Below are 142,897 nucleotides of genomic sequence, written 5' to 3' on the forward strand. Positions count from 1 at the left end.
TAATAAGAGGTTTTTAACAAAGAATAAAGTATAAATGGGGTGTTGTAAAAATTATAATCATGGAAATCAGTAAGTTCTTGTATTGAAATGAAATATGGCTTAGGAAGAGGGCTTAAGGTGGGGCTGAAGGGTGCGGGAGAAAGTGTAATTGTCTTGGAAAAGTACCTTTGATTAAATTTAGGACTGAGTTTAGGTTGGCTGCATTATTGTTTCTGAGGAAAGTGATAAATAGATCGAAGAGTATGTTGAGTTTCTCTGAGATTTCATTGAGATTGTGACTGGCATTAAAGTATTGGTCTAGGTGTATGTAGTAATTTTCCATTTTCCATTTTTGGGTGGGGTCTTTTTTGATTATGGAAAATGAGCTGTCTGTGAAAAAAATTCAAAAACTACTTAAACTCTTAAAAACACTTCATTTTTATTTACCGAACAGGAAAAATCCAAACTCATACATATGAACCCAGGACTCCCCACTGCTAAAGCTCTTCCCAAAATTCACAAAACCGGAATTCCCATCCGGCCAATCATCAACTATAGACCGAGCCCCTTATACAGAATATCACAATTCATCCAATGTTTCTTAAGAAAAAATTATTAATTCTTATCCAAAAAGTTTATTAAAAACACATCTGAGCTAGTAGAAAAACTAAACAAGTTCAATTTGCAACCGGATCACTCCATCCACTCTTTCGATATTGTAAACATGTACCCAAGCATACAAGTATCAAAATTAATTCCGATAATTATAAACAATTTAAACAAAAACAGCCACTTAAGCAAACTAGAGATACAAGACTTTATCACAATATTAAAACTTATCATCGACAATAACTTCTTCACTTTTGACAATGTCATATCAACAAAATGGTTTGGCAATGGGGTCACCGGCCTCAGGTATCTTAGCAGAAATATACCTGGACTTCCTCGAATACACCAAAATTGACAACGAATTCGAAAACATTCTCTTTTGGGCCAGATATGTCGACGATGTCTTTGTAATAATGAATGAGAAATCAATTAACGCACCCACCACCCTCTTAAGACTCAACAATATTGATCCTCATATCAAATTCACACTAGAATCCGAATCAAATCAAAAAATCAACTTTCTAGATTTAACCATCACTAGAAACTCAGATTCTTTCAGTTATAAAATTTTCAGAAAACCCACTCAAACAGCCTCCACCATTCGCCAAGATTCAGTGCACCCCCAGTCCCACAAACGAGCCACATACAACAGCCTAGTTCACCGAGCCTTCAGCATACCTATGTCCAATAAAGATCTAAAAAACGAACTCAACACAATCCGCGGAATCGCAAAATTCAACGGCTTCAGCAATCATTTTATAGAAAGGATAATCAATAAACACAAACATCGCCCAAAAACTACCCTCAAAAAAAAAATAACCAAACCTCTAACATTTTCCACCTTCACGTTCAACAATGATATCTACAAGTTAACCAACATCTTTAAGAAACAAGGCTTTAAAATAGCCTTCAAAACCAACAATAAGAACATGAATGTTTTATACAATACTTCACACATCAACAAGACCAGCAGTTTTTTAAAATCAGGAGTTTATAGGATCAAATGTACCACCTGTAAAAAAACCTACATCGGGCAAACCGGGAGAAACTTCATTATCAGATACCACGAGCACACTAACGCAATAAAATACAACAAGTTTTCAGCCATCGGCCAACACATGCAAGATTATAACCATAATTTCACCAATATTGAACAAGACATGGACATCCTCGTATTAGCAAACAAGGGCCCTTTACTGAACATAATGGAAAATTACTACATACACCTAGACCAATACTTTAATGCCAGTCACAATCTCAATGAAATCTCAGAGAAACCCAACAAACTCTTCGATCTATTTATCACTTTCCTCAGAAACAATAATGCAGCCAACCTAAACTCAATCCTAAATTTAATCAAAGGTACTTTTCCAAGACAATTACACTTTCTCCCGCACCCTTCAGCCCCACCTTAAGCCCTCTTCCTAAGCCATATTTCATTTCAATACAAGAACTTACTGATTTCCATGATTATAATTTTTACAACACCCCATTTATACTTTATTCTTTGTTAAAAACCTCTTATTATGTATATTCCTTGTATTATTAACTATTACCATAACATCTCATTTCACTTGTTATTCTTTAAAATAATATTGTCTTAGGATTTCGCCACAAATGATCTTTGCTCCAATACGGCTGATGATGACCCCTAGATGGGTCGAAACTAGTACCGTATAATTTTGTAATTTTGTGAATATATTGTATTGAAAAGGTGGAAACATTTAAGTTATTATTATTATTACTCCTTTTAGTTGCCACTTATGGCAGGCAGGGGATGCCATGGGTGTATTCTATTGCCCCCACCCACAGGAGGTATTGTTTCAAGGATTTTGAGAGGGTAGAGATTACTGACGAAAATTATGGCTAATGGACAAAAGAGTGGTTGAATGGGTGGCTAAATTTCTAGAAAGAACTCACAGAATTAGAGTAGTTTAAGCATTACCTGATCCTGAGATGGTTATCTGGAATCAAAGATAAGGCTTTTTTTGCTAATGATGTTACACTGTATGTTTTAAATAAGCTGCAGGTTTGTAAGCGACTACAAAAAGAGATCAACAATGTTGTGAGATGAACAGGAGACAAGGGTATGATGGTAAATGGGATGAAAAGTCTGGTTGTAATTTTCACAAAGAGGAAAAGTCCTCTCAGATTTAATTACTCTATTGATCAGGTGACAGTACCTCATGGGGATCACGGTCTAGGTCTTAATATAAGGAAAGATCTTCATTCATGAATGAGATAGTACATAAAGGTTACACATGAGGGTATTTAAGGGTTGTAGTAAGGAGGTAAACCAAAGGGCATATACACTACAATAAGTCTCTCGTAAGACCCCCAATCAGAGGATGGTTTCACTCCCACCAGGATTACTTGATACAGAAACTGGAGAAGATCCAAAGGAAAGCAACATAATTTCTTCTGGTGATTTCCGACAAAGGAGTAGTTTTTGAATATGTTGGAAAGAAAAGACCTGGGAGTAAGGAGACGAGATGCTCGACTAAGCGGCATGCTCTGAGCTGTCAGCGGAGAGATGGTGTGTGACGGGAGTAGCCATAAGGGGCGGGTTTACTGGTGGTAGAAACCCCATGGAAATTTTATAAAAGAAAATAAACGGAAACTGACTATAAGCACGTGAAAGTCGATTCAATGGGGTGGATATTTTTAACAATCATAGAGACATAATTGTAAAACCAACAGATATCTTGAATATGTCTTCTAAGAAGCCTCGAAAGTACCATTCGCTGTAAAACTGCTGAGCTTGATCGTATTGTTTTTTCTGCATTTTAATGTAAGATTCTGTAGTGTACTGCAATCTGAATATCAACGTAATTCATTTGTATTAATGTATGATGACACTCAAGCATGCATAAGCACCTTAATTATGTTCTATCATAATTTTGCACCTTTAAGCCCCCTCCCATAAGTTGATCTGCTACTGGTGTGTAATGGCATTAGTAGACAAATGAGCTTGGAGAGGAGCTTTTAAAGGTAGGATAGATCACAATATGAGGATAACGTTTGAATTCAAGAGGACAAATTAGGGAAAATATTTATTTATAAGAAGACAAGTTAGGGATTGGATCAATTTATCATGGGAAATGTTTGATAGATTTCCGAGTTCCTTGAAATCATTGAAGAAAATACTAGGTAAAATGATAGGGAATCTTCCAACTGGGCTACAGCTAACCCTTGATAATTCATCAATGAAATTATAACACGTAAAATTTCTGCTAACCAAGCTTGAAAGGTCTAATAAATTGTACAAAAATACAGGTTATCCAGTTGTAAATATGAATAATGAAAGCACCGACACGAATTCCTCGAAGTACAGACACTCCCAAAAGCAGAACAATGATGATTGATTTCATAGAACCCTTCATAATTCATCAGTTATATTATCATGTATAAGAAACACCCCTAACCTCGTTTTTTTCTGCTAACATAGCTTGAAATGTCGAATACCTTATGCAAAACTATCGGTTACGTAAATCTAAACTTGGATTTCTGTGTAACAACCTGAAATAATTCCATAATTATTAATTAGGACTATAAAAACACGGCATCGGTTTTCTGAGCAACTCAACCTGAAATCATTCATAGTAAATCGAAAAAAGAATCGTATCCTTTCGTATTCGAGTTTTAATTATTACTGTGTTAAATTTAATTCTTCTGTTTTAGGTTATCAAACAAACGTATAAGTGGCATAAATAGGCTGGATTCGATCACTGATGCCCTCCTCATCAGCTGATCATCGTAAACAAACTAATCGCGAAGTCGCCATCACCAAAGCAAGGAATTATGGGAACAAAAAGCGGCCATGGCCACAGACTCTGCGAGAATGCGTTGGGATTGGCCAGGTCGTATTATCGCAGTGTTATACCGAGACGCTTGTCAGGAGTGACGGATCTATTTCTCTTATATGATCCTTGATGGCGACTTCGCGATTAGTTTGGTTACGATGATCGGCTGATGAGCAGGGCATCAGTGATCGAATCCAGCCTATTTATGCCACTATATACGTTTGTCTTATAACCTAAAACAGAAGGATTAAATTTAACAAAGTAATAATTAAAACTCGAATACGAAAGGATACGATTCTTTTTTCGATTTACTATGAATGATTTCAGGTTAAGTTGCTGAGAAAACCGATGCAATGTTTTTATAGTCCTCGTTAATAATTATGGAATTATTTCAGGTTGTTACACAGAAATCCAAGTCAGTACTCTTATTTAGGTAACCGATAGTTTTGAATAAGGTATTCGACATTTCAAGCTATGTTAGCAGAAAAAACTAGGTTAGGGGTGTTCCTTACACATGATAATATAACTGATGAATTATGAAGGGTTCTATGAAATCAATCATCATTGATCTGCATTTAGGACTGTCTATACTTCGAGGAATTCGTGTCGGTGCTTTTATTATTCACATTTACAACTGCATAACCTGTATTTTTGTACAACTGATTAGACTTTTCAAGCTTGGTTAGCAGAAATGAGGAGGTTTCGGGGTGGTTTTTTTTTTTTTTTTTTTTTTTTTTTACGTGTTATAATTTCATTGATGAATTATCAAGGATTCTATTAAGTCCATGATCATTGATCTGCATTTAGAGCTGTAGCTCAGTTGGCTGATTCCCTATCATTTTACCTAGTATTTTCTTGAGTGATTTCAAAGAACTCTGAAATCTATCCAACATTTCCCATGATAAATTGATCCAATCCCTAACTCCTCTTCTTATAAATAAATATTTGCCCTAATTTAATTCCAATGTTATCCTCATATTGTGATCTATCCTACCTTTAAAAGCTCCACTCCAAGCTTATTCGTCTACTAATGGCATTACACGCCAGTAGCGGATCAACTTATGGGAGGGGGTTTAAAGTTACAAAATTATGATAGAACATAATGTGCTTGTGCATGCTTGAGTGTCATAACGACATTAATACAAATGAATTATGTCGATATTTAGATTGCAGTACACTACAGAATCTTACATTAAAATACAGGAAAAACAATACGATCAAGCTCAGCAGTTTTATAGAGCGAATGGTATATTCAGTTTACAATCTAAACCAACTTTCGAGGCTTCTTAGAAGACATATTCAAGATATCTGTTGGTTTTACAATTATGTCTCTATGAATGTTCAGAAGAGCCAGCCCATTGAGTCGACTTTCACTTGTTTATAGTCAGTTTCTGTTTATTTTCTTTTATAAAATTTCCATGGGGTTTCTAACCCCCAGTAAACCCGCCCCTTACGGCTACGCCCGTCACACGCCATCTCTCTGCTGACAGCTCAGAGCATCTCGTCTCCTTACTCCCAGGTCTTTTCTTTCCAACATATTAAAAAACTACTCCTTTGTCAGAAATCACCAGAAGAAATTATGCTGCTTTCCTTTGGATCTTCTCCAGTTTTTGTATCAAGTAATCCTGGTGGGAGTCTCACACAGTGAAACCATCCTCTGATTGGGGGTCTTACCAGAGACTTATTGTATATGTCCTCTGGTTTACCTCCTTACTACAACCCTTAAATTCCCTCATGTGTAACCTTTATGTACTATCTCATTCATGAATGAAGATCTTTCCTTATATTAAGACCTAGACCGTGATCCCCATGAGGTACTGTCACTTGATCAACAGAGTAATTAAATCTGAGAGGACTTTTCCTCTTTGTGAAAATTACAACCAGACTTTTCATCCCATTTACCATCATACCCTTGTCTCCTGTCCATTGCTGATCTCTTTTAGTAGTCGCTTACAAACCTGCAGCTCATTTAATATATACAGTGTAATGTCATCAGCAAAAAAAGCCTTATCTTTGATTCCAGATAACCATTTCAGGACCGGGCGAGTTGGCCGTGTGCGTAGAGGCGCGCGGCTGTGAGCTTGCATCCGGGAGATAGTAGGTTTAAATCCCACTACCGGCAGCCCTGAAAATGGTTTTCCGTGGTTTCCCATTTTCGCACTAGGCAAATGCTGGGGCTGTACCTTAATTAAAGCCACGGCCACTTCCTTCGAACTCCTAGGCCTTTCCTATCCCATCATCGCCATAAGACCTGTGTCGGTGCGACGTAAAGCCCCTAGCGAAAAAAAAAATTACCATTTCAGGATCAGGTAATGCTTCAACTACTCTAATTCTGTGAGTTCTTTCTAGAAATTGAGCCACCCATTCAACCACTCTTTTGTCCATTAGCCCTCATTTTCGTCAGTAATCTCTAATGATCTACCCTGTCAAAATCCTTGAATCAATACCTCCTGTGGGTGGGGGCAATAGAATACACCCATGGCATCCCCTGCCTGCCATAAGAGGCAACTAAAAGGAGCCCAGGAACTCTAAACTTGCAAGCACGGGTTGACGACCGTGGGGACTTTGGCTGAGTCCTGGCATTGCTTCCCTTTACTTACACACCAAGTTAAACACTTTCATTTATCCTATACAATCTCCCTTGGTCTTTTCTGACCCCAGTGGTATTAGGTTTTTGAGGTCTAGAGAGACTTTCACTTTACCAGACTTCACGGCCGTCACCTTCCTTTGGCCGCTACCTTCTTTTTTCAAAGTGTCGAATCTCTTCCCTCTGATTCATGTTAATAGAGGATGGTTGCCCAGTTCCTCTTAAAACAATAAACACCACCACCATGGATGGATACATATAGTCCATTCGACCTGAATCTAAATTATCTGCTATATCATGTTGGAATCCTACAAGTTGAACCTCACTGGAATAACTTTTCCTAAACGTGAACGGCCTATCAAACCAGAGCTTATATGCAACACATGTTAAGCAGACTGGCCTGTAATTATCTGCCTTATGTTCGTCACCCTTTTCTTTATACAGTGGGGCTAGAGCTCCTTCTTACAAACAGTAAACAAATATTTCCAATGTGGCAGCATATTTCTACAAATTACCCTGAAATCTTAATAAAGCCAGCTGCTTTTTTTAGCTTTCATCTTTTGTACCTTTTTTGAAAATGTCTTTGTTATAATAGGTAAAGACGGAGTATGTGGAGTATAGGCACCGAAATGAGAAATACATGGAGATAAAGTATGGGAAGATTAAAAGGGCAGAGAAGTTCAGATACCTGGGAGAATGGATCCAACCCAATGGGCTAGACAAAGAGGCTATCAAAGGAAGAATCAGAAAATTAGAATTGGCCTACAAACTAACCCAGAGTATGTACAACATGGCCAAAATCTGAAACTATCATTCAGTAGTCAAACCAGAAGGATTTTAAGCCTCATAGTGTCTTATTTTGAAAAAAAAAGGGGAGCTACAAGAACTGGAAAAGAAAGAAAGGAAGATTCTGGGACCCCAGAAAACTACTGATGGAACCTGGGAAAAAAGGAAAAACAAGGATCTTTATAAGCATACGGAAAAGATCTCAGACACAATGAGGAAGCGAAGGTTGAACTTCTACGGACATCTAGTAAGAATGGATGAAAGCAGACTGACCAAAAAGATCTTTAAGTACCGTACATTGTAGGATTGAAGGCCACCACTAAGTGGGTAGAAGAGGTCAAAAGAGATGCAAAAGAAGTTGGAATTACACTAGAGGTGATCAATAAAAGGAAAGAGTTTAGAAACATAATCAACAAAATCAAATTTTTTGAGGACAAATCACCTAAAAAGAAGCCCAACCAGATAATCTCTGAGGAGGAGAGAAAAATACGAAGTGAGAGAATGAAAAGGTTCTGGGAAGAGAAGAGAAGAAAGGCCAACAAGCCTTAAGTTCTATGCGGTCCACAGTTGGCCAAATTCGGAGGAAGAAGAAGAATAGGTAAATTCCACTACATTGCCTGTATTAGTCACCTCCTCAACCTGGAAATTAATCTTACATCCAACTATCTTTGCATATTGCTAACTGAATTCTTATGCTTTCTGGAAGTCCTCACATATACACTCTACTAGTTCATTAATTTTCCCTGGAATGTCCATCCTGGAACTTGTGTCTGCCTTAAAGTACCTATACATACCCATCCATTACGGTACGGTACTCACTAAAATTCATATGCCTGTCAATTATGCTTGTCATCATGTTAACCTTAGCTGACTTTTTATTTGGTAAATTAAATTTCCTAGCAAGTTCTTTCAGTCTCTCCTTACTTCCTCATATATTCCTATTTCTTTCTAACCTGCACTTCTGTTACAATACAGTGGGTCTATACTAATACTTACCACTTTAGAAAATACCATACCTGTTTTCAAACTCCCCAACAATTAGTTAAACCCATCCCATAGTCACTTTATATTTTCATTCACCATTTTTAACTAATCATAATTAATTTTTAAAAACTCCCCTCTGTCTCTCTTATCAACCTTATGATATTGCCTAATAGTCTTACAGCATTCTATTCTCTCACATTTATTTTCAACTACAACAGAAATGATCATGATCCCTTCAGTTTTTCTATAGTGCTCATCTGGTTTTATTAGCACTATGTCTAGAATATTTTGGCCTCTATATTGTTTGTTACATCACTTTCTGATTCAGTTGTCCTTCCCAGATTAACTTTTCGATCATGTTTTCTGCCATTCGCATCAGTCACCACTGATCTGCATTTAGGGCAGTTGCCCAGGTGGCAGATACTCTGTCTGTTGTTTACTCATCATCTCTTCAAGAATTACACAGAATTTTTAAATTTATTAAACATCTCCCATGGTAAATTATTCCAATCACTAACTCCTCTTCTTATAAAAGGATATTTGTCCCAGTTTGTCCTCGTGAATTTAAACTTTATCTTCATATTTTGATCTCAAACTTATTTGATTACCAATGTCATTCCACACTATCTCTCCACTGACAGCTCAGAAAGTACCACTTAAGTCTTCTTACACTCAAGTCTTCCCATCCCAAATTCTGCAACATTTTTGTAACGCATCTCTTCTGTCAGCAATCACCCAGAAGAAATTGAGCTGCTTTTCTTTGGATTTCTTCCATTTCTCGAGTCGAGTAAACATGGTGAAGGTCCCATACACTGGAAACTTACTCTTAATTTGGGTATTACCAGAGACTTATATGCCCTCTCCTTTACATCCTTACTGCAACCCCTAAATACCCTCACAACCATGTGCAGAAATCGGTACCCTTTACTTACAATCACATTTATGTGATTACCACAATGAAGATCTTTACTTATATCAACACGTACATACTTACAATGATCCCCATGAGGAACTTTCACCCCATCAATGCAGTAATGAAAACTGAGTGGACTTTTCCTTTTTTTTTTTTTTGCTTTACGTCGCACCGACACAGATAGGTCTTATGGCGACAATGACAAGGAAGGGCTAGGAGTGCGGAGGAAGCGGCCGTGGCCTTAAGGTACAGCCCCAGCATTTGCCTGGTGTGAAAATGGGAAACCACGGAAAACCATTTTCAGGGCTGCCGAGGACTTTTCCTATTAGTGAAACTCACAACCTGACTTAACACCGTTTATCATCATATTATTGCCTGCTGTCCATCTCGCAACATTTTCGAAGTCTTTTTACAGCTGCTCACAATCTTGTAACTTATTTATTACTCTATACAGTATGACATCATCCGCAAAGTCCGACTCGTTGGCTGAACGGTCAGCGTACTAGCTTTCGGTTCAGAGGGTCCCGGGTTCGATTCCCGGCCGGGTCAGGGATTTTAACCTTAATTGGTTAATTCCAACGGCATGGGAGCTGGGTGTATGTGTTGTCTTCATCATCATTTCATCCTCATCACGATGCGCAGGTCGCCTACGGGCGTCAAATAGAAAGAACTGCACCTGGCGAGCCGAACCCGTCCTGGGATATCCCGGCACTAAAAGCCATACGACATTTCATTTCATCTGCAAAAAGCCTTATCTCCGATTCCAGTTGTTTACTCATAGTATTTAAGGTCCAGTAATATTGCCTTGAGGAATTCCCCTCTTAATGATTGCAGGATCATTATCAACATTAAAACACCAACTGCATTTTACAGTAATATGAAGGAATTATTTTCAATAAAATGTCAACTTATTTTTTTTATGTACATTAATTTATTAAAATATTAATACAATGGAACATGAGAAAACATGTCAAAATGATACACTCCTCATCTTGCAGCCATTATGAACTCATTGGTACTGTTTTACATTAAAGCTAAGCAGGGTATTTTGGAAGGCAAAGAAAGGTACAATGCTATTAAATAATTTTGTAGAAGACACATTGAAAAAAGAAAAATAATTGCCAATGACAAATTCATTAGTTCCAGAAATAAATGCATGGCAGCTTGTGCTGAAATAATGAAACTGCTAGGAAGGTAACAAAGGAGCCTGTAACCATTATGCCAAATATACTGAATGATTCGTTTGAAAATACTGTACAAAACATGTCTATAAACTGGAAAATAATCTTGACTCATGCAAGGAGAATGAAGATACATTTACAGATATGCTGAGTAAACTATAAACTTCCATGAACAAGTGAAATAAAATATACATGACATGAAGTTGCACCTAAGGGATATTTTTCGAAATAGTTAAAGAACTCAGGAATTCCAGGACAGATGAGTACAATGGGCTCTCCTCAAAACCAAATGAACATGTTTGCATATTGTAGAATGCAAAGAACAGTCACAGCATGTACATGGATACTGAGGAAATACATATTTTATATTCAGAGCAAATCAATGGGCAGCAGAATGAATGACCTGTTACACATTCTTAGCTGACACTATAAAACTCATCTGTCCTGCTTCCAACCTTACATGAAGTGGAACTTTCCACTGTCACATCATAAACACATTTGTGGACTGTTTTTGTGTCTCTGCCTTATATACTGCACAGCTTAGCTAAGTTTTCCTTTATTTACTTTTCACAACCTATCAAACACTTTGTGTTTTACCACTGACATCACAGCATTTATGCTCTTATCCATCCTACTGACTCGAAGACCTTCCATTACCACTTGTTTTAGGACTCGGTGGAAGACTTCTAAATGCATACTGGTATTAATGTGCACTTCTAATCGGTAACAATAGGCCCTCTGATCACACCTACTAGCATATTCCTTTTCGAAGTACACACCAAACTCTCTACATGTGTCATTATTTTCACAAGCATGTAGGAAGTTGTTGAGCTCACTGTGGAATTCAACTACGTTTTCACACTGCAACAATGTCCTTAGGTGTTTGTTACACAATTGCTTTGAATGCCTGGCTACCATGAATTTTAGAGGAAATGTTCTTTCTCCAAGCCCTATCCATATGCATAGAAGTTTCTTCAAAGGGGCACCTGTGACTTCAACCCATGCATTAGAGAATGAAGCCTAATTATCAGTTATCAGTATCTGCACAGGAAAATCAATTGCAGATATTGATTATTTGACAACATACCAAAAAAAAAAAAAAAATGTCAGCACATTGCAGTCTGTTCGATTAGAGTAACAGAATGCAACAGAGAATCTCTCATTGTATTCATCTAACATCAATAATGTTGTAAGTGAGAAGTCACAAGCATTTGTCCCACGAGTACTGCCAATACAAATGATTTATTTTCCCAAACTCCACAAGCATTACTTTCTGCGCATCAGTCATAATTATTAATACAGAATCATTCTCTGTCAATCCGTATTCTGGGTACAATAGATTATAGTCCTAAGGCATGTCCACAGACAGTGACACTAGTATGCTTGGACTCGAGTATACCGATTCTGAGAGCACGTTACTCGATTCTACTCGACTCCGTCGCTAGCCCATCAATAACGGAAACAGTTTCAACAATAAGAAATCACATGAGGACAAACACACAGCCGTCTAGATCAATGCTCCAGTCATGCCTACAATAATAGTGCAAAAAAGGTAATAGTTCTTGAAAGTACCTGGAAGAAATGGGAATAAAACTTGACAGGTGGGCGCACGTGAATTTTTATAGTTTTATGGTACTTAGGTACATTTTTTTACAACGAAACTTTGGGAATATGTTTATGAGACTCTGTGCTATGATAAAATAATTTCATGCATTTTCATTTGAGTCATCTTGGAAGAAATGTTACCTCTGATCTCTCTCCTCTTAACTTCACATTACTTAAAATACAACCTGATCTTCAAGATCAGTTAAAACTTAGTGTGAGCAAAACAGAGTTACATATATTTAAAAGTTCAAACTGACCTGCAGTGTTAACCTTTACCACTCGTCTGTCGGGTGAGGCCCGACATTACGATATTCCCGTTCCGGTCGCATGTCGGGGGAGACCCGACACGGCATTTTATTGCCCTCCGCTCGTCTGCCGTCTCTTAGCAGACAAAATACACGATGTTATACTGTACTGCCATCTTTTGGTTCCGCGTGGAACTTTGTAGAATCCAGATACTATTCGACAATCAGTCAAAAATCCAATATTTAGATGGCAGTGTAGCCGTCAGCTGTCAAATCACGCACATGAAAGCTCGAGCGATAGTAAACAAACATGGCCGCCATGTGCTCTTCTAGTCATATATATGTTGTATATGTCAGGCAACACACAAAACCTCAGTATTTTCGCACCTCTGCTCCTAATGAATATATCTAATAGCATTTCACGATGCCTAAAAGTGAACAGACGATGGTCGGTTTGTGTACCGTAACCCAACATGTACCTGATGCTGACGGCTGGCACAATTATAAATCAACAGATTCAGATTTCAAGAAATTGCCGTTTACAGTGGTTTCAGCCTACAAACTACCGCGAGGTATGAAAACAGAGACTGAATAGTTTTTCAATTGCTTTTTAGCGATAATTTGTACACTAAATTATTAAAGAAACCAATCGGTATGCGATAACGGTAATAATAATAATAATATTAATAATGCAAAATAATTCGTCTTAAATTCCACATATTGCTTTTATTTGCTCCCATATAGCTTGCTGTAAACGTGCATAGCCTAACTACATCATTTAAAAGCAAGTGCTATCTCCAAAATCGTGAAAGATTAATACAGGTCATATAAGATAAAAATGTACATTTAAAATACGAGTAGTAGAGGCAACACAGAGAACTTTAATTCGAGGGGTAAGGGTTAAACCAATTAAAATTACAATTGTAATCAGCAGGGCTAAAATATACACAGAACAGAACAGAAACAGAAACAGGGTTTTAACACTCACTGCACCTTATATCGAATCTCCATGATTGTCAAGTACAACAGCGCATGCTTCAACCTTTCCTCCAATGCAGCACTGCAACCATTTTCACGAATTGTAGAGAAGCAGTAGGTCTGGAAATTCTTTTTATCGTCAATGTACGTCACGGCACCCATGTGTGGACATAGTATAATTACTGTGTTGTCGGTGAAATTTACCTGCAACAAGCACAGCACAGGTTTTACATCTAACCCAGCACATCGAGGACGGGTTTGAAATGAAGAAGATTACTGGTGTGGCTTTTGTGGACCTCTCAGCCGCCTACGATACAGTAAATCACAGGATATTATTACACAAACTTTATAGAATGATTACAGACATCAAGGTAACCAAGATGATAGCTACTCTCCTGGAAAATCGTTGCTTTTTTGTCGAATTTCAAGGACGCCGAAGCAGATGGAGGAATCAAAGGAATGGACTACCTCAAGGCAGTGTACTGGCTCCTATTCTTTTCAACATCTACACTAATGACCAGCCATTACCAGAAAATACTAAAAGCTTTATCTATGCCGATGACCTTGCACTTACTACTCAAACTGATACCTTTCATGAAGCAGAGATCTTTTTAACTGCTGCATTAGAAGAGCTAGGTACCTATTATGAGAAAAACCAACTCAAACCAAATCCAGCCAAGACTCAAATTTGTGCGTTCCATCTGCGGCATGCGCAGGCCTCTCAGAAACTCTAAGTACTATGGAAGGGGAACTTACTGGAACACTGCCTTACACCAAAGTACCTGGGAGTTATGCTGGATCGCACATTAACAAATAAGAAACATTGCCAAAACCTGAAACAAAAGATAGCTGCCAGAAACAACATTCTACGAAAGTTATCAGGAACAAGTTGGGGAACACAACCACAAACGATTAGAACATCAGCTCTAGCTCTATGCTATTCTGCAGGAGAATATGCCTCCCCGGTTTGGTACAGGTCAGCTCATACGAAGCAGGTCGACATCGCTTTAAACGAAAGCTGCAGGATCATTACTGGATGTCTGAAACCTACACCCATTCAGAAGGTCCAACTTTTAGCTGGTATTGCTCCCGGTGAGATTCGTAGGGAGGTAGCAGCTAACAAAGAAAGGCTCCAGGCATCTTCTTCAGAAGCAAATCCTCTCTATGGATACCACCCAGCCACACAGAGGCTAAAATCTAGGAAAAGTTTTCTCCGCACATCAGTTAACCTTGAGGGGAAAGCAGAGAATGCTAGAGTCACAATGTAGAAAGAAAGAATCCACCACCTTTCCAACTGGATAGAGCCGAAGGAAAGTCTTCCATGTGGACAATAGGAGAAGTGGACAGTATGGAAAGCCCTTAACAGACTCCGTACAGAAGTCGGCAGAACCAAAGTAAACTTGCGGAAGTGGGGCTTCTCAAGTGATTCATCACTTTGTGATTGCGGAGAGCAGCAGACGATCCAACATCTATGTCAGTGTGTTTTATGTCCTTCAATGTGCACTATGAAAGACTTGATTGCAGCCTCCCCCAACGCTATTGACGTCGCCCAATACTGGGCAAGCATCATCTAGCTCTCTAATATTGTTACTCTATCTGCGATTGTATAATAGACTTGTATATTTGTATAGTAGGAATGTAGATATCTTGTTGGTTTTTGTTAAATATCTGTAAGTAAAGTTGATACTTCTGACACGAATAAAGAAAGACCTGCAACAAATGTTTAAATGTTAAACATTAAATACTCCATTAGAACATTAGCGTAACCAAAAGGAAGAGAAATATTTTGAGGCAGAAGTATGAACATTGAGGTTCAAATTACTACTCTAGAATTTGTGTATTGGCCCCACATGCAATAGCCACAGATTTTTTAACCTTGGAACAGCCTTGCCTCGGCAGTGGGTATGACAAAGGCAGCAATAATTAAAAAACATGTTATATACCATCTATTGCTAGCGTAGGGTTGTAGCGACCCCATCGTCCAGTGGGAAACCACTGCACTCAGCTACCCGAGTACTGGCGGGAAAACCATAACGTTTGCGGGGTATGGAGGAAATGCCTACTCCCAGTCCTGAACAAGTAGGATGAACTTGTAGCGTTTCATTTATCACCAATTCATACTTCATTAATTACCTTTCCAGATCACATCTGGAATTGTAAAGCCTGACATCGGTCAGAAATGTTTCGATCGAAAGGTCAGACAATCAATGATGATGAGTCTTCTAATGAATAAATCCACCGCTGTGGACAAAGAACAACAAGGATCGGCACAAAGATGCCATTCGGAATCGGTGGGGTGTCAAGTAGAAGACCTAGGCGAGTCGCAGCGCCTGGAAGGATGTAAAGGAGAGGGCATATAAGTCTCTGGTAAGACCCCAACTAGAGTATGGTTCCAGTGTATGGGACCCTCACCAGGATTACCTGATCCCAGAACTGGAAAAATCCAAAGAAAAGCAGCTCGATTTGTTCTGGGTGATTTCCGACAAAAGAGTAGCGTTACAAAAATGTTGCAATGTTTGGGTTCGGAAGAATTGAGAGAAAGAAGAAGAGCTGCTCGACTAAGTGGTATGTTCCGAGCTGTCAGCGGAGAGATGGCGTGCAATGACATTAGTAGACGAATAAGTTTGAATGGCGTTTATAAAAGTAGGAAAGATCACAATATGAAGATAAAGTAAGAATTCAAGAGGACAAACTGGGGCAAATATTCATTTATAGGAAGGGGAGTTAGGGATTGGAATAACTTACCAAGGGAGATGTTCAATAAATTTCCAATTTCTTTGAAATCATTTAGGAAAAGGCTAGGAAAGCAACAGATAGGGAATCTGCCACCTGGGCAACTGCCCTAAATGCAGATCAGTATTGATTGATTGATTGATTGATTGATTGAACAGACAATCAACAGACAGCTGACAGACAGTGGACAAATCCAACAATGTAAGAAGAAACTTAAGTTCTACAAACTAGGAAAATTTTCATATTTTGCAACATTAAACATTAATTCAATAAGTAAGGTGGGCAAGTTGAAACATGTAACTGATGTCATAGACCAACATAGAATTTTAATAATGGCTTTACAAGAACTTAGGAACACAGACCAGGACCCAATTGAATCAGGAGGTTATCCTCTCTGCAAAGGACCTCCAGGACAGAGAGTAATGGAGAATGTCCCCCAATTTGGTGTAGGTTTTGTTGTTCATAGTAACATAATAGACTCAATTGAAGATTTTTCTTCAAACTCTTCGAGGATGGCACTTCTAACAGTTAAAGTAGGGAATAAAACGTATACTTTAATAAATGTCCATGCACCAATAAATGACAAAAACAATAAAGATAAAGAGTTGAAAACTTTTGGGAAGAACTTGATTACATATTATCGAAGATCCCTGATGAGCATATAAAAATCTTACTTGGAGATTTCAATGCTAAAATAGGCAGAGAAAAGAAGTATCGCACAGTTGTAGGAAAATGGCCAGCTCATAAATTAATGAACAAAAATGGCCAAAGATTAATTGAACTTTGTACAGATCATAGACTCATTTTGGAAACCATCAGATTCATGAGGCGACCACATAAATTTATGACATGGAAATGCCCTAACGTAAAATTGGGAGAGTTTCAGATTGATCATGTAGCTCTGGATAAAGATTATCATAAAGAAATTTATAATATCAGAGTCCTCCGTGGGGTAGACATTGACTCGGATCATTATAGATCAAAAATAAAAATCAAGTTAACACCAAAAAGGAAACAAACGTAATCATCTCAAAGCAAGGAGAAAATATTATCCCAGTTACTTAATAAATAATATATTTAGAGATCCAAAACACCTTTAAATGACAAATTAGAGACGATCAACAAACTTAAAACCACAGCTGAAGAAATCGCTCCAATTAAAAGGAGAAAGAAACGTGCGTGGTGGAACGGGGAATGTGACAAAGCAATTCAAGCAAGGCACAAGGCATGGTTAAACGATCAGAGGAAAACAGAAAAATCTCGAGAAGAACTACTTTCTCCAAGTCAAAGAAAACAGCTACCAAATGCTGTTTGCGAAGAAACGCATCCTGGACAGAGTTCTCTAGGTGTATCAAGTGGTCAGGGGTCGACAGGCTCGAAAACCACACTGGTACTCGGACAAGAGTCCTTGTTTCTCCAGACGCCACACAAGTCTGCGATTTACCATCCTCTCCTCCACGCGGTAATCGCCAGCCTTCTTAAACCTCAGTACATTTAAACAGTTAGGTACAAATCCATTTGCGGTACCGGCATGTAGCACAATTCTTCCCCTTCCTTTCCATTGGGCACTGCCGTTGTACCTTCCACCTTCTGTCCAGCCTTTTCCTACGGTATGGTTTGCGAGTATCAATGGCGAGAAGTGAAATTGCGATGTGGTGCTGCCGGTTTTTAAAGAATGTTATGAAGGAAAAATTTGATTTGATTAATTCAGGACAAAGTTCCGACAATGGCAGTCGATTCTTGCCGAGTGGTTAAGGAGGCCCAACATTCCTGTGAGGGACGATATGAAGAAAGGTGAACTGTTGTGGCAAGTGAAAGAAAACCAGCCACAATTTCCAGTGTATGTCGTGGACGAAATTGCAAGACTTCATGGACATAAAGTTATTCAACTTCCACTTTATCATTGTCATTTCAATGCAATAGAGAAAATCTGGGCTCAGATTAAGGGTTATGTTGAAAGCAAAAATAAGCGGTTTACTGTACCCAAGATGGAAAACATGCTGGACGAAGCTGTGGCGAATGTTAGTGCTGATTGATTGTGTGGTTTGCATTGATCCACGTTTCATCTAACCACACACGGCTTGTGCTAAAGGAAGCTAGGTAGCACCGTTCTCCTTTTCTTTCTCAAAGTACTCGCACACATAGGACAATTTCACGGGCCTGGCTTCTCAAGGGCATGCCTTGTTCCGCACGTAGCGATTTTTTGCCACTTGTCTTTCCCGAACTACACTGAGACAAGAGACGCTTGAAGATCTGGTAGTGGTAGTGTTTTTTCCTGTGGACTTTAGTAGACGCTACGCCACATGGAGCGAGCCTATATATGTGTGCGCGTGCAACGTATTTCTCAGCTTGCTTGTTATGGAGTGATGGACGAAACATTGTGCGTGCGCGCTATGAGTTTGTTTTTAATGTGCATGAGTTTGCGGTTACTGATCACTGATAATGAGGTTGCTGTTAAAGATGATTAGCCACTGCAAAGCCTTTGCTGTACGAGTTCTTCACGGGTGCATTACTGCACAATTACCGAGTCATGACGAGTGCATTACTCATTATGTTACATTCCCGGTGAGCGGTTGGCGGAAGACGCTACACGGTGTTTTTTTGTGAGTAAGACTATAGATTCCTCTCTGAGGAAATGCACATTGTGGGCAGTCTTTTATATGTGTAATTTGGAGGTATCGTGTTGTGCACAGAATTTATTACGACTTGACGGAAACGTAGCCGAGGTGTTTATTACTTGCTCATTCTTTGAATAATACGACATGCTTGCCGTTATTTATTAATCCCGCAGCAGACATTTTACATTGTGGATGTGTCTAGCTTAGTAACAGAGTATAGTGAGGTGGTTGGGTTTGTTTTTTTTTGTACAGTTATGACATGCAGAAAGATTCCACAGTGATGATGCCATTGTGTTAAAGTATTTAAGGTTAGGAAGGGACAGTCTTCATATCCAAAGGGTAATCAGTTTGAAGCTTGGCCTTCAGAATTATGTACAGCTGTAGTGTATAGTTTGTAGATGTTTGTGTAGGTCTACTGTATGCTGGTTTCACCACGTGAAGATAATTGTTGGTTTTAGTTTTGTTTTATTTTATTTTGGGGAGTAAATTGATGTAGTGAAACTTGTGGTAAATATTTTATAAGTGGAGTCAGGAAAAACCTGGCATGCTACCTAAAGTTAATTTCAGGTGTAAATAGCAACAGGTAAGGTTGTAAAGTACGCCTGCAGCTTCGTCAGCCTGATGACTGTTGCATTGGGAGAGGGAGTTGCTCGTTGCCCTACAAATTATTCCTGTAATTGTTTTTGCAGGTGGCAGCCAATCTTGTTATTTATACTTATCCTAGTGACCATTTACTCATTTGGTATCTTCAATAGCTTGTAGATGTTACATGTTTACCGCGGACGAATTGCATCAGCTGTTCTCACGGACGTAGCGCACTGGCAACAGAGGAAAGGCGATGCTCATTTGTTTTGCAAAACTTCAATTTAGAAGTAAGGCCGTGCCGAGTTTAGCGACTATATTATGTACTCTTACAACGAATATGACTTACCTGTAACGTTCCATTATTTAAGTGCATGAGGACAGCCTTGGATGTGTCCAGCCATTGGAACATGCATGGTATGCGACTTAATGAATCACTTTCACGCGAAGCGACTCCACCTGTCCTGGAGGGCTTCAGTTTCACGAATAAGTTGCGGAAAAGGGTAAGCAACCCCATCTTCTTCTTCAGGGCGTAAGGAAATTCTGTCATGGTGTGGTACGATTCCTCACCCGCATCCGTATAGTAGTGAACATTCCTAGCAAAAAATAAATAAAATAAATAAAAAAATTACTTACTCTTAATATCACAAAATAAAAGCCAAATATATCTAAGATAGCAACCTGTTCAATGAGTGTAAAGGCAAAAGAAAAAAGAAAACCTAAAGGGTAGAATTTAAACTTTGGTATTATTTGCTGTCAACATGTTTGACATTGTGGTAGGATTATCAGTTGGTAGGGGTGGAGATGGTTTGTAATAGTCGTATGTGAAATGACGTACCTTGCCATTGATGCTTTCACGGCCCATGCTTACAGATATGATATAGGCTTTTGGGCTTATGACGTGTCAAGAAAATAAGGTGAAATTCTTTACGTCTCGCAGAGAACTGTGCTCTGCGCCATCAGAAGAAAGATCTCAACTGTCTATGAGAAAGGCTTCTTAAACAATGAGCTTTTGAATTTAGGTGTTATAATACAAGTGGAAAAGGTACGGTCATTCGTCATCAGATGGCTCCCTGGACGCGGTACAGCGCTAGCGTTTGAAGCGGAAGCTAACGGAACCATCAGAAACAGTCTAAGAGAGTCGCATAACATGTGTGCGTCACATGACTGACAAGCCTGGAATGAAACATCTGGCGATTAGGAGTGTACAAATTTGGAAAAGACCGAGACGAAATAACAATAGTGAAGGGACAGGGAAGGGAACTACCTACGTAAATCCTTAATGGCTGGCAACAAGGTATTATTTAATTGATAGCCAGTGTCCCTATTGAAATTGTTAGGATTTCTACGTATTTCCACAGCTTCCCGTATAATCCTGGACCTGCAGTGTCTAGTGTGGGTAAGACTTGAGCATCTTGGAATACGACAATGACCTGACGATAGAGCGTGCTCAGCTATTGCTGATTTGTCTGGCTGGTCGAGACGAATATTACGTTCATGTTCCTTGACATGGGTACCAATGGACCGGCATGTTTGGCCGAAGTATACCTTACCGCAAGTACAGGGAATTTCGTATACCCCAGGATGTAAAGTGGGGACAATTTGTCCTTGGTTTTACCCAGACTGTGAGCAATTTTAGTGGCGGTGCCAAAGACTGTTTTTATATTGTGTTTGCGGAGGACCTTGGCAATTCGATCTGTAGTGTTGTGAATGTAAGGCAAGTAGGCAGTTCCCTTCACTTCTTCCTTCTGTGCTCTCTGCTTGGTTGTTTCTCTGGTATGCAGGGCTCTATGAATCTGCAAATAGCTGTAACAATTACCCTTGAACTTGACTCAGCGTGTGTCCATGTCCACCTGGATATCTGATGGCTCACGAATTCGTCTCTCCCTCTAGACGAGTGTCGTGAGAATGCCTCGTTTTTGTGCTGGATAGTAGCGAGAATCTGTGTAACCGCTTGTTTCGGGACAATTTACAGTTACCATAATAACAACAATAATATAGAAATAACCAGTAATAAATAATAATGATAATGTGATAGGAAAATGACGCAGTGGCGGAGAATTCATATAAACCAAATACAGGGAACACTTACAGGCCTAAAAATGACAACTAAGACAGGATGTGGAAGCTGCGGGAAGCCCTTATCGAGGTCCATGGGAACGTATGACGTTATGGGGGAGAAAAGATTTACAAGAAACACCCTCTAGCTCAACTATATTAAAAATGACAAGAAAGTTTTACAAAATACAGTTCCACGACACGGAAACTAGACATACTTAAGTAACTTAACATAAAATTTGATTTAACAAGAAGGTGATGCTACCTTAAAGGTATAGTTTAAAGCGAAAGTATTTAATGGATGAAAGAATTAAAAGTACGGCAATTGGAACCTAAGGTAAACTCGGACTCATCAAATCAAACTTTTAAGATGACATTAAGCGAAGAAATAATGAACCACAAAAGGAATTAAACTAAATGAAACGAAACCGGAAAACATTGAGAATAACATTGCAAAAACACTGAAATAACTCTTACTTCGGAAAGGCAGGAGTTCCCGAGGGTAGCCCTCGAGCGCGAACGCTCGCGAGGGTGGTCGGATGGAAAATGACGCCGAGCACACGCATCATTTTTCGAAGCCGGCCACAAGGCCGGAAATGGCCCGATTACAATCAACCAATAAGATCAAACTTACCCTAGATTCCTGGACCTTTTTGCCAATAGGAACTCTCGTTACCATATACGGTCATTTTAACATCGTTAGCAATTGCACAAGTTCTGGAACATTACGATTACAACACAAATTTCATCATAGGAAACCGCGCTTGCAGCACAGGTACAGGATGCTCCAAAATAAATCACCCCACAAATCTTACATCAGATTACATAAAAACTACATTTTAAAAAAATCACTTCAAAGCACTTTTGCATGTTGCAATGTTCATACAGTTCAAAATTTCTTGCGGTTACATGAAATTCCAGTAGAGTCCAGAGTTGCAAAAAAAATTAAATCCTTCAGACAAATAAAAAAAATTAAAATTTACATTTCCAAACACACTGTAGTTTCAGTTCTCCGTCCCACCAACCGGTGACATTCTCCTCCTCCCAAAGTCGAGCTCAGCTCGAAGAAAAAAAAAAAAAAAAAAAAAAAAATTACCCAAAATAACAAAATTTAAATGAACTTAAAATGGGAGGCTTAATGAAGATCTGAATATTTTCACAACGGCACAAATTGCACCACACCACAATTTCTGCAAACTTCTTCTATAGCTCGAAGGGATCCATTCAGGTCAAAGGGTGGTCTTTCTTGCCTATTGTCAACGAGAATGTCTCCTTTTAAGCTATTATATAAGTCGGACAATGTGTTAATCTTCCAAACAGTGCTTCTCGCAGTTATGTGTGTGTATTTTCAACCTGAGTGGAAAGACTATGACATTATTAGTGAGCTGATGTCAGGGCTATCCAAAATAAGGAAAACAGATCATCTTATTCTTGCTGGTGATCTTAACTGTCGGATTGATATCTCAAATAAAAAAGCAGATGCTGTAATATCCTATTTGGAGTCTGAAGGTTTCTCACTACTCAATGAACGGACCGAGAAAACATACTTTTGCCCCAGTGGAAGTAGCTCGATCGACCTGATTTTCAGTAACAGGATTGGACCAAGAACAATAAGACCCTCAGTATTAAGAGATGTGGCAATTAGGAAACACCTGCCTGTAGAAATTACTCTCAGGCTTCATCGACCCACCTATCATCATCGCCCCCCTGAAACCACCGGTGCGGAAACTGGATTTGTTCTAACTGGAAGCTTACTCTGATTCGGTGAAAGCGATTATGGAAACATCTCGGCGACCTGAATGGATCCCTTCGAGCTATAGAAGATATCATCAAGGATTCTGTTATACCAAGAAGTTTGCAGGAAAGGAAAGCTAAGCGCTGGTTTAACCGAACTTGCTACATTAAAAGGAAAGAAACGTTACGGGCCCTTCATCAAGTAATGGAAAGCCAAACTCAGGAAAGACTCACAGAATATGCAGTAAGAAGAAAAGAATACAAAAGGGTAGTTAAAGAAGGAAAGAAACAGTTCCAGAAAATATCTGAGGAAAATCTACTAAAGAAAGCCGAAGAAGAGCCTTTTTCAATTCTGAAGCATAGGCAGCCAAAATTCACAAGACAGATCCCATTGGAAGTCTGGGAAGATCACTTCACCTCACTACTCCAAGCAAAAGAGACGCGAGACTTGATCGACGAAGACGGCAATGACAGAGCTCCAATCAAACTTTTTACGACAGATGAATTAGAAGACATCGTCCGGAACAGTAAAAACGGTAAAGCAGGGGGACCTGATAATATATTTTACGAACATATTAAAGACAGCTGGGCTATACTAAAGGACTCAATTACAGAACTCTTGAATCAATGTCTCAGACAAGGGAAAATTCCAGATAAGTGGAGAGAATCAACTATAAAGGTGATGTATAAAGGCAAAGGAGATGTGAACAACCCAGATTCATACCGAGGAATTGCTTTAGAGTGTACACTTTTGAAGATATTAACGAAGGCTCTAGCAAACCGTCTGAATGATCTACTAGATGACAAATTACCGGAAGAACAATTCGGGTTCAGAAGAGGTCGTTCAACTTTGCAGGCAGTACATTGTTTGATGGAAGACATTCAAGAGGCACTTAAAGTACAGAAAGGAAAATTGTATGCAGTGTTTGTTGACTTTCGCAAAGCATTCGATTCTACAAGTAGGAAATTGATCCTCCAGAAATTAAGAGAGATTTGCGGTGAAAACTGTTACATAAAATTGATACAAAATATATTATCGGAAAATTATGTAAGAATTGATGATGACTTAACAAAGTCTAAGCCAATCCTACAGACTATAGGAGTTCTTCAAGGAGATCCTTTGAGTCCACTATTCTTTAATGTCGCAACATATGACATAACGAAAGCCATCGTTACAGAGCAGACAAGTATCTATCTATACGCAGACATGGTTATTGTCGCGTCTTGTAGAGAAGAACTACAAACAGCACTTGATAGACTGTCAAAATGGTGTGAAGAGGCCGGTTTGGAAGTTAACAAAGAGAAAACAGTAGTGATGGCTTTTAGAAGAGGAGGAAAACGAGCGGCTGCAGATACTTTCTATTTTGAAGATTCTCTTCTAAATTCTGTGAACTCTTTCAAATACCTTGGAATAACTCTCCAAATGAACGGCAAAACATTCTCAGCTCACGTGAAAGAAAGATCTCTTGCAGCAATAATAGCAATAAATGATATAGAGCACATCGATCAATTATCAATTGAGACAGCAATGAAACTGTTTCATCTAAAGATTATTCCAATTGCAACTTACGGTTTAGAATTAATATGGACCTTCTTGAAAAAGAAAGACCTAAAGGAATTAGAAAGGGTTAAAGCTACCTTCCTTAAACGAATCCTTTGTGTGTCTAAATACACGCCTTCCAGACTTGTTTACGAACTGACAAGAGAACTGTTTTTCATCGAAGACCTACGGTTTTCTATGAACCTGCAATCGACGACAGAATACCAAGACTTCCTGCATAATTTGAAATTTAAAAAGACCGAAATATGGAGTGACTTCTACACAACCGACGCAATGACTACAACTGACTGGCAACAAAGTTGTTTTGAACTGAGACACGCGGTGACCCGTGCAGCGGTCCACGGATTTCACCACAAGGCTTGTGCTACTCTCCGCTTTCACGATCCGAATAGTGACTGTGTATGTCGATGGTGCAATAGACTTTGTGGCCGTTACCACGCTTTGGAGTGTCCAAAGAGAGCCTACTCTCTGAAAAGTCTCTGTAGTGAATAGTGCTATGTATTCTATTATTTTATTTGACCATTGGTTGCAATAAAGATTTATTAAAATGGGAGGCTTAATGAAGATCTGAATATTTTCACAACACCACAAATTGCACCACACCACAATTTCTTATCGTTCTCTTCAAAACCCAGTAGAGCGTAGGTATCGCTGTCAAACAAAGTCGCTGACCGTGGCCGTTGCCAACGTCTCCATCCCTATTGCAGTCCAACCATTGCTCACTTACAGCCTCAGCACAGCCCACCCAACTTAGTGAACAGGTCCATAACTGGCGAAGGTAGGTGGCACAGCAGAGACTACTGCCACCATTAAACAGCTTTCCATTCCACCATCAGACATTAGTGGCCAATAGGTGCGTTGCAGACTCCAAATAGATATCCCAGGTTGAAAAGTCAGTGGCATAGCAGTAACTGGAACATAAACATACGCAGCAGAAATTTGGAACTGAAGAACTTAGGCCACTGGCCTGAACTATTGATGACTTTAAAAGTAGCCTTGAGTTTCGAGGGTGGGATTTTTTTGTGTTTTTTCATTAACAATTACAAGCCTCCTTAGGGAGATTCCCTCTCATGTTTCTGGAAAAACCCAGCCCTCCTGGCAAGTGCTATTTCAGAATTTCAAAATTTAGGAAAATTAAAAAAAACTAAAAGAAAATTTGCCAGAGTTTACCCTAGTGCCAAAACATTATAAAATCCCTAACTAATCATGAATAAACTTCTGAACTTACTCCAACAGACATTACATTAAATTATATCTAATATGATTATAAATAACCCTGCCCATTACAACCAAAGTGACTTAACTAAATAATAAACTATAAAACCCGAAAAATGGCGCGCACTAATTAATTTAAAATTTGCTTACAACTAATTCCTTATAACTACCAAATTAAGTTACCGTGTGCATTCTTAATCACCCAACATTAAGGAACAGAACGAAACAAATAAACGGAAGATTTAGAATGTTACAAGGGAACTCAAAACTGAGAAATAATTCATTACGTTAGCTTGCAACCACTTTCAATGAATTGGATAGTAAGTCACTATTTATTTACCATGCCATGTACTTATGAAATTTTTACATAGATAAACTCACATTACGTATTACGTGTCACACCAGTCAAATTAAGGCGCAATTAAGCCAGGAATATCAAATCAAAATCATATTACTTTAACAACAGGAACTCAAAAATGAAAAAACAAAGTCGATGCAAGAGTGCACATGCAGACATCCAACTCACTGATATAAGAAATAAAAAAGGTACAAGTACAACCTTCATACCAGAGATTACCAGATAACCGCACGACACACAAGACTACCAAGCTTATCCGTCCTTCGACATACACACAGACATCAAACCACCAAAACAAGTGCGACGATCACTGAATCAGCATAACCAACGAATGGTAAAAGGCACGGACGACCTCAATACTGACTCATCACATGACATACAAACACAATACACATACACACACAAAAAAACCTCTGTGCAATGACATATCAAGAAGTACCCACAAAATAAAAGGACAGAACATCAGAACATGACCTCAAGTACCCTTGAACTTATCACACAACAATGAGACTCTTAGGGCCAATATTGTATTCCTAGAAGAGGAATGGCCTCTCAGCACCTTAACCCTAAGTCTCAGTACACACACACATATGCCTACCAAAGGCACAATTATATACAAAATCGTAGGACAGATACAGCACAGCTACAAATTTAGAACCGTACTCAGTCTACAGAATCCCATACTTCTACAAATTGAGTACATAAATTTAGAAGACACGAACCCGTAATGCAAGAAATTTTTAAAATCGATAAAATCGAACAAAAGAAAACAAGCAGAAAAATTAACTGAATGGCTTAGCTAAATCACGATACCTTCAAAATTTGCAAGTGACAAATTTAAAACAACAGAACATTAAATCTTGGCCATCTGCAGACCTACTCTGAATTTAACAACAATTTATAGCTCAGCGTAAGAACACCAAAATGAACATTTGCAGAAAATCTTCCTAGTATTCATTCTACAATAACAAGGGACATCATTTTCCATCTAGGCACCTAATACCAAGAAAACGATTACGAGGAATCTCATACCAGATACACTAGATTTCCAACATGTCACGAGCACAAGTGCAGATCAGTAACCTGTCAAATTTGCCCAAAATGAGCCTCAGCATTACCTGGTCTAAAGATATGGTGAACACGTGTCACCCTATGAGCCTATCCAAGTCCTCATAGAACCCTCCCTAGCAAATATAGGAATACACGGGTAAATAAATATACGTGACAAGGAAACAGACCCTTACACGATGGAAAAGCACCAAACAAACTAGGAAACTTTCGAAATTTGCAGCTAGTTGGGAAACAATCACCAAAATAGTCCCATACCTACTTGGAAACGAACCCAGACCCAGCAAAAGACCAAAAACAACACATGACCGGAAATTTAAATTTAAACTGAGCTAAAACATGACGTAAAATTTACTTTAGAAGATCACACACGTAGAATAGTACCAAATATAACATACCAGGCAACAAGAAACAAAATTTAGAAAATAATTTGCCGAAACACGAGATTTACGAACAGAAAAACACTCGAAGAAATAGACAAAAATTCACAACATAACCTCAAAATTGTTACCGAAAATTTACCAAAACAGAAATTACAGAAAAACTAAGGAAACTCCGTGCTAAAATTCAACCAGAACACAATGATCACTAACAATTCACGCTACAATTTACGTATCTGGAAGAAGAAAAAGAAGATGATTACGACACGAGAAACTTTTATAAGATTGAATTGAGCGCTCATAATCTCGGAAGTTAGTCAAGCAATCATCTGTTTTCAACACAATACGCAACTCAGCTGTTTGGGAGATAACATTAGGTCATGCACTGAAGTACAGCACTTAACATAATTTAATGACATAGCCTAAAGCAACAAGTAATCCCACAGGTGTTACGATGAAAACACACGAATCGAAGAAAAAAAACTTGACATAATCAAACATATTGAAATTTATCAAAGAAGACTTTCGGAACGCGAACACAGCACACGAAATGTGAAGATATCACTTTACTACAAAACACGTGGTCAAGCGAAATCTTGCCACACAGGAAAATTTATTGAAATTAACGAAACCAAAAACTTGTTACAAATAGTGACGCACTATTTCCTCCAACCGTTAATTACAAGAGAAACACAGTAACACAAGACTGCACATCGCGGAACGAAAAACACGTGGTGAGATGAACTCGCGCAAGAATCATGAAAACAAAAGCGGGAATTAAGAAAACACATGGAACACTTACAACCTATATTCAAACTTAAAAAATTTAAAATTAATTTTAGAAAAGTTAGCCGAGGATGATCATTGTAAGCCTTCGCTCCTTTCCATAACACACGCTCTGATATCAAATGTAACCGCTTGTTTCGGGACAATTTACGGTTACCATAATAATAACAATAATATAGAAATAACCAGTAATAAATAATAATGATAATGTGATAGGAAAATGACGCAGTGGCGGAGAATTCATATAAACCAAATACAGGGAACACTTACAGGCCTAAAAATGACAACTAAGACAGGATGTGGAAGCTGCGGGAAGCCCTTATCGAGGTCCATGGGAACGTATGACGTTATGGGGGAGAAAAGATTTACAAGAAACACCCTCTAGCTCAACTATATTAAAAATGACAAGAAAGTTTTACAAAATACAGTTCCACGACACGGAAACTAGACATACTTAAGTAACTTAACATAAAATTTGATTTAACAAGAAGGTGATGCTACCTTAAAGGTATAGTTTAAAGCGAAAGTATTTAATGGATGAAAGAATTAAAAGTACGGCAATTGGAACCTAAGGTAAGCTCGGACTCATCAAATCAAACTTTTAAGATGACATTAAGCGAAGAAATAATGAACCACAAAAGGAATTAAACTAAATGAAACGAAACCGGAAAACATTGAGAATAACATTGCAAAAACACTGAAATAACTCTTACTCTTCGGAAAGGCAGGAGTTCCCGAGGGTAGCCCTCGAACGCGAACGCTCGCGAGGGTGGTCGGATGGAAAATGACGCCGAGCACACGCATCATTTTTCGAAGCCGGCCACAAGGCCGGAAATGGCCCGATTACAATCAACCAATAAGATCAAACTTACCCTAGATTCCTGGACCTTTTTGCCAATAGGAACTCTCGTTACCATATATGGTCATTTTAACATCGTTAGCAATTGCACAAGTTCTGGAACATTACGATTACAACACAAATTTCATCATAGGAAACCGCGCTTGCAGCACAGGTACAGGATGCTCCAAAATAAATCACCCCACAAATCTTACATCAGATTACATAAAAACTACATTTAAAAAAAATCACTTCAAAGCACTTTTGCATGTTGCAATGTTCATACAGTTCAAAATTTCTTGCGGTTACATGAAATTCCAGTAGAGTCCAGAGTTGCAAAAAAAATTAAATCCTTCAGACAAATAAAAAAAATTAAAATTTACATTTCCAAACACACTGTAGTTTCAGTTCTCCGTCCCACCAACCGGTGACAATCTGCATGAAGATAGCATGGAGGCATGGAGGTATGTTGATGCATTTGTGGTCTGGACAGAAGGTCCTGAGAAACTTCATCCATTTGTAAACCACCTAAATCAGGAACATCCTTCAATTAAATTCACTATGGAGATGAGTCAGACGGATGCCTTCTTTTCTTGGATGTTCTGTTAACCCTCGAAGTGGCGGTCATTTATCCTGTAATGGCAGCGATATTTTACCGGCGTTGCAGACTCTTAGTATAAATTGTGTTAAAAATCGCTGACTTGTTATACATACATAAACAGCACACCCTTTTATCCTCAAAAGTACAAGGAATAAGATGATGATGATACTAAAGCTGTTATTTATCATCCACAAAGTGTAAGACCAAAAATATGTTGAATTTGTTTATATTATTTATTTTTGCAAAAGTTTTGCTATATATAAAATGTTTATATTTAGGTAAATTAAAAAAAAAGTACATATACAAAAGAAGCACCAGTTCATAGTAAATAGGTGCGTACCAGAATATAGTTTATAATACTGTTCTTAGCTGGAAAAATTATACAACAATTGTATGTTACCACTTGTACATTTCACTCAGTCACTTGGGTGGGTCTTTCTTTTTACTCCATGACTGTGAGGCCTCCAGAAGTGCACTAGTTTATAACACCCCTGGTGAATACCACCATTACATCCTCGACACCTTCTTCTTCTTTACTTTCAAGCACTCAACACATAGGCGATTGTTATTCTGTGGCAATATTTCGAGAGCATGAGAGGGGCCTCCTGCATGACCTGTTGGCCTCACAACTGGAATTGGGAACTGTTCATTTAGCAATCCCCTAACTATAGTGGTCATGAAGTCTCATCTTGCTAAAGGCTTATCAGTGTTCTTTATGTACAGAACGTATGTGTTAAATAATGTCATATCTAGAAGATTTGAAAAAACTGCTTCCAGTACCTTCTAGTGGGTCTGGAACAAGTGGCATGGAAAATGCACTTACCTTTATTATCTACACCTCCCATGAAGTTATTGTACTTATGAATCAGTAGTGGTTTCAACCCCTCATTTCCCTCAGTGTAACATCCCGTTGTGAGACAATAAACTGGTTTCCTTGTTTTCGTCTCTTTATAAGCAACCAGTAGAACGTCACCTTGCCTAAAGTAAACGATTTGCCTAGGTTCATGTTTTGTACCTAAAACAATCTGAGACAGTCCCTTTGAAGATTTACTCACTGTTCCTGTGAGGAAATGATTCAGTATTGCTGAGATGAATGCATATCAACACTTCAGATTGATATCAGAAGGAAAACTGGCGACTAAATATAGCTGGCTCAGCTGAGACATTCGTGTGGCCGGCCGCTGAGTATGTAGCAGCTAGCACAAGACAGCGGAATTATGACGCTACTTTGGCAACAATTTACACTAGATTCGTGTAAGATGTTATTATACAAACTATTTCATTATGGCCGAACATTTCTCCTTCAATTGATTCGTAATTAGCACATTTCGATGAATAATAATATTATCGAAATAAAATAAAGAGCATGTCAAAACGCCTGATATCAGGCGTTGCCACTGGGCAAACGCATAAAATGCCTGATATCAGGCGCTTGCCACTTGGAGGGTTAAGAAAGAAACCAGACAGCTCCTTAGGAAGTACCATCTATCGTAAGCCAACCCACACAAATCGCTATCTTCATGCAGATTCTCACCACCATCCAGCACAAAAACAAGGCATTCGCACGACACTCGTCAAAAGGGCGAGACAAATTTGTGAGCCATCAGATATCCAGGTAGAGGTGGACACGCTCAAAGTCAAGTTCAAGGGTAATTGTTACAGCAATTTGCAGATTCATAGAGCCCTGCATCCCAGAGAGACAACCAAGCAGAGCGCACAGAAGAAAGAAGTGAAGGGAACTGCCTACTTGCCTTACATTCACAACACCACAGATCGAACTGCCAAGGTCCTCCGCAAACACAATATAAAAACCGTCTTTGGCACCGCCACTAAAATTGCTCACAGTCTGGGTAAAACCAAGGACAAATTGTCCCAACTTTTACATCCTGGGTTATACGAAATTCTCTGTACTTGGGGTAAGGTATACTTCGGCCAAACATGGCGGTCCATTGGTACCTGTATCAAGGAACATGAACGTAATATTCGTCTCAACCAGCCAGACAAATCAGCAATAGCTGAGCACGCTCTATCGTCGGGTCATGATGTCATGTTCCAAGATGCTGAAGTCTTACCCACACTAGACACTACAGGTCCAGGATTATACGGGAAGCTGTGGAAATATGTAGAAATCCTAACAATTTCAACAGGGACTCTGGCTATCAATTAAGTAATACCTGGTTGCCAGCCATTAAGGATTTACGTAGGTAGTTCCCTTCCCTGTCCCTTCACTATTGTTATTTTGCCTCGGTCTTTTCCAAATTCATACGTTCCTCATCGCCAGATGTTTCATTCCAGGCTTGTGTCAATGTCATGTGACATACACAAGTTATGCGACTCGCATAGACCGATTCTGATAGTTCCGTCAGCTTGCGCTTCGAACACTAACACCGTACCGCGTCCAGGGAGCCATCTGGCGACGAATGAACGTACCATTTCCACTTCTATTATAACGTGCAAATTTAAAAGCTCATTGTTTAAGAAGCCTTTCTTGTGGACAGTTGAGATTTTTCTTCTGATGACGCTGAGCACAGTTCTCTGCGAGACGTAAAGAATTTCACCTTATTTTCTTGACACGGCATAAGCCCAAAAGCCTATATCATGTCAATGATGTACCTTATTTTCATTTTTTTTTTTACAACCAGTAAAACACATTAATGTGTTGTGAAAATGTGTTAAAATGCAATATTTATAATAAAATACAAAACTCAAGAATACAAACCTCCGCTTTACCCTTACACAAAACAAACCAACAACACGCACATTTTCAACTGAGGAAAGGGCACGAAGATCGGAGCGTCTGAAGAAGTACTGGGAGGACCGCAAAGCCCGAACAATCCCTTCAAAGAGACCTGAACTACGGACTGATTAAAGTGATCCTATGTGGTCATAAAAGAAGAAGAAGAAAATGCTATATAAATACCAAAGAGGATCTTTTCAAATAAAACTTAATTTATGTTCTTTTTAATATTTCATCTGACAATTGTGCCCCCATTGACCTGCTCGCAAATGCTGAAGAATATTTCAGTATATACAATTTAAGTGTAACTGATAAAACACGAAAGGCAGAACAAAATGATGTTCTACGATTTCCTTCAATAGTGACACCGATTCATGAACAGGACTGAAGTAATAGTATATTTTCCTTTTATTTTTCTGATTTTGCATTAATATACATACATTTTTCTTTTGTGCATTAGCCGATATAAATTTAAAATAAATGCACAAATTCTCTTTTTGCTTCATGCATCTTTATTTCACAATTAGCTCTAAGCAAAAGTGATTTCGTTTCACATTAATATCACCAAAAAGACATTAGCCATTTATCAGAATTAATTAAAAATCTATGGTTTTCTTCAAACACTAAATTATAAATACCTCAACATGCAGAATGTACAAGACACTAAATCTTTAATTTAAAAATTCTACAACTACCAGCCCCTAGCCAATGGATTCGAAGGTCCCCCAGGGGAGTGCACAATTACCATTCACATTCAGCTTGGTCGTTGAGGAAGATTGCAAGAAAATCAATCAATAACAGAAATAAATCAGAAGTCAGGCTACCAGCAAAAGAACACAGCATGCAAAAATCAACATACCGTACACACAGAAATAATCCCTACATATTTTTAAAAGAATCTGGCATCAGAAATGAATATGGTTTTTCATGGTACCTTAAGATCATGCCAGTTTCCTTCCCACACTTTCCTACATCATCGCCATAAGACCTATCTTTGTTGGTGAGATGTAAAGCAACTTATTTAAAAAATAATAATTTCCTCGTTAAGGCACCTCCTAGCTTCATATTCAGGGCTGCCGACAGTGGGGTTCGAACCCACTATCCCCCAAATGTAAGCTCACAGCTGTGCTCACCTAACTGCAAGGCCAACTCTCTGTTTAATGAGGAACACACTATGAACTTGAGAATATTAAAGGCCTATAGTAGTCCATATTGCATACCTGCCAACGTTTCAAAAGGGCTATCAGTAAAACTCACGCGCGACAAAAAATGTAACGATTTTCGACGTACCCCGGCTTTACGAAAATAACAATACTTCTGGGCTACAAAATACAATAATTCATGCTTTAAACAGAATACTTCAATGCAATGATATCTACTTACATCATAGGCCAATTATTTGTAGAGGAATATAACAATCAAGACGAAATCCATGTTGAACAGCAGCAGACATGGTGGATATTAGTTTGGAGCTTACATAACAGGACTTCCTTGATAAATTAAGCACATATGCGATAATTGGAAAAGGCTTTACACAATAAAACCCTTTTAACATAACACAGGCAAGGAATAATATAATACACACTGCAAATCACACGCTAATTCGACCTGAAAGTCATAGTTGTGGCCTTTTTAGCTTCCTGCAAAAAGTCTTTCGAAAATGTTTTGTCATAACAGGGACCAGAAGTCATGGTCTTCAATCAAAAATAGATTCCAGAGATTCATTGGACATGGATGATCTGAACTCTGTTCTATTTTTCTTCACAAGGCTGAAATTAGGTTCACATTCTGCATTGCTATGGGGTATGGTGAGAATAGACAGCATTACCCTACAAATTCGGTTATACTTAAGAAGTCCATCGGCTACACAAATTGTTGATATTTGTGCCCAACTGGAATCGCTTGCAACATCGTAATTTGCAACCAAAGTGTCATCAACCTGAACTCATTCACCACCTCATCTGTAGTTTCATTCTCTTCCTCGCATAACATGATAGGAAACCTTCCAAGAAAAACACGAATGGAAGAAAACCGTGCATCTTAAATTTTGTCTAACCTAGCAACTTGAGCATGCTTTAACACATCATCTTTGAGTGGAAACTTGATGATGTAGTCTCAGACAGTGCAAAAGTAGTTTCTCACTGATGAAAAGAAAAGGGATGTATCTGTATCCTGGAGATCATTCGCAATGTTGGAAGTCTGAATGCCAATAACTAACTTATCACGTAAATCGTTGCGTCGACCATGTGCAATATTAGTATCACACCCACATACCGTGCAAAAGGCAAATTTTTCTACCTTTCTTCATTTCAGTATGCACGTAAAATCAACAGAATATTATTTTTTAAAGGTCTGAAAGTACCGTTTCTTGCTGGATTTATTCACGATAATCTACAATAGGAATATAGCGTATTAATATGTCTGAGAACAAAATGAAACATCGAAAGGAACTTGGACCACTGAACGTCACATAAAAATTATAACAAACACTCAAGGCAGTCAAACACTTCATTAAACATGTCAAAGCACACAAAGTCTTAAACAATTAAATGAACACGACACCAACCACGCGAACAAGGAATATGCATATGGTAAAAAACGTACACACACACACGGAACTAATATTATTATTATTTATAACTTAATGGGCTTCGCTAACAGCGGTATACCCAGTCACTGGAACGAATGTAATTATAGTAGACCAACGAATATAGAAAACTGTGAAGCACGAAGTTATAACACAAAAACTCGAACACTTCTGTCGACACCTACGATTCACACGGGAGAACTGTTATGCCGGGCCCTGGCTTTAAATTCAGTTCCAATAACCGCAATAACGACACAAACATCGAAACATGACAGGGTTAAAAATACCAATCACATCAAAGAATGCGTTATCGACTATACTATCGTGGACTTGCCTTCAACCAAGACAGAGCGTGCTTTGACCCACGCAAATAATCAATTGTACAGAAGTGGAGCGATTATCGAATGTTGTTTCAAATGTTCGTCCGTAAAGTCGTAAAATGACACCGTCCATCCGTAAAACCGTAAAATGCTGCAATTTCCGTGAATTTTATGGATAAACCATAAAAGTTGGCAGGTATGATACTGTCTATCAGTGACAAACGCACTAAATCTAATTAGTCATAATTAAGGTATAGGATTTTGATAAATACTTTTTTGCTGAAGAAGGGAATCATATTTTCTCAAAATATGTACGAATAATATGTATTAAAGGGGTGATCAAAAAACTTCCGTCCGACGGCTGTACAGTCTTAAATCAGGATGCCAATCAGGCAAAATCGCCGTGAGCATTGAGGCAGTCATCCCATCAACGCACCAGGCTGAAGATCGCTGTGTGGTAAAACACCATGTGCTGTTGCATGAAGATGTCCGTAATCGCCAACTGCACATCCTTGTCAACCTTTTAAGGCATTTTTGAAGGGACAAAAGGCATGATAATCGCATGGGGAGCGATCAGGACTATAGGGCGGGTGCTCGAGTGACTCTGCTTGAGTTGGTGTACCTTCTGCGTGACGACCATAGCCGTATGGGATGAGCGTTATCATGAAACAGCAGGACCCCTTGGCGCAGTTTTCCTAGAAGTTTCGCCTTAATTGCCTGATGTAAATTCTTTAGTGTTGCGCAGTACTGTTCCTCAGTGACGCAGACACTAGGTTCCTTGAAATCAATTAGCAATGGGCCCCAGTAATCAAAGAACCTTTCATGCCAACGGTTGGCTCTAACTTCTTGGGACGAGGGGACGATGCAGGACACCACCTTTCATCACCTGCAACAATGTGCTCCAGGAACATGTTGTCTTTCACATTGAAACACATCAGGTGTTTCTGGCAAACAGCCATCCAGTGTGCTTTCTGTTCAGCATTCATCACCCAGGGTATCCATTGGCTGCAGACCTTACATAGCCTGACTCCTGCCAGAAAGTGTGTTGCACGCTTCCAAAGCTGGTGTCGATATCCATTGCTAGCGCATAAATGGTTATGCACCAGTCCGCCCTGATCGCCTCATCCACTGCAAGCTTGTTGTCCGTTATGGACAAGGCTGGCCTCCTAGATCAACCAGCGCCTTGTGTCGAAACGCAACCAGCACGGATCTTGGTGCACCACTCCACAACGGTGGTTTTCGACAGACGGCCCCATGGCTAAATGCGGAAGGGATTAGTGGGTGGCAGTTGCGCTGTGCCGAGGTACATGCGATAAATGCGGCCCTGTAAACTAGGGCGACATTATTGCCAAATGCGTCCAAACAGGACCAACGTGCTGTTATTCTGTTCTTGGCTGCCGAAGGACAAACGCTGATGGACATCCATTGGAGAATGAAGACGTTGCACATCAGCTGCAGCAACACCCTCAAATTATTACGCCTTATAGTACTGACAAGGCAGATCATATCATCTCCTGTTTTATCAGTGTAGTGAGATTGTCACCGAGGAACACAATGACGAGGTTTTATTGTACACACCAATTTTTATTTATTTACCACATCCTGTTGTTCTTAATATACATTAGTCTTCGCAAAGAATCCTTTGCAACAAAGCAAGGAGGAATACTAAATTCTGATCTTCCATGATATTATGATAGAAATGTTAACAGTCCTAATAATTCAATGTATTATCTGTCACAAAGCTGGCATCTGACTGACAAGCAATTTAAAGGAGTTAGGTACTTTGCTGAGTGGAACAGGCAGGTAGTGAGGTTACTATCTTGCGATCCTTTTGGATCATACATATTCTGATAGCCACTGATATTTGACACACTGGTTCATCATGGTATTTGAGCTATCTGATCGAGGCTAGAATGTGCTGTTAAAAATGGGAAATTGACACATTAAATAGAACAAAGAAGGCACCTCAATGGTTAGTGTTTCGTTCCCTTACAACTAAAATCAGATATGCTTCCTGTGGAACAAATGAAGGAAAGAAATATACTCACTCAAAGTCAGCTAACAGGACAAGTTTGGTTTTGTCGTTGAAAAAAACGCCAACACTCTTGTCTGACAACTGATAGCCAAAGCCAATTTTGCACGACGAGTAGTCCATCACCTTCGTGATCCATACAACAGGCTGAGCTGCAGGATCAGTGGCTTCATCTAGACACCAAACAAGTAAACTAGATTAGAAACTGGCAGAAGTTAGCAAAATATATCTATAACAAATACTAGCCCCAAGCAAAACTTCCCTATCAACTGAATCGGTCAGTGGAGAAATGAACAGTCATTTTTAATAAGTTTCCACGGGAGAGATTAAAAAAAAACACCTGATTTGTGAATAAAATACTGCACTGAATAAATTAAACTTTTTACCATCTAATATGCATCCTATTGCATATACCAATATAGTTAGTGAGGGATTCGAAAATTAAGAAAAAACACACAGTATTACCCGTTTTACATTTTTCAAGACCCAAGGAATATCTGTGTAAACTGAGGGGATTTGGGGGTGGGTATGTGTAAATCATAGGAAACAACTTGCGTATGTAAAAACTTGCTGGAAAAGGACGTAAACGTTACACAAATGTTTATTAATTTATAGGGTACTTTAATCTTAAGCCTTACCTCAAAGGCCAGCGTAAATTAAATGCTGACACCAGACTGCCTTTGTAATTCTTCTCATCCATCGACCACAAGAAGGGTACCAGTGGGTAGTTAATATATTGTGCATTATTACTTTAACATGGTTCTCTTTCTTAGAGTGACTATAGAATTGTCTAACATGCAATACATTTTCATTCTCTGTTAATATATCTATATAAATAAAGTAATTTCATTCGTTTTGCCAATTTTTCAGATATTTATCCGTTTTAAATCAACTCAAGACCGAATCGGTGGTTTTTATTTTTCATGTGTCTGTCCGTTTGTTCCACCACCACGGCGAAACGGCTGGATAGATCTCAACCAAACTTCATATTTAGAGTATACTCATCCCGAGGAAGGTTTCGATATGCATACCATTATAAAATCTTTGAATAGACAGGGGAGGGGGCTAACAGGAAAACCAGAATGGTTTTACTCCGTGGACCGTATGTAAAATGTCTTTTCATTATAAACAACTTTCGTTATGGTCATAATTTACCTTACTCTTCAAATGACGGAGAAATTATTATTTTCTGTGGATATCGTGCTCTGCATTGAGTGACCGACAGAGACTACGAACCTACAGATTACCATGGCAAAGTCTCTGACTGCTTGCCAACAGGGAAGTAACATATTGCCATTTTCCTCATCATTCCTTTCAATTCGTGATTGTTCCTTGGGTAGAAAGCAAGAGAGGCGTAAATCGGCCTTGCTGAGGGCTATTGGCGGAACATCGTAGGAAGTTATGACCGTCCTCCAATAGCTTAAGTAATAACACCATTAGTCAGCTTCTTATCTGTTTACTTAAGAATTCCTGCGCCTAAATTTCTCTTCTGCTACCACCTTCTTATATTCATAACTCACACCAGCATAATTTATTGAAGGGCATTTGATTTTCCAATACATTCACTTGGTATTTACTTATTTGTCGTCATTGGGCTGTCCTCAGTTATAATCCATTTTCTATTAATTTCAACTTTCTTAACTGTATTATTTTCTTCCTTAATTACTCAGTGATAATCCTGAAAGCTGGACACACTTTTCATTGAGGAAATATTCTAAGGTATGCAAATGTATAACTTTTGGCCTGGAAAATATCGAAATATGGATGCAATATCAACGACGGTGCAGACCTTGGTTCGGGATAATTGGTGGCTAATCGGCAAGTCGAATCACAAATCAGAAAGCACAATCGCCTTTCATTTTGGAGAGATCTACAACTTCGGTCCTATGACTTTTTGTCGTATTTTTATCCCTCATACGTTAAATAGAGCTGTATTTCTCGATTTCAAGTTAATTATGTACTTTTACACGTATATGTTATTATCGGGCACACTTATAGGAAAGATAGAATCATGACATTCGGCATGCACATTGACATGACCAGTGGCCATGTGATGGCCAAATTGTATGATTCTAGCTGTCACATGAGACATGAGTATCAAAAATAAAAAGTAGTATGTTTAAACTGTACAAAATTTCACCCCATTCAATGACTGTAGCTCAATCTAACCCATAAATATAAGAGATACAAGATGATGTCATAGGTCTAACCATGTAGAACACAAAGCGGAGTGAAGTCCGTTTGTAGATATGTCGAAGAGTTTCAAAGCAGTAACTCTCGAAATAAAGGTCTGCGCTTTTAGAGTGTGTCTGTACACCGACTGTTTTGGAGAAATTTCCGTACAGATATCCGTTTCAGGTGTAATAATGCACATCTGCATATTTTTAGCTTTGGTATCTGTAACTTTGAAACTACTGGATATATTTCCACCAAACTTGATATTTAGAATCCACCTGTCCTTGGGTAAGTTTTAGGGCAAGTATTGTTTTTAAGTCCCTGAACTGACTGGGGGTTTATACAAAAACGAAACAGTGATTTTTGCATTCCCACAAAATATACACAACCAAAGCTAATGGAAATCTACCTGCCTTAATGGAAATTAATTTCTAAACCTTTTTTCACATGTGCATCATTTTGATAGGAGGATTAATAAGGGAGATATCATTAACGGAAAGTTTTTCGGTACACGTTCCACCGGACTTAACTCAAGAGCAGGTGCGTGAAAGCGTATTTCTTAAAACTTGAAAACTACTGAAGATATTTGAACCAAACTTTATATTTAGCATCCACCTGTCCCAAGGTAGGATTTAAAGGTCAATGACATTTCATGTTCCATGAATGGACTGGCGGTTTATAGGGAACCGAAATGGTGTTTTTACTCTTCCACAATATATACAGTACAAGACCAACCTGACTGGAAATCGACCAAACTTGATGGAAATCCATTTCTAAAATATATTTTTTCATGTGCATTTTTTCGACAGGAGGATTAATAAGGGAGATATCATGAACGGTCGGTTTTGCAGGGTAAGTCCAGCGGACATAGCCCAAAATTGTTGTACCTGGAGCAGATTCCTTATCTATATAAAGATAATCTTAACGACTGTGTGCCTGTACATTGACTATTTTGGTGAAATTTTTGTACAGCTACCCGTTTAGGGGATAATAATGACCTTCGGCATATTTTTCTGTTTTAGTTTCCTGAAAGTCCTTATTTTTACCCTCCTCACCCAAAATCCAGATTGCGGCATAATCTGCCAGACGAACAAGAAAATTGAAATTTGGTGAAATTATACGTTTTAGCCTGTAATGGACTGAAAAATTCCAAGATCTTTAAATTTTTCACTTTTTATCCCCGAAGAATATCGAAATATGGAGGCAATTTTAATGATTGTGCAGACCTTCGGGAAGTCTTATCATATAACGAATGGCACAATCTCTGTTCAATTTGGAGTGATCTACAACCTTGGTCTTATGAGTTTCTGTCGTACCTGTATCCCTTTTACGTTTGATTTTTCTCTATTTCTCGATGTTAAGTAAATTTGGGCTTTTCACATGCATAATTCATACTTTCAATCACTTATAGGAAAAATAGAATCATCAAACTCTACACGAAAATTGGCCCACCTAGTAGCCATATATGAGCCAAATGGTATGTATGTAGGTGTCACATAATTATCCGAAAAGCAAAGCAGTGTGACAAAATCTTACACAAATTTTACCCTATTCAACATTTCTAACTCAGTCTGACCATGAATAGATGAGATATCATAGGACCAGCCATTTAGGCTGCTAAATCCAGCGTCTTATGGTACAATCCTTTGTCGATATGACATACCGTTTAGCAGCAGTTAATCTGTAAATGAAGGTCTGCAATATTGTAAACAAGCATATAGTTTCGTATGTCAATCTATATATATATATATATTCACTGATATCGATTTGTAGCGATCGAGAAAGGGTGTGTCTGCTATTGTAATCAGTACTCCCCACACCGACTGACTGGCAGTAGGAATAGGGTCCTTCAACTCCTGTGTAACTGACATTAGTAAGGAAGGCCTACCATTGTAATGAATAATTCACTTCTCGATTTGACTTGCAGAAGGCATGGAAGCATGCAGTTTTGTTTAAAACTCTGCTACCCCATTGTGTTTCGCTGTAGGGAGGGGTGCCCGCCATTATAAACAAATGTACCCATCTAAAATGTGACGTGGCATTAGGCATAGTGACCTGCTATTTTGATGGAAACTTACCGAATTGGTGTGACTGGCAGTAAGCTAGCTGGCAGTAGGGAAAGAGGCTTGTCATTATAATGATAACTGCATAACTCAATTTCGACTGGTAGTAGGAAAGTTGTCTGCCTTTATAATAAAAACTCCTCAACTGTAATCTGTCTGGAAGTAGGATAAGGGCCTGCCATTGTAACGAAAACTCCCCAAATCGATTATGACCGCGCAGTAGGCAACGGGGCCTGCAATTATAATGTAAACTTCGCAACTCAATTGTGAATGGCAGTAGGCAAGTGAGCCTGCTGTTATCACAAATCCGTAACAAACACTTTACATTGGAAACAACGTATGGGGACCTGCCAATGCTGTTTCTTGGATAACGTTAAGAGACACAATCATATTCACTGCATGTACAGTATTTACTTTGATATTCGAATACAATGTAGAATACCGTAGCGAAACACGGGTACATTTGCTAGTTTAAAAAGTAAATCCGATGGGTCATGCGGAAGTTTGTGTAGCAGGCAACCTACACATCAGAGTTGTCATGCAGTTTGCGTAGCTTCTGCTGACATTCGTACTCTGCTAGTTTCGCCCAAGTATTGTCGTAAAGTGTGCACCGTCCGGTTTGGTTATCATGCCATCCATGGTAGTATTAAGTCAGCAGTGGAAATGATTTGAAATTTATCTTATTGTATTAAAAAATTATTTGGTTTGCCTTTGTATCAGATTTTATTCTGTTTGGACTGATATTTTGGACTTGGAAGAATTGTTTCGATCTCATACACCTGGAAGACCAAGAACCCACTGGATGGACATCGTAAAGATGGACATTGAAGATAGGGGAGGGACACCGGAGGACATCATTAACAGAACGTATCTCAACAAGACAGAATGGAACGGGCTCGCCAAAAGTACCCGGAAAACTGGAACTGTAAAATAATGATGATGAAACCTGAAATTATCCAGAACCTTTTAAATTGACTGTTTTAAGAACCGTTATTTGTAGCAGAAATTATAATTTAATCTGTAGATTTCAAAAGTTTTTTTTGGTCAAATTATTTCGTAACACACTGTACTATAATCCGCAGCTCATGAACTGTGTTTCCTGTTGCTTAACACCAAGTCAGCAAGAAAGAAGCGACTTTTGATTGGAGAAAATAAAAGTAAATGCAAAAGTTGAATGTGAAATTCGAAGGTGAATTCTGCAGAGGTGCCAACCTTTGAAGTGGGTTATCAGTAATCCCGTTTTTAACCCCCCCGACAAAACTTTTACGAGTAAAATACAAAGCACCCTGTTTGCCCTTTCCTACAGCAATCTATTCTAAAGTATATCATATTACACAATAAAATTTGCTCACTACCTGTTAGTTCTGCGATAAAAAATTCTTTGTAACTTGTTTTGCCCCCAGCAGCTGATTTTCGGTGTAGGTTTTCTTGTTAAAATTCCAACCCAAATCAAAATTAACAAAAACAGAAAAATCCAAAAAAGATTATGTATTATTCACCCTCAATAATACGCAAATATATCCCATAACCAATGTTTTCAAAAACATACAACTTAAAAATAGCATATAAAACTACACATAACAGTGCCATACACAACGCTAGAACAATCAACAGTAATAATAAATACAACCATTCAGGGGTATATCGGACAAAATGCAACTGTGACACCAGCTACATCGGACGTCCTGGCAGGAACTTTCCAATCCGTTACAATAAACACCTAAATGCCATAAAAAAACAATCATTTTTCCTCCATAGGGCAACACATTGAAAATTATAAACACAAATTCACAAATATCGAAAATGACATGCAAATTTCGAATATAAACCCCAAAGGCCCCTCGCTCAAAATAATACAAGAATTTTACATTACTCTAGATCAACACGCCAACCCTAATATTAATATAAACAAATTCACAGAAAAAAACAAATATAATCTTTAATATAGTCATTACTTTCCTAAAAAATACTTATCTCAAGAGAATCAATAAACAAAACTTGACACTCGCCAGAGAACCACCGGAAGACATGCCCAACTCCACCCCTACCCCCTCAACAGCCACTCCTCACGCCCCTCCGCCTCGCAGCAAACGGCGTTAGCTCGAGACGAACACGAAGCAGTGCACAATGTGCTCCCAAACCATAGACAACCTCAAGACTACAATAGCAGTAAGTATAATTATAGATTCTCTCACATGACTTAAGACATTCCTTCAACATATTAGTATCACATCTTACTCTTATCTTTCAAAGATAATTCTTACAATTATCACACAATTACAAAAAGGAAGGAGCCACCACTCTGGTTTAATGCAACACAACATTATCTTAATACGGCAATAGACATGACTCGTCTTTCAATGTAAACAACTGGATTTTATACACGGCAAGCTGCAATTTCTACACTTCTGCCCAAGCCTCAACTGAATCCACACTACATCAATATTTTGCCTTTTAGAGATTCGAAGTGTTTCTTATCCTTCGTGTACATATGGTGACAAATTTTAAATGAGATATTAGTATTTTAAAGAGTAACCCATATTACAATTCAAGCCATTGCACAGTTGTGTACAACTAGACTTAATGATTGCAGTCAAACTGAAGAATTAAGAAACAGTGCAAGCCATAAACTCGAACATTCACAAGCATGGAAGTGCTTTACGCATATGTTGTTTTTATTTTATGAATACTTGTAAGTTAGTTTCAAGTTTAGGAATATTCACATTTCTTAGATGTGCATTCACGCATGACAACATATACCGGTACTTCCAATTAGATGAATGCCCTACTCATGAGTACATCCTGACATGTTACCGTCACATGATATTCCTTTTTAGATATAACGTTTGCAATTGTACGATGTGTTATATGTATGTCCAGCTGAGGATGACCCGCTAGGGTCGAAACCGGTCCTGTATTTTTAATAATAAAAATTATTTTAAAAAAGTATTGATTAGGTGGAGTTCTTCTCCTCTTTGCATTTGTAGGTATGATGTCATCACCCCTCCTTCACCAAATAAGCATGGTCGCCATGTGCTCTTGCAGTCCTATATAGTGTCCTTTTCAGCGTCCTATATGACAGGTAATAGTACAAAAACCTAGTATTTTCGCACCTCTACTCCTTCCTTGTACCCTTATGAACATATCTAATAGCATATCACGGCGCCTAGAAGAGAACTGGAAATAGCGTGAATGTGTACCGTAACCGGGGCTACTATAGCAACTCTCCATGCATTTGGTATAGCTCCTTCACGCAAACAATAATCAAACAAGTACCTCAGATATAGTACTATATCCCAACCAATTGTCTTTAGTATATCCCCCGAAACTATCAATTTCAGCTTCTTTTCTAGATTTCAACTTTTGTGGCTTACTGTTAATGTCATTTTTGTCATAGGTAAATTTTAATACTCTTTTTTTAGCATTAGTCACCTCGTCTGTCTGGACATTATCCTTGTAACCAACAATCTTTACATACTGCTGACTGAATAATACTGCCTTTTGAAGATCCTCGCTTACACACTCCCCTTGTTTATTAATGATTCCTGGAATATGCTTCTTGTAACCTGTTTCTGCCTGAAAGTACTTATACAAATTTTAGTGAAAAATGGAAGAGTATGTATAACCGCCAATTATGCTTGCCATCATGTTATCCTTAGCTGACTTCTTTGCTAGATTCAATTTCCTAGCAAGTTCCTTAACTTCTCCTTACTTCCACAGCCATTATCTTAAGTAGAGTCTTAAGGCATTAAGGTGATCTGTAAGCCAACACTGCCCGGCAGGTCTTAATGTCCACAAGTAATGCAAGGGGTTGGTGCAAACTCTGACCCGCCAGCGACCTCACTGAAATTGACAGTTTTCATGCAGCACTGTGTTTCGATCAAAGGTATTGTTGTAGAGATACTCAAAGGTCTATTTAATAATAATAATAATAATAATAATAATAATAATAATAATAATGTGTGGCCTCAGCAGAGGTCTGGTGCAGGTCTTGCGAACTGATGTGTTATAGGCTACCTAAGATGAATTATAATCGTGAAGATGGCACAAATTCGCAGATCCCAAACCAGGAAAGTTAAAATCTCCGACCTGGAGGGAATCTAAACTGGGACCCCCAGAACCAAAGGATAGACATGAAATAATTTGTGAAAAAACAGCAATGAGAAAAATACAACAAAATAAATACACAGATGTAACTAAGTCCAAGTTCTGAAACTTTCGCTGTCAGTTACCGTATTTCATGGCATAATCGTCGCACTTTTTATACCAAAATTTTCGAAAAAATTGTAGGGTGCGACCATTATACGATGAATATTTAATACCAGTATTTGTATTACTCAAAAAATGTATTTATAACTAAATTGTATTGATACAAATTTAAGATGCACGTAATACTCGCGTTTATACATCAAAATTAAAATAGTCTAAAACAAAATTCATAATTTTTCGCAACAATTCGGCGAACGTTTTTCCAACCTGAAAATAAAAATGAACATATTAAGATAATTGTCATTAATTTGAGTATTAAAGTTAAAATATTACACTTGCAAAAAATTATCGCTTTGTTGTGAAATGCGGACTTACCGGTACGCAATTTATTCCAAATCTTCGGTGTCGCTATCGCAGGTTTCGCTATCTGATGCGCCATCCTCGCCTCTGTTAATACCAGTATCAGATTCATCGTCTCCCTGCCACACTGCGTCATCTTCGGAACCGTCTACTGCATTCGAAATCCCAGTCCTTTTGAAGCTCTTGGAGACTAGTTCAGGTGGTATAAGATCCCAACTCTTCTTCACCCACAAGCATAACAAGTCCAAGGGTGGACGCCTGATATTTCCGGCGGGCGTCAATTGCTGATCGCCGCTCATCATCCACTCGTTGTAAAATCGACGTAAGTGGTCTTTAAAGGGTTTATTAACACATACGTCTAGTGGCTGCAAAGCAGATGTTAGGCCACCAGGAATGACTATCTGTCTTATTTGTAGTGAGAATTTGCTTCACTTCGTTCACGAGGTGACCTCGGAAACTATCTAAAACAAGCAGAGCTGGTTGTTTTAGTAGTGCACCAGGTCTTCTGTTCCACACAGTTTTAACCCGGTCCAGCATGAGTTCTACGTCCATCCAACCCTTTGGTTACACTCGTACATGAATTCCACGGAGAAACTGTATATTCTTAGGCATTGTTTTCCTCTTGAAAATGATGTAAGGCAGCAACTTTCTCCCGTCAGCTGTAATGGCTAGCATTGCCGTGCATCGCAACTTCTCACTACCGCTGGTTTTCATTAATACACTCCGTGATCCTTTTAGCGCAATAGTGCTGTTGCGAGGCATATCAAAAAAGATTGGAGTCTGATCGGCATTACCGATTTGAGAAAGCAAGGATGATAGGAAAAACTTAAAACGGTCCACCTTTTCAATACAAAAAGTTATATTTTATTTATAACATGTATTTGTACTTGGAACTAGTTTCGACGCTGTGTTTGCGTCATCATCAGCCAAAATGGGAAATTGAGAAAGCAAGTACGAAGTTTCCTTGTGCAAACGTATGACAAATCGGTGAAAATTTACAATCTTGTCCGTGTAATCAGCAGGCAACTTTTGGCTTAGTGTTGTTCTCCTTCGCACTTACAGATTGTGTCGTCGCATGAACTCCTTAATCCACCCACGAGTCGCCTTAAACTGAGTTACCGGTATGTTGTGTTTGCGCGCTACCTCCTGTCCCTTAATTTGTAACATTTCATATGATACACTGCAGCCATTGTTACGTATTTCACTGACGTACCTAAACACTTCTTCGTCAATTATAGGAAACTTCCCTGTTTTAGGACCTCTAAACGCGCGTCTAGAAGGGTTTGTGCTTTTTAGCTTGTTTTTTACTTTCCGCCAGTCACGCACCAACTTTTCACTCACTGAAAATTTTCTTTCTGCAGCTCTGTTCCCGTGCTGTTCAGCGAAGGCAATTACGCTTAGCTTGAAGCCCACAGAATAGTTTCTATATTTACCCATAATCGCTTATAAATGCTTCACACGTTAATGTTTTGCGATATAAATGACTTTCCGTAATTGTTCACTATTAAAACAAATTATTTCTGTAAAGACCCCAAACACAAATTAAAAACTTAAATTCTCATGCACACATGTCTACAGAAATCATGTAAATCTGAAACAAATAAATGCATCTGTGATCTGTCCATTCCAGAGCAGCCAATACTGTTAGGCAGCAAGGAAGCATGCAGCAATTTATCAGCTTAGCTTGTTGGATGCGACACACTACTGCGCTTGCGCAAAGCTCGCAAACCGGAGCTCTAGCTAGCGCGGTGTATATCTACTGTATAGTTGACTGTATTCCGAGACGTCAGTAACAAACATTCATTTTTTTCAATTTCTTTTAAACATACGGTAATTAGGTTAATATTTCTTCCCAGTTATTGATGATTTTACATTACATTACTGACGAGTTTATAAAATAAAACTTTAATGGCATTGGATAATAATTATCTTGACTGCTTGGATAAAAGTTTTCATCCCATGCCCGGACACTTATGACGTAGTAAGATAAGAGTCTAGCGATGACAACTGAGACATCGTAAATAATTCGGCTGACCGTGAGCTGAATAATTCTGTGGAAATCTGCGTTATCGTCTTGGATTTCACTTCGTGCGCAATAACACAGGAGCCAACCCCATGGTGTAGGGGTAGCGTGCTTGCCTCTTACACGGAGGCCTCGGGTTCAATTCACGGCCGGGTCAGGGAATTTTACCTGTATCTGAGGGCTGGTTTGAGGTCCACTCAACCTACCTACCCGGTATTTCCCGGCGACGTTGCCGATAAGCGATAACTTACAGCCTTACGTATTTCAAATGGGAACTCATAATATGTAGGTGGTGAATAAATAGTACACTGTCTCGCGACCACGTTGTCAAACTGCCGATAGCCTATCGGTAAGCCATGCGTCGTATATATACCGGTATTATTTATTTATACGTTGTGCAACATGCCGCAAACGTGACTGTGTTGCCAAATTGCCCATAAACCATACACGTATTTAAATTGCGCATTCATGTGCAGCTTACGTTGCAGTTCCATTTACCTTTTAACCAGATTAGTGAACAAAATTTGGACGTGCGACGATTATGTAATTAAAGGTTTAAAGTCCGATTTTTGTATTGAAAATAAAGGATGCGACGATTACGCGGGGGCGACGATTATGCCGTGAAATACGGTACATGGAATTACAGTTCTGTCTACTGGTCAAGGCATTTCTTATACCACTTTTCTTATGTTTGTGGGAATTTATTTATTCATACAAAAAGCTTTAAGACATGGAAAATGCACATTGAATAATTTCTTAATTGAGGGTCTCAGTCACCAATGCGTAAAGTTTTACTAGTTCCTACCATGAATCATGTGATTTGAGCAATCCAAAAACACCTAGAACAGGATCAATTTAAAAAAAAAAAATTCAATGTACTTCTGCTTTCAAACCTAGCAAAAAGGCACCTAAAGGCTGTATAAAAAATAAAAGTACCTCCAAATGTAGTCCGCACTTTTGAGGCAGGGTTTGTTTGGAGCGTGGTAAGGAGCTGATTGCCAAGTTTATCCAAGTTCAGCAGCAACTCCTCTTGAACAGCAGAGATTCCTGGTGCGGCTGTCTTTTTGACCGCACTGGCAGCAGAAGAAGCTCCTCCATAATCTGGAATAAACAAAAAAACATTAGAAGAAAACATACCTTTCAGGTACTGCCTCACCATACAGCACCTGGCCACATTATTAGAAGCAAGGATGTTTTTAACAATTATTTTCACTTGAAACCCTAATTCTTGGATGTATGTAACAACAAGCCTATTGTACATGCTTGCAATGTAGGGCATGGTTTTTTGATAATAATGCGACTTTTGGAACTCATTAACCTTTTGACTAGTGCGCACCACATATGCCGTGCAATAATGACTGCCGCATCGGAGTTGTATCTGACCCGTGAAGAACTTCTGGAGAGTAAGATTTTTTTCTCTTTAAATTACAATCAACTTTTTTATTACAAGTTTGAGAGACATGAACATATTTTGGATCGAGAAAACACTTATTTCAAAACTTTTTTAATGGATGATACTGTTCAAAGCAAGGACGTATGGAGAGAGCGACCTCATAAGTAGAACAATTGTAGCTCTTATCTTTCCTCTTCTGTCCTGATTGGGTAGTGTGTTTGCACACTTAGGATTGTCTGAGAAGTTTACGCTTCTGTGATTCATTTTGTGGCAGTGTCCTCATAAAATGGCGACCTTCGAGGCGTAACGTATCTTGTATCCCACATCCAAGTGGGCGTGCAATATTACTTCCGTTATTTTTAGCAGTAAAGTGTTTCTCAAGCAGCTCTCGAAAACATATTCACAGTTATATTTACAGAAACCAGAGCTTCGAAGAGCAAAAACAACTATCCACATCGGCAGCAATCTTAACACTAGGCTGTAACCTACAGGCTAACGGCGCGCCAAACTCTTACAGTGTAGTGAGTATACACATTCCTGTCGGAGACCAACACCATACAGAACTAGATTTGTACTGAGACGCTATTCGAATAACTGGAAAAGTTCCAAACAACGCCACCAGATGTCACATTACGTCAGTAAGCAGTAAAGTTCTCAGTACTAGCTTAAAACGACAAATGACATGCTCCCTCATGTGGGACCGAACGGCAAATGCTGTGCTCGCACTACTGACTGTCCTTTGGTGCACTCGTCAACAGGTTAAATCTACACATTCCAGAGCGTGCCTTACCATAAACATGAGGTAATATCGCATTTCTCTCAGATGCGTGTTTGGTTTTCTGCTAATGAACTTTTAACAGTTTGTTTTGCTGTGTTTTAGATGTTTATATTAAAATGTGTCAATAACATGAACTTTATAGGGTCGCAGCGGCTGTAAATTTGCTACTGGGAAATCGGGTAGATTATACTGTATATAACAGAGGTATGGGAAGTCCCAGGACCTTTGTCCTCGCATAATTGAGTTTGCGAAGGGACTTCTGTACCATGGAAATCTGACGAGAAATATCCACCCATTCAGGCCTATCTCAATTCTGTGCATCGTATGAGCAATAAAAATAAAACTAGGAGATTATCTAAAGAACAAAAGAGGGGAAATGTGGTGGGAAGAGAATAGCAACTCCAAGAGAAGACCATTTGCTCATCAAAATTGTGAAAGGGAATAGAAAGGCATCTTATGATACTACCATATGTATGCAAATAATCCCTGCATGTTTTTAAAGCAAATTGAGCCACGAAATTGGGGTGCGGGTCTTATTTGCGCTGAGGTTGGCAACACGCTCCTGGATCACCTAGCTTTTGATGTTGGGTGTACAGTTATGCTTTGTGTAACCGCAGATGGAATAAAACTGTCCCTGTCATATTTAAACAGAAGACTACTCAGATGCTTATAATTAAACGGCCTTTACATTTTAAAAAAAGAAAAAAATTACAGAGTATTTCAAATTTTGTCCGTCTCACGATAGAACTCTTATTCCGAAATGTGTAGGGGTAGCTTTCCGCACTTACTCACTTCGGTGTGTCTATAGCGAGTTTCATAGTTGGTAAGTTCGAGTGAAATCTTATATTTTTTTTGTATTCGGTGTTTTACGGAACGCCACAATATCAGTGTGTGTGCAAAGAAGCAGAATCCGCGAAAACTGGCGATGCCAACAGTAGGCGAAAAAGTGAGGCTCATAATTATAAAAAATTCGTATGTACCGAATAGCCTACTGTCAATGCCGATGAAACTTCATTCTTTCTTTAATGCCGAGCCCAGACAGACTTATGGTTTTAAAGGACATGGGGCCACTCTACTGTATTACAATGCAGATGGAAGCGAGAGACTTCCTCCTTTCGTCATAGGTAAGTTCGATAAGCCACGACGTTTTAAGGGTGTCTGGCACTTTCCATGCAAGTACAAGGCATCTAAAAATGCAAACAGATGCAAACAGTACAGTAAACCGAAAAATATAAAACTTGCACACGGGAGCCAGCATAATTTGTCCTCGTCTTTGAATCGTGCTCTTTTTTCTTTCATTGTGTGAGGTTATGTTTGCCAGTGAGTTATCCAAGTGCATTATTTGAATAATGTAAATGCAAATTGTTGGATACATTTCGGAAATATATTTTTTCCATGGCATTTGAAAGGTTTAAACTGTGAATCATTGTTAATTGCATGCAGTAGAGCGTATCAGAATATTTTTAGACGTGGCAAGAGTTGGCATTTCTGAATGACGAGTTGGCGGATAATTCGAAATCACGTAATAACGCGGTTTTACTGTATCGCAAAACTAACATCCGACTTGGCCGGTGTGTCTGTTTCAAGTGTTCACATTGCACAAAAAGATTATCCACCGCCTGTTGTGTTACTATCCAAATAAAAGAGACCACGTGTGAGAAGTGTTTTAGACGTGGAGTGTGACAAATTTGTCATTTAGGAGAGGATTCTAGTGATGCAAGAGAATCTTCCGATTTCCAGGGAATAGAGCCTATTGCAAGTCCAGATTAATGAAATACCTGTCACATAAGTAGGCCTACTTGCTAATTTTCATGGCATTTTATAGCAGTGATAATGTATTTTTATCATCTCACGCAAAGCAGCTATATCCGTAAATTAACATGTTCATATTTGCATAAAGAACACATGGACCTCGTGGAGTGATATGAAATGTTTGTTTGTACCTATTTTATTCTTTCGATGGAAGAAATTTTAGTTTATTTCATTTTTTCAAAATGAGCCTTCCTAAAATTAGGGTGCGGGGATTATTCGGCGGCGGGGATTATTTGCGTAAATACGGTATAACCCAAGAACAGAAAAACAGTGGTGTTGAGGTATCTGAGAGGACAGTGCGCAGGCTTGCTTCCAGCTTGGCGTACCGATATCGTTGACCAGCTACGAAAGCCAAACTTACTGAGCGAATAACGGGCTACAGTGGGCAAGAAACCGTCAACATTTCACTGCAAAAGACTAGGAAAGGGTAAGTTCCTTGTACAAATTATTTAAATATTTGTTTAGCTAGGAAAATTATGAGTACTGAACATGAAAAGTATGACAAAAAATGTGTCCAGCAAACCGTAAAACATCCTACAAAGGTCCTGCTTTGGTCAGTGACAGGGGGACATCCTCAGATTGTGGAGGGCATAATTTGTCAGACCTCTCACCTTGTGATAGGCCCAGCAAGCAGAGGAAAAAAAAAAAAGTCAAATCGCTTTCAACAGTGAAATGAGCCTCAGATGTAAACAGAAACCAACACACAGACCTATGTTTAATTCTGGGAAAAGGATTACTGTGATAAGCCCGAAGTTAAACTGAACTATTCAAAGAAGAAAATTCCCAGATGGAAAAATATATTCAAAATAGCAACATTAAATACCACAACTCTGACTGCTAAATGTGAGGAGCTTTTAGATGTCATGGATAGAAGAAAGGACTGAACGAAACAAAGTCGAAAGGAAATACATTGTAGCAGGAAGGGCACAAATTCTACTAGCATGGAAATAAGAAAACAAGTGATATTGATGGGAGATCTAAATGCACAAGTTGGTATGAAAAGACAAGGAAAGGAAGATGTTGTAGGGCCCTTTGGATATGGAAAGGTATGCAGAAGGCGAGGTGTTTGTGGATTTTTGCATGAGGAACCAAATGATTGTTGGAAACACCTGGTTTAGGAAGAACAGTCAGAAGATTACAAGGTATGGTTGGGGAGACAGAAGAACAAAGACCACGATTGATTATATAATCAGAGAAAGAACACCCGAAGAACCTTTTAGATGTTACAGCTATGCCTGAAGAAGCCTTTGGTGGAGATCATAGAGTTGTGGTAGGAAAATTGAAAGTGGGAAAGATTGAAAAACCCCCATTAAGAAGAGAGAAAAGAATTAAAGTATGGAAGTTCAAGGAGAAAAGCATACAAGAAGAATTTCAAAGGGAAATAATACACTTGGTACCCAGGACAGAGGTGGGGAGTGTTGAAGATGAATGGAAAAGATTTAAGAAAGCACTGGTTGGATGTGCAGAAAAGGTGTGTGGTAGAACATCAGGAAATGTGAAGGACAAAGACACACTGGTGGAATGATAGGGTAAAGATTAAAGTGAAGGGAAAGAAAATGGCATGGAAAGCATGGAAAACATCTAAAACTGAAGAAAGTAGAAGGAAATATGTGGAGGCAAAGAATTTGACAAAGAAAGTAGGGGAGGAAGAAAAGAGGAAGAGCTGGGCCTTATTCACACAGAAATTGAGAGATGATACGCAGGGCAGCAAGAAATTACTGTATGGTATCTTAAGAAACAAAAAGAGAGATCAAGTAAACACCAGATTTGTGAAGGATGAAGACGGCATAATATTAACAAAGCTAGAAGAAATAAGGAATAGATGGAGAGAGTATTTTCAGAAGTTGCTGAACGTAAGAATTGATGACAGTCATGCAATGGATGACCAGGAAAGGCAATTAGTTGAAGAAATGGATAAAGAAATTACAATGAATGAAATTGAAATGGCAGTAAGAAAGATGAAGAATGGAAAAACTGCTGGAATAGACGAAATTTCAGTGGAGATGATAAAGGCAGCTGGAGCTGTAGGCCTGCAGTGGACATACCGAGTTCTCAGGATTGTTTGGGAGAATAAGGAGGTCCCTGATGATTGGCAAAAAGGAATAATCATCCCAATTTTCAAGAAAGGTGATAAGAAAGTTTTGAAGAACTACAGGAGAATTACTATAATATCCCATGTTGCTAAGATAATGGAGAGGATACTGGAAAGTAGGATAAGGTTGAGGGTTGAGAATCAGATACTGGAAAATCAGTTTGGTGGAAGGTCAACAATAGAGCCCATTTTCATTATGAGACAGCTAATGGAAAAGCAATGGGAGTACGGGAATGATATGGTGACGACATTCATTGACATTGAAAAGGTGTATGACAGTGTCCCCAGGACTAAAGTTTGGGACAGTCTGGTGCAAAAAGGAATTGGACAGGGATTAATAAAAATGATCATGGCATTGTACAAGGAATGTTGTAGTTGAGTGCAAACACAAGTTGGCAGGACAAGTTGGTTCAAAATAACTACTGGGCTGAGGCAGGGAAGTGTTCTATCACCAGTCCTGCTTACAATAGTAATGGATGACACCATGAGAACAGCAAAAGCAGAATATGGAGGAAGAGAAATGAACATGTTATTTGCAGATGATATTGTGATTTGGGGAGAAGACGACAGGAAGGTTCAAGAACAATTGGATGTGGTGAATGGGAAAATAGAAGAATGTGGGTTGAAAATAGGTGTAGAGAAGAGTAAAACCCTTGTTATGACTAGAGGGAGAAAGAAGGGAAAGGTCAAATTAGACTTGCAGACAAGTCCCTGGAAGTAGTGGAAACATTTAAATACGTGGGGACTGAATTAACCTTTTCACTGCCGAGTTTTGATGACCAGCCGAGCCCTGTGGGCCGGGTTTTTTTTCTTTAAGGAAGAAGCACTTTGACAGATACATATTTATTGATATTAATGGAATGCATATCGTCCCCTTAGCCCTGCTGCCCAATACGATGTCGGGGATGAAGTGAGATTGTATTTTACACCATATTTTACGACCGGATGCCCTTCCCGATACAAAACTCCCTTGAGAAGATAATATGAAATGAATGTTGATGGTGGTGAATGAAACTGGGTACAGTAGTGGAAGGAATCGGCTGTGGCTTATGAATAGGAACTGTCCCGACATTTCTTGGGGGTGCAAAAGGGAAACCACAAAGAAAAGAAATTCTCAAGACAGCTGACGATGAGGATCGAACCCACTCGCCTGCCGAGTGCACAGCTTTGATCCATAGCCGTAGCATGTTAACACGCGCGGCTACTCCGCTCGGTGATACAATTACTGAAATGTAATATAAAATTATTTATCCAAGAACTGGGAATATCAAAACCATTTACATTTGGGGAAAAAATAATTTATCTGAGGAAAGGGTAACAATTCTGCGTGAGACTTATCATTACTACATTGTCTCGCACTTTCTTGTAGTTCAATGTCGCCACTTAGATATTCTCCACCTTCATTATCAAAATGTAGCTCTCCAGAATCACCATTTATGAGGAAACATTCAATTTCTTCGTCAACAAGAGATGAATGTATACTTCAAGACGCCATGATGGCTACACGTAAGCGGGAAAGATGTTCCACTCTAGCGAAGCTGAAATAAGACCAGATCGCTTTCAAAACACACGAAAGAGTGGTATATCTGCAGTACAGAACTTCTTTGAGCATTTCCACAGAATCTCAAATCATGACATATCGCGTTCATTTGTGAGATCGGTAAAGTACACATGGCACCAAAACATATATATACGGGTTTGGCGGACATGGCACGGCATTCACAAACGTATATATACGGGTTTGGCAGCGATTGGGTTAATTGAGAATGCTCGAGGGGATGCTGAGATTAGCAAGAGGATTCAAGCTGGAAGTTGTTTCTATCATAGTGTAAGAAACATGTTATGGAACAAAAATGTGCCAATGGAAGCAAAGGAAATTATGTACAAGATGTATTACGTACCCATAACTACTTACGGGGCAGAAACTTGGACAATGACAAAGAAGGATGAGAGTCGAATACAGGCAGTCGAAATGAAGATCTTGAGGAGTATGATACAGAAGAGTAGAAGAGACAAAATAAGTAATGAGAAAATCCGGGAAGAAATTGGAATGGAAAAAATGATAGAATAGAGAAGAGCCGACTAAGATGGTTTGGGCACATAAAGCGAATGAGTGAGGAAAGAATGCCAAAAAAAGGTGATGGAAATGCAAACGCAAGGAAGGAGACAAAGTTCAAAATGAAATAAATGATATTTGGATAAAGAATGAAATTAAGGCGTTGTATAAAAAGAAGTCACAATTAAATTTACAACTTTATAAGACACATTTAATAGTGGCCCAGGTACTGGTCCCATTAGAATGGAAATCATTCCAACTTCACATAGATATCAAATTAACGCACTTGTTGAATAAGAAACAGGCGACACTGGATAAGAAACTAATGCAGTTGAGATCATCACAAACACAACATTCTAAACAAAGTACAGATAAACAGAGAATAAACCCTCTAGACACCGACACTCCTACGGTCGTAAATTTGACTAATACACAATTTTCAAGTAAAGAGATGGATCTCTTGAATAAAGGCCCTAAATACAATTGGCCTAATAAGAAAAAAGAGGTAGAATCATTAACACAGTGGCCGAAATAGAGACCAACGTTTCTAAACTCCCGTTTGAAATACAAAGCGACATAAAAACGAAAATAAAGAATAAGCTTCCTAGGCTAGCCGAAGATTTGAATGCTAAATTTGATATCAGACAACATACACTAATACAAAATTTAAAGACTAAGAAAACAACAACATTGTGGTAACTAAGGCCGGGATCAGTAGTTCTCTTAGACAAAGAAGCATATATTAAAAAAACAGAGGATTTCTTTAACAGTAATGGATACATGGTTGTTAATAAAGATCCACTGGTTAAGATACGTAACTTAAAGACAATAATAAAGAATTGGACATTTCTATTTAATGAACAAGATCAACAGAAACTCGTAAATATGAATCCAAATATTCCTGTGGTACATAAAAATGATATTCCAATGCGTCCTATTATTAACTGCCGCAACAGTCCAACTTACATCCATGGCTTCCTTAAGAGACATTACGTGTTTAATAACAAGCAACCCTTAAGGAATTCAATAGATTTTTGTGAGATTTTAAGCAAATTTAATCTTCAGTCAAATCAAGCAATATGCTCTTTCGATGTGATAAGTACCCAAACATTCCGACTGGTGACACAGTTAACATCATCTATGATAACATCTGTAAAAATAGTGGCCTCAGTAGAAAGGAGATCAATGAATTCATGAAACTATTGAACTTTGTTCTGGATAACAGTTATTTTACATTTAAGAAAAAAATTTACAAACAGAACGGTTTAGCAATGGGTAACCCAATATCGGCCATCCTAGCTAACATTTACATGGACTCAATTGAACATACTAAAATAAAAACTAATATTAAAGGGATTTGCTTATGGTTGAGATATGTGGACGATACATTTGTAATAATTGATAACAGCGAAATTTTGGAAAAATTAAACAGTATCAACCCTAACCTGAGTTTTAGTAAGGAAGATGAAGACAAGGGTTCCTTGAATTTTCTGGACATAACAGTGACACGAACCAAAAACACTTTTGAATTTCAAATATATAGAAAATCTACACATTCTCCGATAACTATAAATAATTCCTCATTACATCCTGGCTCCCATAAACAGGCATCTTTTCATAGTTTAATTTATAGAGCACTAAGAATCCCTCTTTCCCCTACTAACTTAAGGAATGAATTGAACTACATAAGAAACCTAGCCAGACTTAATGGGTTTAAGGTCGAGATGATAAACCGTTTAATTCACAAAATCAAAAATAAGTTATCCACGAATCTCATACCCGACAAACCAAAAAGAACTAAGTACGCCACTTTCACTTATAGTAGCCCAGTAGTCAACCAAATAGCGAATACTTTCAGTAAGCATAATATGAACGTAGCCTTTCGAACAATTAACACAACTCAAAACATCTTTTTTAATCATAATAAGATTAACTACGACAGAAATAGATATTCAGGTTCAGGAGTTTATAGATTAACATGTTCTCAGTGCGGAAAATCCTAAGTTGGACAGACTGGGCACAGCTTTTATATACGGTACATGAAACATTTCAATGCCGAAAAACACAATAAATACTCGGCAATGAGCACCCACATGAAGGAAACTGGACACCGGTTCACTACAATAGAAAAAGATCTCACAATAATTAGGAATACAGGTAAAGGTAAACTTTTGAATGAGTTAGAGAGTATTTACATTTTCTTGGACAGGACATATAATGAAGATCGTAATCTTAACGACGACACGGAAGTCAGAAGTCCACTACATATTTTAATACCTAGGTTATTGAATACGGTCAACCCAAACCATAATAAAGTCCCTCGGATATTTAAATCCTTAGAATTAAAGACTCCCTCTAATTCGTTAAATACCGACGCCATACTTGCTCCTTCAAATAACGCCCCTCCTATACTGGCTATAACACGTGATGCTCCGCCTACCGATACCCCCCTCTTCCTCTTAGCATTCCCCTACACCTCCACAGCGTCGATACTACACTAGAAGTAGGAACTTCAAACAGACTAACGCTGCAGATACATTCGGACATACATTACATCTTGAGAATAAGTAAGTACACATTATTCAACATATCGTTTTCAGTGATATATTCTCGGCCTAATTTCCCGTCAAGTTAGCCTTCCGTTTCATTCCAGATTGAAATGGCGTATGGCTTTTAGTGCCGGGAGTGTCCGAGGACATGTTCGGCTCGCCAGGTGCAGGTCTTTTGATTTGACACCCGTAGGTGACCTGCGCGTCGTGATGAGGATGAAATGATGATGAAGACGACACATACACCCAGCCCCCGTGCCAGCGAAATTAACCAATTAAGGTTTAAATTCCCGACCCTGCCGGAAATCGAACCCGGGACCCCTTCGGCCAAAGGCCAGCACGCTAACCATTTAGCCATGGAGCCGGACATTCCAAATTGACAACATTGTTTGCTATGGACATCCACGTCTACAAGAGGCATTTTCTGTCACACGAATTTGTCGTCCAGCACCTTCTTTTATTCGATATTTTAGCAGCGCTTTACGGCAAATTCTTCGATGTTTTTCAGCACTTCACGACATACCACTATTTTAATCCAACTTTCCAAGGCGTCAAACTACACTGCCTTCAATGCAACTACTACTTTTCATCCTTATTTTAAATATTGGCCTCAAATATGAACTTTTACTGCATCTTTTAACCGTCTTGTTCTTATCCTGTTGACGCTTTATTTTTGATATTCTGTTTTCCTAGTGTAATATCTATTGCTTAAGCTTCTCATCAAGAAGATCCATTTCAGTGTCAGACATGGACTATTTTTAAAAACAATATATGTCTTACTTTTAGATGAACACATCATTTTTTCAAAGTGATTTTAGTATAAGTTCTGTTTTAATACTTTTTTTTTTACTGTAAACATTTTGCATCCACAGTATTAACACTTGTAAATATTCATCAATTTTTTACATAAGTTATTATGACTCCTTAGACCATGTGTGTTTTAAGATTGATTGAAGCTGATGATGCCCAATAAATAGTGGGCGAAACATGTACTTCAAATTTCCGATAATTTCCATGTGTATTTAACCACACTATAGTGGAATAAATTTGTATTGAATAGGTGGTATTAAAATTAATCCTTGTATACACTTTGTGATAGTCTAAAAACATGACAATTATTTGAGGATTATGACGTATTGAACGATATTACAATGAAGATAAAAATCAGAAAACACATTCCATTTAGTTGTTAGATGGCGTATTGTTAAAAACTTATGGAAAGTTGAGCAATGGTAATGGTCGTTGGTTCTTGAAGTTAATAATTGTTGATTTTCATTTATTTGTTTATAGATTTTGAGGAATTTTTATATGGCCTGGTTCCTTTTGAGATAATATTAGTTGGAAATGTTGGTGCCGTAGGCTATATTGAAGTCTTTGTAGGCGTCATTAGACCATCTTTGATGTGGTAAGAGTTTGTGATGGGTATGGCTCTTTGCTGTTGGGCGTGTTGAGGTGAGCGTATTAGTTGGAAGGGAACATTGTCATTCGGTGGTTAGCCAAAGGTATGACGAGTTCCCTTCGACTGCTGAGATGTTAGTTTACGTTGAGAGTTTTAGAGTAACACGATTAGTAAGAGCTCATAACACTTTCCACTTAGACTTGATTTGACCACCAATAGCTTACTGAGATTTTCGTCATTCAGAGATAAACGGAATTGTGTCCTCGTTTTTATTACCTGGCTGAACAATCTTTCACACTCGACATTGCTGTGTGGAACTGTCAATATTGAGAGCATTACTTTTGCGATTCTATCATATTTGAAATGCCCATCTGCACCTCGTATATCCCCTATAGCAGACCAAGAACAATCTACTCTTTCTCGTTGTACAACAGACAATGGTAAATCCTCCACTTGGAGAGCACAAAACTGGCACTGTCATGCATCCATTGCTTCTTGTTCATCATCTTTCACTGGCAATATAACAGGAAACTTTGAAACAAAATATTTTATGGCATTGAAGGAAGAAGTCTGCAAAGAATTTATCTGAGCTACTTGAGCATTAACAAAAACATCACTATTCAAATTAAATTTATGAATAATATAATCACAAACTGCAATAAAATAGTTCCTGACGTGCAAATAAAAGTTTTTCTTCTCAGGTGCTAGATTTTCTACAAGACAAAATGTTGAACAGCCAATTACTAAATCATCATCAGCTTTCTGATTCTCTCTCGTGTGATAGACCACTTCTAAAACTGTAGGATATTTTTTTATAACCACTGGCTTAACAAACCTACACAGAATGTCCTTCAACATATCCGTCAGCACTGATCTTATGACACGAATGTGAGGTGCTTGTGACTGAAGAACTTTATTAGTTTCCTCAAATGTAGGGATAAATGCCAGAAATGAGCAAAATGCTTTATTAAAGTTTGAAGACAGAAAAAGAAATAGTCTCTCCTCTCATGAAGAAATACTGGCAGTGCAACTAGACTCCTTTATATTCTTCACAGAGGGAGACGAACTACTCTCCGCCTTCCTTTTTCCAGAAATAACTGAAGCTTGGTCTTGTACTCTACTGACAAGGACCACGTTCCATTTCTGTATCTTCATGTGCCTTTAGCTTGGGAATTTGGTAGTGATGGGCTAGCGACGGAATCGAGTAGAATCGAGTAATGTGCTCTTAGAATCGGTATTACTCGACTCCAGACTCGAGTCCAAGCATACTGGTGTCGCTATCTGTGGACATGTCTTAGAACTAAAATCTACTGTACTGGAATGCACGGCATTCAGGGTCACCCACAGAATATTTTTGTGGTGTGGAGTGCAATATGTTTGCTGCTGATGATTGATGTTGTTCAGTCATCGGTTGTCAATAATTCGATTGTTATGATTATTATCATCATCATCATCATCATCATCATCATCATAGGCACTAAAGGTTGTGACTTACTAACAAACTGTCAGCTGTTTAGCTAGAACAGAATGACGTTCTGTCCGCTGATTTGCTGCGTGAACGTACGTCACATTCTGGACGCCTCATCTTAATACCCGACATTATATCTGCCGAAAGTATGATGTACATATAAACTGCTGTAATTCACCTGTTCCCCCCGGACGATTGTAGGCTTTGGCGCGGTTAGCAATAGGCTATGGTTACAATAAATCTGTCATACTACCGATCATATTAGCACATCTACGCCCGTGTATATGCATAATGGCTACATGAGATATAATTTACCAGTAGCGAAGCAATACAATGTGTGCAGAAATACCGTCTATAGTCTACAAATAGCACATGTTTAAAATACACTAATTACAACATACATACCGCGACAGGGATTTGAAATAATAATAATAATAATAATAATAATAATAATAATAATAATGTTATAACTTTTACGTCCAAGTTTACGTACATTTGTATGGTTTTCGGGGATGCCGAGGTACCGCATTTAGTCCCCCGGGAGATTTTTTACGTCCCAATAATTCTACCGACACTAGGTTGACGTATTTGAGCACCTTCAAATACTACCGGAATAAACCAGTATCGAACCGGCCATGTTGGGCTATGAAGGCCAGATAAGCTATATTATCAATATTAGAATAGATGGCATATTCAGGGAAGTGTGTGCGAGACGCCGTAAACGGATATTTTCATATCTTATTATGCGTATTAAGTGGCATTATTATCGTTCTCAAGTAATTATCAAATTTAGGTTATTCCTTTTGCGCATTCATTCAGTTTTTTCATATCGTACCGCGCTGTCGCAATCCTATAAACCCTCAGCGACCGCTTGTGCGCATGCTTCATCCATCTACGAGCCGGCGAGTGAGCGAACGTGTGACGTCATGCTATCATCGAGCCTTCGCAAGCGAAGAGAGTCCGAGCCTGGACTCGGAAGAATCGAGTACCGCGATTCCAGGCATCACTCGCGCACATCACTAGAATTTGGAAATACTTCAGAGATGTGTCTGTACTATTGGACCGTTTTACCTCATCCTTAAAAAAACTCTGAAGTGGCTCCCACTCTGAAATCAATCTTTCCAAACATTTCCCCAAGAATAACCAGCGTGTACACACATGCTTTAATATTTTTCTAACAACAGTTTGGTAAAAAGCTTGACACATTTTGAGATGATCTTTTCTCTTCGAGCTTTTGTCTAAATAATAATATATATCAATTAGCATCTCATCAATTTTTACAGGAAGGGAGTCTGCACCCTTCATGGCAGCCAAATTAATCAAATGACATGGGCATCCCATAATAATAATAATGTTTTCGCACTGCTCTCTTAGTTTAGCAGCAACACTGTTTTTTCTTCCCATCATAACAGGAGCACTATCTGCGCTAAAAGCTATACAGTTTGCCATCGGAACGTCATATCTTTTCAGAACATCCAAGAGCAAATTAGCAATATTAATACCAGTAGAATTGCCTTCCAAATTTTCCATGGATAGCAAACGATTTTCAATCTTTTTCAATTTTTTGTTGAAAAACGAGACGACGATAGGATATCTTTATCATTGCTACCATCAGTTGAAATCGCAATAGGTTCAGTCTTTAAAGTTTGAATCACCTTACTATCTGCATCATGGGCCATTTCATTAATTATGGCAGATGTTTTTGTTATAGCACACGCATATTTCTTCGCAATGTCTGAATCTGGGAACATCTTCCTGAACAATGGCCCTGCGTAATCAGAACAAGACAATGCAAGGTTATGTTCGACACTGAACCCCGTGAACAAACATTCTGCTCGAGTGACTGCATCATCTTCCTTCCCACCTACAAAAAAATTACTTAATTTCTTGTTCCTCTCGAGACGGCTAGCACTATCTTTGTGTTTCTGTGTGACACTGTGAGCTACAATATCTGTTTTCCCTCCATGTGAGATAATATCACACTGACACACGGAACAAAATGCATAATAGTTTCCTTTATTAGACTGTAAAATGAACGGAAATTCAGTTTTATAGGTATCCCTGAACACTTGGAGTTAACGTTTGTTACGTTTTGTAGTCATCATGTGAAGAGAAAATACCACAAACTGTCACCGACACAAATCTCTGAAATACATTGAAGTCATTAAAATTATGAAGTCTGGTCAACACAAAAGCACTGAAATACGCGAAACTACCACATACATACAAAACAGATCACTATGTCTCGTACATTATTAACATATGACTTCGACAGGGGGAAAAGCACAGAACCGCAAGAAAAAACACGTGGTCTAAAACTCCAACGAAACGAGCGCGCGAACCACACAATAACAAACTCACTCTTTCATCCAGATCAACGGAGTCCCTAGCGGTCGCTAGTGCGCATGACCTTCGACTCGCAGGACGATTGTCGTCCCGAATTCCCACCTGAACAGCACACACGCTGCTGTAGCGAGCGGGAAATACGATACACGAAGGCGACGGATGATCCACTCGCCAAATAAAGCATCAAATACTGGTAAATATGCTTAAAAATTAGGTTGCGTAAATTACACAAACACATAAGAATTCGTCCTAGGGGAAGAGTACTGACCGTACTGGAGGTTATATTGGTCAAAAATAGGAAGGAATAAAAATAAATCTGAAAACCGGAAGATGAGCTAAAAATCGGAAAGTTTCCGGGTAAATCGGAAGGGTTGGCAGGTATGTGAAATGCATCCGAAATAACATCGCTGCAAGAGCAACTAGACTGTTGTTCCGCCATGTTTGTTTACATCACAGATGAACTCCACAGGCGTCTACGAAAAGCTCTGCAAGTTAGTTCCCGAAGATACAATCTCTGATCAGTTAGTTCTACATAATGCCCAACAGATGGCAGAACATGTCAGATTAAACTGGCACTCAAAAAATTTGAAATTCTTGCGCACCATCTATGAACCGGCGTAGCAGTGCTGGACCGGCCGCGTCAGCCTGCAGGAGTAGCACTCATCAGATTAACATATGGAAAGAGAGAGTGGTTTTGGTCACGTAGCTGTCTACTTGAATTTGGAAGATGGTAGGTTCGAACCCCACTGTCGGCAGCCTTCATCATCCCGGGTGCAGTGAATGAGCACTCTCCATTTACTTCTTCCATAACATGCTGAAATTCCTGATCTTGTCCAGCTAGATCATTTGTAATCTGATCGATTATCTATTCCTTGGCCAACCTTGCGCGTGATCTTTTGCCTTTGAGATCCTTTTTTTTTTTTTTTTTTAAAGTTTAAAGGGGCCTAACATCGAGGTCATCGACCCCTAATGGTACGAAATGAAATAACAAAAAGTTCAAATTCATCCACTGACCAAAATAAAATAAAAAATTTCATGAAGAATGAATGGATGGACATGAACCCAACAAAAAAACAAAGGATCAGACTAAAAAAAAAAATCGTAAATAATAGTATCACTGACCAAAGGACCCCTTATAAAGCACAATGATGCTTGATGTCTACAGGGTGCAAAATCCACATCTAAGGCCCCACTAGAATGGTACATGTCTCGAGTAAAGTAGAACCATGGTATTTGTCATTTTGAGGTACTAATCAAAAGTAGCGAAGACTCGTGGTGTTCTACACAAGATGGTACTACTCACAAGTATTGTACTTTGTACAGGTAACGCAAACCTATGGTGTTTCTCACACAATGGCACCACTCATAGCGAACGCAAATCGATGAGGTTCCTCACCTAGGTGTACTAACCACACTATCCCGTGGTGTTCCTCACATAGTGGGTAATAATCACAGGCAACGCAGACCCACGGTGTCGCTCATATAGTGGTACAACTCGCAGGCAATGCCCAGACCCGCGGTGTTGCTCACATGGGTATGACTCACGGGTACTGGAAAACCCCAGGCCAGGCTCTTGGCCGCTACTAATCACAAACCTATTGCGTACCTAATTTAGTGGTACACTCGCAACTACAGGTAACCTATGGTGTTCCCCATGTGATGGTACGGATCAAAAGTAGTTTCATGGTTCTAATTCAATCATCCCTTGGTCGCCCCTTTTAGTCGCCTCTCACAACAGGCAGGGGATACCGTGGGTGTATTCTTCATCTGCGTCCCCACCCACAGGGGGTAGTGTGTTTGGTCAGCGAGAGGTATTTTATTTCCCTCAAGGCCGCCGGCAAGCCGACTAGGACTCCTCTATCCGCCACCTGGGACGCGCCACGGAGTATCATCTCTCCCCCCGCTACGCCAGCATAGGTTCGTGGTGAGTTCCTTCTTAAACCACACTAGCTGTTCTTTGTGAGTCAATTCTTTTGAGGACAAGATAGCATATCTCATTTCTTATTTTGTCCCTGTTTTCTGAATCATGGTTCTTAAGAACTTCATTTCCACTGCATGTATTTTGCAGATTTTTCTGTTGGTTTGGATGCAGGTTTCTAGACAGTGTGTGGTAACTGGTACAAAGAAGCTCCTGCACTGTACTAATTTTGATCTTAATGGAAGCTACTTATCCCAAAGAAGTTTTCTCGCAAGATGATAAAACTGTGCTCCATTCTGTACTCAACTGGTGATTTCTGCAGATGTTCAGCCGTCTGTTGTTAAACTACAATGTCAAGATAACAGAACTGATGTACTTTGTTCCAACAAGTTGAAGGGATGAACTATGACGTCATAAACATAACTACCATGTCAAAAGAGTCGTAGCACTTGGTAAATATTTATATTTAATAATTATTTACAAATGGTGAAAAATCATTACAGGATATAACACCAGTTTATTCCATAATTCACACAGTCAATATTATGAACAAATTATCAAAGTTGGGGGTCTACAGGCTAAACTGCTAGAACTGTCCTGCAAGTCATGCAGGGCAAACAGGGAGAAATTTTAACATACATTATGTTGAGCATTCAAAGGCAATTAGATACAACACTTTTTTTTGCAATGGGCCAACAAATAGATTTTAATCATGAATTCACTACAATGGAACAGGACCTGGAAACTTTGCACATTTTTATAAAAGGGCACCTTCCTCAACATATTGGAGAATATCCACATGGATGAATATCACAATCCATCTCACTATTTCAATGAAATCAGTGACACTGCTAATAACATACTACACCATATCATCTCATTAATTTCTGACAAGTATTTCAAGAAAACTGTCTTATACATCTCGATTAATTCTAAACCTTGATGACCTATCTGAGAAACTGAACCTCCTTTTTAACTTCCTTATCTTTGTTTTTAAAAGCTTCAGGTTGACAAGTAGGCATGTCATACACAACACCTTCTCGCGCTACTTGCCCCTACCACAACGCCCACCCGTGATCCACCTTAGACAACTCCTCTTACCCACACATCCCTTAATCCCTCGCCCTTCGCCTACCTCTGCTGATTATCTGTCCTTATGTCCACTTATACTTCATTTATTAGCTCCTTTAAACAAGTCTAGTCACCATGCCAACCTGAACAAGGTGAGACTCGTAATATTACTTGTTTTTTAACTTACCAATTCCCCCCAATTTTCCTTTTTTCTATAGACTTCATATATCCACATTGAACTGAGGAACTTAGGTCTACAATATATCTTAGGAGCTCATATATGTTGCTATCCACCTTTGGACATGCTGATAAACAAAAGCATGTTATTCCTTGCCTAGCAACAACTGTACACAACCTGCAACCTTCAAGATCCTACAGTATCACAAGGCAAATCTCAAGATTTAATGTGTTGAATTAAGTCCCTTAACTCGTTCTTATCCATTAATTCAACATTATATGTGATTTCAACGTTCACAGCAGGAGTGTACAAGACTGTCACGTTAATTATGAATAGAGCCCGGAATTCCATGCACTATCAAATCTAAAAATATGCATGCATTCATGTACTATCAAATGACGGAACATGCACAATAAAGTGGAAAATATGCACTATCAAAATTCAGTTCAACATTGTTATATATTCACTTCTTTTTGAAACATTGTACAACAACTAATTTCCTCCACATTGTCTTCATTTGAGTTCACTCGTTTATCTGACACAACATTCCTCAACACAAAAAATGATCTTTCTACATCACAAGAAGTGACAGGTTCATATTTAAATGAAGACATTTAGGATAAAGATACTTGGAGTTACATACCTGCCAACTTTACAAAACCAAAAATCAGGAGATTTTGATATGAAAATCAGGGAAAATCAGGAGAAATCAGGAGATACAACTGGTCAAAACTGCTTATTCTACATGTTTTGGGAAATACAGTACTACGGTATATTTATAACACTTATTGTCTCAAAGCCCGACTGTTGCTATACGAGGCTACAAGGCTAAAAATTACACATCTCTATTAGCTCACAGGAAGTACGTGAGTGAGATGATCGGTCTCTGATAAGCCTACTGAAAATAGTATGAACTCATGCTCCACTTGTGTTAATCAGTTATGCACTTAAATGCCATTACTTAGCAAAGGCATAGATTAATAGAGTATTGCATCAAGCGCCTGCGTGATTATAGAAAGCGCAATGCTATTTGGATCAAATAACTAGCTGATGTACCCGTGCTTCACTACGGAATTCTCAGAAAGACTGTCATTATAGTTTTCCTAACTGAAGTGAACATAGGTCATTACAATGATGCCAGTATGAACATCGCGATTAAAAGCAATGCTGTCATATGAAATATTCGATAAAATGAAAACAGCACACTCACTTTTAGCGGAAAGTACTACGGTGTTGATCTAACAGTTCAAAGTTTCAGAGCTAGAATGACCAGGCTGCATACAGCCACGAATACTCCTGTGTAATTATTCCGTTTAAGTGTGCACACTGATCATTCCAATCACTGCCTCGGAGTAGGGACGGAATAGCTGGAATACTATGATGATCCAGTGTGTTACGTACTAGTAGTATCAGAAAATTTATGAACCAGAGGAATGGCATGCTAAAGAAGAGAGATTTAACTCCCCACTCCCCAGCTACTTCCCGCCAATATTCAGGCAGGCTGTTATACTTGATACGCAGCAGTAACCCCATCTATCAGAGATACATGGCAGCAGAATACACAAACCACATCACAACAAACAATGGTCAATGTAATGTTATTGTTGATCAATTTCATGAGCTTTCTATATTGGAGGCCTTCACATTTAGTTTTCTTCCGAATCTGTGATATTTAAGTGATTGTTCCTTCATGACTTTTTTCTCATTTTTATAATCATCTTCACAATTTAATCACCATCACCACCAATATTATTATAGTTGGTACTGTAAAACTGAATAAGACACAAATAATCGGAAATTGTATTCTTTATAACTTTTGTTATGTAGTACTTTTCAATATGACCAGTAATGATAAGTAATTAAAAATTAAATTTTTGGCACCTTCCCCTAAGCTACCATTTCAAACAGAGTGAATAAAGTTATTTATAGCATAGACTGCAGTTCCTTATTCCCCAACTTAACATAAAAGTCTGTTTACCCATTTTCACATACCTCGGCGCTGATATGGACTTGGCAAAAAATAATTTAAAAAATCCAAATTCATTAATATCTCTGTATCATAGCCAGTACGGTAAAAATGCATAAGACATAAATTATAGGAAATTTTATAATATATAACTTTAGTTATGTAGTATTTATCGATAGGGCCAATAACAACAAATATTTGACAATGAAATTTTAAGCCTTCCCCTAAACTACCATTTTATTCAGTGTGAATAAAATTCTTTATGGCCTAGATTGTAGCGACTTATTCCCCGACATTATACACCGATTTTCATTAAATTCTCTTCAGCCGTTTTCTCGTGATGACCGTGCGTGCGTACATACAGACAGACAGAAATTACGGAAAATTAAAACAAGCATTTCCCTTTGTTGCTATGGTCACGACCAGTACGGAAATATCATTCTTTTTAAATTCTGAGCAATGTACAGACAAAACTCTTATTTTATTTATATTGAGATAAATTAAAATTAGTCAGAATTATCCCCAAATGGCTCGTAAAATCTCTAGAAAAGTCATCAGTCGTTATCATTGAAAATCTGTCACTAAATTACTAAGAAAGACTCAATATCTAGTGACTAGTCTCTAGAATCGAACAAAGAGAATGGAATGACTAGATTGATGTGAACGAACACGAACATACCACGCGAGAACGAGAGATTGACAATCGATATACGCATTGCGATATATAGGTTTCAATAAACATCGCATATTCGCGCGCATTTCTCGCATGAATAAACGTCGATATTTCGTTTGAAAGCGACCAATGAGCAAAGGACTTTCGGCCACTGGCGTAAAAAAAGCTGAAATGGCGGGATTTGAAAACAAATGAATTTCAACAAAAAATAAGCTAAAATCGGGAGAAATAATAGAATAATTGGGAGGCGGGAAAATCTGTCGAAAATCGGGAGTCTCCCGCCTAAATCGGGAAAGTTGGCAGGTATGAGTTATCTCTTTTCAAAAACTGACTTAGAAATTCCTTTCCTCAATCCATTTAGACACTAGGTCTCTTCGTAGACTGAACAGGTAGCATGACACCAACAGTTCACAGCACAGTCCAACAAAATACAATTTGAAGCATGTAAATGTGCTGCTTTTGAACTCTCTTCCTTTCTCAATTATTTTGTCCTGAGACGCGTAAACAGTGAGAGTTCGGGGTAGGAAATTCCAGGAAAACAAAACAGGAGTCAGTGCAAAACCAAGGTTTGTAAGCTGCCATCTCAGTAACGCGATTCAAGTTTTGATTTCTTTGTCTAACAGACATAAAAAAGAAATAGCATTTAGTAATGCAAAATTTAGGATTCAGTTTCATTGGGACACCTTATTTCTAAGGACTAGAGCGGTCAACATGGGGGTCTTCCCGCTTAGATCAATGATTACTCAAGCAACAGATAAAGTGCTTGGCTAACTGGATCATAGGACAACTTTGCATCTAACTTAGGTTGTCAAGTAGTATACCAGGAATACATTTTCTTTCTCTCTCAATAACAGACAAATAACGTGGACGTACAGTCCCAAATTCTGTGAACTCGTGTTTAAAAAATTCACCATCATGCAAGTTAACATAATATATGCGTCAAAGACAGAGACAAAATCAAATGTGCAATTACCGTATTTACTCGTGTGTTAGAACCCCCTGGCTTTTCGAGACTAAGGGAAAAAAAAAATCTCACATATAAGACCCCCCCCAACGTAATTCGTCGGAGAACAATGATTCCGCTTCGAAACGGGTACAAGTCTTATTGCAGCTCTGACGACATCGCACAAATTTGTGAATAGTTTCGTCCGTACGACCTACGCAATGAAAACTAATCTATCAGCTTCATTGTCCGTACTGATAATTTGAATGGGACTCCAACAACCCTATAATTGTACCATATGTATATATCTTGACATTAGTAATAATAATAATAATAATAATAATAATAATAATAATAATAATAATAATAATAATAATCGTATGGCCTCTGCTACCATGTGCAGACATTTCAATTTGACGCCATCTGGCTGTCTTTAAGGGTTACAAATTTCATGTTGTTGGTCCGTATTGAACTGAGAATAACATATAAGTAACAACACAGTAAAAGTTTCCACCTATTCAATACAAAATATATTCACAATATTTTAAAATTACATGGAACTAGTTTCGACCTATGTAAGGGTCATCATCAGCCATATCAAAGCAAAGATCACTCTTGACGAAATCGTAAGAACATGTTAATTTTAACAGTAAGATTATTATGGAATAACAAGTGAATGTGGTAAATGAACTAAGATGTTAGTATGGGTCAGGTGAGTAATAGCTAATAAATATACAAGGAATATACATAAGAGGTTTGGAACAAACTATAAAAGGGGGCTTAGTGTTGTAAAAATTATATAATCATGGAAAATAGTAAGTCCTTATAATGAAGAATGCAATGTGAAATGACACACATAAAATTATATATGGCTTAGGAAGAGTGGTGATGGTTTGGGAGGGGGGGGAAGAGGGCTTAAGGTGGGGCTGAAGGGTGCGGGAGAAAGGGTAATTGTCTCAGAAAAGTACCTTTGATTAAATTTAGGATTGAGTTTTGGTTGGCTGCATTATTGTTTCTGAGGAAAGTGATAAATAGGTCGAAGAGTAATGTTGGGTTTCTCTGAGATTTCATTGAGATTGTGACTGGCGTTAAAGTATTGGTCAAGGTGTATGTAGTAATTTTCCATTATGTCGAGTAAAGGGCCCTTGTTTGCTAAAACGAGGATGTCCATGTTTTGTTCGATATTGGTGAAATTATGGTTATAATCTTGCATGTGTTGGCCGATGGCTGAAAACCTGTTGTATTTTATTGCGTTAGTGTGCTCGTGGTATCTGATATTGAAGTTTCTACCGGTTTGCCCGATGTAGGTTTTTCCACAGGTGTTACATTTGATCCTATAAACTCCTGATTTTAAAAAACTGCAGGTCCTGTTGATGTGTGAAGTATTGTGTAAAACGTTCATGTTCTTATAGTTGGTTTTGAAGGCTATTTTAACGCCTTGTTTCTTAAAGATATTGGTTAACTTGTAGATATCATTGTTGAATGTGAAGGTGGAAAATGTTAGAGATTTAGTTGTTTCTTTTGAGGGTAGTTTTTGGGTGATATTTGTGTTTATTGATTATCCTTTCTATAAAATGGTCGCTGAAGCCGTTGAATTTTGCGATTCCGCGGATTGTGTTGAATTCGTTCTTTAGATCTTTCTTGGACATAGGTATGCTGAAGGCTCGGTGAACTAGGCTGTTGTATGTGGCTCGTTTGTAGGACTGGGGGTGCACTGAATCTTGGCGAATGGTGGAGGCTGTTTGAGTGGGTTTTCTGAATATTTTGTAACTGAAAGAATCTGAGTTACTAGCAAACATTTATTTGGATTACTTGGAACATTCCTACATTATAGACCATATCAAAGGACTTGATTTATGGGTACGCTACGTTGATACGTACGCCATAATTGACAAGGATCATAATGACAGTTCTAGCATTTTTCACACGTTGAACACCTTAGACCCCAATATACAGTTTACTGTTGAAGAAGAAAATAATGGTTTGATTAATTTTTTAGACGTGACCACAACTAAAAAAGACAACCAATTTCACTTTGGAATTTATAGAAAACCCACATTCACCCAACAACCATTCATAGTAACTCCCTACACCCCGATTCACACAAAAAATCAGCATACCACAGTTTTATCAATAGAGCTTTTGAAATCCCGTTAAATAACAAAGAGAGAAACAAAGAACTAGCCTTTATTTGACAGCAGGCCCTTATTAAGGTTTTAATTTAAAAACCATTAACGGATTAATTGCCAAACGCAAGCATAAACTACAAACAAACTTAACAAAACAATCAGAGCAAACAAAAAAGTACGTAAGGTTCACCTTTAACAATCCCAACATTTATGCAATTACCAATTTATTCAAGTAGCATGATATCAAAATAGCATTCTCAACGAATAACAATACAAGACATAAGTTTTTCAACCACAATAGGGTCAATCGAAATAGCGAGGAGCGGTTCCAGGATTCAGGTGTTTATAAACTGACTTGCAATCAGTGCAAGGCCACATACATAAGGCAATCAGGACGTAACTTCACAATAAGATACTTAGAACACGTCAATGCGGAGAAACATAAAAGATTCTCTGCAATGGGCGTACACATGAGTGAAACGGGCCATAGATTCACAGACATTAAACAAGACCTAACAATTCTCAATAGGCTAAACAAGGGAAGATTAATGAACAGTCTAGAAAATATTCATATACTTCTAGACAAGGCATTTAACAGGGACAAGAATTTGAATGAAGTAAAAGAACAGAGAAATCCCTTATTCGAATGCATATTGAGATACATTGAGTTATTACGAAGGAAGCAGACACGCCCAGCGCACACTTCAAGTAATCACAAGGCCGAAACGTCACAAGCAGAAACCACCTCCCCGCCCAATATAGCAAATGACGACACGTCCGCATTTCCCCTCCCTCCTAACCAGGCTAACTCACGAACTACAGCACACAGTTACAATACAAGGTTGAAGGCAGCAGGATTAAACCCACTCCCATAGCACGGGAAGTTAAACAAACACGCAGGGCAAGGGTAAGTTCATACTTCCATACTTTCCAACACTCAAAGACTTATTATCAGTCACGTTTTTCAAATTCCAACTAATAGCCCCATTTTTTTTTTTTTTTTTTTTTTTTTTTTCCGCCCCCCTGCTGATTACAGGTCGTGATACAGACAATCCAACTTTTCTCAATTCAAACTACAAATAGCAAACTTCATATTCGAAACAAGCCACACCTCTCCACCCCACAGGAGATAAGAGACGTGAAAACACCGGATGCCTTTTTAAGGAAACTTTTTACCAACAGTTCAACAGAAATACTTCACACAGTGCATACAAGTTCTGCAGTAATCAACGAACTTACGGAAAATGTACAAGACTCATAGTGAACTATATTTTAGTCCATCAGTGTTTTTAACATTAAGATTTTTTAATAATAAGTCATAGTTTAACTAACAATTGCCTTTAATGCACCCCCCCCCCCCCACATACATACACACATGTACTACTAGCACTTGTTAGTAAGGTTTTAAGAAAATTTTGAGACTGTTCTTAGCTAATTTTTACTTTTGCCAAATGTAAGCAGCTGATGATGAATGCAATGCATTCGAAACATGTTCTGAACTTTTAATTTAATGTCTATTGAAATAGCCTAAGGCTAAATAAAAGTGAAAGTATCGATCAGGTGGATTCTTGTTCTTTCTAATTAATTAATTGGATCATATAGTCGATACGGATATGAAGTGGATAGTATGTAACATGCCCTAGATAATGTAATCTTAATCATAGCTTCATGACATAGATGTGAATATATTGTTCAGCTGAAGATGACCCTATGTAGGGGGTCGAAACCGCTACTGTAGCATAATAAGTGCAATAAATAAGTATTGATAGGTGGAAATCCTTTCCTATTTCTAATTGTGTAGTTCGTCAATACGGAGATGAAGAATATAGATTACGATACTAAGCAGGTTCACCAACAGCTGATGACCTATTTACAGGTCGAAACCGGCACTGTTTTAATGTGAATACTAAATATTTTGTAAATTAAAGTATTGATCAGGTGGAAAACTCATCCTTCATACTTGTGCGCAATGAAGAGTCGAATCCATGCGGTACATCTGTGTTTCGTAGTTAAGAAATGCCCGCCTCCGTAGCGTAAGTCTACTGCAGCTCTGGTGATGATGCACAAATAGGTGAATAAGCCTATCTTCATGTCCGACCTGCGCATTGCAAGCATGCATCAGTCATACTATATGTCTGTGTTTTGTAGTTAATAATGTCCGTCAGCGTAATGGTCAGCACAATTAGTTGCTGTTCTCGGGAGTCTAACTTAGATTCCCGGTACCATACTGCCAGAGATTTACGAATGGAGGTGTGTAAAAAGAGCTGTACCACCTCGGGATGAGGAAACTAGTTTACTTTAGTTGAGAAATATTTGCGGTTGTTGCTATTTATACAGCAGGCGCGATCATTAACAAAGGAGTCGTTTAATATATCGTAACTCAGGCCAATATAGGTATATATTTCGAGAGAAGCAAGTTTAAAACGTGATAAAAGCTATCCGATTAAAACGATTGTTTTACTCGCCAAGGTACCTAACAAATGATAATCTTATATCCCCACGTACTTTAAACGATTTTCGGATACGCCAAACAAAACATACGAGGGTATGCATGAATAAAAAGAGACAGCAAATGTACAAAATTAAACATTATGATAAAACGCATTACCGCCACACCTGTAGATATCCATAAATGGGGTTTATTTTCCTGTTATTTATTTTTATCCTTTCCGTCGAGGAACTTGTGGCACGATCAGGGCGATAATATACCTAACCTAAACAATGTGCTCTGTCTTATCACATGGACAGCTGTTTACATAAATCCTGATGTGAAAAATGTAGAGAACAAGCATGAAATGTACTTAAAAATAAGGGTCTGCATTTCAACAGCCGCAGTTATCATAAGAATGTTTCCCGTCACCATGTATTACATTCGGAAGTACAACTCGTAACATACGCTAGTTATCAACTGATGGTTTGGCATGCCTTCTACAGCGCGGCTTTATTAGTAAGGAGTGGCTTCTGCTACATATACACCAACTGGGAATATCAGAGACCATCTCCAAAAATCACTTGGGAATAGATTCACACCGTTTAGATTCTATAGTCAGGAACAAAATTAATTTTAAAAGGTTCAAAAAGATGGGACCTTGTGTATGCTCTCCATTGCAGTGCATGGATCAAGGAGAATGAAGCATGGCTGACGCGACTGACGAGATGGCAGTGAAGATGACATCACTTGGAATTCCGACACGCCGGTAGCAGGGCAGGGAAGTTGGCAGCACAAGGCGATAATTCAAATGAAAGCAGTGATCAGGTTTACTGTGTGGTAGGCCTACTGCTGAACTGACAGACAAATGACTGGCCATTATGCTCTTTTGTATCAATATTAAATTATATGATAACACGATTCCCTTATCCCTTTTTTCTACGGGGTCAAGTATGAAGTGAGACGAATCTTCGTAGCGTGTTTTTATGGCCGTATGCCCTTACCCGACGTCCTCACTACGAGGAATTAATAAGATGTAACGAATGACGTGATATGAGTAACTACAACGTATTTTTATATGTACCGTAGGCCTAAAAGTCATGTTCACCATTTATTGTCTTTTTACGTTTAGAAATACTGCCTTCTAATGGAAATAGCCAGTATAACTTAAATACATTCTAAGTTTGTTAAATAATAGTATAGAATGTTTACATGTACAATTATAGCTCTTTATAACCTAGAAGTCGTGTGTTCGCTGCACAAAATGTTAAGGTTATCGCATATTGGACCCCCCTTTACTATTTCTGGCTGTAAAAGTTTGAAAAAAAGGGGTCTAATACGCGAGTAAATACAGTATTCACCATTAAATCCAAAATTTTCAAAATATGCATTATGCATGCAGTTTCTCCCAATAAGGCCAAAACATACAGACATGCCCGAAATTTTTTTTATTTTTTTTTTGGAATTGATCAGTCATAACAAATATTTGCAAAGCTTCAGAAGTATAACCACCCTATTTAGGAACACGCATTTGCATGAAAATCCGGGCTCTACTTATGAACCTCAACTGAAAATTTTATCTTATTGAAAAGTGTTAAATTTTTTACATGTAATCCTTTAGTTCTTATCCATTAATTCATCATATATGTGATTTCAATACTCACAGCAGGAGTATACAAGAATGTCACGTTGCTTATGAACTTCAATTGAATATTTCACCTTCATGAAAGTGTTGCATTTTTACATATATCCTTTAGAGTGTGAACACTGTCAAATTTTGTGTTGTGTGTGTTTATAATTGTATACCTTTTGCCCTGCTCTTTCAATCGGCTGAGGATGGCACCAAATATGCATCAAAACCGGTCCCAAATTGAACATATTGTAACATAAGTTTGTGCAACTGTATATCAGTGTATTGAATAGGTGGAACATCTTAACTCTTTTTTTAACATTGTGATTTTAAGAAGAGCAAGACCGATACTTCACAAATCAGCACCATTCATGATGCAACCTGCTCAATACATACCATCCCGTACCCCCTCCATTCTGACAAAGACCTTTCAAAAATAAAAGTAGCACTCAAACTGTCACACATTCACTAGCTGTGGATGACTCCTAGTCCAGCGGGGCCAACTTCTGAGAAAGTTTCTAATGTAGATTTTGAAGTAAATTTCTGTGGAATCTATATTCTCATTCTCAGATCTTTTTTCATCTTTCGGGCGTTCCCCTCTTTTCCAAACTCATCCGTTAGAACAATTTGGGCAGTAGTGACGAAAGATCAGAAGATAAGAAAGTATCCAGTTTGTTTCAAGAACATATCATCCAAGTCATGAATGTTTTGTCAACAACTTATGGACCACATCATAGTTAATGTCTACATTTCTCAACGCCTCAATTTAAGAAATTCTCACTTCTATGTGAAGGATTTAATCCAACCAGGTCTATGTGCTGTTTCAAAATAAATGTAATATGCTCTTCACTTACAATGAAAAAGCATTTCAAACAAGACGTTCTCTTCAAGAAGCACTAATTTTTAAGAATTTTATGAGATGTGCAGTGTTTTAATACATTTTCAGCCCCATGTCATGAATGCAATTTCTTTAATTTGAAACCACATGCAAATGCACATCTTTTATATTAACTGATCTAAGGAGTGCTTCATAATAAAACTGAGGATTCACGCACTCATCACCAAATTCCTGTGTAATGTTTTAATGTGACATTCTGTTTTAAGAAACATTAATTTTAACATGACATACCAATGTTTTTAAGGGACATAAATTTTTGGTCATCTACATGAAAGTTCATTTGTTTTTAATGTATATTTTACGTATGTATTAGTTTATAAGAGAATGATTATTGTTTACCATAGTTTGTCAGCTGATGATGGCTTAAATAAGCCGAAACATGTACGGACCAATTGTTACTAATCACAAGCAATTCAAGTTGACCAAGTAATATAGGTTGACCTTAATTAACATTTCATTTTGTGGAATGAGTTACTTCGAGTCATCTACATCAAAGTAGTGCACGAGACCGAATTACTGTAACTCATTTTCAGTCAAAATATATCCCCTGCTATGAATATGCATTTCTCTATGGGAATTTTCTGATTAAGGGGTTAGAAAGGCTATAGATATATAAAAAGACCAATTTATTTCCAAAACAGATGACTGCAAAAAGAATTTACTCCACTGTTATTGCATAATGCATTAAATTTTTCATTATGTAGTTTAACAACATAAATGTTGCTGTATGTATATAGAGTACTTATGCTTTTTTTTTTTTTTTTTTTTTTACATTTTTTTACATTTTTTAGCCTCTCTGTACGATACCTTGGATTAATCTCCAGGTCAAACAATATTTTGCATACAACTTCTTATATCAATGTATAAAAACACACAGCAATATAACAACTTGGGGCTGAAAATGTTATTGGGAGATTCAACTTTAATAACCTGTAAATATTACATTCAAACAAGTCTTACATCATTTCTAGGAGATTGACTGCATGAATCATAGTATTTCACAGTAGGGTAATGCAACAATCACCAGAATGGTGAGCGAGAAGTACGTGTCAACTTGCTCTTAAGTCATTCAATGTCTTGTTAATCTAGGAGTTTAACTGCAGTAAAACTGAGGATATCTTAAATATTTCATCTTCAATACAAGACAATATATATTACCTATATTATTTATCTCCCTGAAAGGATTCCTTGAGAGTCCACTTCCAGCTGCAGTAAACCTTGGAGCCATTGTCAAGCACGACAACGGCAACTGCTTGGGAATGTAACCTGGAACATGTCGAATTAAAATAAATGTAATTACTGGTATACACAGTACATTTCTGAGAAAGAAAAAAAAAAAAAAAAGGACAACCAGTACTAAATCAACCATTCCCAAACACAGAATACTGTAGTCGCAAGTTACAGTTTCTATTGTGTCAATCACATACTACCAGGTAGCCGGTTGCGGTAAATTAGTTAAAAATTAACTTAAAACATACATGTACCATAATGTAACCCAATCTATAGATCAAAACACAACCTAACTTACTCTTTACAATAGTTTCACTTAAACATGGGTAACTAAAATGTTAGTAAAAATGATGACATGACATTAGTACCTTTTCTATTACAGTCACTTCCGAATTGTAAATTTTTCTTGGCAGTTTTATGGGCTGTTCTGAAGATTTTGGGAGTTATCCCTTTGTCATGGTCAAAATCTTCAGTAAGAGAGAGCTCCAACATTTTCTTTTCCACGAGTTAGTGGTAGCCTTATTATCAGAATTAATTTTATGATCATGGAACCTTTTTCGTAATGGAGTGATTTGAATTTTTTCTTTTAACCATTTGCACATGGCCCAGAAATATTCCATACCTCCTTTGTTTCTGCCCGGGTAAAAACTGACTATTTCAACATATTTTACTGCCAAGCCTTTTATTTTTCACGATTAACCAGGAAAGGGCTAGGAGTGGGAAAGAAGCAGCCGTGGCCTTAATTAAGGTACAGGTCCGGCATTTGCCTGGTGTGAAAATGGCAAACAACTGAAAACCATCTTCACGGCTGCCGACAGTGGGGTTCATCTTCAGCTGCACAACCTTAACCGCATGGCCAACTCAGTATGGTTTAAAGTTTTAGATTGATACCATCTGAGAAGTTCTAGAACAAAACTTTGTTCTTGGAAAATACTGTGCATTTTCTTTTTGCAGTTATGTTATGTGTGTTTTTGACAAACAGAACCTTTCAAGTTACATTAACTGAGTCGACACTGGTAAGAAAGGCTTCCTTCTAAACAAATAACGAGTATGGCGGATGACAGGAGTAAAGAACAACCCAGGAAACCAAAGTCCAGCAATGTACAGCTTTGTTTGGACTGACGCCAACACTAAAGACAGGTTGTGATAGAGAAGAGTTTGTCATGTCGCTAATCCTAACGTAAATGGAGAACTCCTCAAATTACCAAACTTTGGAACTCCTCTTGTTAACTTAAAAAACTTATTTTTTGTAATAAAATGGGACTATAATCTCATCTAATACTCTGTAGCAGCATTGATTCAGGTAAAATCTAGCATTAACTAACTGAAATACATTTTCACATTATGGTGCATACATACTTTATGCATTTATTTGTACAGTATGTCTACTTGAGTAGTCACTTGTGGATGCAAATCCAGGCTCGATCTATGTAAGCTGAGAACTAATAAAAAGCTGTAATAATGTGGTTACCAGACAGGAACTCCGAATGGAGAATATCCTCCACCTTTGGCCGAAGTTTGGGTTCAGGCTGTAAAATATCCCGAATAAGTTTGACGGCACAATTGGAGACCATGGTTCCACATGGCAGTCCGTACTGGCACCTCTTGATCCGAGAATGTAACTCCTCTGGAGTCGTAGCCTCAAATGGTGGTTTACCAAATAGCAAGATATACCTGGAACATGATATTAAAGAGCTAATACATGTCATTAACATGATCTGTCCTTACAACAACATTGCTGTAATAAAAGAAACACATGGCTTCAACTGTAGTTTTATGGCATGCACTCCTCTACACACTGTCCTTTTTAAATATGATGATGATGATGACGATGATGCTTGTTTAAGGGGGCCTAACATCTAGGTCATTGGCCCCTAATGGTACGAAATGAGACGAAATGTTATGACAATTTAAAAATCCCTAATCCTCCACTGACCAGATTCGAAAACTTGAGGATGAAGAATGAATGGTTTGATATGAAGTTAAAACAATCAGTTGATCCGACCTGCAATGCCCCACATTCCCAGAAACTAGCATAAAATAGTATTACTGACCAAAGGACTGCTTCTAAAGCACAATACTAATCAATGATACAATCAAAACGGGTCCAAAATCCAGGTCATCGGCCCCTCATAATGGTACTTATCGCTAGGAAAATAGAACCATGGTATTTGTCATGATGCGGTACTAATCAAAAGTAGCGTAGACTCCTAGTATTCCACACATTATGGTACTACTCACAGGTAGTGAAATTCACACACTGCAGTGCTATTTACAGGCAATTATATTATATTGGAAATCATTCCGTATTGACGGTTTTCACTTTACAAAGGTAAAATTAAGTGTATCCCTCTAATTCAAAACATCATATAATTCCATCATTAGATGGAGTAATCGAATTCAAACATGTTTTTTTCACTCAAGATGGCTCAAACGAGCCAAAACATGTCTGAATTTGATTACCCCATCTAATGATGGAATTATATGATGTTTTGAATTAGGAGGATACACTTAATCTTACCTTTGTAAAGTGATTTACAGGTAACCCAAACCTATGGCGTTCCTTACATAAGTGGACTAAGCACAGGGATCCACACTATCCCATGGTGTTCGTCACACAGTGGGTACTAAGCATAGGCAAGGCAGAACCATACTGTCGCTCAACCCATGGTGTTGCTCATATAGGGGTACGAATCACAGGTATTGTAAAATGCATCATGAGCCACACACTGTCGCTACTAATCACAAACCTATTTTTGTGCCTTACATAGTGGTACTACGCGCAAGTAAAAGTGACCCATGGTGTTTCCTGCGTGATAGTAGTAATTACAAGTAGTTTCATGGTTCTAATTTTATCGTCCCTTGGTCGCCCCTTTTAGTTGCCTCTTAGAACAGGCAGGGGATACCGGGATGTATTCTTCGTCTGCGTTGTGTGTTTGCTCCACGAGTGCTATTTTATTTCCCTCAAGTCCGCCGGCAAGCTGCCACCTGGGACGCGCCAAGTGGGAGTATCACCTCTCCCCTTGCTACGCCAGCGTAGTAGGTTCGTGGCTTTTTAAACAATTGAACATACTGTGGGCATAGAAGGCAAAGGTATAAAGTTCAATAACAGCATACGACGATAATTCGGTCTAAAGGTTTGAATGCTTATGAAAAACCATGCTTTGTATTGAAACACCAGGCTCCAACCAATCCTCATGGATTATGAGAGGCTGTGCAGTGATCCTGGATCAGTATCGCTTCCCAATGCTTTGTGTCGTGCAGTCCACATAGTTGCCCTCGTCAAGGCAAATGTAGATGCCATGCACTATGAGTCAGGTACCTCAAATACAAAAGCTCAAATGTAAACTCATGATCATGTAAGTTCTCTACCATACAAAACCAGTAAATTATTTTCAGTTCTTGTTCCCAAATTCAGTACAAGCCCCACCACCACCACCACCAAGAAAACATTTTATAAAAGGAAATTATATAAATAACTTACAAAATACAACCAATTGCCCACACATCTACTTCAAAACTGTGCCCTTTTCCCATCAACACTTCAGGAGCAATGTAGTTGCATGTTCCCCATAGGTATCTGGAAAGATAAAATTACAAAACTATAGGACATACTGTACTTAGATACCATGTAGAAGTATGTAGAAAGCAAAACATTCTTACACTGACACACTAAATTGCAATAGATTACATTGATTGCAACTGATCTACAATATAAGTATAGAATACTAAAAAACGTAGAAGTTCCATTTAAATGTCTGCTTTCTATAGTAATGAATATGATCAAGTTACATATTATATGCACTATTTATATGCTTATCAATCTCTAAAATAAATGGATCACACATCAGAATACATATCTATTACCACTGGTTTAGCAATGTAAAGGCCATACTGTAGCACCGCGCTGTCACGTAAAGAGGGGAATAGTTTCCTCCATCCACCCAATCAAGGAAATAACATGCCTGTGCCTTGTACTTACAAAATATGTGAAAATGTTGAATTAATGTAACAGGTGAGATGAATAACACCTGTAATCGTTTCATATCTCCTAAGTTAGGTTTCTGTAATTTTAGCATTAGTTTAAAACTAATGTGACATACAGTCAAAGCAAAACAACTATTTTTCTCATCTATGTATCCAACAAATAATTATTATGCATTGATAAAATATGGAGACAATGAATGTACAATATATATATTTATACAAGACTAAAATCCCACTGTTGGCAGCCCTATAAGTGGTTTTTTTGTGTTTCCAATTTTCACACCTGGCTGTAACTTAGTTAAGGCCAGGGCCACTACTTTCCCAACCTTAGCCCATCCCCACCTATTTGTCACTGAAAACTTTTGATGTGTTAGTGCCACAATAAGGCATTGGCATACCTGACCGCCTGCCAGGTGGTCTCGGACCATTCATACACAGATGCCTGGCAGGCAGTCTAAGTAGAGGTAGTCTGCAGCAACCATTTCAAGGCTTCTTTCCATAGATGGCAAGACATGCAGTACACTATTTGAAAGCTGATGATCTGCTATCTTGACGTTAGAATGAACATTGTAGATTGCATCACGCCGCAGGCAATCTGTCTCAAAGTAGAGTGATCCCCACGTGGTAGTCAGCACAAATGGCCAGCTGTAACAAACCTCATATTACGAGCAATTAAACAGCCTATATTACATGATAGGAGTCAATAATCTGGCATATGATACAGCTTCCGAAAATGATTTAGGTTTATTTACTAGCAGTGAAATTGATAGTGTGATAAAAAGTTCAACTGAAGGCAAGGACGAGTTCGTAAGTGACAGTAATGATGAAACCAAGCCTGCCTCCAAAAAGGAAGACTTCTGAAATTGGTGTAAAACAGCTGATAAACCATCCAGTTTTACAGAACGTTCTGGAATAATTCCCACCATAAACAGGAACCTCCCACCCAACCCCTTCCCCCCTAGACATTTTTCAACACATGGATCACTTTTTATGGGATGAAATTGCTACCAAAACAAAGTCTGCCAATCAGTTTTTCAAAAAATCGTATCTCACCCAGTATGAGTCTATGGTTTCCCCACATCAGATGAAATAAAGGGCTAATTTCACAATTATGAACTTGGATTTCCCGCCTAATCAATACTTTGTTTCTGATGTATGACGGCAGGTCAAGAAGTATCTACAATTTTGCTCTAATTGTCTTTAGGTTGGCTCTATATCATCGTGTGCTCACCAGCTGCTAGATGACACCGTTTTCTACTTCTGTGGTAGGTTTCAGGATTATCAGATCAGTACAGCTTGCACTGTTGCAACGTAAAGGCGGCCGCGCCACTCTGTTTGCACCAAGAACGAACAGCGTTCCGTAATCCACTGTTTGTGGTCTGAGGGTGTACCACGAGTCGAAATTCACAGAACAGTCACTCATCTGTTATTCAGGATCATATCACGCGCTTGTTCAATATTGGTATCAGTTACGGCTGCAGATGCACGCCGGATTTTTGCACATCCTTCACGCTCGTGCAAACCCTTTTGAACGGTTCAGTCCAAGGGTAAACACTTCGCTGTAGCAAAACATTGTCCCCGTATAGTGCTGAAAGTCTTAGAGCCAACCTAAAGACAATTAGAGCAAAATTGCAGATACTTACTGACTTGCCTATGTATTTACAATACAAATACATTTTTCAATACTGGTTTCGGTCTCTATTAAAGGCCATCGTCAGCTGCTGAAGAACTTTATTTGATAAAACATATGAAGCAATATTAAAAAACACTACTCATTTCATAGTCTTATAATACAGTTTGTAATAAACTTGCATCAGATTAGAGCTGTAAAGTTTCAGGTCTAAAATTATGGAATGTGTCGAGTACGTAACACGCTCCTAAGCGAATAGCTGGATACAACAGCACATTCCAACACAACTCTGAGCCAGCTTCCAACAGAACACAATTTATGTAAACCAAATCAATAGATGTTGTCACCATTTTACTTCAACAAAACATCAAACAATTAAACCCACAAGACAAAATGATGTTGACAAGTATGCAATTATAGTGATAAGATTTATTTTTACCAAAGTTTGCATCATTGAAAGTTAGAAACTTCATTCTGTTCCGTACTGAACTGGGATTACAGTAAAATGTTAAGGATCCACCTTTTCAATACAATGAACATGAATACATGTTAAGGATCCACCTTTTCAATACAATGAACATGAATAAATATTAAGGATCCACCTTTTCAATACAATGAACATGAATACATATTAAGGATCCTCCTAAACATTTTCATTTTACTGTAAAGTTTGCAACATTTAAAAAGTGCACCTGTTTTAATATAGAACTGTATAATTCATGAAGTGTTTGTAAACAGAGCATCAAAGCCATACCAGTGACATCATGGTATATTACTAGAGATCATGAACCATATACGCATTTACATTAAACATTTTTAAAAATATTTATATAAACCACTATCAAAAATCCAATCCCATCCATAATCTTAATGAGGTCCAAGAAAAACAAACATCCTGGTTGACAACAATCGAGAAAGATCTGAAGCAAAGCTCAACGAAGTCTGCCGCAATACACATTACTAGTACGTCCTCCCAGCTTTCCGCTCACTCTCCCTCCACTCACTCACTGTTTCCCCCCACCCAACACAATATCAGAACAGTCGCCAGTCAGTGTGGAGGTCAACACCGACCCAAACCTATCTAAACAAGCACAGGGCTGGAGGAAAGAGGAAGTGAGTAACATTTTACAATTCTTCATATTATCTTTTATTTCTACTTCATATTTTTGTTCTCACACTGCTTTTTGGTTTCACTTTTGTATCCTGGCTATACTTGTAATCTCTACAAAGAAATGTAACGGATTTTTATAACTTCACTCGGTTTCCGGAAGCACGACAAATATAACAACATATAACCGTCTTCACAATTTTAAGCAATTCCTCCAGTCAACCAACAGTTTATTAAATACGGTTGGACCCACACCTGTTACAACTAAATTCATTCAAGATTGAAGCTATGTACATTTTAAACAGATATTCATTGCATTTGTTAATCATATTTCACCCCCAGGTTTTTTATGTATCACTTTTTGTTATGTCCTATGTAGATTTTAGACACACCATATCAAATGGCAAACTTTTACGGAAGAGGTGGACTTTACACAATTGAATTTTTAGAATTCTATCTTAGAATATAAGCATTATTCAATAGAATAGATCTTATGCATTCCAGAACAGTCAAATGAACTTTTAGACCTGCAAATTAACCACTCTAATCTTGTTAGGATTATGAGAAACATCTATCAAACTTTGAGAAAATTGACACTGAAAAGAAAAGAAGTAACGTACGTTCATATGTTTATTTGTTGTACTTCAAAGTGTAATAATAATAATAATAAAAAAAGAGCTTGTTGGTTTATTTTCTCCATGTGTGTTTAAAAGAAAAATGTCTTGTTTTTTTTGGTATGCATGTTTTAAAAGAAAATTAATTATTTGGTTTTCGGTGATTTTATGTATAAATCAAGGGTTTTCTTATGACTTTTTAGACATGGTGTACTTGCACGTGCAAGGTTTGTAGGATGCTTCGAGGAATTTCTGGTTGCATCAGTTTGGAAATTTCTTGAAGCCACGCGCGGTAATTTGGCCATAATAAAACTATTTGCTATTGGCGAATGCTAGAAATGCGGGCGTGCTCATTGGTTGTTTCGCGATTTCACCACTTCCGGCCCTGGCCAATTGTCCATAGCCAAGCTCGTTCCCTCCGCCGTGTAGTTTTGACCGGCGATGGGAGAAGTTGTCTCCTCCATGTGATGGGTCTCTTGCCCGCCCCCCTTCCAGGTAAGCGCTATCTATTTCTTCTTTCGGGTAGTAATTTTCAAATGTAGTTTTGAATTTAATTTTCTTTAACCTCCGGAGCTTACCTGGTTTTCTCCCATTCGCCAAATTTAATTTCACGTGACTTAGCCCTTGCGGCTATATATTTATCGATATGGCCAACTGTGGGCCAAGTTTACACAATCTTCCTTCTATCACGCAGACTGATACCCTTCTCTTTACACTCTCGCGAAAGATTCTTGAGTCTGACTTCTTCTTGCTTGTTCTTCCACCGAGATGTTCCGTGGCTTCACATCCCTCATTCCCACAACCTTTTTCCTAAATGATGTCCTTTCTTTTATATCCTCCTCCTTGATACCTATTTCTGCCAAGTCATTGTGCACCTACGTAAGCCATCCCGGTTGTTTTTTCCACTTTTCCTGCAAAAGAAGTATCCTGTTGGCCAATCTCTCAGGTTCATTTTATTTTAGAGGCAGTTCCCTTTCCTTTTTGGCTTCATAAATTGTTTTAATATGTAATATTTCAATTCCCCTTTTCTTTGGTTGTAAATTGTATAAGTATGTAAATTTTAATTTTCCCCAGGGAAGCGTCTCTTAATCCAGTTTCCTCTTAGTATTTTCTCATTCAGGACGAGCTCCTTGTTCAGAAGCGTTTTTGAAAAGGTTTCCTGAACAGGCTCTGTGCTAAGAGGTTTATTATTTTCAGCTTTTCCTTCCTTCTGTCTTATTTGTGAGCGTGTACTGTTACTTTTCAATGCAGTTAAGTTGTTAAATTTACTAATTCATTCTGTATGTTATTTTAAAATGAGCATTGTGAAGTTCAGTGTGATGTTTCTTCTTAAATTTATGCTAACATTAACTTGTGCCATTGATGGCTCCAATTGTAATTTCCTTTTATTATTATTATTATTATTATTATTATTATTATTATTATTATTATTATTATTTGGTTTGGTCCGCCTCCGTATCGTAAAGTTTAGTGTTATTAGCTGCCGTCCTTGGGGGCCCGGGTTCGATTCCCGGTAATGCCAGAAATTTAAGAATAGCAGGAGGGCTGGTATGTGGTTGGAATGGTACATGCAGCTCGCCTCCATTGGGGGTGTGCCTGAAAAGAGCTGCACCACCTCGGGATGAGGACACGAGTTTACTGTATTATTATTATTATTTGGTAAGTTCCAATTGTAATGTTATTTTTATCATTATCATTATTATTATTTCAGTAGATTGTATTTGAACTGAGTCACCGCAAATTTTGTTTCATCAGCAATGCCAATACCTTCTCACCGCCTGGGTATGGTCCCAACCGCTTCCCATCTCCGTTCCTTAGTCGTCATGTTACCCAATCTGATATTTATTTTCTGTTTTCATGTGTTGATCGCCCGTATGTTTTTTATATTATTTGATCGGGTCTGAAAATTATTAGTCTACCTCATTACTACAATTATTATTATTATTATTATGTTTTAATTTTGTGTTTGTGTACACCGGAAAGGTTACAAATCTGATGCATGTTTGTCACACACTGTATTGTATTAAGACTTGGAAATAAGTAGTGTTTTTAATATTGTACAATGAAACCCCTCAAATCCGAACTAATTGGGGCTGTGGCCTGTTCGGATTAGCCAAAAAATATCCACTACATAATAACCAGCCCTCATTAGGGTACAAGACTGTACATTCAGCGAGTCAGGCTGGCGTGGCGCAGGACGAGCAAGATTAGTGACCTTGACATGCATGCAGCTAAAAAAAAAAAAGAACACTACCCCAACAGATTAGTCAGCTCCTGTCAGCTGTTCTGTTCATTTCTGCTGTCACTGCACTGCTTAATTTGTGTGCTGTTTTTGTTCAAGTTGCATTGGAGAGTTGCTATAGTACCCCTGTGCATAAAGGAAAGGGTGATAGACAAAGCTGAAAATTACAGACCAGTTAGTTTGACATGCATTGTATGTAAGCTTTGGGAAAGCATTCTTTCTGCTTATATTAGACATTTTTGCACAATTAATAACTAGTTTGACAGAAGGAAAGGTTATTCCACTGAAGCTCAATATGTAGGATTCCAGCAGGATCTAGCAGATATCCTGGATTCAGGTCAAATGGACTGTATCGCGATTGAGCTGTCTAAAGCATTTGATACGGTAGATCATGGGAGACTACTGGCAAAAATGAGTGCAACTGGACTAGGAAAAAAGAGTGACTTAATGGATGACTATATTTCTAGAAAACAGAACTCAGAGAATCAGAGTAGGCAAAGCGTTATCTGACCCTGTAATAATTAAGAGGGGAATTCCTCAAGGCAGTATTATTGGACCTTTATGTTTCCTTATATATATATCTATATATTTAAATCTAAGAATTTCATTTTTGTCTGTATTGAACTGAGAACGTAAGATAGGAAACTTAAAAGGGTCCACCTTTTCAATACAAATAAATGTTATAGCGTCGAAACTAGTTCCAAGGTTAAATAAATATATGTTGTAAATAAACTATATCTATATAAATAAAATAAGAGTTTTGTCTGTACACTGCTATGGTATTTCTGTATCAGTCATGTCCACTGTAACCAGGAAATGCACTTTTTACTTTTTTTTTTGTGCTATGGGCTTTAAGTCGCACCGACAGATAGGTTTTATGGCAACGATGGGATAGGAAAGGCATAGGAGTTGGAAGGAAGCGGCCATGGCCTTAAGGTACAGCCCCATCATTCGCCTGGTGTGAAAATGGGAAACCACGGAAAACCATTTTCAGGGCTGCCGATAGTGGGATTCGAACCTACTATCTCCCGGATGCAAGCTCACAGCCGCACGCATCTACGCGGATGGCCAACTCGCCCGGTCACTTTTTACTTTTCCGTAATTTCTGTCTGTATGTATGTACACGCATCACGAGAAAACGGCTGAAGAGAATTTAATGAAAATCGATATGTAAAGTCGGGGTATGGACCACTACAATCTAGACTATAAATCATTTTATTAACTCTGAGTGAAATGGTAGTTTAGGGCGAAGGCCTAAAATTTAATTCTAAAATATTTATTTTATTAGTGGTCTTATCGATAAATACTACATAACTGAAGTTATATAGAATTAAATTTCCGATCATTTATGTCTTTACCGTACCGGCTATGATAACACAGATATTCATGAATTTGTATTTTTGTTCCTAAATCCATATCAACGCAGAGCCACGAGAGAATGGGTTAGCAGAATTTAATGAAAATCGGTATACGCCTGTAGAGTCGGGGAATAAGAAACTACAGTCTAGGCTATAAACAATTTTATTCATCCTAGATAAAACTGTAGTTCAGGGGAAGGCGCCTAAAATTTAATTTTTAAATACGTATGTTATTGGTCCTATCGGAAATTACTACATAACAAAAGTTATAGAGAATACAATTTCCGATCATTTGTGTGTTATTCTGTTTTACCGTACTGACTATGATAAAAGTGGTATTTCAGAGTCGGAAGAAAACTAAATATGAAGGCCTACAATATCGAAAGCTCATAAAATTTATCAGCAGTAACTTTCCATTGACCATTGTTTGTTGTAATGTTCTTTGTCTCTTATACTTCCACTCAACTCCAATAGGTGGGATTATTGCTGCGTACCAAGTATAACAACCTGACTGAATATTGGCGGGAAATGCCTGGGGAGTTAGAAAACTTCCTTCTTTAGCATGCCATTCCTCTGCTTCATACATTTTCTGATACTGCTGGTACGTAACATACTGGTTCATTATAGTATTCCAGCTATTCGATCCCTACTCTGATGCACTGTTTCGAATGAGCAGTGTGCACACTTAAGGCAGAGGCTCACTTAGCAGCAGCAGTAGTAGTAGTAGTATGACCTGGTCTAGAATTACAATTTAGACCTATTCCAAATTATAGCACCACATTTCACTAAATAACTCAAAATTCAACCCGGAAAAGAGCCGTTTCTTAAGAAAAGCTTCTTCCGCTTCATTTTTATTAAATTCTACATTAATTTTATTCCAAGTTAGCAAGTTGCCTCCAAGTCAGATAGATTTTTCCGCCGCCAGTGTACTGAACTGAGATTTTCCGACTCATCGGGTACTTCTAAGAAACAGATTAGTAAAAAGACATAGTTTTTGCCCTGGGACTCTGCACTATTCGACTCCCCCCCGCCCAAAAAAGACAGTGTCCACGGCTGTCTGCGGCTTGGTCATTCCAGCTCAGGAACTTTGGACTGTTGGGACCGGCAGCGTTCGTTAAAAGTGAAAAAATGTGTGGTTTTTATTTGATTGACTATTTCAAATGAAAGCATTGCTTTTAATCGCACCATTCCTACTGACATAGTAATGACCTATGCTCATTTCAGTTGGAAAACCACTAAGACAGTCTTTCTGAGGATGTAAAAAGGCAGGTGGAGAGTGTCTACCATTATAATGAAAACTCCCCAACCTGATTGTGACTGATGGTAGGCAACTGGGCATACATTTACAAAGAAAATGCCCTTACCCAGTTTTCATATGAGAAAAGACGTTTGGTGAATTCCCCGTCACGTTTCTAGGGTAACGTTAAGAGCTATGCAATTTAATACAATCTTGCTCACAACGTGTACACTACCTAACCTAGAATTCTGTATACAAAGTAGAATTCCGTAGCGAAGCACGGATACATCAGCTAGTCTATGATATGTGTAAAGAAGTGAAATCAGGGATAAGGCTGTTTGCAGATGATATTCTATACAGAGTAATAAGTTACAAGAATGAACAAGTGCACAATGACCTCGATAATATTGTGAGATGGACAGTAGGCAATGGCATGATGATAAACGGGGTTAAAAGTCAGGTTGTGAGTTTCACGAATAGGAAAAGTCCTCTCAGTTTTAATTACTGCATTGATGGGGTGAAAGTTCCTCTTGGGGATCATTGTTAAGTACCTAGGTCTTAGTATAAGGAAGGATCTTCATTGGAGGGATCAACATAAATATGATTGTTAATAAAGGGTACAGATCTCTGCACATGGTTATGAGAGTATTTAGGGATTGTATTAAGGATGTAAAGGAGAGGCCATATAAGCCTCTGCTAAGACCCCAAATAGAGTATGGTTCCAGTGTGTGAGACCCTCACCAGGATTACTTGATTCAAGAACTGGAAAGAAAAAAAAAAAAGGAAAAAAAAAATCCAAAGAAAAGTAGCTCGATTTGTTCTGGGTGATTTCCGACAAAATAGTAGCGTTACAAAAATGTTGCTAAGTTTGGGATGGGAAGACTTGGGAGAAAGGAGATGAGCTGCTCAATTAAGTGGTATGTAATACCAATATAAATGGTCCGTTATTGGACATTATAAATTTTCCAGCTAACTCATTCCTGGTTGCCAGCGTTTTGCCTCAGTGTGCTAAGTTGGGCTCTTCAGTTGGTACATAGCACACCCACCAAAACGCATGGCTAGTGCATACCGTGGAGGCGGAAGACTGGTTAAAAAAACGAAAGTTTCCGGGTAAATTGGAAGGGTTGGCAGGTATGCACAAGTTTTGCCATCTAACAGCCTTCTCACAGCTGCAAAACTGCTGCTGAACTTAAAACACTAATTGCTGATGCAGTAAGGAAACCAATGGTGAAATTATCCTCCCTTCACAACCTACAGTATGTGTGAACATTTCCTCAGTTCGTAGCAGTTTCTACAAACTAAGTACATACTTCACAAGTTTTACTGTTTCTTGTTTATTGTGTACAATTTAAAATGAATTGATAGTTTACAACATATTCTGTAGTTTTGGAGTTGTTGCGTTCTAAATCAAAAGTTTTAATTTAAGATTATTCGTGTGGAACTTTGTCCCACTTTGTCTGGGAAGTTGTTGATCCTTTCAAATAAATAATAAAATTAAATGATACTTGTATTTACGCATTGCGCTATAGATATGATGTACACCACTCCAACTGTCATTAGAACTGTCACCAATCAGCCAAGTAAACTGAAAAATGTGGTTTCTGCACTAATTTGTCATTTTGGACATCATTTTTTCCCCTTCTCACTCCCAAGTCGATGGAGGTTGAACTTTTACTTAACACTTCAATGGAGCCATCCCTCCAGTGGACATAACAAGAGCCATCCAGTCCCCGAGACCGGTAAATTAAATATTTAAAAAATAATTTCTGTTTCTATATTATGTACATATGTTTTAAATTAAAATATAATTAGAGAGGATGTAAATTACAATCACTTTCTTTTTAAAATATTGTTCACAACAATACTGAGTTTTTGATCACAGTAATAGATGCCTCATACTTATAAATAGTTCACATATTTTTACTGTTAATGCATTGGTGACGGGCTATGAGAATTCTCGTTTTTATGGATCTCGTGTTTCCTTGATCCCTGCTATTATCTGGTCGTGAAATTGTAAGCTTTAAACGGAGTTGTCATGGAATAAATAATATAAGGCTACTATTGCTCCATCTTTTTTTTTTTCTTTAAACCTTCATAACTAAATAATATCAGAAATGTCGAGCTATTCCTTGGAGCTTCAGTGCAGCTGTCAACATAGTGCAGCGCATGCAGTTGCTATCATATGAATATTTGTGATGAATTATGTGCAGACCCGTTATCAGATGTACCTATGGTTATCAAATGTAACTACAGTGAATTAGATATTTCTAATTATGTGAGTGATTCTGACAGTGCTTTTGGTCCTATGTCAAATCATGGACAACAATCTTGTGCGTTGGAATTCAGCAGAGACTAGCACTTGTATTAAGCATGTAGTAGGTATAGATACATAGTCAGCGGCTTCTCGAAAGATAATCCAGTTCATAATTTAAAAGTTTGAGGTTGATATCTAGAATAGTTTTTGCGTTACATGAATTTGAGTGCAGTAGTGTAAATCAGTTCTTGCAGGCTTGAACCATCCAGTCAACAAGGGTAGTAGCCCCCGTTAAGACCCGGTCACCAACGCGTTAATTCTCAGGCTGGAAAAGAAACTATGCATGTGTGGCTCCTGCACAGACATTTTTAACCTGTTTATATTTAACCCAAGAACTAGGGCATCTTTCTGGAAGACTATGCACTATTTTGTCAAGTGCCATCGTCTTGGACACCAGATGGTACTAATATAGACACCAGCTGATACCGACACTTATCTTCACTTTCAAAAGTAAGCAATGGTTTGAAGAAGTTTATTTAGTTGTAGAAGTGAATAAACTTTATATGATCTTAGAATTAATATGGCAGTCCACTTTGTTGACTTATGAGATAGAGCACTGACTTTTGAAGATCTTACTGATAGTACTGATGGTGACAGTGATTATAGTGTTAATTCCGAAGCAGTGAAAATGAGAGCAAAGTACAAGGTGCCTCAGAAGTAATGGGAAATTCTGATAACCGGAATGATGTTCAAGTCTGTGCAGGAGATATTACTGGTAGAACATCAATATTTGAAGAAACCAACAAAGAAAAAAATTATATATATGGCGGCTTGTATGTATCTTCATGTGCAGTATGTGGATAAAAACTCAACTGTTGCAAAATGATTGTGAACTGTGGTTTTGGTGGGAGTGTATGAAAGTCTTTAATAGGGATTACCAAAAATAGTCAAAAAATGAGAACCTAAAGCGGAAATGTGAACGGGCTGATTATCAGCCAAATATTAACCTCACTAACTTGATGTCAGACATGGAAAAAGTACAAATGCAGGTCAAAAGAGGTGAAACAAGTGCTAGTGGAAGAAATTTAGAGTAAAACAGGCAGCTAAATTTATGAATGAACAGCGTGAAGAATTTTGGTGTGTAACCAAAGTTCAAGTAAAATCTGAGGAACTTGGTAAGGAGTTAACCAACGTGAGTATTAAAGACGTGCTACCACCAAAATAAAAAGTCTATGATATAATTGTCAAAATGGCTACTGTGTTGGGTATGAATTTGTAGAATAGTGTCATTGATATTACACACCAACTACCATCTAAAGGTTTACTTTTTACAAAAACATTTATTATTCACCTAATCAATACATAGTTTACTCTCAAACAGTACTAGTTTCGACCGTCATAGTGGTCATCGTCAGCTATTAATCATAAAATTAGAATTAGGACATATTGGCGTCAAACGAAAAAGGTAGGGGGGAGGGGTAAACCTCCTGAGTTAAGGCTACAAATAAAAACAAAAACAAGTGTACAAATTAAAATTCACAGACATTTGATAAATGGTCAAGTAGACTTAACCATTTTTCACTTGTTTTGCTTTAAGCAAATTATTTGTAATACATGTTTCATTCCTTGGGAACATCTTCAGCTATGTTACAATGCATAGGTGAAATTATAAAGAATTTTTCTTATTCTCAAAAAACATAAGTACCTCGTTATACTTAAAAACTATGCGAATTTAAAGAAGCTATAAATAATTAAAATCTGTGAGGTTGAATGGGCAGTGAAATGGATCTACTTATGTTCCAACCTATTAATAGAACAATTTCTATTCACTTGAACGAATGTTAAAAAATCCTTGGTTTCCAGCACTTTTCACTGTGATGCGTTTCCTAGTTGTTTATTATTTAAAAAGTTTTTGAAAGATAATTTTTTCTTGTTGATGTTCCGTTTTTCTTACAAAACAGATTTTTTTCAAAACTTTAACAACAGAAAACTAGGAAACACACACGTCACAGTGAACAAAAGTGCTGGGAACGAAATTTTTTTAAACATCTGTTCAAGTGAATAGAAATTGTTTTATAAATAGGTTAGAACATAAGTAGATCTATTTCATTTCCCATTTCACTGCCCCATTCAACCCCCCCCTCACAGATTTTAATTATTTCTACCTTTTTTTTAAATCCACATAGTTTTTAAGCATAAGGTACTTTTCATAATGTTTTATGAGAATAACAAAAATTCTTCATAATTTCATCTATGCACTGTAACATGGCTGAAGATGTTCCCAAGGAACAAAACATGCACAATAAATAATTTGCTTCAAGCAAATATAAGTATCAAAAAGGCGGAAATATACTTTTAATTCTTTAATGCAGCCGAGGATGACTGCTATGACGGTCGAAACTAGTACTGTTTGGGAGTAAATTACGTATTGATTAGGTGGACAATAAACTAAAGCTTTTGTAAAAAAGTCATATCCGTCAATACGAGCACCAACCGTGAAATTTACTGCACATACCACCTAAAGGATCCGAAACAAGGAAGTTTATTGTAAGACTCATATACAGGTGGAAAAAAAGGGGGAAACAGTACGGGCTAAAATACAGAAAAGAACACTGAACTCCATAGAGCTCGGTTATCAAGGATCTCCACAGAGAATCTATATCAATGACCATCTATCACCGCACAATGACGTAATTGCAAAGAGATGTAGGAACCCAAGGCAGAAGGGTAATATCTTTGCTGAAATGTGGACCAGGGACTGTAAAATATAACGTCGCTGCTGGGACAAAACCTCCTATGTGAAATATTTTAGCTTAAAACTTTGGCCGATAAGTTTCTGCCATCTAAGGTGCAATATTGTGCGAATATTATCAAGGCATTCTCGCTCTTCATAATGTAAGTGCTGCGGGTCAGTAACCACATCATTCCTCAACTTGTCCAGTTTGGTTGTTTGAACTGAGCCGAAGGATCTTCATCTCCGATGCCTGCAACCTTGAATCTTTCTACTGGTATGAAGTACTGACTGAACATTACCAGCTTTGATTTTGTTGGTACTTTGGAATCCCAGAGGAGTGTTCGTACTGGCTGGTAAAAGTGAGAGCTCTTCTGCACTCTATTTGCCACCTCCTTAGTGGCTAGTGTATCTCGAGATATTACACTGCCGAGGTATGTAAAGCTTTCCACACTTTCTAGTGGATGGTTTCCTAGCATGATGTTCGCTGGTCGCCCCTCTCTGATTATTGCCATCACTACTGTTTTGAGTTTTCTTATCTTGAGACTGAACTCCTGGAACTTAACCTTCCATTCATTAAGTCTCAACTGTACATGTTCCTCAGTTTCTCCCCAGATCATAAGGTCAGCAAAGGCGATTGCATTTAGTTCAGAGGTTTTCTTGATGTTCTTCATTATGTCATCCATGATGGTGATCAACAATAATTGGGATAGTGCACTGCCTTGCTGGACTCCACTTTCAGTCTTGAACTAGTTCCCACACTTTAATCTTAGGTTATTTCCTAGTTGTTATCTTTGGTACATTAATGTCTTTCAGATCTGCTACAAATAACTGATGGTCGCTATTGAGGTTCTCACTTAGAATCACCTCGACATCAGTCACAAATCTACTTTCTTTATCTGTATGTCAGTCAATGACCGTCTTGCTCTTTCCATCCCAGCTGTAATGGGTAATCTTGTGACTAACTTTTGTTGAACCAAAATTTTTTACTACCAAACAGTTTCTTATGCAAAAGTCTAGGAGATGTTCGCCTTCCAAATTCCTTCTCCCATAGCCATGTGGTCCCATCACCTTCTCATAGCCATTCCTGTCTGTCCCGAGCTGTGCGTTGAGGTCCCCGATGATGATTGTCCTATCTTCACTGATCTCTTCTAGATCTTTGAGAAACTTGTTCTTTTCATCTTGACTGCAACCCATCTGAGGAGCATACACTTGCACCAGTGTCAGCTTCTCTTTACCATGGTGAACTGTTGCCTTTATTATCCTCTAATTGATGTACTGGATCTCTGTAATACCATCTAACTCTAGAAAATATCAATCCTACTCCGTTTCTCATCTCTCTGTCGTTACCATTCCAGTAGAGGGTATAGTTTTTCCTCAACTCTTTCTTTCCTTTACCTTTCCATTTAGCTTCACTCAGTCCTAGGATTGATATTTTCCTTCTCTCCATGATATCCAGTAACTCTTCACATTTCCCAGTCAAACTCAGTACATTGATTGCTCCTATTCGAGTATGTTGTCTTCTCCGGGGTTGTTGCACAATCGCAAGGCTCGGCCTATCATCAGGCTGTAAGCCATCATACTTGGCGTGGGTCTGCAGGTGCTGTTGTCTACTCCAAGTTCTTTGTTTGCATCCGAGGCTCGTATAGGTATTGAAAGCGATTGCAGTTACCCTCCAACTGACTTGCTAGGCCTAATGTTAGAAGATTTTCTGTCAGGGTTATCTCCCTTAGCCTTTAGCAGTCCTCTGCCACATTTTCAAGCCAGCAGCTTCCAGTTGAATTTATGTGTCATTTCCTACACAATGGCTTCAACAAGCCCCCTAAGGGTGAACTCCTCTGCCCATAGCCATTGGTACTCCCTTAGTTTGTCAGGTTTGGTAACAGCCACCCAAACCTCGGCCAGACAGCCGCGGGTAGTACCATCTACTGTCACATACGGTAGCAGGATGTACCTGACCTGACCACAATACAATCAAAATTAATGACTGTAGGATATGCTGTAAAATACACTACTGAACATAGGTGATCAATATTCACGAACAATGTCATCAACGAAAGACCAACATCAGATGGAAGTGTGGATTCTCTCTTTATGAACCTTGATCAACATCACATGGCTCATTAGCTGATCAAAATTCAACTACTGATGTTAAACTCTCAGTACATTAATAATGACAAACTGATTTCAGGGTTATTTTAAATAATTCTGAAGTACATTAATTTTGGTATAAATTTCAAGAATAAAGCACAATTAGTACTGTTGAGTTAATGATCCATTGCTGAAGATTGTGAAGTTTCGAACATAGCAAAAATGTATCAAGTTCCTCGTAATCCAAAGAGGAACGACCTAAGATTCGTCGCAAACCATTCTTTTGCATCTGAACAATACGTTCCCAAAAGCCTCCCCACCATGCAGCCGTAGGAGGATTGAATTTCCAAGCGATTCTCAGACAACTAGCTTCTACACTCACTTTCGTCCAGTCAAGATCACGGAACGCATTTTCAGCTCCCACAAAATTCCTTCCATTATCATTGTAAATAACATTTGGTCTCCCTCTCCGAGCAATGAATCTTCGTAACGCTGGAAGGAACCCTGGACTAGACAAAGTCCTGATGAGCTCAAAGTGTACAGCTCTGAAAACAACACACGTGAACATCACTATCCACGCCTTTTCCCCCCTCTCGGAGATGTAATGGGCCAGCCAAATCCACCCCTACAATCTAAAAACAGAAGAGTCTCGAATTCGATCCTCTGGCAAAGGTGCGAGCTCCATAGTAATTCCTTTCACTTGGTATCTTCTACACTTGACACAGCCAGAAATCACCTTTCTTATGGTTCTCCCACCATTGACTATCCAAAACCGCTCTCGCAAAGTAGAGAGCAGAACTTGTACTCCAGCATGAGACAATTCCAAATGTTTCTTCATGATCATCATGTGAACTAGCTTATGGTTTGTAGGAATCAGAATGTGAGTTAGGAATAATTTTTCATCCTTTCTTCTTACTAACCCCAACTTGACTCGAAGTAACCCACTTTCATCTTCAAACACATTGAGAGATTTGAGGGACAACTACTCCTTTTTTCCAAGCATCTCATGCATCACAATCCTCTATAGCCTCCTTTCAGGCATTTGCAATTCCTTCACTTTCAAGTTTCTTTGAAGTACGTCATCCTCTCTTTCCTGCCATGTTGCAGATGAATTGCAAAATTATTACATGTAACTAATCTCATTATTAGACCTGTATTGAACTATGCTATGATATACTAACAATTTGTTGGTTATTTTGATCCACCTTTTCAACTGTAATTTGTATTGAAAAGGTGGATCAAAATAACCAACAAATTGTTAGTATATCATGAATTGCAAAATCCAAGCTGTCATCCTGACAACTTTCCAATACTTTGAAAAATATTGAAGATATCATTTTTCTTCTGGTTTTGCAGAAACTAAAACAGTAGAAAGTCCTTTCTTTTTCTCTTCATTGACCTCTTCTCCATCAGGCATGGCATCGTCAACAGGCCACTCAGAACTGGGGCATCTCAGCTACCGAGGGCCCTCTCACCATTTCGACATCAGGAGTTTGGTAGCGGAGCAGCCCCTGGAGGGTAGGTCAGCCGGATTATTATTCACTCCATGCACGATTCCAACTATCAGGGCTCGACAACTGTAATTTCCTTCACCCGGTTGGCCACGAAAGTTCCCCAGACTTCTTTCCTCTTGATCCAGCAGAGTCCTGTTGTCGAATCTGTCCAATAATAAGTTGAAAGATCTCCAATTCCTAAACTTGCCTTTACGGAGGAAGCAAGACTAGCTCCAACTGAACAAGCTAAGAGTTCCAATCGAGAAATAGCAGTTTTCATCAGAGGTGCTACACAAGATTTTGCCTGCAAGAGTGTTACATTTGAATTTTGACCATCTTGTGATTGAAGGAATACAACTGCGGCATATGCTACGCCACTCACACCGCAAAATGTGTGAAGGCAACAAGATTCCTGTGTTTCACAAGGTGCTATTTGTCTAGGAATTTTAATATCAGGCAATACATTCAATTCTTGAAGCCAATTTTCAAACTTTTCCCTCATTTCGTCCTCCATTTCTTCATCCCAGCTCATTTTCTTCTGCCAACTTTCCTGTAACAGCAACTTAGGTACTATAGAGACAAGACGGGTAAAACCGATGGGGTCAAAGATGCTCTGGGCAGCAGCCAATACATTTCTTCTAGTGATCTCACCAATTCTCGATACGTCAATTTGTTCACAAGAACGAACATCTCTTGCTTTATTCCATCGAAGACCTAACACTGAAGTTACCTCAGAAGCCGATGAATCTCTTTCAGAAGAATTTAGCCATGTGTGCTCCCAGTTACAAAGATCGAACCATGCTCTGCTCAGCAATGCAGTAGATTCTTCCATAAACATACATAATTCTTCCTCATTGTCCACAGAAGTGATACAATTATCAACATAAAAGGAGTTTCTCAACTTTTCAGCTGTCTCTCAGTAGTCTGTACTATGTTTCAAGTGTAGATCTAACACTGCATCCAGCAGAAATGTGCTGCAGTTCAGTCCAAATACTACTCAGCAGTGACGAAATGCCTTTAATTCTCTTCTCTCTGAATCCTTCCACCATAAGAAGCGTAACCAATCACGGTCAGTTTCTTGGACAGATATCTGAAGAAAAGCCTTTCTAATATCCGAAATCTCCCCTATCCTATTCTTCCGAAACATCAAAAGAAGCGTGGGGATTTGTAGTAGCAAATTAGATCCTTTCACGAGGCACTCATTCAATGAAGGCGTATCCTTTGACTTGCAGGAACCATCAAAAACTGGTCTCACCTTAGTGGTAGAGTTGTCTTTAAATATTCCTCAGTGTGGTACATAATAACACTGATCTTTGTTTTCTTCCACTGGAACCTCTTCAATGATGTCATTTATCCACTCCTGAAACACCTTTCCGTATTCCTCAAACTTTCCCTCCTTGATAAGCCTGTTCGAAACAGAGATCGATCTCTTTTCAGCTATCTCCTTGTTGTTCCGTAAATACTGACTGCTCTCCAGCCAAGGTAACGCAACTTCATATCGGCCATCACCATTCATTTGTACTGTATTTTGAAAGTAGTTACGTGCGGATTCTTCCATTTACTCTCTCGATTTGTTTTCCACTGGATCAGATATGCCTATGGTATCCAAGTTCCATAAGTCAGCTATCGAGGCAGATTGAATGAACAGTGAAGTTGTAGGGTGTCATTCTCCCCTTCCTTCAGTCTGCCTGTCACAGCCCAGCCAAGCGCAGTCTTTAATGGCTACCAATCCTGATTCAAGTTTATGCATTTCATCCATCAAAATATTTCTAGCAACATCAGCTCCTAGAAGAACTTCCACGTCAGCTGGATCAGTTCCCATATCCCACTTCTTTTTCTCTCTCATCTCCTTCATCCAGGGCCCAAACTTCAACTTTGGAATTTTAACACAAATTACCTTCTGATATCGAGAAACTGCAACGTTGTACTATATGAACCATCGCAGCTACTCACCTCTACATTGTACACATGGTGGTCTTCTTCACAGGTCTCAGCGCCTCCAAACAACTTATGAATCATTGTCTCTGTTTTCAAAGGTTTGTAAACCATTTCCTCAGCTGTCTTCTTCAAGATGTAGGATCTCTGGGATCCACTGTCTATCAATGCTCGGACCTCCTTCTGTTTTCCCTTATGTATCAGCCTGATACACAATGTTTGAAGAAACACCTCTTTTGTGGCACTCAATGTTCATGGAGATATTGCTCTGATTTTCCCCACCTTCCTGAGTTCTAGGTTCAGGTTTCTCTTCAGCCCTTTGCATATTTAGTTTATGGCACATAACAACATGAGGGTTAGTGCACAAGGGGCATCGAATGTATGCCTTGCAATTCTTGGCTCAGTGCCCTAACTTCAGACATGCAAAACAATAGTTTACTTTGGCTAGCTTGTTATGCTATTCTTCCAAGCTCATTTGTTGATCAAGGTGACATTCCTTACTCATGTGGTTTGCTGCAAAACACACATTTTCATCCTATCGGCTAAACCGAAACCTGCCTGCGCAAAGGTAATCCTTTCTTCTCCCTCCACTTCACGTTTAAGGAAATTAAGAAGTCTCCAGTTTATCTTTATGTGGACTGATAAAATCTTCATTCCCTGATGATTTCTGAGCCATACCCTTAAAACATCTTCAGGTAAGCACGATTCTACGAGGGGGAACAACAATGACCCATATTTATCCCTGGTTACACCTATGGATTCTAATGCTCTTAACTTGCTCTCCAGTGTATCACACACAATGGCTATCCCTGATTTATCTTTCTTATGGGACACATTCTGGATGACTAACCCAATAAGCTCCCCTAACGTAATACTCAGTCAAAAGATCTTCACGTCCAAAGCGTTCCTTCATACACTCCATAACCTTTGGATAGTATCCGGCAGTGGCGGGGAAGCTATTTACCAGTTCTCTGGCTCGACTGTCAGGTTTGGTGCACTGAATCAGATACTGAAATTTATCTTCAGATTCTATATCACAATCATCATGGATTCTTTTAAACATGCATATGTTCTTAGTTTGAGTTTGTTCCGAGCAGGAAGCTAATGCTTGACTACAATTGACAATTAATCCATGTGTTCAAAAGGCTCACTTGATATTTTTGTTGTAGTGACTTCAATACATATGAAAATGCATAAAAGAAATGAAAATAATGTGTGAGAAGAAACTTTATTTGCAGAAAGTGATTGATTGAGTTAAAGCGTCAACTATTCGCAGCCTTTTGCACACTATAACTCTCCTTGTTCCTTTTACTTTTTTATTTCATGTGCTCTTAATGTTTACTACCCCTGTTGGTGGGGGTGGTAGAATAACAGCCAAGGTATCCGTTGCCTGTCGTAAGAGGCGACTAAATAATAATAAAGATAATAAAATTTTCGTAACAATAAATACTACATAGTCAATCTGAAAATACAAATATAGGTAACCTTAAAAATCAAAATTGTCTCATGATAAATTATGATGAAACATACCGTACCACATTCACATCAGGTGCACAGTAACTAGATTAATGTATTTAAATAAATCTTACACACTGGAAAATTATGGATTGGTATACATACTCTTCACACTTGCCCTGGTATTCAACTCCTGCTGCAAAACCAAAGCCTCCAATTTTGACTTGTAATTCGTCATTAAGGAAGAGATTTTCAAGTATCAGATTTCTGTGAATGATATTCTTCTTGTGCAAATAATCTACACCCAGCAAAATTTGTGTCAGATAATACCTGACTTCAGGTTCTGATAAGGCTTGTCGGCGTTTATGTAATTCCAGTAGAGACTGAAACAAAATGATAAACAATAAGTGCAAAACTAAACTCATTTATATGTCATTTGATTCTGGGAATGAAACTACTTACTCTCCTTCGGCAAAGTTCTAAAATTATGTAAATGTTGTGGAAATCATCGAAAAAACTGTTAAATCCCACCACATGCTTATGATTAAGACTGCGATGGATTGAAATTCCTTGGACAATTGTGTCTTTTTGGTTTCCGCTAATTATTTTCTTTGAAATAATCTTGCAGGCGTAAATATTGCCCGTTTCAACTTCAGTAACTTCGTAATATTTCGCAAAATCTCCCTGTAAATAATAAAGGAAAAGAAACATTATGTCAAATATCTTACCTACACCATAATTCCAACGTTAACACTTATTTCGAACATTATATCAACAATTACACTCAGATAAGTTATTTCCTGTTTCTTAAATAACAAAATATCCACACAAGAAATAAAAACATTTACCTTCCCAAGAAACCTTCCTTTTTTGTACAGAGGTCCCGTTCCAGAATCATGTATGATAACTGGGATAAAGTGCTTATCGTCTTCTTCATGTGAGGAATCTTCTTTGGAAGCCATCGTCGAAATATATTGGCCGAAGGATAGATAGGTAATAATATTTTAACTCATAAAAGAAATCCAACCTCACCAGAACCTTAAACCGTTTACCACTCTCTCCGCGTTTGAAAAATAGGGCCGTGATTGGAAGTTAGAATCTGTAAAAACATCCAATTAGAGCCCTGCCAATGAATTCCTGCGCACGCGGGCTACAAGACTATCACAAAGAGAATAATAAGTCGTATCGAGCTTAGCCTACAAGGAACACAAAGCCTGCCCAATAGCCACTAATAGCTGTCCGCCGTGTGGATGCTATATTTGCCGCTAGAGGCGCTGCAATTCAACCTCACATGAACACGTCGGTTGGCGGTATTTCTACACACTGTATGCTTACTGGTGACGAAAGTTGAATGTTAATACCGATAGGGTTTGTTTTGTCCGAATCCTTGGCTGAATGGTCAGCGTTGAGGCCTTCGATTCAGAAGGTCCCAGATTCGATTGCCGGCCGGATGGGTGATTATAATCACGTCTAATTAATTCTTCTGGCTCGGGGACTGGTGTTTGTGTTTGTTGATATAGTGATTACTAGATCTCGGATTTTTAGGTGCTAAAATGTTATTTTAACTGCCTAAAACAGACTCTCAAATAGGCTCTAAAGTATTTTTAGGCAGCTGCAGTTTTACGTATCTTAATATGCATTATTTAAAACACCGTGTTGATTTTGTTAAATTGATAATAATTCGTTATGGGGAAATATAAAACAAGTTTCACTCACCTCTTGCTGCAAACGTCGCAGAATATAATTTTACCATCCGATGTGAAACGGGGAAACTCTTGTAAATTGAGGATGAATTGGAACCTGACACCTTCTGCTTAATTCACACACTGGCCAAATGGGAAAAGGATATGGTTAAAAACGTCAATCATATTACGCTGGTGTACTGCTGCGTTCCGTTTTGTAAACAAGGCTCTAGAAATAAAGTTCCTGGAACTAGTTTCCATGTATTCCCTTGCTAAGAGCCAACTAGGGAATTATGAATTAAAGCAATAAACAGACCAGGTATGGTACAGTAAATACGCAGACCATGAGACGGCAAAAATTAGGTTACTTATTATTATTGCTCCTATTCTGATGATAATTTCCTTATTCTGTTGTGTAGGTGGTACCAAGAATAAGTTATGGAACCTTAGTGACCGCTCCGTCGAGCGCTGCAATGGCATAGATTGGAGGGTATTTGGTAAGAGTTGTCGAAGACCACATGCCATGTCAAGAGTGTGTTGATAAAATTAGTAGTATCCAGAGTCCATCTCCACTAACGTCATTAATAAAAATCAAAGACAGAGGTGGCCTCAGGTATCCAAAGCGAAGTTTTATTTCACTGCTGATGAAACTGGGGCAAGTAAGGGACGAAATGTTATCGGCAACGCTGGGCAGTCCAAAAACAGCACAAATATTAACCGAAATACAGTTGCCACGTGTTGCTAAAAATCCTATTCTACAGTGTGGGAAAAGTGATCATCCTGAGAAACAAAGCAGAATAATACTGCAGAAGTTTCTGCACTTCTCTGTCACTAACTACGCTAATGGCATGGCAGATGAGTATTGCTGAGAATACTTCTCGATAAGAAAAATAATTTATGAGAAGAAAATATCAAGGAAAATAGTTAAAGTCGTTCCTTTTCACTGAAAATCAATGGTGCGGTAGTAAAAATATCTAGTAAAGACCTTACATCCTTTAAATGCCAGACATATATTTCGACAGTTATATGTGTTATCTGAAATGAAAATCCACAGCTGAATTGAACTCCTAGGGGTAAAAGGTGAACATTAATTATTTTCTACTTCATTCTGCTCAGTAATGTATATAATATACAGGAAGTATAGTATAGAGGTCAATTTGTGCTGGTTTTAACTTGTTTTAACTCCCGTTACCAATGCTACTGAGTGCTGATGTGAGGTGGTATACTAGCGCTGCAGCGGTCAAGACGCGCACTGCCAGGCGGACACTGTTTCTGAAGAGAACACTGCGAGTGAGCAGGCTTTGTATTCCTTGTAGGCTAAGTATCGAGATACGGATTGCGCCATCAGACGGCCCATTTAGTCGCCTAGAATACTGTCTGAGGCATTTTGTCGTATCTCGAATATTTACACCATAGAAAGGGGTGAACGTTTCGATCCATATCAAATTTTGTCCGCTTAACACCAGTTGAAAAATAATTTCGCCAACTTAGCAGACAGCTAGAGTCTTGAAACTTTGCAGGCGGGTCGACGAGGAAACGGTCTATAGTTTTGGTTATTTAAGGTTTTACCGTATCTCAAAGGGCTTCTCCATAAATTGGTTAAGTATCATAAATTAGGCTGAAATTTCAATAGTGTTTCCGCATATACCCTCCATTTTCCCATACTTGCAAGGAAGCTAGAATAATGAACGTCGGTCTACATATGGCCAATGCCGTTGCCAAAGAGCGTGTTGAATTTCGTTCATCTATCTATCATATGAGTGTGTGAATCAGTAAAATAATTTATGGAAATTTAACAAAAGTTTGCGAAACCGGGAAAATGAAGCTCAATCTAAGGTAGAAGGGGTCGAGATACGACAAAAAGTCATAGGGCCAAAGTTGTAGATCACTTAATTTTAGGAGAAGAAAGTGCAATCCGTTCATTGATAGCAATTAACGTTCGGCCACAAAATAGCTCGAAACGAAAGTCTGCACCGTCATTCAATTTGGCTTAATATTTGGACTATCATTCAGCCAACTTGATCATCGATGAATTATCGCAATACGGATGTTATTTCCCATATCCGGAATATTTAGCAAGTAAAAAAAAAACAACGTCCTTCATTCTCGAAAATTAATATATTCCTGATGTATATAACAAAAAGTGTATTAAATTTTAGGAACCTGCAGTAGAATGAGAAAGAAGTATTGTCAAGTCTTTCTAGAAACTGAGGCGGGAATTTTGTTTAATGTTCTCATCATCCTCTGAAAAACTGAAGAAAGTATGGGAATTCGTAACTGATTTGTTCGTAACCGGTCCTGACATGATCTCTCGAATTAATGAAGAATTTCGGAGGTTAACCAGTAGCATACCGTTGGCTTGGTGAAGAAACTCACTAAGTCAAAATTTGGCTGTTTTGACTTAATGACATTTTTGTCAAAGTGAAGGTCAATTCCACAGACTGGAATAACTCATTAAGTGATTGCGTTGAATATTGACTGGGAAAACATTATTAAATAAGGAGCCCAAAAAACAGTTCCAGAAGAAGAAGATGTGATTGCGTTGCATGGACACCAGTGAATCCCATTTTTATGAATCTCATCAAGTCAATAGAAACTTGTAATGTGAGAAGAAGAACTCACTAAGTCAGGGAATGACTTAGTGATTTTTTTGTAGCTAGTCTTCAGTCTGACTTAAAAGCCCCATTCACAATGCAAACGTAACGTAACGTAAACTTAAAATTAACGTTAACTTAGAAGTTAGCAGAAATCTTATCTAATGGGTCCATTCGCAATGCGCCGACGTAAACTTAACTGCGAGTCCGTAAAATTAAAGGATTGCAAACTCCAAGCTCTTGCGGTTAATTTTACGTTAACTTTAAGAACCAGCCAATCAGAGCAGAGGTAAACACTGTGTGTTGTGCACGATATAATGACTTCTTTCGACGAAACACTTGTAATTCTCTTTCAAAATAATCTTTGTGTATAGGCTATGTATGATAGAAGGAAAAAGAATTACAAATACGCTGTACCTAAAAATAATTGGTGGAAATTAATATCCTGTAGTAATGAAATCTGACAATAAATGGCGGGAGACAAGCTCGCAGCGGTGGCAAACGGACGAGAGAGAATCCCTGTCATAAATAAAACAGTGTCCCTGTATATTTCTTAACATTATGACGGACTACTATTTTACGAAAACGATATCATCCACACAAATAGATCCAAACATCTCATCGGGGTGTGGTAGATAGGGTCATAGATGTCGGTAAAGGAGACCTTACATTTCTTTTTATTACAAAAGGGGAAGCAAATCGTAAGAAAGGCAAACAGTTCAGGTTTCATCCGCATGTCCAAAACGAACTGATGAGGGTCATTTCTTACAGTAGATTACCGAAATCGCCCTGAGATAACCTTCTTTGATTCAAGGGATGAACCCATTTTCTGCACCATTGTTTACATTGCCTTTTTCAGGTACCGTAGGCCTACACAGCTCCCAGGAGCAAAGCAATAGATGTTTGAAATAATATGAATTCCGCTACCACGTTGTTTGATTCCATCGAAGTATTGAAATATAAAACTGCGAGATAGCCCAAAACCTGACTTCCGTACTAAATAACATGGTAGTGTTTTGATTGGCTGCTGTGTACTCTTTACGTTAATGTTACGTTCCTCCATTGTGAATACCACAAATTTTACGTTAATTTTACGGTTACGTTACGTCGTTAAGTTTACGGTTACGTTTGCATTGTGAATGGGGCCTAAGCAGCATCACGCAACATCGCCGTATCAACAAGAAACCAGCTAACCCAAGTAAGATCTCTACTTACATTCAATTTCTTAAGCAACGGATATACATTTGAAGGAATATACGTAATTATGTACATTACGAACAGAATCACTTGAAGTGTTAAGGCCGGTCTCCACTGATTAACATTTAACACCAACATGTTAAATGTTAAAAGTGTTAAATGTTAACTGGTGACACCATCAACATGTTAAATGTTAAATGTTAAATACTGTTTCACTTAACATTGTGTCCACACTTAATAAACATGTTAAACTTGACTTCCTTTGTTTATATACAGGTACCGGTAGTTCTTCATATCAGTTTGTGGTAACATATTCAGGTGGTGTCTTCTATTGTCAGTTCATCATATAAATTTGTGGTAATACATTTAGTTTGTGTCTAGTACTTTCAAACAAGGATAATGGACTCAGATGAAGAGGATTTGGCCTTTGTTATTGCCACTGTTGCTTCTTACAAGATCTTGAGAAGGAAGGGAAGGAGAATGTGGGTACGACAATATCTCAATAAAAGGCACAATGTGGATGACATTCTGAATGAGCTAAAAGTAGAAGACAGGTTCGGTTTTAAAAACTTTCTGAGAATGTCCGAGCATGATTTTAATGTAGTTTTGGAAAAAATACTTCCTACCATAAGAAAGGAGGACACACAGTTACGAGCAGCTATTCCACCTCACCTACGTCTTGGGATAACTCTGCGTTTCCTAGCCTCAGGAGATTCTTACACGAGCATCATGTATTTGGTGAAAGTGTCCAAGCAACAAATCTCAAAAATTATCCCTGAATTATGCGAAGCAATTATATCATCTTTAGTGGAAGAACACATGCAGGTAAATTTAACACACTGTTATCATTGTGAATAATTTTATGGAATTTGTATTTAATCAAATACACAACTATCCTTCATTTTTTTTTGCAACATAATGTAATTTCAGTAGACGGTACCGGCCTTTTGCACACTGCAAATTTTTCTTCTTCGCTTCTTTAATACTCTTCATTATCTCCAGGGCCCTGTTTCTTAAAACTAAATAATAATATTAGAACACATAAAAATAATTGTTAGTTAACCAAATTCTGGTTCATAAAGATTTACATATGATTAATAAAATATCTTCACTAATAATATTACTTCATTAGTCAGCTGATCCAAATGGAGGTTAGAATCGGTTTGTTGTATATGTTTTTGGTTTGGGCTTGTTACTAGCAGTAGGCTAATACTTGACTACAACCGACTATTAATCCACATGTTCGAGAGGCTCACTTGATATTTTCGTTATTGTGACTTTGATACACATGAAAATGGATAGAAGAAATGTAAATAATGTGAGGGAAGTAAGTTTATTTGGGGAAAGTGATTGAGTTAAAGCGTCAACTATTCACAGCCTTTTGCACACTATAACCCTCCTTGTTCCTTTTACTTTTTTTATTTCATGTGCTCTTAAAAATATCTGAGATGGACTAGCAAAATCTTTGTTTACTTTACTACCCCCTGTTGGTGGGGGCGGTAGAATAATAGCGACAGTATCCCCTGCCTGTCGTAAGAGGCGACTAAAAGGTGTCCCAGGGCTCTCAACTTGGGAGCGTGGGTTGGCGAACACGGGGCACTGAAATGAGTCCTGCCATTTCTTCAACTTACTTGTGCCAGGCTCATTTTCATCTTCCTTTCCGACCTCCCTTGTTCAACACTTGTTCTTTTCCGACCCTGACAGTATTAGGTTGCGAGGCCGAGAGAGTCTTCCATTTTCACGCCCTTCGTGGCCCTTCCCTTTCTTTGCCCGATACCTTCATTTTCAAAATGTCGGATCCTTTTCATTTTTCTATCTGATTAGTGTTATTATAGATGATGGTTGCCTAGTTGTAGCCTACTTCCTCTTAAAATAATAATCATCACCTCCATCATCTTGGTTTACTTGTGATATAAGCCAAGATTTCAAAGGATACCTGGAGTGTCCGAGTCGAACTGCACTAGAGAAACACAATGATACTGTGTATCACCACTAACCGGTGGAGTGCAATGCGAAGCTGCTATTTCAAGGTTATGCTTCATTCCTTGCAGTGGAACGTTCTATAACCAATCCTATCAAGCAAATACTCAAAAGTTCTGTAATCTAACCTAAATCTCCCATTGTATTCATATGTTTGTTATATGCTAGTACAGGCTGTCTTTGACGTAACATTTATTGAACGGTGAATACCTACACTCGTTCCTTATTACTATTTGAATCAGAATCGAACATTTCAGTGATCTTCACGATGTTATGCCAAAATATTAAAATACCACTCACTTTGGTTTCACTAATAATATTAAATTATGAGTCAAAATACATTCACGGAAATAATCCTAATAATATGAGTAACTTTTATTAGCCATTTTGTCTATGAAACAATTTACTAATATTATTAGGAATATCTACTAATAATTTAGACTCATAAACTAATTACTAATATTATTGGTTTCTTACTAATAATAGTGAAAGATGTTTAATGAAACAGGGCCCAGACCGCCAGAGAGATCTTCATCTTGATAGTATTTCCTCTTTATTAGACGCCTGACTGCAGTAGACTCTAAAAAAGTTTGAGGATGAGCTACCTCCTCAATCTCCCTTACTAGATGATCATTACCACTGCAGTGTTCTCCCTAGGGCGTTTTTAATGGGCGAACCGCCCTGCCGTTTCTACACACCGTCCGGCTAGTATAACATAGATATGTGCTCATTACATAATATTAATACTCATTCCTGACACCCGGCTGACAAAAATTTCTGGGGAGAACACTGCACTATCATCACCTACCTCGTCCATTTGAAGAGACTGTTTCCTGCATTATAAAAATAACAACACAATTAATGCAGTTACAGCTATATTTATTATATTTTGTACAATATATGCATATGGTGTCAATATTTGTTTCAGGTAACATTCTCAGAAGAATACTGGTCAGAAAAGGAAAAGGAATTTCGTGAAAAGTGGAATTTTCCTCATTGTGTTGGTGCGATGGATGGAAAACATGTGGTTCTCCAAGCACCAATCAACAGTGGAAGTCTCTACTACAATTACAAGAATCACTTCAGTATTGTTCTCCTAGCACTTGTGGACGCTTCATATAAGTTCATTTTTGTAGACATTGGCTGCCAAGGACGAATTTCTGATGCTGGAGTATTCAGGAATACAACACTATATACGTCACTTGAAAGCAATGGCCTAAACCTTCCGCAAGAGAAACCATTACCAGGCAGGCTGAATTCTGTACCGTATGTCATAGTCGCCGATGAGGCATTTCCACTGACAAGAAATATCATGAAACCATTTTCCGGAACACATCAAAAAGGATCAAGAGAAAGAATATTCAATTATAGGCTTTCAAGGGCTCGAAATGTTGTGGAAAATGCTTTTGGAATTCTGTCCTCAGTGTTCAGGGTTTTCAGAAAACCTATGGCAGTTTCAGTGAACACTGCAATTTCTGTGGTGATGGCAAGCACAGTCTTGCACAATTTTCTCCGTCGAAGTACTTCGTCAAGGGCAGCGTATTCTCCAACAGGCTCATTTGACTATGAAGATACTGACACTGGTACCATCATTTCTGGAATGTGGAGGAATGAAGGAGGAGTGGAGGGTCTTCGTCCTTTACAAAGGATACCAAGGAGAAATACACTTCCCTCTAAGGAAGTTCGCGAAGAGTTTGCAGACTTCTTCACTACAGAATTAGGAAGTGTGTCTTGGCAGAACAGAACAGGATGACCTGCAAGGTTATAACACAATCAGATCTTTCATATTTCCTAGGTACCCAGCAGTGGCGGTTCGTGACAAATTGCTCTGGCAGGGCTGTGCCGCTATCTCTTTCCCCTCCCCAATCGGTCCAGTTTTCACTGACGAATACCACAATACTTTTCGATAAATAATAATAACAATAATACGATGACACTGGCTGAATAGAAATCTGCTTGCACTACAATATTAACTACACTACAATCACATTTATGCACACACATTAACAGGCTAACACCTAATGTAATCCTGACTACTATGACACTGCACTGTTACACTAATCACAAGAGATAACATTCACGAAAACAAATAGAGGACTCCCGAATTTTCTCTCTCTTTGGTCAAATTTCAAAGCATGACAACATATTTAACAATTAGACCACCCTAGAAATTAGTGCTGTCACATTATGGTTACATTTCAAATCTTAATTTTAGCTTCTTAAATGAACTGAATCGTTTAAATAGTCAGTATAATGGAATTCATTGTTTTGTAAAATGTTTTTAAATTAATCTCTTAACAACATGGTGGGAAAAAGCCTAGGTACATTGCAAAGTGGTTGGCGGTGTGCAGAGGGCTCCGCTGTTCAGCGCTTGCACCCACCTGCACTCTTCCTTCCCCTGACAAGCCAATATTATCCTCCCAGTCTCCTCTCGCATCCTGCACACTTGTTAATTCGTGGGACCTACTGAGGGCTCTGCCAGACAGACGTATAGTACACGAACCTTTTCTTGATCCCTGAGCTCCATAGTGCTGAATGGGAACTTGGGATTAAGAAAAGGTTCGTGTACTATACACCCGTCTGCACTCTTCCTTCCCCTGACAAGCCAACGCCATCCTTCTGGCTCCTCCTGCACACTTGCAAAGTCTGGGGACCTACTCAGGGCTCTGCTGCCACAGTCCGAGCGCCTCACGATTAAAGAGAAAACATCGTGCTTGCTGGACAGCAGCCACGGTCTGAAAGCCTTTGTAATTTTCTTGAAAATAGAAAAGGAAAATGTTTACAGCCAAAATAATAAAGACAACATTGTAGAACTGAATATCACACCACTCAAGTTTGACTTCGCTACATTTGTCCATCTCTTTATGTAATCAATCACAGAGTGAAATAACATTAAAATATTTTTTTAAAGGAGTCGGGGTGGCGCCAAAAAGCCCTTCATGTACGAACCGCCACTGGTACCCAGTGCATATAAACAGGGGACTACATCTAACGTTCAGAAAATTACTAATTTAGAAGAAATATTCTCTTCAGATCAGTGAAATCATACGTGATATTGTGTGATTTGAGTGCATAGTGATTGCAAATGAAACTGAATGTAACATAGTACATACATTTAGAACATGTAAGTTATTGCATTATGAGTTTTTTCTTTGTTTTGTTTCTATTTCAAAGATTATGTTTCATTGAGTGCTAGGAACATTTTTTACAGCCAATCTGATGCGTATGTGGAATGCTGATGCACTCTTTCTTCAAACATTGATTTCTTGTTCCAAAAATTTCACACATTTTAATGTTATGTATGGAATATTAATAAACTTACCTCAAGAATGATGTTCGTTCGTGTCTTGTTGAGACTATTTCCTCCCCTCACCTTACTCATCGCCTTGAACGCAAATCACTTCCAAAGGTACACTTCAATTACAAGTAACTATTCTCATTTTGGTTCCGTATTGATGACGACATATATCACAAATATTAAAATAATTACTTATAGATCCACCTATGCAATACAATACAATCCACTATTTCATGTGGTTAAAATTTATACAGAATACTTAAAATTCATAGGTACATGTTTCACTCTTTTTATGGGCATCATCAGCCTATATCAATCTTAAAGTTATTGGATATGGGATATTTCTAATCTTATAAACTATAGAATAAAATGTTGAACAATGATCTCATAAAATGTTGCTGATCAGTATTTTTAACAAACTTTCTGTGCATTGTCCTCATTTTAGATGTTATTGTATAACATTTTATAAGATCATTGTTCAACATTTTATTCTATAGTTTATAAGATTAGAAACATCCCATATCCAATAACTTTAAGATTGCCATAGGCTGACGATGCCCATAAAAAGGGTGAAACATGTACCTATGAATTTTAAGTATTATGTATAAATTTTAACCACATGAAATAGTGGATTGTATTGTATTGAACAGGTGGATCTATAAATAATTATTATTATAATATTTGTGATAAAGGTACACTTCATCTGCACTGCTCCCAGACTAATTGCTTTTTTGTAATGTTTGTAGTTCCCAGCTATACTGAGAACTTCAGGAGGCAATATTTTTCTCCAAAGTTTCTCAGGAACATTGAAATAGGGACAGCTAGGATCATGGGCGCCCATATGGCAGTTTGTAGGGAGGAGCCCAGACCTGGGGGCATGCAGTATTTTTATTATTTTGGAAGATAAATGGTAACTTGTATTCTGGGGTAGAATAACCCACGGTATACCCTGCGTGTTGGTTGGGCACGGTACTACCACTTCTACATAATACTGACTTTTAAATAATTTTCTTGAAAGGAAAACACCTGACTACATTCGATTTTTGCCTTTCCCCGAGACCTAGAGGGGGGGCGCAACTCCACCTTGCCCCCGAGTATGGGCGCCCTTTTAAATTTTTAAATTCTAGGGCACTAAATCTCAAAGTGGAAATTTGGCACAATGTTAAATTGTTGTAATTTGGTACCCACAGTTCATTCCCAGGAAGAAATTGTATTAAAAATCTTATAATTGTTTAGCAATTCCACAGAGACTTTGTCCCACAATTACCCCTTGGTTTGGGCCAATGTTAGAACAGGCATGGGAAAAAAGAGGGATACAGCGTTGAACTCAATGACAAATCTTGTTTTGACAGATAACGAGGTAAAAGTAAGATAGAGCTTATGTATATTATTCGACTGATTTTTTTAAAACAACCTTTTTACCATAATATTGCACTACTTTTGTTAATTAAACAGATTTTTACTGCTAAAAATTACCTGATACTTGAAGATACAATAATCACGTTCAATGACTTCCAAAACAGAGAAAAATTGAGATAAATAATAACCACTGTCCATACATATAGCTCAATTAAAATATAAGCCAACATTGATATCCTCCAAAAATTCCAAAGAAAAGCAGATTTGTTCTGGGTATTTCCAACAAAAGAGTAGCAGTGCAAAGTTTGGCCTGGGAAGACTTGGGAGAAAGGAGGTGAGCTGCTCGACTAAGTGGTATGTTCTGAGCTGCCAGTGGAGAGACGGCGTGGAATGACATTAATAAGACGAATAAGTTTAGTGGTGTCTTTAAATGTAGGAAAAATCACAATATGAAGATTCAAGAGGACAATTTGGGGCAAATATTAGTTTATAGGAAGGAGAGTTAGGGTTTGGATTTACTTGCCAAGGAAGATGTTCGATACATTCCCAATTTCTTTGCAATCATTTACGAAAGGCTAGGAAAACAAGAGATAGGGAATCTGCCACCTGGGCAACTGCTCTAAGTGCAGATCAGTAATGATTGAAATACTTCCCATATAAAAAAAACTTCACTCACTGCACATTATCGATATGCAATGCCATAGGGCACGCAATAAAATACAAGTTGGACAAAAAGAACACGCTACTATTATAGTCTACAATATGTCAAAGTAATCCAGTGACCTACTTTTTCTGCATTACATCTATGGCCTCTGTAAATTCATAACAGATACAATCTCCAGTACACACAAATTTAGGTTGTGGCAGTTTCTTAATATTCACATGGCTAATTGTCACATCATCTTCATCAGGTCTGAATATTGAAACACAACACCTGCATTAATTGATTTTCAGCTTCCTTGCTACTTGAAATTTCATCAAAACAAAACCTGACTTTATCCTATAAATGTCCCCGAATTACACCCAAAAAGTCCCACAATTGCCCCGAATATGAAAAGAAGAATTTCCTGCTTAATATTGATCCTACAAATATATGGTTTCAGAGGCAATTTCTGAAATGTCTCTTTAAATTTGGATTAAAAGAAATTAATTGTATCTACCACAGATTTTTTCTCAAATTACAAATATTTCTTTTATGCTGAAAACAAATGTTAGTCTCATTATTTTTGCTGCTCATAACATGGTCATTTTAGTCATCTAGTCATTGTCTGCGATCCTTATATGTTCTTATATCATGTACCTTGTACAAGTATCGCAAGAAACAGATCTCAAAAATTATTCCTGAAATATGTGAAGCAATAATATATTTCCTGAAAGAACACATGAAGGTAGGTAACTTACATTTCCACAAATAAATTAATAACTCAGAAAATTTCAACAAACCACATTTATTCATCTTGGTGTTGGTGTTGAACATCATACGTTATTCCACCAGAAAGCTGGCCAATTTTTGCTTCATAAATTAATTTTTGTATGTTAAATTTTAAAGTCTCCTTCACTATGGGGTCATTTATTTGCTTCAACTCCGAAGCAACTAACTCTCCAAATACATCGCACTCATCCCTATTTGCTGTGTGCAACTTTGACATGCGACTTTCCTTGACACATTTCAAAGTCTCTATAGCCGTCGCAAGAAATTCGTTCTCACTCTTCCTTTTAACAGGAGGCTTTATAGGGGTGAGTGCGATTGCAGGACTTGAACGGCTCCCTGTTGCCTCGTCCTCGCCTGCTGTCCCCACGGCACTGGCATCATCGTCTTCTTCCAGGGAAATAGACTGAGTGTCCTCTTCCTGTATAATGAAAAGAAACAGAAACTTCATTTCAGTGTACGCCTATTCATTATAATGCAATCTGTACATGTAGTTTTTACCACTTTCTTTCAGGTAGAGTCGAGTGAGGTATACTGGGCCAAAAAGGAATATGGATATAATAGAGTTTGAGGGATGTTCCATCATTCAACACATTAAAATATATCGGATACTGACAGAAAAATCAAAGGAAATAGACTCCAACGGACGCGATGATAGATCGAAATTGGACCAAGGAGCTTCAGGAGCAAAGACATCTGATAACCAGATATGCAATGCACGGTTTCCACCATAAGATTTGCACAACAACACTTCCTGAATAAAGACTGCATGTGCTCTTTGTGTGGGAACAGATGTGAACAATATCACCTCCTTAAGTGCAAAAAAACACAACAAAATCTGTGACTCAGTATATCATAGACTAATATTAGATACACTTTATACTCTTTTGAGTGATCCTTATTACTATTATTAAAATACATTATATTTATTGGGCGAAGACTGGTTTCGACTCCCTTGGAGTCATCATCAGTTCTTGTTGAATATCAAATCAAGGGGAATCTGATAACAATCATCATTAGGGTTGCCTACATACAACTCGATTGGCTGACATAAGACATCATAATAAAAAATTAATACACATAATGGCGATTGTCTAAAAACACATCAATGGGTTGCAAACAGGGGCGGTCGTACCTTATGTGCTGAAGTGCTGCAGCACATTGCCTACTTGAAAAATATTATCTACAATCAAATACAGTGCACTGATAGACATCAGCTACAGAATAGGAAATTATTCAACTCCTCTCACAACCAGGTAACTACACGTGCGCTCCACACTGGGTGGCTGTGAGATCACAGGTCAGCGAGAATTTCTAAACGTTTAGCCAGAAACCAGGAAGTCTGCCTTTTGCGCATGCATGCCCAACTTTTCCAATATGCTGTGGAAACAAAGCCAAGACATCACTTCACAGCGATTCTTTGTTCGACCACAGAGAGGCAGCACTTGCATTACGACAGATATGAGAATGCAGCAAGTGGCACCCTCTTGACACGGCGGTAGTATTTAAGAGGGGATCACTCACAGCAAACGGGAAAACAAAATACTCTAGAGCTGTTCCTGCCAGGTCTTTTAATACCAAAGGGGATAGAATACTACCAACTTGCCCATTCCATAGCCACATTTATAAATCGATGAACTATGAAAACTGAACTTTTTATGTTGTCAAAATAAGGACATGATACTGTGATTGTCTTTAATTAAAAATGTCTAGTTTATAAATGTCACTAGAAAAACATAACATGCAATTTTACATTACAACATTGCTGGTTTTATTTCAATGATGTTGGTAACATGGGGAAGTTCTATCACACCAAGTGTTTGAGTTCGTGAATATTTTGCCATTGCAGGTGCAACTGCGTGTTTCATTATATAGTTTTATATTTTTTTAAATGAGGAATGTGTGTATGTGTTGGGGTTGTCTGTGTGTTTGTTCAGTGTGGAAAACTCAGTGGAGACCCTCTTGAAAACCACATACCGGTATGTTTCTAAATATTTTTATTTTGTGGAGGGCGGGATGGGTTACAGCACACAACTGACTTTCTGCACCAGCCGCCACTATTTTCAAAACATACACCTTGAATTGTAACGTGCACATGGTATGCAATACGTGGAACTTAAAAAAGTACTTAGTTCTGGTTTAAACCGTTGTGTGTTCATGGAACACGGAACACTGGAAACATATGCACTGGTTGAAAATATATACAAATCGACATGAAACACATGGTGCTTTAAGAATGTTCTTGGACTTGTTGTTCTCGTTTCTAATTAAAGTAGATGAAATATATACACATTGAAATGAAATGCACACAAAGACATAAACTAGTTGGCACTTAAAAAGTTATTGGTTCTGGTTTAAAAATCTGTCGTGTGTTCGTGGAACACGGGAATACACTTGTTTGTCTTGTTTCAATCGCCCAATAAATTTAATATATTTTACAGTGTGTTGAATGGTGGAACATCCCTCAAACTCTATTATATTAGTTATACGTCAACATGGAAATGAAAATCATAACCTACGAAAGGAATATGGATTTCGTGTGAAAAGGAATTTTCCTCATTATGTTGGTGCAATTGATTGGAAACATTAAAAAGATCTCTAAAAAAATTGACTGAATTTATGACATAAATCATTCTTGTGAAATCATCTTGCGGGCACCTAACATCATGACAAATTCATCATCAATCTCGTAGACACCAGTGATATTATGAACTTTACTGCAGGGTGGCCAAATTTTATAAGTGGGAGTGAATCTAGAGGGAGGGGAGTTGAGACATACATTAGGCCTATACGATTCACTCCAAAACAATAGATTAAAATTGCACGAAGGCAAGCCAACGCCTAGCAGGCAGAAATTACCATACGTTGTAATTGCAGATGAAGCATTTTCATTGAAAAGGAATATTACGACGCCATTTCTGGGTCATTTCACAAGGTGTCTTGAGAAAGAGATTTAATTATAGACTTTCAAGGGCTCATTATATTGTTGAGAATGCCTTCTGAATCCTCTCATCGGTGTTCAGGTTTTTCAGGAAACCTATGTTAGGTGGAGTGGAGCCTGCAATTTCTGTGATTAAGGCAGGTAGGCCTACACTTCTGCACAACTTTCTTAGACGAAGCAGTGCATTAAGAGCTATTATTCTCCACCAGGGCCATTTGATTTTGAAGATACAGACACCGGTATCGCTATCCCTGGAACGTGGAGAATTGAAAGAGAAGCGAAGGATCTTATCCGAAAGGTTCCAAGGAAGAACACTTCCTCTGCAAAGGAGGTGGGAGAAGAGTTTGCAGCTTTCTTCAAAACAGGGCAGGAGATGGTAGCTTGGCAAAACAACATATCTTTAGGTTAGGTTAAGTTCAATTATATTTTAGGTTAAGTGAGATTATATTTTTATATACAAGGAATAGTACCTAGACAGAAGAATGGAAGTTAGGTTAAGTGATTAAGTTTTCTAAATACCAGTGCTCTTGCAATTAAGCCTAACAAGATATTTCAAGCAACATTTTACACAAGATATTTCTTGTTCATATTATGATTTAGAAATGCAATCAAACTTACCTCTGGAGAAAGCAGATTGGTGCGAGTTTTAGTAGGCACATTTCCACCCCTCATCCTGCTCATTGCTTCAAATGCGAACCACTTTGAAGTATAAACTTCGTCCGCTCCAGCCCACGATTTCCTACTTTTCTGAACTTTTTGCAGTTCCCTACTGTACTGGGAGCGGAGGGACGCTAGTTTTTTTTCAATACACTCGCGGGAACAATTGTACATGATCTCCAGTTCCTGAAAACTGTCGGCTTTCTTGGTTTTGTCTCTGTACTCTTTCGATGAAACATCCCACAAACAAGGCCTTTCTATTATATCGTTGATCAAGTCCAGAGTAATGTCTTTGTTCCACTCCATTTCCGACTATAAATTTTTGTTTAGTGCAGAACAAAGAGACAACGACACACGTGCGCGTACTGAATTTGAACAAAGACAATCAGAGCGTTGTAAATCCTACTTCACGTGAAATAGTGAAGCCAAGAGATTGCGAACGAGAACACGTCGCGTCGTTTGTGCTATCTGTTGGCATGGAAACAGCACGAAAGTTGCCGAAGCTGTACCGAAATCTCACGAACAACGAATTGACTTAACATGTTTTCCACTTGGAGCGGAAAACACGCCAACATGTTAAAAGTGTTAACCACAACATTCGGAGTTAACATGCAAAGTCAATTGGAAGACAAAATCACAATATACATGTCAATTGTAACATGTTAAATTTAACATGTTGGTGTTAAATGTTAATCAGTGGAGACCGGCCTTTACGAAACATCATTGTACGTTTCAAAGTTCGTCGCAAAAACAGTGAATATTACAAGAGTGTAAAGCCTCTGTTGACAGGATCAGTACTATACGAAACCAACGCTTAAGATTTAATTGTCGTAAAAACATAATACGGAAACCCGGACTGTTTACGAATGCAGTGTAACTTCAGGTTGCAGTGAAATACCAATTACAGTACAGATATAGGTTAAAGACAGGAGGAATACGGTTATGTCCATGTACGTAGTGTGTGTTATTTTCGTTAACGGTATTCATGCATAATTCAGTTCAGGGAAACATGGAGAATACGAATATTAACGCACCTACTGCTCAGTTTACAGTTTCAAATGCAAACATTTTACAAACTGAAAGACGCATTCGAACAGCAACCAGATCGTCGGAAACTAGACTTGTTCAAAGACTACGAACAGCGATCGAAGATGGATATGACATCGAAATGGAAATATTAGCGCAAAGATTACACGAACTACTACTAGATTTGAGCGAAATTCAGAAACGGATACAGGCGTTGCAGGAAGACGATGCGAACGAACGGGATGCAGAAGAGTGTGAAAACCGTCAAATAGAAGGCCGAAAACTAATTGCAATAGCAAACAAGAAGATCAAAGAAATTAGGTTTCCCCAACAGCAATCAAACGCAAAGAATAACACAACTATTCTTCAGTCTGCAATCGTGAGACCACGCTTACCTAAACTTGAAATTAAACCTTTCATGGGTACCTTTTCAGACTGGCCAAGATTTTATCAGCAATTTGAATCAGCAATTCATAATAATTCGGCAATTACGCCAGTTGACAAACATATGTATCTATGGAACTTGGTAGAAGGAGAAGCCAGACATCTCATCAGTGGGCTGAAAATGTCAGAGGAAAATTACAAGATCGCACTTCAGAAGCTGAAGGAACGCTTCGACAACATTAAATTACAGCAACAGGAACATATCGATTTCTTCCGTACCTTGAGAAAAAATTCAGATCCAACTACTACCGAGTTGAGAAGCATATATAACAGTTGCCAGATGAATATTGCAGCTCTTAAAGGACTTGGGTTTGATGCCTGCATGCTTGGTTCCTTTTTATCTGCAGATATTTTACGTGCCTTTCCAGATGAAACAAAATTCGCCTGGTACACTACGCAAGGCGATGATGGTAACTTGGATGCCCTGATGAATTTCCTGGACAAATGGATACTCAGCAAAGAAAAATCGGAAAAGTTGAACGAGTTCAGTGACAGTTTAGGAGAACAGTTTTCTACAACAATGAATCTACGCACCAGTCAATACAAGAAAGAAATAAAAAAGAGTAAGCATACTGAACAGCAAAATAATCCACCTAAACTAACGTACAGCGTTCAAATAAAAACAAACCCAATCACTTGCGCCTTTTGCGATAGAAGAGGCCACTGGAGTAACGAATGCCATAAAATAATCTCAGTTGTAGCCAGATCAGAAAAATTAAAGAAAGATGGACGATGCTTCATCTGTTTAGGCAAAAACCACAAAATGAAAGACTGTAGAAAGAAAGATCAGAAATGTCGAGTCTGTAATAACACAGGACATCATAAATCCATTTGCAAGTCACCCTTGAATACAATAACGGCAGTAACCACAGGGGAGTCACCTACGAAAGAAACAACTGTTACAGCCGTCCATACTACAGAGACAAGGAATACACAATTGCATGAGATGTTTTTGAACACAGCATTAGTGTGGATTTCTGATCGCAACGGCAATCAGCATATGACAAAAATACTACTTGATGCCGGAAGTGAACGCAGTTACATCGTCAAAGATCTAACAGATAAACTAAACTTGGAAAACATTGGAAAAGAGTCCTTAACTATTTCAACGCTTGAACATCACGGTAAAGCAACAATACGCAACCGAGTACAATTTCAACTTACAGGAGCAGCCACGGGAACTACAATCAAGATAGAAGCTTTAGAAGCTGCACATACTTTTCAAGCTCTGAGACCAGTCCCAATGGATATTAGGCAACAATTCAGCAGTTTAAAATTTGCAGATGCGGATGAAATATCGAAGAACATCTCTATTGGAATATTAGTTGGCGCTGATTACCATGAACGTATCTTCCAAGATGACATCATCCGCTTATCAGACTCACTCACCATTCGCAGAAGTATTTTTGGTTGGATTCTATTTGGAAGTCGCACTGGGATTTCGATAAAAGAAACAAATTCATACTTCATTCACTCAGAAACAGACAACCTATTGAGGAGATTCTGGGAGCTAGAGAGCATCGGAATCAGGGATGATGAAACTCGCAAATTCACAGCCAAGGAACAGAAGATCTTGACAACAACCAATGAACAATTTGCGATAACTGAAAGACGGTGCACAGTATTCCTACCTTGTAAAAAGGATGAACCTAATCTACATGACAACAGGAATATTGCATTAAAGCGTTTCGATAGTTTGAAGAAGCGATTTGCAAGAGATAAGAAATACGAAGAACGCTATGTACAAGCAATGCAGAAACACATTGAGAACGAACAAGTAGAATTCTGTAGTGAGAAATCAGAAAGAGGCAAAACATTCTTCATGCCACATCATGCAGTAATTCGAGATGATCATGAAACAACCAAAGTGAGGATCGTATTTGACGCTTCTTCACATGAGAAAGGCGAATTGTCTTTGAACAGCAACTTAGAATCTGGCCCCAATCTGAATCCAGATTCAACAGCAACCTTACTTCGGTTACGAACGTTCAACAAATACATTGCAGCAGACGGGAAACAGAGCTTTTTACAGTTGATTCTGAATGAGAAAGACAGAGATTCCACTCGTTTTTTCTGGTTTAAAATGATTCGTTCAGAAGAAGGGTGGCTGAGAACCAATGAGACCACAATATACCGTTTCTGTCGACTCCCATTTGGGCTGACATGCAGCCCGTATTTGCTGGCAGCAACTTTAAGACAACTAGCAACGGTGATGAAGGACAAATATCCAAACGCATTAAGAATTCTAGAAGACAACGTGTATGTTGACGATCTAGCAGCAGGCGGAGACACGGATGAAGAATTGATAGACATTCATACAGCGATGAAAAATTGTTTCAATGAGATCAGCATTCCACTTTCCAAATGGTTATCAAACTCAATAACAATGAACCAGATGTGGCGAGAAACGAAAGAAGTGGTCCGCCAAAATACATCTATTTTAGGCATTCCAACTGATACGGATACAGATGAATTCTACTTCTCGTTCGGGAATACCGTAAGTACAGCAGCACTCATGCCCTGTACTAAAAGAGTTGTCCTGAAGACTGCAGCAAGAATTTACGATCCATTACGCCTTCTATCACCAGCAACAATTACAGGAAATATTATTTTCCAAGAAACTTGGCTGAGAAACCTCGACTGGGATGAGCTTTTGCCACATGATTTAGTTCAGAAGTGGAACCACTGGCTAGAAGGTTTAAAAAGCTTACAAACAGTTAAAATTCCACGATGGATAGGATCTTGGATCAAGCAAGACCAGACCAGAGAACTGCACATTTTCAGTGATGCCAGCGAACGAATATATGGCGCAGCAGTTTACATCAAGACGACCATAAACGAACATGTCAGGATCGAATTAATCACAGCCAAAAATCGACTCGCACCAGTTCAGAAAATATCCTTACCACGACTAGAACTCATGGGAGCTATCATAGCAGTTCGTCTTTCGGAGTATGTCAAACGTGATCTACACTTGGAATTACACCACGTCCAATTTTGGACCGATTCAACCATTGTATTACACTGGATAAGAGGAAACGCGTCGGAATGGAACGTGTTCGTCTCGAACAGAATACATGAAATTCATCGAAGGTCACACCCAACACAGTGGCGTCATTGCCCCGGCAAGGAAAACCCTGCAGATCATATAACACGAGGGCTAACAGCAAATCAACTGCATGAAAGTAACTCATGGTGGCATGGTCCAGACTGGCTTATAAAACCAGAAGAGTATTGGCCGAAATCAGTTGAAATATCACAAACAGAACTTGATAAAACAGGAACAGAACGCAAGAAAACAGTTTCCCATGCTACCGCAGCTAAACAGACAGAAGCGATTTTCGATATTGCAAGATATAGCAGATTAACCAAAGTTCTCAGGATTACAGCATGGATTTGGCGATTTACACGAAATACACGCTATCAAGAAAAAACGTTGGCCCACTCCAATTAGACGAAATCCAAACTGCAAAGCTGTTTTGGATTAAACATTCACAGAGAGAATCGTTCCCAGAAGAAATAGAAGCGCTACAGAAAAGGTCAGAACTACCCAAGCAGTCCAAAATTAAAAACTTTTCTCCATTCATCAAACGTGGCATTCTTAGAGTTGGTGGACGTTTACAATTTGCCAGTTTAGATGAAAACGAGCAACATCCCATTATTTTAAATGGTGACCACCATTTCACAAAACTGTTAGTAGAAGAAGAACATAAAACCCAATTTCATGTAGGAACTCGAATTTTGTTGAGTATTTTAAGGACAGACTTTTGGATACTTCGAGGACGACAGATCATCAAGAAAATCATTAGACAGTGCTTACCGTGCAAAAAACTGAAAGCAAAGGCAGCTTCGGAAGTTGAACCCCCTCTTCCGGCAGAACGCGTAACTCCTAGCAGACCATTTGAGACCACTGGTGTGGACTTCGCAGGTCCGTTATATTCCAAGAATGGAGGCATATTACGGGAAAGATACATTGCATTGTTCACATGCGCTGTCACGCGCGCTGTACACTTGGAGCTTGTGACAGATATGAGTACGGAGAAATTCATTCACGCCTTACAGCGATTTATTGGACGAAGAGGTTTATGTCGAATAATTTGGTCCGATAACGCACGAACATTTAAGAAAGCTGAAAGAGAACTTAGCACATTATGGGAAAATCTGAAAACAGAAGACATTGTGCATTTTTTGAATGATAAAAATATTCATTGGCAATATATAGTCGAACGCGCTGCTTGGTGGGGAGGATTCTGGGAGAGAATGGTACAGATAGTGAAAAGCTGTTTGAAGAAAGCCTTAGGAAGCAGGCGGTTCAATGATGAAGAAATTTACACAGTTCTCGTCGGAATTGAAGCAACAATCAACAGTAGACCCTTGACGTATGTGGAAAACGATCCTCAGCATCGTGCGCTGACACCAGCACATTTTCTTATTGGTGATAACACAACAAGGCTACCAGACAGAAAGACCAATGTTGAAGATAATAACAAAACAAAGGAAGAAATGAATCAGATGTGGATAGAAAAACAGTCTGCACTGAACACATTTTGGAAGCAGTGGAGGAACGAGTACCTATTGGATCTAAATCGTTTCCATGAAGTTCAGCAACGGAACCAGAATCGTCCACTTATTCAACAAGGAGATCTGGCACTGCTAAGCGACGATAAACTACCAAGGCAAATTTGGAAGATAGCTAGAATCTCCAAACTCATCATGGGACGAGATGGGAAGATCAGGTCCTGTGAGCTGACTGACAAAGAGGGGAGAGTGTTTCGAAGACCCATTCAACTGGTACATCCATTGGAGTTGAGCAACCGTGATACGGCTCAAGGTGGGGAGTGTGGAGAATTATCTAATTGACCGTACCTGTTCGCTACACAGTTAAGGAGTTTGAGCCTCCATGACGTTAACATACTCTTGCTATCTACTTAATATGGACTCCATGAAAGTAATAGTATAGTAGTCATGGTGATGTTTTGATGATGTTGTAGCAGAGGATGATTCTTTGTAAGAATAAATCAGTAACCCTATGACATTTCAGTGTTCTTATGAAGTAAAACATTACAGGCCTCCACCTCCTTTGACCACCCACTCTTCCCATCCTTCTAAAAGAAATTTCCAGCGGAGAATCTTACGTATATTATAGAATTCTATCCATTTCTTGAAAAAAAATAAACTGCAAACGAACTGCAGGTGAATTACTCAATAAGTGATTTGAAAGAAATTAAGAATGCTTCTGACCTTCTTGTTTTCTTGATAGAGAACAATCTCAAAAGTACCTTTCAGAGAAGTGATTACACTTTTGAAATCAATTATTACTGTCCTCATAACTACTTCTGAGCCAGAAAGGTGGAGAATTAAGACTTTCCTGAGGAGTACAATGGATGAAGAAAGACTGTCTGCTCCCACTATGGCTCATAAATCAGTTGATTTCAATGATAAGGCAATGGACTTATTTGTCACCAGGAAGGAAATGAGGCTGAATTTCCTGTATAGACAAGACAACAGCTGCTATTCCAACAAAGAAAAGCAAAGCAAAGTCACCTCCGTACAGGCCATGAAGGCCCTTGGAGGAGTGGAAGGTAAAGGCTTCCACCATTGTTAACCTCGGCACATGATGGGGTAGAGTGGTTAGCTGTATGCCCGGCTGCCTTTGCCCCCAGGAATTAACCTGGTACTCATTGTTGGTGTAGGCTGAGTGAACCTCAGGGCCATATCCACCTCCAGAAGGAAATCTCGTTTCTTAAATTGTTACAACTTCCTGACGGGGATTCGAACCCATGTCCTTCCGGGCGAACCGAGCGTGCCTTTACCGCCTCGGCCAGGCAGCCCCTTGTTATTCCAACACCAGCAACAAAACTCTATCTTTTTAAGTTAATTATACCTCATATTCTCTCCCTTTCATTTCTCATTCTTTTGGGAAGTTCTTTGAGCTACAGCCATGTGCCTTCAAAGGAAAGTTTCATTGCTATTCAAGCAATGTCACTATTTTACATCTGTGTAAACTTCGAGTAACAGTAAATTTGAACACATTATTCTTCAATGCAGTGAATCCCCAGAAGTTTTATCCATGCGCTGCCACTACCAGTACGCTAACCATTCAGCGAAGGAGCCAGACCTTTTAATATGATATAGTACAAGTTATTCAAATATAGGCTGATTAATATTGTATATTAATTTTCTTCTGTAAATGTTACATGTGTGATTGTTGTGTGTCTGACACATGAGACACATTGGGAATTTACATATGTATCATTTCTATGTCATATGGAAATTTTCTTATTTTCAAAAAAATAAGAAAGGAGAACTATCACATAAAATAACTAAAGAAACTCTAATTCCAGATGTATAAATAACCATATTTTAATCGTAAGTTGTACAGGGAGGGCAAAAATTCCCAATACAGCTATTTCCTATCCACATACCATATATGTCTATTTAATGAATGGAAACATACCTTGTTACATGTTTAGGATGTCAATATGTATTCCTCCGTTATCTCTGTAGAAATAAATACTGTGCTATGTTCCCTTATGCATTACGTGGAGCATCATCAGCTTCTCGGAAAGCATGGCAAACAGCAGCTTTTAAATCACCATTGGAAACATATTGGTTCTGCTGTACCTTTTCCTTAATGAAGCCGCACAATTCATTATCTGGAGTGGTGAGGTATGGGTTGCACCGGGGCCAAGACTACGATGCAGGTGATTGTTCACTTCCACATCCAATCTGATGTTGTGAAAATGTTTTGTTAAAGCCAGTCAGGTACGGCAACTGTGAAATGAGTTTGTGCACCAACCTATTGGTGTCAGACAGTGTTCATGAAGCCTGCCACTTGCAGCTGCAGATGTAACTAGTTGTTCAGCATGTTGAGATAAGACTCTTGATTTACAGGTCTGTCAAAGAAATAAGGTCCAAACAGAATGTCTGAATTCAAGCCTGCTCACATCATATTGTTACCCCAGTACAATAACTAGACAACTTAACAATAGCTATTATTGCAGGAAACCTGTTTGAACATGTTTTGGAACTTTAATCCTTCACTGCTTACAAAGTTTTTGAAATAATTCTGAAGAGATGTGCTTATTTAGTGTGAAAAGGATAGTACTTTGAGATTTGTTCAGATTTTCTTTTGAAATATGTTTTCTTTTTACTAAAAAAGTGATATTTACTTGTTGCAGTGGTCCAGATGGCAAGTTACCTACTTCTGACTTCCAAAGTAAACCAACTGCTAATTACCATAAGAATATTTATTTACAAAGAAATACATAATAATGTTGAAATCTTCATAAGTAAGCAAGAATTGTTTCAGTCATTCACTATAATGCCAAATCTTCTGAAGTATCCAGGAATTATGTTAATCATTCACCTTTTCACCCTCAAGCATATTTACCGTAAAATTGCAAAATCAATATTGTCATTGTCAGAAACTCACTCACTCATTCACTCACTCACTCACTCACTCATGTCTTCAGATGATGATTCAGAAGCTTTTGGATCTCCTTGGTGTGGTGGACTTTCGTAAAATGGCTGGTATTTTAGTCCTAGTGCCGGAGACACTGACTTGAATAGAAACATCGAATCATTGTACTTATCCTTTGGTACAGGCAGGATGGACATGTACAAAGATTTGGTTGGTGTCTGACAATGAGATCTTGTGTATTTTTCTTGTTTTCTTTTTACAGTCCAGGGAAGCTCAAATGTAACACTAGGAAATAGTATGAATATTAATACCAGACAACATCTTTCAGTGGACCAACCTATACCAGCAGTCAAGGTTTCAAGAGAACATTATGTAAATTCAGACCTTATTGTTTTTCATATCAATATTTTTGTAGAAGTAGGATTTCAAATGGGGGAGTTGCATTATGGGAAAATAAACTCTAATATAAAATACACTGTTTTAGATTTAGAGGAGTACTGTATAGAAAAGTTATTTGAAGTGACAGGGGTGATATTTACAAATATTAAATTGATAATTATTTCCCTGTACCGAACACCAGATTCTGGTAGTCATGCCTTTCTGAACGTGTGAGATCATTTTGCAGAGTACTTTGTGAGGTATCAGAATTACAAAATATATTGCATAGGTGATATTAATATTCATATTTTAGTTGAATTATCCATCAAAAAACAATTTTGTGATATTCTCAGGTCTCATGATTTCTATCTTGCCAATGATCAACCCACCAGGAAAAATTCTTGTCTCGACAACATAATCACTAATGTTCAAAACAGTGACTTCACATGTGGTGTTACAGAGCATATATTGTCTGAACACAGTGGTCTCTGACTAAAATTAAAAACTGATTTGGAAAAGCAACATGACAATAGGCAATTTAAACATTTCAGGAGGTTGGGAGAAAATAACATTTTAAAGCTAAGAAATGAATTAATTCACATCAATTTTGAAAACATTATACTAAACTCAAATAATGCCTTGGAAGCAACTGAAAATTTTATACAGTTACTAGGTTACTGTGTGGAAAAGTGCTGTCCTAGAACTACAAAGGTAATTAACAGATCAGGTAAACTCAAAGGGAAGCATGAAGGGAAATGGTACACTCCTCGCCTCGCAACTATCAGGAATTTAATGTTGATCTATTACAATAAAGCAAAGCAAGGAAAACAAACTGACAAAGAAAATTATACCCTCATTAAAAACATCTGCCATAAGGAAATTCAACTGGCAAAACAACAAGCTAATGATTATTTTATTAATAACTCTAAAAATAAATGTAAGGCGGCCTGGTCCATCATAAATGATGAAATTGGGAGGGCAAAGAGGGAGAATTCTGTGTACTTAATGTACTTAATAGAACCGAATGTACTTAATGAATACTTTATAAACAGTGCCAAACATACGAATATCAGTAACACCTATGGAGACAATGAAACTGCATACAACAATCTACTAAAGAATACTGTAACTCGTGAAAACAACAGACCCCCCTTTAAATGGCAAGTTAGAAAGTCTGCAAAATAGTTTCAGAACTAAATTCTTCAAACTGTGAAGACGACTATAGCATAAGAAATTTTATTCTAAAACAAATTATTGACATAATAATAATTCCTCTAACTCGCCTCATCAATTGGATACTGGCTGAGGGGTCTTTCCCAGACTGTCTAAAAATTACAGTTACAATTCCTCTGTTTAAGAATGGAGATGTTATGGATCCAGGCCGTTATCGACACATTTCAATTGTTCCAACCATATCTAAGATAATAGAACATTGTATAAAGGAACAGCTATCTGTATATTTTGAAAAGTATAATTTACTAAATGCCGCACAGTTTGGGTTCAGAACAAATAAATCCACCATTAAAGCCTTAGAAGGTGTGGTGACTGAAGTAATTCAAGGCTTTGAGTCTCACCACATTACAAGTGCTATACTGTTAAAGACCTCAGCAGAGCTCTTGATTCAGTACCACACAATATACTAATAAGTAAGCTTAGCTACTATGGCGTGAAAGATTTAGAGTTATTATTAATTACATCCTACCTCAATGACAGGTATCAAATTGTACTGGTAGGAAATCAACGATCTGGGGCTCTCGAAGTAAAAGCTGGGGTGGTTCAGGGTTCAGTTATAGGAACTTTCCTCTTCCTTGTGTATATAAATGATATTGTTAGTAATTTACCCTGTAGGTCAGTGCTCTATGCGTATGATATTACTATCATAACAAGCAATAGAGACTTAAAGTATGTTGAGGAGGAAAGGATAGAAATGCTACACAAATCATCCTCTTGGTTGCAGGCAAATAAACTTATCCTAAATAATAACAAGACAGAAGTGATCTATTTCCATTTAATTAATTCAGGTCTGGGTAATAATGATCAAAATTCTGTCAAATTATTGGGATTGTATCTGGATTGGAAATTAACCTGGAACACACACACGCAAAAGTTATGTACAAAACTGGCTAGAGTGATATTTTTGCTTCGCCGACTTAAAGGATCAGTTAGTAGTAGTCAGATGATGAGTGCATACTATGCCTTCTTTCATTCACAATTATCATATGGTACCATGTTATGGGGTAACTCAACAGGGGCTCAAGATGTGTTCAAGTGGCAAAAGAAGGCAATAAGATGTATTAAAGGTAAGGCTACAAGGGAGTCTTGTAGACCTATGTTCCAAGACCTTGCAATTATGACTCTCCCCTCATTATACATTTATCATAGTACACTCAATAATAAAGAAAATCTCAACGACCTAATAACTCGCAGCAATATACATTCGTATGGCACAAGATATAGGAACGATTTAGATTTACCACATGTTAGGCTGAGAAAAGCACAAGAAAACTATAGGTATAATGGAATTAGATTATTCAACAAACTACCTGCCCAAGTAAAGGATATGCCCCTATGTAACTTCAAAAGAACCCTTAAAAATTGTTTGACATCCAATAGCTTCTACTCAGTATCTGAATTTGAAGACAAAATAACACTGTTTCAAGGGGGGTAGTAAAGGCCAACGCCATCCTAACACGTTGGTAAATTAGTCGTTATTTATCCTCTCTTGGACGAATAGTGTTATGTTTATTTTAACTCTTGTGTATATAGTTGTATTTATTTTCTGTGCTTAATGAGATACTTGTAATATTTTGTAACTAGGCCTATGTACCTATGACTCTGTCCATTGCAACTGTCAGTTGCCTAATGACAATAAAATTATTCTATTCTAACTCTAAACTCCTCACCAAATTGTTCTTTAAATAGCATAACAAATGGATGGTGTTTTGTGAAGTTTAGCCAGCACATGCTGTGCCACCTGACTGGATTCCTGTTTGCATCTTCTTTCCTAATAGTCATGTGGCAATTCATATGGTACTTCCAGTTGATTCATGAAGGGTTTGTCACCCTTCCAAAAGTACTCCATGATTTAATACATACCTATTTGTTGAAATGCATATTGTGTTGCAATGGTACACCCTATGAGATATCCAGTTGTAGCATTGAATAGAACACATCAAATAGGCGTCATATAGATTACTCAAAACTTAAAAGAATTCAAGTTAGTTGTTGTACTGGGGTGACGAATCATGTGGAGAGTTATGTTCAATGTCTTGATAAAAGTGAATATTTCCTTTAGCCCAGAAAAGATGTTCAGATTTCTTGAAGAACTGCAGTAAATGGCAGATTCATCAGTAAAGAGAACCTCCTTTTGCCTTGACAGTGTTAGAAATGTTTGTAATAACAAAGCATATGCTCACAAGTATGAAGGATGAGTTCTCCACCTAATCAATATTCTATTTTACATAGTGTCAATATTAATTACATAAAAGGACAGTACCGGTTTTGACCTGTAAATAGGTCATCTTCAGCTGTTGAAGAACCTGCTTAATAGCGACTGTATAGAATAAATGCTACTAAAATTAAAATGAAACAGGGATGCCATTAAAATAAACATGAATGCCACTATTCTAAAAAATACTTAAGGTTAAGATATATACATATAGTACAGTTTTGGGGGTTAGAAGGTTTTTCCCTGGCCCCATGATTCCTACATATTTCAAAAATTATATTTGCTGAGGTTGGATACAATTCTAAGAGTATACCAAGAATCACTGACATTCTGGTGTCAAGTTCGAATGTCTATGTTAAATTCCAACACTATGTCCAACGGTTTTATGAGATATTTTAAAGTGCATTGTTGGGCAGCAAATATGCGGGGACGTTGTATTCATTAGAATAAGAGGTTCATTAACCTGTTTACAGATTATAGTTATAGTTTTATATATATATAGTAGTTAAAGCACATGCTGTCCAAATCCCCGTCTAATTCAAAGTTGCAGGCTAGCCACAGACTGAGAGACGACAGTGCGTTTCCTGCCAAATAAAAGGTCTCCCACTTGGTTGCGAATCTTCAACACTTCCTGTGCTAAAAGCTTCCACAAGTTTTCTCTCGTCGGTGGTGCCTTGCCAAAACAAGCCCTAAAATCCTCCATGATGTCATTCATGCAATTTCTAGAATGTGGTCACTTATGTACCCATAATGCAGTAACAAGTTTTTCCTCAGCACTAAAAATGCTTGTATTCTCCAGTCCAAGTTATTATTGATTATGGCTTGATATTTGCATTGTTTTGGCTTCCCCTCAGAGTCTATAAGATGTCTACTGTAATCAAAGCTTGAATCTGAGTATTACCAGCACAATATTCATGCACAATCAGTCACTAATGATCTGTGGATGTATATGCTTGTCTTTTCTTAAATAATTGCAATTAATTTGGAAATTTATTGAACATCTCCCTTGGTAAATTATTCCAATCCCTAACACCTCTTCCTATAAACGAATATTTGCCACAATTTTTCCTCTTGAATTCCAACTTTATCTTCATACTTCTTTCCTGTTTTTAAAAACACCACTCAAGCTTATTAGTCTGCTTATATCATTCCACGCCATCTCTCTACTGACAGCTCGGAACATACCACATAGTCGAGCATCTCGTCTCCTTACTCCCAAGTCTTCCCAGCCTAAAGTTTGTAACATTTTCGTAACACTACACCTTTGTCGGAAATCACCCAGAACAAATCGTGCTGCTTCCCTTTGAATGACTTCCACTTCTCGTATCAAGTAGTCCTGGTAAGGGTCCCATACACTGGGGTCTTGCCAGAGACTTACACGCCCTCTCCTTGTATCCTTACTACACCCCCTGTCCGGCTCCATGGTTAAATAGTTAGCGTGCTGGCCTTTGGTCACAGGTGTCCCGGGTTCGATTCCCGGCAGGGTCGGGAATTTTAACCATCATTGGTTAATTTCGCTCATCATCATGACGCGCAGGTCACATACGGGAGTCAAATCAAAAGACCTGCACCTGGCGAGCCGAACATTTCCTCGGACACTCCCGGCACTAAAAGACATACGCCATTTCATTTCACTACACCCCCTAAATACTCTCATAACCATGTCGTGAGATCTGTAACCTTTCGTGACAACCTCCTTAATATGATTTTCGCAATATACCTAGCCCTGAACTGTTCCTTAGTATCTAGTCAAACAATCAGCAGTAACAACGTTAATATTACGGGGAATTACCTCCAGAAGACAAAGGGTGAATGCTAGTCCAGATGTGATGCTCGCCATGCCAGTTATTTCTCTTCTACCAGACGTAAAGTGTGTGGGAGAGCTTTAATATACTTTAACTTGCTTTGTGGGTGAGGGCAGTAGAATAACACCCACGATATATCCTGCCTGTCGCAAGAGGCGACTAAACGGGGCTCCAGGGACTCTTAACTTGGGAGCGTGGGTTGGTGACCACGGGATCTTTAGCTGAGCCCTGACATTGCTTGTGCCAGGCTCCTCACTTTCATCTGTCCTACCCGACCTCAGTTGATCAACTCTTGTTCATTTCAGACCCCGACGGTATTAGGTCACGACGCCTAGGGAGTCTTTCATTTTCATGCCCGTAGTGGACTTTTGCCTTTCTTTGGCCGATACCTTCTTTTTTGTAATTGTCGGATCCCTTTTACTCCCCCCCCCCCCTGATTCGTGTTATAGGAGGGTGATTGCCCAGGTGTACGTCCTCTTAAAACAATATTCACCACCACCGCTATGACAACAATGGTGCGGCACCACATTCTCTATGCGGTCCGTCCTTAATGTTATAAGTGGCGGCTGCAATAATATCCTACTTTGAAGGGGGTATGCGAAGTAGCTCCTTTGGGAAGAGCTTTTGCATTACTGGCCATCCGCATGGGCGTTTGCAAGACTACTTTTTATTTCTTTATTCTCTCTCGACCGCGCGTCACAATTTCTTTTTTATTTCATTATCTTCTCCATTTTCTACCTTGAAAGCCTTGCAGGCGGCCATGGACCGGGGGTGACAGTGGCTCTTGAGTGGCAGTGGTCTAGTGCCGGGGATGTCTTGGTATGACCGCGACAGGGTAACCAGTGCCGAAAGGAGATATGGGATTGCCTGATGGGTTTAGGGAGGTTTCTCATAACTTCTCCTTTACGGAGGGGTGGAAGTACCTAGCGGAAGACTAGCTTTTGCACCTCAAGTTATTCTGTACTCTTGTACTAGGCTGTGTTCCTGCGTTAGTACTCGCTTGCCGGTCATTTGTCCAAACAGGTAGGTCACCACGGCTGTGGGGCGGGGCGGAGCCTCACGCCCCCCACCCCTTCCCAATAAAAGACACATACTAACACAGGCAAACCTTGTCGAGCTGGGCTGAGCGATGACCATCCGCCCAGGCTTCCAATGATTTCCATCTCTTCGGATCGTTGATGAATCACGAGGATGAACGTCATGACGTGCCTTCAGAAACTGGAAACAGATTTCTGTCTTGCCAACATCGATGTTTTGATGTAGAGGAACAAGAGCTTGGATAAGAATATGAGTATGTTGAATAGCAATGTGTACTACTATGATTGTATTCTTTTATCTGCCTGTAAAATAAAGTCTCTCCGTGCAAGATCTCCTTTCCTTATTTTTTTAAGGTACATTGTATTTATATAATACATGGTGCCCGTCATCGCTGAAGGGTCTGCCTTACAAAGTAATAAGCCATACAAAATATACCCTGGGATGTACAAAATTCCCTGTACTTGCGGCAAGGTATACATTGGCCAAACATTCCGGTTCCATTGGTACTCGTATCAAGGAACACCAACGTAATATTCGTCTCAACCAGCCAGACAAATTAGCAATAGCTGAGCGTGCTCTATCAACGGGTCATGATGTCGCGTTGCAAGATGTTCGACTACTACTAACATGTTTTCATTCCTTCCTTGAAGAAGGAGGTGAGCCTCTTAGACGGTCACGCCGTTTCTCAGACCAGGAGATGCTTGAAGAAAGTGAGTGGGATAGGCGTTCGTTGCCTATACTAGGAACTATATCGGCGTTCACTTTAGCGCAGGAGAATGGAAAACCACGGAAAACAATATTCAAGACAGCCGAAGGTAGGGACCAGCCCCTCTCCGTCTCCCGAATTCATAGGCGTGGCCATCCCTTCTCTGCTCAGTTGGCCGGTCGGAGTGCAGAGCCGTCGGACCATGGACCAGCCGTGGCAACTTGTGACCCAAGACTCACCTTGCATTCGCCGACCAGATGATCGACCTCTTACCCACACAAAACACTACAGGTCTGAGATTATACGGGAAACTGTGGAAATACGTAAAAATCCTGACAGTTTCAACAGCGACACCCTGTCACTTAAGTAATACGTGGTTGCCAGCCATTAAGGATTTTTATAAGTAGTTATCTTCCCTGTCCTTTCACTATTATTATTTTTTTTCGATTGTTTCCAAATTCGTATTCTCCTTATCACGAGATGGTTCACACTGCGCACAGGGAGCCATCTAGTGGCGAACAAGAGTACCACTTACTATAGACAAGGGTAAACCATTCTTAAGTTCAAGTGATTCAAACCTTCATTCCTTTTTATAGAAGTCTTGCTCGTAAACAGACATATTTTGAAGACGCAGAGCAAAGTTCTCTGTAAAAAAAAAAAGCCCATTAGGCCTATCCTATCTACATACAAACTATTATTATCTATGTAATGTCATCATCATTCATTGTGCAAAATTTGAATCACCAGTATACTGTATTTCCAGGAGTGTGTGTGTTTAGTGGTTACTTATACAAATGCCTGTATTTCATGTACATAATCCTTTAATTGGTCAGTTTCATTTATAAATGGTCTGAAGGAATGCTGTTTATCAAGTTTATCAAGATCATGGGAGACTACTGCCAAAATGAGTGCAATTGGACTGGAAAAAAGAGTGACTGAATGAATGGCTATATTTCTAGAAAATATAACTCTGAGAATTAGAGTAGGCGAAGTTTTATCTGACCCTATAATAATTAAGAGGAGAATTCCTCAAGGAAGTATTATTGGACCTTTATGTTTCTTATATATATATCAATGATATGTGTAAAGAAGTGGAATCAGGGAAAAGGCTGTTTGCAGATGATATTATTCTGTACAGAGTAATAAATAAGTTACAGAATTGTGAGCAACTGCAAAATGACCTCGATAATGTTGTGAGATGGGCAGCAGGCAATGGTATGATGATAAACGGGGTTAAAAGTCTGGTTGTGAGTTTCACAAATAGAAAAAGTCCTCTCAGTTTTAATTACTGCGTTGATGGCGTGAAAGTTCCTTTTAAGGATCATTGTAAGTGGTACCTAGGTGTTAATATAAGGAAAGATCTTCATTGGGGTAATCACATAAATATGATTGTTAATAAAGGGTACAGATCTCTGCTCATGGTTAGGAAGGTATTTAGGGGTTGTAGTAAGAATGTAAAGGAGACGGCATATAAGACTCTGGTAAGACCCCAACTAGAGTATGGTTCCAGTGTATGGGGCCCTCACCAGGATTACTTGATTCAAGAACTGGAAAAAATCCAAAGAAAAGCAGCTCGATTTGATCTGGGTGATTTCCGACAAAAGAGTAGTGTTACAAAAATGTTGCGAAGTTTGGACTGGGAAGACTTGGGAGAAAGGAGACGAGCTGCTCGACTAAGTGGTATGTTCCGAGCTGTCAGTGGAGAAATGGCGTGGAATGACGTCGGTAGACAAATATGTTTGAGTGATGTCTTTAAAAATAGGAAAGCTCACAATATGAAGATAAAGCTGGCATTCAAGAGGACAAATTGGGGCAAATATTCGTTTATAGGTAGGGGGAGTTAGGGATTGGAATAACTTACCAAGGGATGTGTTCAATAAATCTCCAATTTCTTTGCAATCATTTGAGAAAAGGCTAGGAAAACAACAGATAGGGAATCTGCCACCTGGGCGACTGCCCTAAATGCAGATCAGTATTGATTGATTGACTGATTGATTGATTGATTGATTGGTTGATTGATTGATTGATTGATTGATTGATTGATTGATTGATTGATTGATTGATTGATTGATTGATTGATTGATTGATTGATTGATTGATTGATTGACTCAAGAGGAAGTATAACTGGGCAACCGCACTAAGCAAAATTTGAAAAGTGCCAGCCAGCAATTCTTAGAATGAATATATTGTCCAAAGAAATACAAGCACCATAAAGAGCTTGACAATAAAAGACTCCCCAGACCACGGGAACCTAACACCGTCGGGACAGAAAAAGAACAACGGTTGACCAAGGGAGGTCGGATAAGAAATATGAAAACTAGTAGCCTGACACAAATAACTGGAAGCAATGTCAGACTCAAAAATGCTACAAAACTGAAAGCCTCTGGGACCCCGTTTAGTCACCTTTTACCGCAGGCTAGAGATACCGTGATGTATTCTACCGGCCCCATCTACAGGGGGAAAGTAACATTATTATTGCTATTATTATTCCTGTCCTATTACTAAATTCATTAGTCAGCCCGTACCGTAGTTAGGTCTAGTTTTACGGCTGGATAACCTTTCTGACGCCAACGCTGTGTGGTGGGACGTCATCAGTATTACGTGTTTCTGTGGTGGATGGTAGTGTGATGTGTTTAGTGCATATGAAGATAACAATAATAATAATAATAATAATAATAATAATAATAATAATAATAATAATAATAATAATGGGGCTGATGACCTTCGATGTTAGGCCCCTTAAAACAACATGCATGCATCATCATCAATAATAATAATAATAATAGTACCAGGGTTTCCCCGGCTATTTAATTTACGCGCCTTCTCTAAGGCCATTTTTGCCAATGGACTTGAACTTGTAAACTCCTAAAGAATTTCGTCTTCTACAGTTTGATGGCTCTAACATCGATTTCCTAGCTCACTCTCACGCACTAAAAACGAACCTAGAACTTAGGAAATTTCCTGTTTATTAGTAAACCTTTTTCTGAAGACTGTTTCTATTATAATTTAATTTTAAAATGTTAAAATGATTTTTATGATGCTTTACATTTCATACAAATTACATTTCACATTAAATTTAAATTATAATTAACTTATTTTTTAAGTAGTTATAATGTTCAGTATATTATGTTTATACAGGTGCATAATTATATGGTTTGGCATAATAGCAGGCTTCATAGCCTGAGCCCCGCCATGTACAGAAAGACATTAATAAATAAATAAATAAATGTACTGAAGTTTTCAACACTTTAGCTGGTTCCTCTTCTACTGTAATCTAACTATCAGATGCTTGTAAATATATTCCCTAGCCAATCAAAACCGGGGTTGTGTACAGGAATTGAGTCTATCAGCAAAGTGTAGTTCATTTTAATCGGGAAGCTTCCGCTTACAGAACTACATAAGCAGGGCACGTTAGGGCCGTCTTGTCTGAATTGCTCCAGTGCCTGGGAGTGTGAGTTGACGGATGCCTAGGAGGCAGGGGCGCAACCTGCTTGAAGAATTTCCAGCAATACAAGGTAATGGCAGAATTTTCCTAAACATGTGATAGCGCCTGCGGGTAGTTTGAGGGGAAGGTTTTAGCCGTTTTCTTTTACATTAACTGGTGGTTTAAATATAAAATTTTCAGCGAAGTCTGAGGACTCTGTTTCTATTCCCTACCGGGAAATATGTAATGTAAGGGAAAGAAGGGTGGTGACCCTCTGCCGTCTCCCATTCAACCTTGAAATTGGGTGACTAAAGTTTTCAAACTCTAAATTTTGTAAATCTCGTCTTGGCTTTAAAGGTTCCTCCTTCAGTCATCCTCTTGTAGTGTGGGATTAACCTCTGCATCTTTGTGCCGTAACCCCAGTTAAGTTTTTAGTAATTTTTATAAGGAGTGTTGGAGTTTCGTCTCCTTGCCTTTTGTTAATGGCCAGTTAAGTGCAACCTTTTCTCTTTTGCTCTTAATGCCATGTAGTATGGGTAATTTATTATGCCCCTGTTAATCCTGTATTATCTATAAGGCAACTGTTCTTCGTTTCAGCTTAAAACGGTTAAAAGTCTTGGCATTCACTAAACCAACCATCGCAAAGGGGTAACCAAAGTCTAGTGGTAGCCCACGTCTTGAACTCAGCATACGCCACTGCTCTACGTCATGTTTCCTGTGTAAGCGAGAATTGCTTATTGCTGTATTTACAAAAGCCTGTTAAAACTGTGAGCGCTTCGATCATTCTTGATTAGCAACGGATCTACAATATACACTGACTGACAGAGCAAATGCAACACCAAGGAGGAGTGGTTCGAAAGGGATGAAAGTTGGGGAAAAAACAGAGACGGCACGGACGAATAATTGATGTTTATTTCAAACCGATATGCAGGTTACACAACGCGCGCGGCATCGACTCAGTAGGATGTAGGACCACCGCGAGCGGCGATGCACGCAGAAACACGTCGAGGTACAGAGTCAATAAGAGTGCGGATGGTGTCCTGAGAGATGGTTCTCCATTCTCTGTCAACCATTTGCCACAGTTGGTCGTCCGTACGAGGCTGGGGCAGAGTTTGCAAACGGCGTCCAATGAGATCCCACACGTGTTCGATTGGTGAGAGATCCGGAGAGTACGCTGGCCACGGAAGTATCTGTACATAGAGCCTGTTGGGAGATGCGAGCAGTGTGTGGGCGGGCATTATCCTGCTGAAACAGAGCATTGGGCAGCCCCTGAAGGTACGGGAGTGCCACCGGCCGCAGCACATGCTGCACGTAGCGGTGGGCATTTAACGTTCCTTGAATACGCACTAGAGGTGACGTGGAATCATACGCAATAGCGCCCCAAACCATGATGCCGCGTTGTCTAGCGGTAGGGCTCTCCACAGTTACTGCCGGATTTGACCTTTCTCCACGCCGACGCCACACTCGTCTGCGGTGACTATCACTGACAGAACAGAAGCGTGACTCATCGGAGAACACGACGTTCCGCCATTCCCTCATCCAAGTCGCTCTAGACCGGCACCATGCCAGGCGTGCACGTCTATGCTGTGGAATCAATGGTAGTCTTCTGAGCGGACGCCGGGAGTGCAGGCCTCCTTCAACCAATCGACGGGAAATTGTTCTGGTCGATATTGGAACAGCCAGGGTGTCTTGCACATGCTGAAGAATGGCGGTTGACGTGGCGTGCGGGGCTGCCACCGCTTGGCGGCGGATGCGCCGATCCTCGCGTGCTGACGTCACTCGGGCTGCGCCTGGACCCCTCGCACGTGCCACATGTCCCTGCGCCAACCATCTTCGCCACAGGCGCTGCACCGTGGACACATCCCTATGGGTATCGGCTGCGATTTGACGAAGCGACCAACCTGCCCTTCTCAGCCCGATCACCATACCCCTCGTAAAGTCGTCTGTCTGCTGGAAATGCCTCCGTTGACGGCGGCCTGGCATTCTTAGCTATACACGTGTCCTGTGGCACACAACAACACGTTCTACAATGACTGTCGGCTGAGAAATCACGGTACGAAGTGGGCAATTCGCCAACGCCGTGTCCCATTTATCGTTCGCTACGTGCGCAGCACAGCGGCGCATTTCACATCATGAGCATACCTCAGTGACGTCAGTCTACCCTGCAATTGGCATAAAGTTCTGACCACTCCTTCTTGGTGCTGCATTTGCTCTGTCAGTCAGTGTATATTTTTGTTGCTGTAGGAAGAAAAATATTGGTATTCATCG

At 38.5% G+C, this 142,897-nt stretch overlaps 2 protein-coding genes across 2 annotated transcripts; both read right to left on the reverse strand.

Annotated features, from left to right (window-relative positions):
* Positions 1 to 13,291: 13,291 nt before the first annotated feature.
* On the reverse strand, positions 13,292 to 104,848 carry LOC137496960 (serine/threonine-protein kinase polo-like). Its single transcript, XM_068225150.1, has 10 exons — positions 104,649 to 104,848; positions 104,263 to 104,484; positions 103,966 to 104,183; positions 83,150 to 83,245; positions 81,137 to 81,339; positions 79,594 to 79,701; positions 49,645 to 49,809; positions 37,895 to 38,051; positions 19,953 to 20,199; positions 13,292 to 13,874 (listed from the first exon to the last, which is right to left on the reverse strand). The coding sequence occupies exons 1-10, from the start codon at positions 104,760 to 104,762 to the stop codon at positions 13,677 to 13,679; spliced, it is 1,728 nt and encodes a 575-aa protein (XP_068081251.1). The 5' UTR covers positions 104,763 to 104,848; the 3' UTR covers positions 13,292 to 13,676.
* A 12,510-nt stretch (positions 104,849 to 117,358) lies between these two features.
* Positions 117,359 to 121,276, reverse strand: LOC137500485 (uncharacterized). The gene is made up of 2 exons (XM_068227388.1): positions 120,899 to 121,276; positions 117,359 to 117,760 (listed from the first exon to the last, which is right to left on the reverse strand). Exons 1-2 carry the CDS (start codon positions 121,241 to 121,243, stop codon positions 117,359 to 117,361), a joined length of 747 nt encoding a protein of 248 aa, XP_068083489.1. The 5' UTR covers positions 121,244 to 121,276.
* Positions 121,277 to 142,897: the final 21,621 nt, after the last annotated feature.

The sequence above is a fragment of the Anabrus simplex genome, chromosome 1 (assembly GCF_040414725.1).
Source record: "Anabrus simplex isolate iqAnaSimp1 chromosome 1, ASM4041472v1, whole genome shotgun sequence".
Taxonomy (NCBI): Eukaryota; Metazoa; Arthropoda; class Insecta; order Orthoptera; family Tettigoniidae; genus Anabrus; species Anabrus simplex.

Coding starts and splice junctions, on each gene's coding strand:
- LOC137496960 (XM_068225150.1), bottom strand. CDS start 104,762: ATGGCTTCCAAAGAAGATTCCTCACATGAAGAAGACGATAAGCACTTT. Junction 104,485..104,648: donor AAGGAAGGTTTCTTGGGAAG/GTAAATGTTTTT, acceptor TATTATTTACAG/GGAGATTTTGCGAAATATTA. Junction 81,340..83,149: donor TGGGCAATTGGTTGTATTTT/GTAAGTTATTTA, acceptor ATCATGTTCCAG/GTATATCTTGCTATTTGGTA.
- LOC137500485 (XM_068227388.1), bottom strand. CDS start 121,243: ATGGAGTGGAACAAAGACATTACTCTGGACTTGATCAACGATATAATA. Junction 117,761..120,898: donor CCAATCTGCTTTCTCCAGAG/GTAAGTTTGATT, acceptor TTCATTATACAG/GAAGAGGACACTCAGTCTAT.